We start from the raw sequence: 144,179 nt of genomic DNA on the forward strand, positions 1-144,179 counted from the left end.
GGTTGAAGGTGCATGGGCTGGAGGCTGTTGTGAGGTGGATGGCTGTTGGGTGGGTGTGTGCCTGCGTTTGTGTACTTTGGGAGGAGGGCTCACAGACACACTGGGAGAGAACACTGGGGATGTGTGAATGGTAGTGGGGGTGGTGAGTGCATGTGAGCGGTGTGTGGTGATGGGCGTGCTGGTGATGGAGGTAGTGGCTGAGGATGTAGTGCATGCAGGTTTGAGTGGAGATGAGACTGGGAGGGAGGAGGGAGACGTGAAGGAGGGGGACACAGTGGAGGCAGAGAATGTTTGTATGTGTGCATGGGTATGATGCTTATGTGAGTGCCCGTGGGATGTGTGGTGCTTAAGTTTGCCTGAGCCACCCTTGTCTGTTGAGGTGTGTGCATGCTGGTCTGAAGGTGTGCTTGGGATAGGCTGAGGTACTGGGTCTGGGTGGAGGAAGTTGGAGGGGGAGGCTGGGCACAGGGACAATGGCTGCCATGCTGAGGCCAGAGCCTGAAATGTTCTCTGTTGGGCTGCCTGCCCAGAATGAATGCCCTCCAGGTAGCATTTGTTTGTTGCAAATGCCTCTCAACACCCTGGATGGCATTCAGAATGGTAGACTGCCCAACAGTGAGGGATCGCAGGAGGTCAATAGCCTCCTCACTGAGGACAGCAGGGCTGACTGGGGCAGGGCCTGAGGTGCCTGGGGCGAAGGAGATGCCCACCCTCCTGGGTGAGCGGGCACAGGACACACGCTGAGGGGCTGCTGGGAGGGCAATGCTGGTGGGGGCGTGGCGGCTGTACCTGTTGATGCAGGGGCACAGAGGGGCCCACCACCGCAAGGGAGCACCCATCAGAGGAGGTGTCGCTGTCACTGCTGTCTGCTCCTGTCCCCGCCATGGAGCTCCCCTCGCCCTCCGTCCCACTGGTGGCTTCAGGCACCTTTGTTTCACCCTCCAGGGCCATGTGGGATGCAGCTCCCTCCTGCTCCGCTGCCACTGCTCCTCCGCCTGATGATGCTATTGCACACAAGAACAGGGAGACCACAAAAACGGGGGGAGACAGAAGAAAGACATGTGCAGTGCATGCAACACCACTACCGTTGGCAGATACAACAGACACAGCAGCCCTCTGCACTACGCCATGCACTTATAGTTCCTAGGTTTATCACATGCCCATGGGGTACAAGGCCTAAGCCTGATTTGCTGCACACCTGGAAGTCACAGGAGCCTGAATATGTGTAGATGGCACTAACCACTAGTGGGGTTGGGGTGCCACAGAGCCTGCCTCAGAAGGGACCTTGCCTACAAAGCTCGCCCTGGCCTAGGGGACCCCACTGCCCACCTCCCCCGCCCAGACACCTTGTAATGCGCGCAAAGTCAGCAGAATGATAGTGTACTCACCCCCTTGTGGCTGCTGTGATGCCCTCAACCGCCCATCCAACTCCGGAAACGCCACTGCCAGGATCCGGAACATCAGGGGGGTCACGGTGCGACGGGCACCCCTCCCACGTTGGGAGGCCATCCCTAGGTGGGCCTCTGCCATCTTCTTGCTCCAGCAGGGAAGGTCCTCCCATCTTTTCCGGCAGTGGGTGCTCTGTCTGTGGTAGACCCCCAGGGTCCGGACATCCTTTGGGATGGCACACCAAATATCCTTCTTCTGGTGGGCGCTGCCCTAGAGGAATAGTACAGGGGAAAAGGAAAATCTTTACCCGTCCGGACCGTCATCCTCTTTGGCCCACATTCCCACCCTTGCCCTGACGCACATACACTCACCGTCCGCACATGCAGGCCTCAGTCCCCCCCCCATTTTTCTTCCATCCACACCACTCCAAACAGGTATTGCCCATGCAGCATTCTCACAGTGTACTGTTTGTCTGGAGGACCGGACAGTTGTGTGTATTGGGGGAGGACCCCATCCACTAGTTTCTTCCACTCCTCCGAAGTGAAGGCAGGGGCCCTTTCCCCAGACACATGAGCCATTGTCGCTTCCATACTGAGGTCACAGCAGCACTTGCAGTGTAGGCCCTCTCCTGTTAAAGGTCAGGTATCAAGTGAGTGACAGAGAGAAAATGGCGGTCACGTCCACGGCGGTGGGTACCGTCACCGCCGACGTACATCGTCATTGGCTCCTGGGACCCATAGGGTCCAATTTTAACCAATGCAGGATTGCGCCGCGATCTTCGACCGCCTACCGCTACGGTGTAGAACGCCAGCGCAGCTACCTCAAATCCCCTTGTCCCACCTTACAGGTCCGCAGTCGCCATTTCAGGGGCCACATGGCATTAATTTTAACTGCGTATCACCAATGTAGGCCTTGCATACACATAGCAACAGGCACATTGCGGATTAATAAATGTGTGCAAATGACATTTTGTGATACCTCAGTGTTGGCTGACTCTCTGCTCGCTGTTCTTGTCCATAGGGGACGTCCGGTGGGGCAGGTGATGAGATGGCGGCATCCTACGGTGTACAGACCGCTGGTGGACCTGTCGACAATGGAAGAGAGACACGTAATAGTCACCTACAGACTTGATCGTGCAACAATCCATGAACTGTGTGCCCAGTTGGAACCAGACCTGATGTCAGCTATTAGCTATCCCACAGGGATCCCCCCTCTAGTGCAGGTCCTGTCAGTACTCCATTTCCTGGCAAGTGGTTCCTTTCAAACAACAGTGGCCATTGCCATCAGGGATGTCCCAGCCAATGTTCTCTAACATGTTGTCCAGAGTATTGTCTTCCCTGCTGAAACACATGTGCAGCTACATCATGTTCCCTCAGGTGGAGGATTTGCCCACAGTGTAAAGTGACTTCTATGCCCTGGGACATATCCCCTACATCACAGGTGCCATTGATGGGACACATGTGGCCTTGGTACCCCCCGCAGGAGTGAACAGGTGTACAGAAACTGGAAGAGCTACCATTCGATGAATGTGCAGATGGTGTGTTTGGCCGACCAGTACATCTCCTATGTGAATGCCAAATTTCCTTGCTTACTGTATGACGCTTGCATTCTGAGGAATAGCAGCATCCCTTATGTGATGGGGAAACTCCAGAGGCACCGTGTGTGGCTAATCGGTGAGGACAAGGACCCCATACAGTGTGAATAGTTGTCTGGGTCTGGGGTTGTCCCTATGGGTTAGTGTGTGTCTAACAGTTGTCCCTCGCCATTTGCAGGTGACTCTGGTTACCCCAACCTGTCATGGCTACTGACCCCAGTGAGAAATCTTAGGACAAGGACAGAGGAACGCTACAATTAGGCACATGGGCGAACTAGGAGGGTGATGAACGGACCTTTGTCCTCCATATGACAGGTGGTTCTCTCTACTACTCACCAAAGAAGGTGTGCCAGATCATAGTGGCCTGCTGTATGCTGCACAACCTGGCTTTGCAACGGCAGGTGCCTTTTCTGCAGGAGGATGGTCCAGCTGGCAGCTGTGGCAGCTGTGGAGCTTGTGGACAGTGAAGAAGAGGAGGCAGAAGAAGAGGATATCAACAACAGAAACAACATTATCCAGCAATACTTCCAGTGAGACACAGGTAAGAAGATGACACTGCCTCACACATCTCATACTATTGTTGGAGCTAGCATAAGTCTGTCATTTTCACTCAGTGTATGGACCCTGACTTGTCACTTTGCCTTTCCATTTAACAGATGTGGGTCCCATTTTGTGCCCTCTGCTATATTTCCTCCAGCCCTACAGCTGTGTTTCATTGGTATGTGAACAATTAAATTGACATTGCTATATTCCACAGTTATTACAATTACACATTTGTGAAAGCACAGACTGACTCCAGATTGTTTTGTGATTGAAGTGTGTTTATTTCTGTGCAAATAAGTGGAGGGGGTTGTAAAATGGGCAGGTGTGATGATGGAGGAATGTCCATGGCAGAGTCCAGTCTAATTGTTTCAAAGGTGCATTGTCCAAAGGGGCATAGGAAGTGGAGCAAGGGCAGTTGATGGATGGACAGGGTGACAATGTGGGACAGAAGGGTGACATTCAGGGGGGTCTCATTTCCTGGCGGGGATCTTTGGAATGTTCTCTGTCTTGTTCCTGGATCTCAGGTACCGTTTGCAGGGTGGCTCTCCATCTTCAGGGGGTGGGGTGTCGTGTTCCTGTGGCGGTGCCTCCTGTCCACCAGCGCCAGCAGAGGTGGAGGGCTGATCATCATCCAGGCTAGTGTCAGGGGCCCCTTGTTGTGCCACAGTGTCCCTCCTGGTGTTGACAAGGTCTTGCAGCACCCCTGCAATAGTGACCAGGGTGGTGTTAATGGACTTCAGTTCCTCCCTGAACCCCAGATAGTGTTCCTCCTGCAGCCGCTGGGTCTCCTGAAACTTGGCCAGTACAGTTGCCATCGTCTCCTGGGAATGATGGTACACTCCCATGATGTTGGAGAGGGCCTCGTGGAGAGTGGGTTCCCTGGGCCTGTCCTCCCCCTGTCGCACAGCAGTCCTCCTAGTTCCCCTGTTTTCCTGTTCCTCTGTCCCCTGAACCGTGTGCCCACTGCCACTGCCCCCAGGTCCCTGATTGTCTTGGGTTGGTGGGTTATCCTGGGTTCCCTGTAGTGATGGACACACTCATGATTGATGTGTCCTGGGGACAGAGGGATGGGCCTGCTGGGTGGATGCTGTGCTAGTGTTTCCTGAGGAGGGAGGCTTTGTGGTGGCTTGTGCCAGTGTCAGGGGAACCGACTGTCCTGAGGTCCCTGATGGGCCGGGCTGGTCATCTTGATCCAGTTGTGCAGATCTGCTGTCATCACTGTGGGTCTCTTCTGTGGGCGGACTGGATGTGTCTGGTACCTCCTGTCCGGTGACGTTGGGTTTATTGCATCTGTGTGTGCCATCATTTGCAAAGGGTGAGTGACCCTGTACTCCAGTGCTTGCATTCTTTTCTAGGTCCTTGTGTGATACTTGGTTTGGGGTCTGTGTGGGTATCTGTAGTGGACATGCTTGGGTGATGGGTGTCCATGCATTGGTGTTACATGCAGGGCTTAATTTTGGGATGTGTGGGTTGTGTTGGTGGGGTATCTGTGGGTTGTTGGGGTGATGGGTGTGAGGGTAAGGGTGGGAGTATGTGATGGCATGCAGGTGGGGTTGGGGGATAAGGTAGTAAAGATTTGCCCTACCAGAGTCCAGTCCTCCTCCTACTCCTGCGAGGCCCTCAGGATGCAGTTTTGCCATGACTTGCTTCTCCCATGTTGTTAGTTCTGGGGGAGGAGTTGGGGGTCCACCGCCAGTCCTCTGTACAGCAATCTGGTATCTGGAGACCACAGAACGCACTTTCCCCCGTAGGTCTTTCCACCTCTTCCGGATGTCATCACTAGTTCTTGGATGCTGTCCTACTGCGTTGACCCTGTCAACGGTTCTGCGCCATAGCTCCATCTTCCCTGCAATGGAGGTGTGCTGCACCTGTGATCCGAATAGCTGTGGCTCTACCCGGACGATTTCCTCCACCATGACCCTGAGCTCCTCCTCAGAGAATCTGGGGTGTCATTGAGGTGCCATGATGTGGTGTGGGTGATATGTGAGGTGGTGTGTGTTGTGATGTGTGAGGGGATGTGTTGTATGAGGTGCGTGGATGTTGTGTGAGTGATGATGTTGTGTGTCTGTGGATGCTGGTGTTGTTGATAGTGGTGTCTCTCTCAGGCATGGCATCAGTATTCTCGTAGTAAGGGTTTGTGGGTGATGTGGGAGTGTGTTTTATATTGGATTGGGTGTGTGGGTGTGGTGTGTGTATGTGTATCAGGTGTGTGTATTTCGAATTGTCCAATGTGGTTGTGTTGTGTAAATGTGTGTGTATTTTGAGCGCGGCAGTGTATCACCAATGGAATACCGCGGTTGAAAGACCTCCGTGTGGATTAATGGGTCGTGATAGTGTGGGCGTATTCCTGTTGGCGTGACAGTCAATGACCACACCATCTGCCAGGGCGTTAACACCACGCACGCCAGCGGTCGCCATCAACAGCCAGGTGGAAGACAAAGTACCGCCCACCATATCATGACACAGCACACCACCACGATTTCCGAGGCAGAACCAACGCCATCAAAAGCCTGGCGGAAACACTGCACAGAAGATGAAAGACTCACCATCAGAGACAAAGAATAGGACAAAGCCACCATGGAACCAGAACTGCAAGTCTTCCCCATGCTCTTCTACGCCATGCTCCACCTGGAAAACCAATGCCGACGAAGATGATGACAGTGAGTACACCCGCCTAGCACACAATTGAGGATGGAGGAACAGGACAGTGACACACATGCATACAACACACACCAGACACACACACACCATACACACAACCAGCTGCAGATGAAAAACAATGGTACACGACACATGGCATAATAATGCAAGGACAACAAGACGGCCGTAATGAGAAAGTATTGAATGGGAACAGCCACCAATGGAACCAATTGGATAAAAAAAAGAGATATGTACAAATGTCCACAAAGAGCCAATGCCCAGTCCAAAGTACTAAGGGCCCACATGGCCACAGGGTACAGTCCAAGGCCCAACTTGTTTCCTGACATCATCCGCACAGAACTCTGTAGGGGCATCAGTTTGCAAGTGGGCAGGCACCTTAGGGGGGTTAGGGGTTGGGGGGCACCTGAGCCGAGTCAGGAACTTGCCCACTGGTTCTGGAGGGGGCTCCATGCCCATTTCTCTGTGCTGGGCAGCCTCTGCTGGAGGTGAGGGCTGCACTGTCTCACCAGGTGAAGGTGCAGCCTCTTCCGGAGGAGTGGTCTGCACTACCTCAGCTTGAAGTGAGGGCTCTGTGACCACTGGTGGTGGTGGTCGTGTCACGCTGCCAGCCTCTGCTGGAGTCGAGGGCTTCTTCCCCTTCATGGCAGGAGTTGAGGGCTTCTTCCGCTTTATGTCAGGAGTTGAGGGCTTCTTCCCCTTCATGGCAGGAGGTGTGGGATCCTTGCCCTTTCTGGCTGGTGGAGTGGGATCCTTCACTGTCTTGCCTCCACGACTAGGAGGTGCCTCCACTGTCAACATGGACTATATGGCTGAGGTGCTGGGGTGAGTCATTGGAAAGGGCAGGACAGGGGAGGGGAAGGGATTAGGTCAAGTTGGGCAAGAAAAAGCTTCTTAGGGATGGTGGGGTGGGAAAAGAGAGGAGGGATAGGAGTGGAGGTTGAGGCAGTGGTTGTTGGAAGTGTATGTCTGCTGGACTTGAGTGCAGGTGCATGGGCAGTGTGCGTGTGTGAGGTGGATGGCTGTTGGGTGTCTGAGTGCTTGCGTTTGTGTCCTTTAGGAGGGGGTACACAGACAGGGTAGGAGAGGGCACAGAGGACACATGGATGGATGTTGTAGAGGTGTCTGCTAGTGAGGTGTGTGTGCTGCTTGGTGTGGTGATGCTGGTGGTGGATGCTGATGCTGTGCATGCAGGTGTGAGTGTGGACGTGACTGTGAGGGAGGTCGAGGAGGAGGAGGGGAGACAGTGGAGTCAGTGGATGTGGTTGTGTCTGCAACTGTCTGGTGTATGCATGTGTGCTTGACTGTGCCACACTTGTGTGATGTCTTGTGTGCATGCTCGTCTGTATGTGTGCATGGGATGGGTTGGTGTTCAAGAGACTGGGACTGGGAAGTAGTACATGAAGGGGGACGGTTGGTACAGGGACAATGGCTGCCATCAGAGAGGAGGCCGGAGCCTGAATTGATTTCTGTTGGGCCGCCAATCTACCGTGTATGCCCTCCAGGAATTCACTGCATTGCTACATCTGCAATGCCAGCCCCTGGATGGCATTCACAGTGGTTGACTGCCCTACAGAGATGGATCTCAGGAGGTCAGTAGCTTCCTCCTTCAGGGCAGCAGAGCTCATTGGGGTAGGGCCTGAGGTGCCTGGGGCGAAGGAGATGCCCACCCTCCTGGGTGAGGGGGCACGGGCAACTTGCTGAGGGGCTAATGGGAGGGTGGTACTGGTATGGGGGTGGTGGCTGTACCTGCAGCTGGGGTGGTCACAGAGGTGTCTGTCACCACCAGGGAGCTTCTGTTGGAGGAGGTATCTGAGTCAGTGTTGTCACCTCCTTTCTCCGCTGTGGTGCTCCCCTCCCCCTCCCTCCCACTGGCACCCTCGGCATCGGTGGATTCTGGGTCCTGTGGGATGCAGCTCCCCCTGTCGCCGGTGGCCCTGCTCCTCCGCCAGATGATGCTAATGCACACATGGACAGGATAACAGAAGAACAATGGGAGAGAGAGAAAGGGAGCACTAGGTCAATTACTGTACCAACACCACAGAAGGCATACATAGTATTGTCACACACAGGGATCAGAATTGAGCACTATGTATTGCAATATCAAACAATTGGCTATATGCCACATCAAGGTGAGGGCGAACCACCGTCAACTGCACCCCTCCTAGGACCCACTAAGCCCTTTCTGAGGGTTACCTTGTTTTCCCTTTCAACCATTACCCTTGAGCTGGATCACACTACAATGTCTGGCCTGGCATTAAGGGGCACCCACTAACTGACACCCACCACCCAGAACCCATGCCACCTACCAATTATTGTTGTAACAGTCACTGTACTCACCCCCTCATGGCTGCTGTGTTGCCCCAATTACCCATCCAGTTCTGAGTTGGCCACCGTCAGTATGCAGGCCATCAGGGGGGTCAGGTTCTGATGGACACCCCTTCCTCATTGCAAGGCTATCCCCAGCTGGGCCACCGTGGTCTTCCATGCACAGCATCTCAGGTCCTCCCTTCGTTTCTGACAGTGGGTGCTCTGCCTGCCATAGACCCCCAGGGTCTGCACGTCCTTAGCAACGGCACACCATAATCCCTTCTTTTGATGGGCGCTGACCTGCAGAGGTGATAGAGATGGGAGGACATCATTAACCATACAATCCAGCCTGTCACACATATGGCCCGCCAATCCCGTTTCCATCACCAATGGCACACACATCGCCCGGCACACACCACGTACACCACTACAAGACATCCCCCGTCGATGACACGATGCTTGCACACACATCTCCATGCATCCTTCCCACGTGCATTGTGGCCAAGGTGTACTCACCTGTTGGTCTGGAGGCCCACACAGCAGTCCGTACTGGGGTAGGACCCCATCCACCAATCCCTCCAACTCCTCTGCAGTGAAAGCAGGGGCCCTTTCCACTGTCACACAGGCCATGGTAGGTTCCAGACACACAGGTCACAGCAGCACACGCAGTGTAGGTGTTCTCCTGTTGAAAGTCAAGAAACAAGTGAGGGATCACATAGAAAATAGCCATCACTTCCGCGGTGGTGTACACCGTCACCTCCGGTGCTGCTCCCCATTGGCCACTGTACTCCACAAAGCCCCATATTATCCAATGAGGAATTGCAAGGCGGTGCAAGACCGCCTTCTGCCACGACGCCCAACGTCGGCGGAGTTACATCACTTCCACCTGTCATTTCATTCTGATGGACAACAATCAAATTAACCTTAACTGCATCACTGCCTAGATTTGCACTTACCTTGCCATTCTCACTGTCCCATCATATAAATGCACTATTTACACTGAGGTGGGGGGTTCCATTGTTCAAATTGTGACAGCCTACTCACTCTTGTGTCCCTTAGATACCTATGGATAAATGGGAGGAGAAGACAAACCCCGTGTACAGACCCCTTGTAGACTTGGCTACACTGGAGGACAGGCACATTATACTGACTTACAGGCTGGACAGGGCCACAATCACAGAGCTGTGTGCCCAATTGGAGCCTGACCTGATATCAGCTATCCATCATCCAACTGGGATCCCCCCTCTTGTGCAAGTACTATCAGTGCTTCATTTCCTGGCTTCTGGTTCTTTCCAAGTGACAGTGGGCTTGGCAGCAGAAATGTCATAGCCAATGTTTTCAATCGTGCTGGCAAGGGTTTTGTCTGCCCTGGTGAAACACATGTGCAGCTACATTGCTTTCTCCCAGGTGGGAGATTTGGCCACTGTGAAGGCAGGATTCTATGCAATGGGGCATATCCCCAATATTATTGGGGCTAATGACGGGACACATATAGCATTTGCCCCCCCCCCCCGGCTGAATGAACAGGTGCTCAGGAAACATAAGAGTTTCTACTCACTGAATGTGCAAATGGTGTGCCTGGTGGACCACTACATCTCTCACGTCACTGCCAAGTATTCTGGGTCAGTGCATGATGCCTTTGTCCTGAGGAATAGCAGTATCCCAAATGTGATGACCCAACTACAGAGTCACAGGGTGTCGCTAATAGGTGAGCCAGAGTCCCCACCCACTGTGTGTCAGTGTATGACTTCAGGTGTTATCCCCATAGCATTGTGTAAGGCTAAATGTTGTTCCTCAATACTTGCAGGTGACTCTGGCTACCCAAACCTATTGTGGCTCCTGACGCCTGTGGGGATTGCCAGGACAGGGGCTGTGGATCATTATAATGAGCCACATATGCGAACCAGAAAAATAAATGAGAGTACCTTCAGGTTCCTGAAGGCCAGGTTCAGGTGCCTCCATCTGACAGGTGGATCCCTGTGCTATTCTCGTGGAAAGGTCTGCCAGATAGTAGTGGCATGTTGCACAACCTGGCCCTCAGGCGACATGTGCCTTTTCTGCAGGAGGAGGAGACTAGAGTTGCCCCTGTGGCAGCAGTGGACCCTGAGGACAGTGAGGATGAGGAGGCAGAGGATGAGGATGAGGACAATAGCATATCAATTATACGCCAATACTTCCAATGACACTCAGGTGAGACAGTGGAACTGACCATTACTCTGACTATTGATGTTTTCTGTGTGGCTGTAGCATGATGGCATTCACTTAATTTGCATCTCACCTATGGCGTCTCATTTTCCAGATGTCAGTGATATGACAGCAATATCCTGATGTGATCACTACAGACAGTTAGAGGTCATTGTTTTTATGCTATCACAGTGTTCAGATCATTTGCACTAGATGTGACTATTCCCACAAATGCACATTTTCAACACATAAAACAGTTTCTCTCAAATTGTGTTCAAGGGGTTTATTGTAGTGCAAACAAGTGACTGAAAGGTGCAATGGAATAGGGAGATGGTGGAGGACAGTCCAGGGTCTTTTCCCAGTTTGTTTGTAGAACAGGTCCAGTGCCCAAGGAGCCATAGGAAGGGGAGCAAAAGCAGTTCAAAGTGGACAAGGTGACAGGGTGGGACACAAGGGGAACAATCAGGAGAATCCCATTTCCTGGTGGTGGTCTTGGTCCAGGCAAGTGTCTCTGGCTTCTGTTTAGGTTGCAGGGAACAGCTACGGGGTGGTTCACCTTCTGCAGGGGGAGAGGTGCTGGTGGCCTGTGGGTCCTGTGGGTCCTGTGGCGGGGCCTCCTGTCCACTATCTGCAGAGGATGTGGTGGGCTGGTCAATAGACTGGCTAGTGGTAGGGGCCCGCTGCTGTGCTTTCCATTCCCTTATGATGTTGGCCATGTCTGCCAGCACCCCTGCTATGGAGATCATGGTGGTGTTGAGGGCCTGCAAGTCCTCCCTGATATCCTGATGATGTTCCTCCTCCACCCACTTGTTCTCCTGCATGTTGTTCAGGATCTGGCCCATCGTGTCCTGGGAATGTTGGTAACCCCCAGGACATTAGTGATTGCCTTGTGGAGAGAGGTTTCCCTGGGCCTGTCCTCCTCCTTGCGCACAGCGGTCCTCCCAGTGTCCCTGTTGCCCTGTGCCCCGTCCCCTGAATGGTGTACCAACTGCCACTGACCCCAGATCCCTGATTGTCTTGGGGGCGAGGTGTGGATTGGGGTCCCTGTATAGGTGGGCACACTGCTGATTGACGTGTCCTGGGGACAGAGGTGTGGGTACGCTGGGTGGGTACTGTGGTGTTGTATACTGATGGGGAAGGCTCTGTGGTGGACTGTGAGTGGGCTGGGGTGACAGACTGACCACTGGTCCCTGATGGGCCAGGTAGTTCATCCAGATCCAGAAGTCCAGAGTTACTGTCACCACTGGGTGCACTCTCTGTTGGGTGACTGGATGGTCGTGGCACCGCCTCTCCGCTGAGATTGGCTGGGTCACCTGTGGGGATGTAAGTGATGTATTATGCTTCATGCCTGTGACATATTGTACATCCCTATCTTCCCCTCTGTCGTTGCTGTTGCTCTGCCACCTTTTAATGTGTATGGTGATGTATTGTGGGATTGTTAGTACCCCTATGCTGTGCATGCTTTGGAGATGGGTGTCCATGCAGGGCTGTGAGGGCTGTCCATGCATTGGTATGGCATGCAGGGCTTGGCACTGGGGTTAGTCATCTGCGTTGGTGCAGTGTGTGGGATGGAGTGTAGTGATGTGAGTGAGGGTGGGGGTGTGAGATGGCATGCAGGTATGGGGGTGATAAGTGGTAAATGTTGACTTACCAGTGTCTAGTCCTTGGGCTACTCCAGTGAGTCCCTCTGGATGCAGACTTGCTCCTCCCATGCTGTGGGGGAGGAGGTGGGTGTCCAACGCCAGTCCTCTGCATGGCGAGCTGGTGCCTTGTTGCAACGGAACGTACCTTCCCCAGTAGGTCGTTCTACCTCTTCCTGATGTCGTCCCTTGTTCTTGGATGCTGCCCCACGGCGTTCACCCTGTCTACAATTATCCGCCATAGCTCCATCTTCCTTCCAATGGATATCTGCTGGACCTTTGCTCCAAAGAGCTGTCACTCTACTCTGACTATTTCCTCCACCATGACCCTCAACTCCTCATCTGTGAAACGGGTGCCTTTTTAGGGCCTTGGGTGTTGTGTGGTGTGTGTAAGTGTGTGGGTGTTGGGTAGTGTGATTGGGTGTGCATAGTGGAGTGCGTGAGGGATGTATGGGTGTGTGTGTGTAGTTGTCGCAGTGGTCTTGATGTCTGTCTGGGGGCAATGATTTGAATTTGTAAGGGGTTGTGTGTGTGGATGGGTGTTTTGTATGTATGGGTGTCAGGTGTGTGTTTTTTTAATTGGCCAATGTTGTGTAGTTTAGTATTTGGGAGTCCATTCTGAGCGCAGCTGTGTGTACTGCCAATGGTTCACCACCGTTGAATGTCCGCCGTGGTGATTCATGAGTCATGATGTAGTGGGTGTTGTTTTGTTGGCGTAACAGTATGGGTGTTGGTACCGACAGTTTACCACTGACCTTTGGGCTGGCGGATTGGTGTGTGTGGCTGTACTTTGTCAGTTTGGTGTGTGTGTCATAATATGACAAATGGATATCCGCCACCAAGGCGGTAAGGGGGATTTAACGCCAATGTCATAATAAGGGCCATAATGTCTTTTATATATATACCACCCTAGAAAACTTGAACAAAGAGCTGTGGGTATCAGTAATGTGTCTTTGGGTGAGAATGGGAGGCATTGTATAATGTGATGGGATATTTGATGTGAAGCGAGTTGTCTCCATGTTGGACAGTGTCAAAAGGTGATTCCCTTAGTTTTAAAATTACTGCATTATAAACTGAGGCAAATATTGAGAATGACCAGTGGTGCAAATGGTTCCAACCATTTAGTACGCCCATCTTTTAGCTTTTTGATCATCATATTTTGGACTTTTTACTATGGTTGGGTGTTAGAAATTGGGCTTCTGGTTGGCAGATTATGCACCCTGTCCAAATAGGAACCACAACCCTAGTCAGGGGTCCAAATAGGAACCACAATCCTAGTCCATCTAAATCAGATACACATCATAAATTAACCTGTGCCCACCCTCGGGTAGCTTGACACAGAGCAGATAGGCTTAACTTAAGAGGAAATGTGTAAAGTATTTGAACAACACTACAGTAAAACTGTGAAAACACCACACAAAAAGATACCACACCAGTTTAGTAAAATAGATCTTAATTTGTTAAACAAAACAAGACCAAACTGACAAAAATCCAATACGTAGAAATCAATACATGATTTTTTAAAGAATAAACTTAGTTCTAGTGCTTAAAAGCATCAAACCGAGGCAATTTCATCATGCTAGATCGGGTTAAAACTTGAAAAGTCAGGCAAACTACGATGGAGCATAGTTCGAGTAAAGGGACCAGTCTTGGCCTGCGGAAAACAGTGCCTTGGATCAGAGTTGCATAGAGGTCGACAGCAAGATGTGAGGAGCAAGGGGGTGATGCGTTGATGCCAATCCTGCAGATGTAGGTGATGCATCAGCTCTGAGGCACACAGCGGTGGAGATGCATCAGGAATGGAAGTGATGCACTGATGCATCCCACAGTCAGCGATGTGGTGCTCCCAATCCTCAGAGCAGTGCAGTGCATCAGAATCAACGGCAATGCGGTGTTCTCAGTCCTCAAAGCAGTGTGATGTGTTGGCACCAATGCATGCTGGTTCCGATCAGCACCACAGCATTGATGCACAGGTTCTGGCAGTTTCAGCACAATATATCCACTTCCAAGAGCCAAAGACTGGATCGGCACCACTTGGCATGGCAAGAGTTGCAGTAAGTAAAGTCCAGGTGCTGTTTCAGGACTAAGAGAAATCTGTAAAGTCCCTGAGACTTCAGAAGGACAGGAGGCAAAGCAGCAAGCCCTTAGAGTCACTTTGGTTTTGGATTGGAGAGATTCAGGTCCAGTCCATCTCACTACCAGGCAAGGAGGGCAGCAGGCAGCAGATCAGCACAGCAGATCAGGAATCCAGCAGAATCCAGCAGAGTGACAGTTCTTTCAGTAGCACAGCAGCCCTTCTTCCTGGCAGAGTACCCACAGGTCCACAAGTGTACTGAGTTGGTGTCTGAGGCCCAGTCGTTATACTCAGTAGTGCCTTTGAAATGAGGGAGACCACAAAGTGAGGCCTTTGAAGTGCATGGAGGCCCTGCCCTTTCTGGCCTGACTCCAGACTCACTACAGGGAGTTATGCAGCCCTTTGTGTGGGATCAGGACACAGTCCATTCAGGTGTGTCAGCTCCTCCCCTCCGCCCTCCCATCCTACCCAGGATGGCTTATCAGGCTCTGGATGGGCCATCAGTCACACCAAAGGACCCATTGTGTGTGGCTGTCTGGAGGGAATGACCAAAAGCCCAGCTGGCACCCACCCAGACATATATTCAGAGACAGGCAGAAGGCACCGGGTGGTTAAAGTAATAAAGTGCCAACTTTCTAAAAGTGGCCTTTTCAGAATTGCAATTTAAAATCCGTATTCACTATAAGCTGTGCTTTTAAATTGTGATTCCAGAGACACCAAAGTTGGATCCCCTCTCTTCCCAATTAGAAATTACACTTATAAAATGTGATAATGTAATCCAATTGTTATTCTATTAGAGAGATATGCCTTGCGGTATTGAAAAACGAATTTGAGAGTTTTTCACTGCTAGGACTTGTAAAACTTAAAAGTATATGCCCTACTTTTTAAATGCGCTGTACCCTGCCTTTGGGCTGTCTAAGTCCTACCTTATGGTGACGTATATGTATTAAAAAGAAAAGTTTGGGGTTGGCAAGAGGGTTAACCTGCAAGGTCAACATGGCAGTTTACAACTGTACACACAGGTTCTGCAATGGCAGGCCTGAGAAATGTCTGAAGGGTTACTGAAGCGGGTGGCCGAGTCAATGCTGCAGGCCCGCTAATTGCATTTAATTTACAGGCCTTGGGCATAAGTGGTGCACTTTACTAGGGACTTATAAGCAAATGAAATATGCCAATTGTGGACAAGCCAATCTTACAATGTTTTCTGCAGAGAGCACATGAACCTTAGTGCTAGTAAGCCACTGTAGAATTCCCAGAGCTCTAGAGCGAGCAAAAATAAGTTCAGCAAACAGGAGGTCTGAAGTCGAATATATTCAGGGAACTCACACCAGGAATGCTAGGTATAACAGTGAGTCTCACTACGTGTGTCTCACCCATGGTATTACCATGGCAAATGAACTGCACAGGTTTAACATCAGTATCTATCTTTGAAGATAAGATTGCTGTTAACGCAAGTAGGTTAAGAACACTTAATTGGTTGCACATGAACATGTATGCACACTTGTGTGCACACATATGCGGGCTGCTCGTGTAAGACTACTGTCCTGCACAGCCCAGTAATTGCACACAGGTATCCTGGTGCAGGGGAGACTGTGCAAGGTTAGGTGTCAGCCAGGGATAGGCCTTATAATATTAGTGGGCACTCATAGATAAGGTTAGTAGGGATTAATGGTTTACCTGCAGTGTCACTGAATTAAACACATAGGTTTTAATGTTCCTTAAAGGGGAGTTTTGCTTCCCTTAGGCCTACAAAGTCCAGTAAGGTACAAAACTGGGGTGAAATATGTGCACCAAGTTTGAATACGCAGATCCGAAGACCCTGCATGTATACCTTATGGGTCATCCAGATTTGTCATAATTCTGTGGTTCAGCTCAGGATCAGATTACAGGCCTTTTGTCACCCTGCTGAGCCATGTTACTTGCTCTGCTCCCCAGTAGACGGAAGAAGGGCCTCACCAAACAAAAGGAGTATTTTTAACATTACTTCATTCAGCTCCTGAGGAAGAAGGGGTAGGGGAGAAAATCTGCATCTTTAAAATAGCAGTCAGATGTCACCAGGGTTGGGACACCCCAAACCCACTGAATAAAGGAGGGAGCCCAGACACCTTGGAGCAAACGAAGGAGGGGGCTCCCTTTTGAAGTTTTGGTGGGATATTCCCTGGCAGTGATGTTAGCCAGGGGTGGAGCTTAAGCCCCCAGAGACAACGTGCTCACAGGTCTCTCGATGGCACCTTCCACCTCAATTTAAACTCTTTCACAAGGGGGAACATTGGTAGACCTGTGGACACCTCACAAAGGCTGTCTTGTTCCTCAGAGGTCTCACTGCTGCTTCAAGTCTGCTTTGTTCCCCACATGACTTCCCTGCTGCTTGAAGCCTGTTCTGCTTTGTGAGAAGGAAGCATGGACCTGCCCCCTTTATCCCAGGCTAACCTGAGCCACTTCAAGGTTCAGTTGGCTGACCTCCTATTGTGAGGTAGATGGACACAACAAGCTCCAGAAGCCTCTCTGTAGCTACCCAGATGCCCTGCTGCAAGTGGACCTGTATCTACCTGCAACTGGACCTGATTGGGCCCTACTTTCATCTGCTGGAGTGAGTTCCTGATCCCTAAGAGGAGCTCCCTAGGCCCTGGGCCCGTGGCTGGCATCAGTTGAGCTCCTCCCAAGATGAAAGGTGAAATCCTGAAATTGTGAGCTCTTTCCAAATGGGCCCATTAACTATGAGACTCTACCACCCACGATGACCACCAGTGTAAACCTACAGTGGACCTGACTCATCGCGCTACTGTGACTGTCAGCAATAACCGACAATGCAACATCTGCACTTTGTGTTACAGCAGTGACAACCTGTGGTGACTGCTAACACGAAGCTCCAGCAATGACCATCCGCAACGCCGGTTCAGCTCTCTGCGCTATAGTGACGACAGCTTGCACAGCCAGGTCTGCCCTTCCAGCTAAAGCGAAGGACATCAGCGACGATCTCCCTGCAGCCTTTTCCACCGCAAACAGAACTCTTCACTCCAGACTTTGAAAAGGTATCATTTTCAGCTGTAATAACCTGGACCCTGTATTAGGCTCACGCTCCATCGCAGTCTTCCTGAACTTGTGACTTTCCCCAGATCTAGCATGACCAGATGACCACGAGTGGCATTTTGTGCTTTTAGATGCTATACATACCTAAAATTTGAAATTGAATATCTCCAGTTTTACTGGTTGGATTTTAGTTGTTCTGAATTGATTTTCTTTATTAAAACTTATTCTGCTTTTCAAGATTGGTTTGGGATTTTTCACACGTTGTATTTTCACTTTATTACTGTTCATGTGCTGCATAAATATTTTACACTTTTCCTCAAAGTAAAGCCTAACTGCTTTTGTGTCAAGCTACCAAATGGTTAAGAATAGGTTAATTTAGTGACTTTTGTGATTCACCCTGACAAGACTTGGGGTTGTTGCCCCAGGGAGGCGTCCATCCTCCTCAACCAATAACCCAATTTCTTACAATCAAAATGTTGAGGGAAGCTTGTACCATGTTGCTAGTATTACGTTTTCTGTGATTTCTTAGCTGGTTTGTTCTTGGATGCTGCTTGGTTGGGTTTGATGGTTTGATTCAGTGTGTTCCTCACTCCTGGGTACATCCGTGAGCTCTTACTTGTAGTGTTGTAGGATTCTGTCCACAACCACCATAGCACTGGCTCTGCAGGCCAATTGCGGGTTGTGATGTCTGAGCAATTTGTAAGTATGATCAAGCCTTTTGCTACTAATATTAGTTGGAGCAGAGTATTCAGTCAGCGTGCTTTCTAGCAACAGAAGCTGGCACCAGATAGCTCTTTTGTGAAGGTGTCCTGGTTGAGGCTTCAAAAGCTGCTGGAATATAATTTTCTTTCGAGCAGGGTGGGGCCATAGTTCAGGGTGACTTTAAGATACTTTGTTAATTTGTTAGACTCACTTTGCAGGACTAGTGGGCAAGGGTGTTGTGAACGCCCCTGCTTTAGCAGATACAGAGTGGATGGAGTTCTTGATGGACCTCTCGTGTCTCCAGCTCAGCAATGGTGGGTGGGTGGTCAACATGAAAGGAAGGATAGGTGGGTGGATGTGTGAGTGACAGGGTGGATGAATGTGTGAGTGAAAGGGTGTGTGGAGTGATGGCTGTATGAATGAATGAAAGAATGGGTGGATGGGTGGATGGATGGATGGATGAAAGGGTGGATGGGAGCCTTAGTGAAAGGATTAATAAAAGAGTGGATGGAAGGGTTAAAGTGTGGATGAATGAGTGAAAAGATGGATGACTGAGTAAAGGGTTTAATGGATAGCTGAATGAAAGTGTAAATGGATGGATGAGTGGATGGATGGATAGATGGGTGGGTGGATGGATAGTTGATTGTCGGGTTAAAGGGTGGATGGATGGGCAGATGGTTGAGTGAAAGCTTGGATGGATGGACTGAAAGGTTGGATGGATGGATGGAAAAGTGAAAGGATTGATGGGTGAATGAATGGATGGTTGAAAGGATGGATAGAGAGAATAAGAAGTGGATGGATGGAAGGAAGTGTGGATGGAGGGGTGGATGGAAGGATGGTTGATCTGAAAGGGGGACTGGACAGATGGATGGACAGGTTTGATGGATACGTTTAGAGGTTGATGTGTACGTTTGGATATGGATGGGCGGTCTTTCACCATTCTATTGAATGACGCTATTGCTTGGATGGAAAAATAGGAAAACTCTTCTACGGAGGGTAACAAGTACTTGCGTCGCTGGCTTGGTGCCATGAGAGTTGTGGATCACAGTTGGGGGTATTTACATTTTCTGGCTACTTGCTTGCTGGTGGGGTCCATTTGGTTTCAGTGTGGTGGTTAGGATATTCTCTATTTTGGATGTTTTTTGGGGTTTTGGAATTTAATCAAAGTCAAAGATTGCTTACTCGCAATTGTTCTCTTGTCAAGGTATTCTATCTGAATAGGGGATGTCTATGTTTCTTTATCGGTAGTCAGATATTTTCTTTCGGGGATGGAAGAAAAGCTACACGTTGGAAGTCAAACGTCCAAAAACTAGACAATATTGCCATCTGCTGGAATAAAGGAATAACTCGAAAGGAAAATGCGAGAAAAACAAGTGGCTCGCAAACAACCAAGAAAGTTCTCAAACCAGCCACGGAAAACACGACCGCAGACTTTATAGACGTTCAAACTATAACTTTGTCATAAACCGCCACTTTTCTCTTCAAAGCGTCAGAACACTGTTGTAAACTAAGTGGCAAATTAATGGAAAGTGGCGCCGCACCAAGAGCCAGTTTTCCTGCACCCTTAGCGCCCCCCTACCGCCACCATGTGTGTGCCGTATTTAGGCCCGTATTTAAACTTTTTGACGCTAAACTGCGCTAACGCAGTTTAGCGTCAAAAAGTTTAGCGCCGGCTAACGCCATTCTGAAGCGCCATGCGGGCGCCGTATTTATTGAATGGCGTTAGCTGGCTCTAGCAGACCGGCGCTGCCTGGTGTGCGTGGAAAAAAACCACGTACACCAGGCAGCGCCGACGTTGGGGAAAATGGCGTTAGGGCGTCTTAAAATGGGGCAAGTCAGGTTGAGGCAAAAAAATCGCCTCAACCCGATTTGCGCCATTTTTAACGACGCCCAGACGCCATTTACATGACTCCTGTCTTAGTAAAGACAGGAGTCATGCCCCCTTGCCCAATGGCCATGCCCAGGGGACTTATGTCCCCTGGGCATGGTCATTGGGCATTGTGGCATGTAGGGGGGCACAAATCAGGCCCCCCTATGCCAAAAAAATATATAAAAAAAATATATATATATACTTACCTGAACTTACCTGAATGTCCCTGGGATGGGTCCCTCCATCCTTGGGTGTCCTCCTGGGGTGGGCAAGGGTGGCAGGGGGGGTCCCTGGGGGCATGGGAGGGCAGCTGTGGGCTCATTTTGAGCCCACAGGTCCCTTAACGCCTGCCCTGACCCAGGCGTTAAAAAGAGGCACAAATGCGGGGTTTTTTGCCCCACCCACTCCCGGGCGTGATTTTTGCCCGGGAGTATAAATACGACGCATTTGCGTCGCAGTCATTTTTCTAGACGGGAACGCCTACCTTGCATCTCATTAACGCAAGGAAGGCGTTCACGCAAAAAAATGACGCTCATTCCTCATACTTTGGCGCTAGACGCATCTAACGCCAAAGTATAAATATGGCGTTAGTTTTGCGCCAAATTTGCGTTAAAAAAAACGACGCAAATTTGGCGCAAACGGAGTATAAATATGCCCCTTAAAATATGGCGCACAATGGCGCAGGGCAGGGGGCAATAGCGTAATTCAATGTGACAATATTGATGTACTCTGCAGAAGTAGTGCTAAAATGTGGCACTAATCCTGCAGAGTACATAGAGGCCCATAAAAAACATAAAAAATAATGGAAGCCCCCTTTTAACACCTGCTGTGAGCAAAAAGTGGCTTAAAAAATGGCGCAGAGAAATCTTATAGATTTCCTTGCGCCATTTTTCAGCACTCCCCCCAAAGGGGGGACGCCCCCTTTGCATCCATTATGCCTGGCGCAGGCATAATGTAGCGCAAAGGCTTACAGAGTGGGGCAATGCATGCATTGCGCCACTGTGTAAATACAGCGCAGGGATTTTGGCCTCATTGGGCCACATTAGCGTAAAAAATAATGACTCTAATGTTGCGCAAGGTTGTGCTAAGGGAATATAAATATGCCCCTAAAGCCCATATTTTCAAGCAGCCTGCTGCCACCAGTGTGTCACTTTTAGCCCAGGCTACTGATCCATATCAACAAGGACATGCAAGGCCACTCTCTGGCTTTTCATGGCCTTGTAGAGTAAGGCAACGCCGTGCAAGCCGCTTTGTTGCCTTACTTTGTCTCAGGAAGGCATTTCCAAGAGTGTTGCGTGGGTATTCCCATGCAACATCCATGGATCTTGACGCATTCCCAGATTTACAAGGTTTTGTAAATCTGGGAATGTGTCAAATGCCTATGCCACCCCAGGGGTGGCGTAAGAGTGACGCAACTGGGCGAAATATCATTAATTCTCCCTGTTTTTAACTATTTCTCTATGTGCTGCATTCTGGAGCACAAATAGAGGGAGGAAATGCCTCCATTTATTGTTTTTGAGCAGTAAGGTGTCCCTTCCTGCACAAAAACAATCATCCCCACAACGCAGGCATCGGTGAACCATGGTGTAAGGTTCCTTGCACTGGCTCATGGCAGCAATTTCTGCACTAACGCAGGGGAAGAACACAGAAATGCACTGTATCTTGTAAATAGAGTGCATTTCTGCCCTTTCTCAGTGGCGCAGGATGGTGCAGCAAGGCACTTGGTGAGCCGCCCTGTGCCATGGGGCCTTGTAAATATGGCCCTGAAAGTGTCACTTACAACAAATGTAGCTTCATCAGAGATAAACAATGTTGAGCAAAAAGTAGGGTTCCAGATATGTATTTTGTCTTGTTTGAGACTCTCCAGTGGGGTAAAGAAGGTGAACAATAATAATACAAGTTGAAATGACTTAATCCAGTTTTCAACAGTTGTATTTGCAAGAGTTCTGATTTTTTAGTATTATGAAAAAATTGCAGAAAGTGTACCATTATCACAGAAGTTACAGTGGTAAGTCATATTATATTTGAAACAAATATGTTTTCAAATGTAAAAATTGCACTTAATTTATTTGTATTTATTTATTCATACCTAGTGGGCCTGGAAGAGGGGAATATTACAGCAGACAAGATAAAAAGACATATCAGAGTAAGAATGAGTTAAAAAGCATATATTGGAGCTCTTTGAAGGCTGCTCATTTGCTTTGCTAGTAGAATGGGTGATATAGCTGCAGTGAGAACTAGGTGATAGAGTGTTGAGTAAGTCATGGAAACTAAGGCCCAGATTTACAAGAGTCTGGTGCATCAGTACTGATACGCCAGATTTCATGCGCCCGCCACCTAACAACACCATGGGTGCTCCATATTTACAATACGGTTCACCATGGCACACATTAGGCCAAAGCGTCAACATTTTTGACGCTATTGCGATGTTTTTTTACACTAGCATCAAATATTTAGACCCTAGTGCAGCAAAGTGCAAGGAGGCTCATTGATTTCAATGGGTGTGTCCTTTTAACCACTGCTTTGAGCAGGCAGGTGTTAAAAATGATGCCAAAAATGGCGCAATTAAATCTTACGTCATTTATGCGGGCCTCCCAACGTCAGAACACCCCCTTTGCATACATTATGCCTGAAGCAGGCATAATATGGCGCAAGGGGTCGCAAGGGCACAAGTTGCACTATGTGTTACTTTGCGCTAGTTTGCATCAAAACGGGTACATTTGGTTCTTGACCCAAATTCTCATCTACTAACATACATAGGTGGGAATTTGTACCTAAACTTTACATGTTAGACCTGACATCCTTAGGGTGGTCATCCCCCAACTTTTTGCCTTCCTCCCTTTACTTTTCTGACACTGTTTTGCTGGTTTTAGGACTTTTGTGCATTTTATCACTGCTGACCAGTGTTAAATTGCATCTGTTCTCTCCCTTCAAACATGGTAACATTAGTTCATACCCAATTGGCATATTTGATTTACTTGTAAATCTCTAGTAAAGTGTGCTACATGTGCCCAGGACCTGTAAATTGAATGCTACTAGTGGGCCTGCAGCACTGGTTGTGCCACATAAGTAGCCCCTTAACCATGTCTCAGGCCTGCCGTTGCCAGGCCTGTGTGTGCAGTTTCACTGCCACTTCGACTTGCAATTTGAAAAGTAGTTGCCAAGTCCGAAACTCCCCTTTTTCTACATATAAGTCACCCCTAAGGTAGGGCCTTGGTAACCCATAGTGCAGGGTGCTATGTAGTTAAGAGGCAGGACATGTACATGCATGGTTTATATGTCCTGGTAGTGGAAAACTCCTAAATTGAGTTTCCACTACTGTGCTGCCTGCTCCTTTCATAGGCTAGCATTAGGGCTACCCTCATATACTGTTTGAGTGGTACATTCTGATCAGAAAGGAGTAACCATGTCATATTTACTATGGACAGAATGGTGACACAAAATCCTGTTTATTGGTGAGGTTGGATTTTTAATTACTATTGTAGAAATGCCACTTTTAGAAAGTGAGCATTTCTCTGCACTTAAAATCCATCAGTGCCTTACAGCCTGTCTCCAATCCGCGTCTGGGCTGGTTGACAGCTTCCTTGGGCATTCCACCCAGACAACCACAAACACAGGACACTCAGACACATCTGTATTCATCTGCAAACTGAATGGGTCTACCTGGGCTGGAAGGGTGGAGGGCCTGACACTTACATTTCAAAGGCTAGTGGCCTTCCCTCACACAATGGATTGCCAAACTCCCTACTGGGACCATGGCAGACAGACCTGTACTGAAAGGGGACCTTGTGCACTTCAAAACCACTCTTTGAAGTCTCCCCCACTTAAAAGACATTTTTGGTTAAATAAACTGGGTCTCTGACCCCACCAACTCAGACACTTCTGGACCTGAACCTGCAACTTGTCAAGTGGAACTAACTGGCTGCCCAAAAGACTCAACTGAACTGCTTTGCTGTGAAGGACTGCTGCCCTGCTGTTGCCCTGCTGCCCTCTGACTTTGCTGAAATGTGATCTCCAAGGGATGGATTGAGCTTGCCTCCTGTTTTCTGAAGTCTCAGGGCCAAAAAGACTTTCGGCCATATGTATCAAACTTTTTAACATTCGCAAACGGTGCGAATCGCAGAAATCGGACATTTGCGAATACAAAAACTTGTTTTCCGATGTATGAAAGGCATTCGCAGGCCAAAAAGAAAGGAATCGCAAAAATTGCAAATTTTAGCGAAGCGACATGGTTTTGCGTGTCGCAATCTGCGTATCGCAATTTGCGACATGAAAAACCGAATCGCTATTTGCATTTCGCAAATTGCTAGCTCGAATAGCGACTCACAAATAGAGATTCAGTATTTCTTGTCGCAAATTGCGATACGCAGATTGCGACACACAAAACCATGTCGCTATGCGATGCATCAAAAAAACGCAAATTGCGAATATTGGCAGAATGCCCTTTTGCACATGCAATTTACCACAGATTGAAAACAGGTGGTAACCAGGTGCAACCTATATAAAGAGGCCCAGAATGCCTCATCCTCTTTTCCACAATGGCTGCACTCTACTTTATGGCAAGGAGAATGAGGATCTTGGCAAGTATGAGGAGAGGGAGGAGGATACAGGAGCGCATTTTCAGAGTGCGCATTACCCTTTTTGACCAGACTGAGGAGGACATTTTTGATAAGTACAGCTCAGTAACAGCTCAGCCATGATACTTGACCTGATAGCTGAGCTACAACCCATACTGCAGCACACAACACACAGGACCAATAGCATACCCACCTATGTACAGGTATTATGCACCCTGCACCTAGTTGCCTCAGGGAGCTATCAAGTGGTCATAGCAGCAGCTGGAGGGGTATCATCTAGATTTGTAATGCATTTCTAAATGCCATGCTGAGCAGGATATACCAGTACATCAGATTCCCCCACATCCCACAGGAAATACAGCAGACAAAAATCGATTTCTACCAGATAGCCCAGTTCCCCCATGTCCTAGCTGCCATAGATGGGACACATGTTGCAATCTGTCCACCATCGACCACAGAGTATGTGTACTGCAACCGTAAAAACCAACATTCAATGAACACACAGATGATATGCAATGTCTCCTACATCATAACTGATCTCGTGGCCAGGTACCCAGGGAGCACACATGATTCGTACATCTTTCGCCACAGCGGGATTCACACAAGACTGCTAGCTGGGTAATTTGGTGAAGGATATCTACTAGGTAATTTCCAACTTTACAATGTTGCATTGATGGCAGTGTGACATCAGATGGCACAGCTACTCATTATACCCTCTGTTCCTTCCAGGAGACAGTGCCTATGCAGTGCGCACCTACATGATGACGCCGCACCTAAATCCTGCAACACCAGCAGAGCGGAGATACAATTCAGCAACCAGGCCAAGCCGCAATGTGGTGGAGCGCACCTTTGGCCTGCTGAAGAGTCGCTTCCGGTGTATCCACAAAAGTGGAGGGGCACTACAGTACAGCCCGGACACAACCTGTAGAATAGTGGCCACATGGGCGATCTTGCACAATATAGCTACCACCAGGGGCATACCTGTGGAAATATCAGAGCCAGACTCAGATGAGAATGATGATCCCATACCACCCCTACAGCCAGCAGACAGGACCAGTGCAGCAGAGGGCAGGCAAAGGCGTGCTGACATCACGCACAACCATTTCAGGTGTAAGTAATGACAACACCACCTCACTGACATGTATTCCGGTAGTTAGCAACTTTATTACCTTGACTTCAGGTAACATATGTGTCACTAGGACAAAGCAATGCACAATAGGCAAACATGAGCCATTAACAGTGTCACACTATTATCATCATAGTTTTACTGTATTGCAACATGTGAAGTTTGTCCCCTGTAGCCCTTAATATCACTTCTTACGACCACGCATTCCACTTGAGTGTGCAGTGGCCTCGTCGGCACCTCTTGTATCAGGCTCACAGGCAGTACTGTGCCTGGCACTGCGACGCCTAGGATCCCTCACGGGGACTGTAAGACTGCTGAGGCTAGATGACTCCTCAGTATCCCCAACACCCAGTTCGCTGGGTGTAGCACTGCGTGCTGTCTGCATAGCATCCAGAACGTTGGTTATTTGCACCAATCCCTGTGCAACGTCCCAGCTGCTATGTGCTGCCTCCACTTGTGCAGCCACAGCACGCCGTGAAATCAGGGCAGTTGATGTAGCGAGCCGATTTACGTATCTGCAAAAGCAATTGAACATTCCTATGAATTGCCGTTGGTGCCTGTGGTGGCTCACACGCCTGATCTCAGCACAGAGTTCCTTAATGGCATTTGTCAGTTCCTTCATGTTATCTGCAGCAGTTTGCTGTCCCTCATGCAGCTTGCAGATGTTTGCATTCAGAGACTCCAACTGCTAGTGCAGTCGTCCCATATTGGCATTGTGTGACTGCAACTGCCTGTGCATTGCCCTGTTTTTGCATTGCAGGCGCTGCATTTTGAGCATGGACGCTTCAAGGCCACCAAAGATTGATGGGCCCTCGCCTTCATCTGTGTGCTGTGGGCCTGCATTGTGAGGCCTCCTGCGGGGAGTTGAGTGACGCTGGGGCAGGGACTGCTGCCTTCCTGTGGATCTAGCTTTTGGGGGTGGTGTGTGGCCTTCATCCGGCATTTCATCGGAGTCCAGGTTCAACTCGTGGAGAGGTAACACCCTTGCCCTGCATCTGATTGGTGCTATACACAATGACTCACTGGTGTTTGAGTCAGACAGTGGCTGTGTTTCTGCATCCCCCACATTGGCACATTCTGCTGCTGCTGGGCCTGAGCCATCTGCAACAACAATGTGCAGCATGTCATTTATGAATGTATCACCAAATGTTGCACAATGGTAATAAATGTACACTTACATCGTATCACTGTGAATTGTGTGTGATGTTCTTCTGTGTGTCTGTATACTTCATTGCTATGTGCTATTTTCAGCTCAGGGTTGTGGACTACCACTCCCATAAGGCATTGTTGTGCTGCATGTAAGATGTGGAATGGATTACTTATCACAATGCTTTGCACTAATTGCTATTTCCTAAGGGGCATTTGTACATCCACATATGGGGATACACATCATTATTGGACTCACCTTTGCTGGTTCTGGGTGTGCCGGAAGTGTCAATGTCAGTGACCCCACTGACAGCTTCTGTAAGCAGTGTGGACTCCACCAGGTATTCCATGGGGGTGGAGGGTGTCTGGGTGGATGGTCCACCTCCTGTGCTCCTTGCCTCCTTTAGCCTGCTGGCCACCCTCTCCTTGGCATGGGAACGCAGGTCATACCACCTCTTGCGTATCTCTTCCACTGAGTGCTGTGCAACCCCCACTGCACAGATTTTGGTCTGGATGTCAGCCCAAAGTTTCCGCTTCTCACTCTCTGGTACCTGGAGTGAGCTCTTCCCAAAGAGCCGGTAATGGCTCCTGACCACCTCCACAGTGAGCACCTCCAATTCTTGCTCACTGAATTTCAGCTTCCACTTCCTCTCTCCCTTCTCTTTCCCATTGCCAGAATTGGCCATGTTGATGTTAGGTCCTGGCTTCCTCCCACAGTAGCCTCCCTGGGGCTGGTCTGTGACTCTCTGACTGCTCCTGTGGGCATGGTTCCTGGAAACAGCATGGGCTGACCCACTTCCTGCTTGTGATGTCATCAGGCTGTGCCGGGTAACCGTTTTTGCAATTTGCGATTTTCAAATACCGAATCGCAATTTTGTTTGCGATTCGGTATTTGGACCTCGCAAATTGCATTAGCGATTTTTAAGAAATCGCTATTTACGACTCACAATTTTGATACATCACATTTTGCATTTCGGAAATAGCGATTTCTTAAAATTTTCTATTTGAGACTCGCAAAGCAAAATCTTGATACATCTGGCCCTTCATCTCTTCAAGGCATTGTCTGTGCCGTGCCAGAAATTCCAACGCACACCCTATTTTTTCACGCATCTCCCCCTCTGCGGTCTCCGACGTGTTATTTTTGACACAAAACAGGTACTTTGTGCAAACAAGAGACAACTGTTGATTTTTAAGATTGAAGTCTCTTTAATCTTTAAAGTGATATCTCAACTTGTGCTTATTGAATCTTTATTGTTTTTTACCATAATTTAACTAGCTGGAAATACTCCATATTGTCCACGTCTTTCAAAATTCCTTATATATAAATGTTCTGGAAGTCACCATCTTAAGCCAAAGGAGCAATTTGAGGTGAGTATAAAAAATTGCACAGGTCTAGGAGATATGCAGGGAAAGGAATGGCAGTAAATGGTCAGCTGTAACTGATCATGTGGTGAAAGAGGAAGATGAGCATGTAGTCTGAACTCTCAATGCAAACTAGATTTTACACAGTTGCCTCGATACATGTTGCTAACAATTAATTAAAACATGGATTCATTGGGCTTTAGTATTGTTTTTATCCCAGCTCATGTTAGAGAGTGCTTCTTTTGCACTGAATTGGGGACTATTTTATATTTCAAAGGTATACTGAATTGACACAATACATTATTTATTTAATGGTTGCATTGCATGTATAAAGCAAGTCAGGATTTATTGGATTTACACTACAGCAAGCCTTTTTTAATATTTTAGTAAAGTGGTGTCTCAAAATGCAAGCCAGACTCATTGGCTTTGTCAATGTTTGTTGCAAGTAACATTGATTAAATATTATTAATTGGTCTAGAGCTCCACTCGTAATGAGGGTATTGTAACCATCCTGAAGGCTCAGTGCCACTGAACTTGTAAACCTGATCCTATAAGCTGGGTTTCAGGCGCATGGTCAGCCATGATGCTCTAAAAAGTGCGGGCCTAGAATGAGCAAAATGCAATCCAATGAAGAACTATTAAAGTTAAATGGTGCATGTGACTTTGAAATATTTACTGTAATTCACTGTTTGAAATTGTGACACTTCCTTATTATTATGAACATTTCATTAAAGAGACTTCCATTTCAGCCATGTATTTTGTCCACTGTCATACAAGCTCTAGATTACTGTTTTCACTCCTTTCCGACCCTGTTGTCTGTGGGTGAAATGTACAGAGCAATAGTTGCTGAAGAAGGGATATTTTCTGGATTTGGTGTGGTTTTATATTCTTCAGATGCGACTGATAGAGTTTTTCTATAATCAAGATCCAGCAACAAAGAACTCCTGTCCCTCCATTTTTCCTGCCACTATTTTGTGTGTTCTGCCTTGTGCAAAAATGAACTGAAGAAGTATAGGGGGATGTAAGGCTAGGTCTTTTCGTGAAAGGATCAACAAATTTTTATGAACAATAACTCAAGTCTGCATATGATCTATGACGTAATTAAAAACTAGTGTCAGTGCTGTGGATTGGCGGTGCATGGTGGCACTATGGACTTTCTGTTATTGTAAAGTTGTCAAGTTTTTTTACTGAGTACTTCAAAAAGACATTGTTCACCACCTAGTGTCTTTCTTGTTCATTCCAAGAAGCTTTTCAATTTTTAGAATTTATTTTGATAATGGTAGCTGCCATTGGTATCTCACTTTATTAGTATTTTCACATTTGGTTTAAGTTAAATACCATTCCAATGGATTTGGGCTTAGTTTGGAGGGCTATGGGAATTCTGTCTCAACTTCAAACTACTCCACCACACATACATGGCCCCACACAACATTGCACTGGCCTACCTGAACCATTGCATCTCCTTCCATAACCCCGCAAGACCCATCCGCTCCACCCAGCAGGCGCTAGCTACCGTCCCACTCATTTGGAAAACCACTGCCAGAGGAAGATCTTTTTCATACCTTGCAGCTAAGAGCTGGAACAACCTGCCCACGCTCCTCAGGCAAAGCCCATCTCTCACTATCTTCAGGGAGAACCTCAAAACGTGCCTCTTCAAATGAGCCCAGACCCACCACCAGTGCCTAGAGACCCCCACGGGTGAGTAGTTGCGCTTCACAAAAACTGACTGATTGATTGATTAATTGACTCTCAAGCGGTGTGAACAAGTATACTGAAATTAACTTTGCAAGGATGGTTTTTAAAAATGTAGCAGCTCATGCTTCTCAGTAGTGAGGCTGAGCCAATTTTTCCAGTGTTTACTATCGGTGTAATGACAGGTGGGGGTGTCCCGGCTAGGGCCGAATTAAACCCTGTGGAGGCCCCTAGGCAGTCGAAATTTTGGAACCCCTCAAACGTTATCTCCTAATACATTTTTAATTGTGCGTAGTTTGCACTAATTATTATTTCAAACTGACAGCTGACAGAAGACGAGCTTTTAAGAGACAAACTATTACTTGAATCTGATGTCTATTGTTTATGTACTTTAATTTGTTAATGGGTACATTACATTAACACAGTATTTTTTCTATAGAATCTTTAATATAAAGTTTTCGTTTTCGAGTTGATTCATTTTTCTATCTCTTTTGGAAATAATTTAAGAAAGCTTGACTGTAATATTCTGTCAAGATAAAATCATTATTATTTTGATCTGTTGTCGTGGGGCCCCTAAAAGGAGTGGGGCCCATAGGCTGGTTCCTTCTTTGCCTATTTGGTAATCCGGCACTGGTCCCAGCAAGCAGACGAGTTAAAAGAGATAACTGGAGTGACATCAGCATTTGTGTGGAAACGTGACACTTTCAGTGGTGACTGCCACTGAACCGGGGTGGCGGGGCAGGGGGTGGAGTGGGATAAAAAAAAATAAAAGCCAAAAAAAAACAACACTTGCCTGTTTCCTACTGAGACGGGTATGTCTCTTCCATCCTCCTCCGAGAAGTGCACAGGCTCCCAGACTACCCTCAACCAATCACAATGCTGCTTTCACCAGCAGGACAGCAGCGCCGTATTTGGTGTGAGGCCTGATTCAGCGCTCACAGAGGAAGTGGCACCCTGTGCACTTTCTTCTCCGGGCTGTGCAATACGGCCATTAGTAGAAATGCAAAATGTTTATTTCTGTTTGGCTGGCTCAGAGCAGCCAGCCAAACAGACATGCACACTTATGGTGCACAAACCACTCCTCCCTCCAGCCCCCTGCATCCCCACACCTCTTTAACCTGCCTCAGATGAAAAATAAAATGATTATAACGCTTTACTATTATCATTTTATTTTTCATTCCCCTGCTGCTGAAAGCAGAGGGGCGATGCTCTTCCGTCTTAGAGGAGTAGTCGTTCCTGATCACTTTGTTGCCTGGCAGATTATGACGCAGCTTTCAGTAAATGTAAAAAAGAGCTGGTGGGAGCGCTGCACCCTGAGTGAGACCCCATTGAGTTAGTGCATTCTTTGAGTTCAGTCTACTCATGGTGAGTTTCATGCGCTCATTGGTCATTTCATTTGAACAGAAGGATGAATTTTCTAGGTTTGTGTTTCATGTATAGATACTGCCAAACTCCGTTTGGGCCCCACTAGGGAAAATCACAGAGCTGCGACAAAAAGCATTGTTGCCTACATCCATAAAAGGTATTGGCAAAGCCAATGGGTCTGGATTTGGTCACTAGACTTTTGGCTTTGACAATTCTTGTTTTGTTCAGTCACGGTTTTTGCAAAACTTTATTGGTGGCTCCTCATCAATGTAAAAAAACATTGTCTAAATGCAAAAGTATGTTTTGGTCCTACAAAAGCACACATTACCATAGTAGTCATTGGCAAAGAAGGCAACTACCTTGTGTGTGCATGTAGTCCTTGTGAAAGGACAGACTTCCTTAACTCACAGTGAAGTCTGCCAGTGGCTGAAGTGGGCTGACCAACTGCTTCATGATGCATGATGGAGTGGGTAGAATAAAAATGCTAATGGTACAACATACTAATGGGTGAGATCTGGCTGAAAATCCTTATAAATGTTATTCTAGTCACATAATTGTAGTAAAATCAAAAGGTCTGGACTAACACTAGCCCTGAAAATAAACAATAGTTTTGGCACTGGCTGCCAGCCTTTTGCCTTGGCTAATTATTTGTTGCCATGTTTTTGTACATCTTTATTACAATAGAGAGGATAACACAACTAGTTGGACAGTGATGTAGATGAAAACATGTCTCCCAGGCTGCCACTGCAGACCGGCAAAGCAGATTTAGACTGCTAACTCAATTTTGTCATTTAAACTAATGGCTAAGCCCAAACCTTTCCCTTTAATAAATATAAGTCACCCGTACAGCAGGCCTACCCAGTCCTAAGGCATAATTCAATATATTAAACAGTAGCACATGTATCTTTTATATGTCCCATCGGTCGAAACCTCAAATTGTTGTGTTTACTGTGGAAATGTTAGTAGTTAGTAGTCTCCTAGAGCGAGTACAGGGTTACAAGCAGACACCCCAGGTATGCTTACTTCTGAATGGGACTTCTAAAGTTGATACTTCAAGGTATCAAAATGAATGCTGCATTAAACCTGACTTGATGCCCAAGTCAAATGTAATGTAACTTTTTAAGACATTCAACTTTTAGAAAGTTGCCACTTTTCTGCCCAAGTCTTCCTGTGGCCACTCACAAATATTGGCCACAAGGCAGACTTCTCCCCTCCTTAGGAGTAAATCACATAGGGTTTGAGCCCAAAAAGGCTGAGTAAGGGGCATCTGAATGGCAAATGGTGAATGAACACGACCGGGGCTGCTCTGTTGTTGAGGTAGACAGGTTGGCGTTGGGGACAGAGAGGGCAGACCAGTTGCCAAACCAGCTTTTCCATAGGCGTGTAGCCTTCAGATAGCCACACCTCTAGGGTGGGCTACCAAGCCCCATACACTGGGAAAGGGGTGTCCTGCCATCTTGGGAGAAGGTAGAATAGTACATTCTGGGATAGCTAGATGCCACACTTCACAGGAGGTTGTCACCAGGTGCAGAGGGTCCTAGTAACCCTTTGACTAGTAGCAACTACCTACCCTGAGAACATTTTCTGGGCAAAATATGGCAACCCTAGCAACTAGACCTCAGATCACATCTGGACTGGAGAGAGGACCGCAGAAGGACTGTCCTGCTGATCGCTGGACCTGTCAAAGAGAGGCTACCAAAGACTGGACTGCGCCTCCTGATACTTGGGCTAGGAAAGAGAGCCTGTGAAGCCTGACTCATGGAAATGTCACTCCTGAGCCCCCAACAGAAGAGGTGAACTCCAAGAATCTGTTGGCTGACTTCCAATACAGCAACAGGGCCACAAAAGCTGGAGAATCCCTTTCTGGCCAGCCAACAGCCACAATGACATGATTGCCACTGACAACCGACTTGCAGCCTCATCAAGCTAGTACTGACACTCATAAGTTGCACCAGTGTCTGCCAGACCTGGGAGAGTCATGGGTGTGTAGGTTGATCACCCAAGATAGGCTCTAACATTGACCAAAGGGAACCAGAGATTTCATTGTGACCAGAGATCAGTAATTCAGTGGCAATAACATCTGGGACCAAAGTTGCTCCATCTGCACCACGGACTGTGGAATAGCCTTAGGGAGACCTGTGTCAATCTCACAGCATCCTCAGCATCTTACACCATCTTTAGCATCGTGTATCTCTTGCATCAGGACCACTCCATTGAAGTCCATAAAGGTGTGCTCATAGAGTCTGGAACAGGACTTGTGACTGTTTTGGTATCAGGATGACTGTCCTACTTCTCCTCATTGGCCTCCCTGACCTTCCCTTTGTAGGATTTGATCACCCAAAGTGAGCTGGAATAGCCAAACACAACTCTTTAAAATGTTTACAAAATTTCCAAACTTTGTGATTACCAATGCTTGTTTGTGTGTCTGTGTGAAAAGCTGAGATTTGCATTTTACTTAATCTGTATCTCCGGAACCCTGTGGTGTATTTTGTTTGTTTTTGTGTCTAAAAATTAATCAAAATTAGATATAGTTTTATAAAATGGTGTTGGATTTCTTTTGTGTTTTGTGACGTTCACATTTTGTTGTTTTAGTTCTTCTAAATTCTTTACACCTGTTCCTTTGTTTAAGCCTGACTGCTCTACCCAGAGTAAAGCTAACATTTAAGAAAAGAACCTCACTGGAACCAAGTTGGTTTTCCACGGTGAGGTCACACAACCACAGTACATAATACACCACATTTCCCCACTGAGTTGCAATGATAGATTGTTAGAGTTGCAAAGACAGACAGGTGAAGAGCGAGTCAAGTACATAAAAAGGTTGCCAGACAGACAGATAGACAAACCAATGGATAGAACTATAAAGATAGATAGATAGATAGATAGATAGATAGATAGATAGATAGATAGATAGATAGATAGATAGATAGATAGATAGATAGATTTATAGACCTACCATATGTTAGGCAGGTAGATAGATCAACAGACAGATAGACTGCTAGATGCATAGACTGACGGGGTCTGACAGACAGACAGATCAAAAGATAGGGCTGTAAAGATAGACAGATAGGACACAAATGCAGAACAAAATGGCACAGTTTCATTTGCTAATATAATATGTATATGTCTCTAGAAGCACTGACTTGCAAGAGATCTGAAAGCAAACTGGAAAGCCATACAAGCAAGTCATGGGCATACAGACTAAATTGATTTACCAATATAAATGTAGTCCTCAATTAAAATACATACCAGCATATCCTACAAGAGTGTAGTTTTAAATGCACTTCATTGCGTGCTTACTAAAAAGAGGAATCCGTCATAAAGAAGAGTTTCAAATGAACATAGGCCCTCATTATGACATTGGCGGCAAATGCCGCCTACTGCCATGGCGACGGCCGCCAACATACCATCGCCGTGGCTACCGACTGTCCATCGAATTATGACCGTAGCCGGAATTCTGCCAGAAGGCTGGTGGAATTGCGGCTACGGTCATGACGGCGGTAAGGTGGCGCTGCTGTCAGCAGCAGCGCCACACCAGAAAAACACATCCCATGATACGGCCTGCCGGTGTTTTGCTGGCGGACGCTGATGGGGCTCCCGCCAGGTTCTGTTACCCAGAATCCTTTGCAAATCTCAAAATTTGCCAAAGAAAACACTTTTTTCCTCCCATTTTGGTGATAGAAAGGTCTGTAATCTAAGAGGAGCCACCATTTTCTTTCCACCCAGCGTTCCCCAAGTATTCCGATAAAAATGGTACCTCTCTTGTATGAGTAGGCCTAGTGCCCGCAACAGGAAAGCCTCAAAACACAACGTGGACACATCACATTTTCCTAAAGAAACTAACCTGTTTTTTGCGAAGTACCTAACTGTGGATTTTGGCCACTAGCTCAGCCGGCACCTATGAATACCTACTAAACACGGACATTTCTAAAAACTAGACACCTAGGGGAATTCAGAATGGGGTGACTTGGGAGCTCTCGCCAGGTCCTGTTACCCAGAATTCTTTGCAAACCTCAAAATTTGGCAAAAAAAACACTTTTTCCTCACATTTTGGTGATGGAAAGCTCTGGAATCTAAGAGAAGCCACAAATTTCCTTCCACCCAGCGTTCCCCCAAGTCTCCCGATAAAAATGGTACCTCACTTGTGTGGTTAGACTGAGTGCCCGCAATAGGAAATGCCAAAAACACAACGTAGACACATCACATTTGCCTAAAAAAACTGACATGATTTTTGCAAAGTGCCTAGCTTTGAATGTTGGCCTCTAGCTCAGCCAGCACCTAGGAAAACCTACCAAACCTGGACATTTCTAAAAGCTAGACACCTAGGAGAATTCAGAATGGGGTGACTTGTAGGGCTCTCCTCAGGTTCTTTTACCCAGAATCCTTTGCAAACCTCAAAAGTTGGCAAAAAAAACACTTTTTTCTCACATTTCGGTGATGGAAAGTTTTGGAATCTAACAGGAGCCACAAATTTCCTTCCACTCAGCGTTTCCCTAAGTCTCCCAAAAAAATGGTACCTCACTTTTGTGGGTAGGCCTCGTGCCTGCGACAGGAAATGCCCCAAAACGCAACCTGGACACATCACATTTTCCCTGTAGAAAACTGACCTGTTTTTTGTAAAGTGCCTAGCTGTGGATTTTGGCCTCTAGCTCAGCCGGCACCTAGGAAAACCTACCAAACCTGGACATTTTCAAAAACTAGACTCCTGGATGAATTCAGAATGGGTGACTTGTGGGGCTCTCACCAGGTTCTGTTACCCAGAATCCTTTGCAAACCTCAAAATTGGCAAACAAAAACACTTTCTCCTCACATTTCGGTGATGGAAAGTTCTGGAGTCAAAGGGAGCCACAAATTTCCTTCCACCCAGCGTTTTCCAAGTCTCCCAAAAAGAATGGTACCTCACTTGTGTGGGTAGGCCTAGTGCCCACAACAGGAAATGCCACAAGACGCAATCTGGACACATCACATTTTCCTAAAGAAAACTGACCTTTTTTTTGCAAAGTGCTTAGCTGTGGACTTTGGCCTTTAGCTCTGCCGGCACCTAGGAAAACCTACCAAACCTGAACATTTCTAAAAACTACACACCTAGGGGAATTCAGAATGGGTGACTTGTGGGGCTCTCACCAGAATCCTTTGCAAACCTAAAAATTTGGCAAAAGAAAACACTTTTCCTCCCATTTCCGTGATGGAAAGTTCTGGAAACTAAGAGGGGCCACAAATTTACTTCTACCTAGGGTTCCCCCAAGTCTTCAGATGAAAATGGTACCTCATTTGTGTGGGTAGGCCTAGTGCCCGTGACAGGAAGTGTCCCAAAACACAATGTGGATACATCAAAATGATCTTTTACAAAACTACCTGTTTTTGCAGGGGCACCTGCTATTTTGGTCCTAGGTGCGGAGCTCATCTAGGGAAACCTACCAAACCCAGACATTTTTGAAAACTAGATACGCGGAGGAGTACAGGAAAGTGTGGCTTGCATGTATCTCCAAACATTTTCTTACTCAGACTCCTTTGCAAACCTCAGATATAGCTAAAACAAATAATATTTTCCACACTTTTCTTTGTAGTGTCTCTGCGTCAGTACAAATCTCCTACCACCCAATGTTCGTTTCGGTCTGCCGATAAAAATGATACCTCACTTGTGTGGGTGGCCCAGGTGCTTGCAACAGCAAAAGGACAAAAACTTGTTGAGGTTGAGGGGATAGCACAGCGAGTTGATAAGCACATTTTTCTTTTGCACATCTTTAGGCTGACTCTGCTTTGGGGACCCACATAAATGAGATATCTTTTTACTTGGGAGACTGAGGGGTGCACTGGGTGGCAGGAAATGTGTGTCGGAGCGGTGATCCTAGAAAGAAATTGAGGAAAATATGCTTTTTTAAGCAGATTTTGAGGTTTGCAGAGGAATCTGGATAAGAAACGATTGGGGGATCCAAGCAAGCCACACCTCCCTTGACTCCTCCGGGTGTCTAGTTTTAAAAAATGTCTAGCTTTGGTAGGTTTCCCTAGAAGAAGGCCGCACCCGGGACCAAAAACATAGGTGCCCACCCCAAACACAGTTAGTTTTCTAATAGATCATTTTGATGTGCCCACATACTTTTGTGATGTTCCAAACACTAAAATTGTGAAAAGAAACACACTTAGGTTATGTTAAAAAGACCCCTCACCCACCAACCAAGTTCGTGGTATGCTTCATCATTGGGGTCCCACCCAAGACACCTACCATGTCAAGGATGTGCTGCAATGCCTGATTAGAGTGGAGTAGGTTTTTTCATTTTTACCACGCATACTGGTTGGATTTGGCCCAAGGGTGAGTGATGGTTCAGTAGATCAAATTTTATTAACAAGAGATTTCATGCACTATTAATATCTGAAAGGCAAAAAAACTGAACCAATGACTCACAGCTCGTGCGCTGTAAAGCAGATACAAGGCACCAACCACTTTACAGTCCATACACACACCTTTCGTACATGACATGCACAAAACCATTCATGTCGCCAGCTATGGGCCCAGCACATTACAACACTCGCATCAACAGACAGCGCCATTCAAGGGCCCATCACTTTTATGCATCCACATGCCTGACACAGCAATCACACCAGCTGATGGAAGTGTATGGACTGGCGTTCGGTTAGCAGTGTGTTGCAGTGGTCGAAAGCAAGTCACTGTTTACACCACCAGCCAAGTGCCACTCCACGCACACCGCCAGCCAAGCACCACTCCACACACACCACCAGCCAAGCGGCGCTCCACGCACACTGCCAGCCAATCGCCACTCCACGCACACCGCCAGCCAAGCGCCACTCCACACACACCACCAATCAAGCTCCACTCCACGCACACCACCACCCAAGTGCCACTCCATGCACACCGCAAGCCAAGCACCACTCAATGCACACCTCCAGCCAAGCGCCACTTCATGCACACCGCCATCACGTTTTTTTTAAACAACAAAGAAACCGCTAACTAATTAGAAATAAGTACAAAACTACAAACTCAAGAGCTCTAAATAAAAACATGACAGTAATGCCAACCGTGAAACTGAACATATGAAAATATAGAACCAGCAGTTTACACTCACTGAAGTTCCCAATAACGTTTTTGAGTGTGGTAACTCCTGAAACAGCCACCCACACACAGCCCAGGCTTTGAAGGACAATCAGGGCAGTACATCCTAATCTCCTTCCGGATACTTCTTCGAGCACAGACTCTACATCTCTTAGCAGGAAAGTCTTTTTTGACCGTGGGAGGAATGTTCTCAGCAAAGTGGCAATCTTTCAATCTAGCCACATCCTCCACCACTGCTCCTCTTGGAACTCTTGCCTGTTCCAGCACAACAATGCTCTCTATGACAGACTCCTGAAATCTCACAAATGTCATCCTTGGCTCTGGAGGACTATTCTTGAACACAACAAAAGCATTACAAGTTGCCAAGTGGAACAGGTAAACCGCTAGTTTCTTATACCAAGCATAAGCCTTACAAGCAGCAGTATAAAGTTCCAACCTCTGATCTACTCTATCAACACCACTCATGTGCTTATTGTAGTCTAAAAAGCACACAGGTTTGCGCACTTCAGCAACTTGACCCCAAACAGCCACAGGTGAAGTACTCTCATCATGGATGGTAGTTAGCATGTAGACATCCCTCCTGTCTACAGATTTCAGAACTAGCAGCTCTGACATTCCGCAAGGCACTGCACTGTCCTTCTCAAGTTTTTTACAGACAAGCTCTCTTGGATAGCCTTTCTGGTTAGAGCAGATTGTGCCACAAGCAACAGTGTCCACTCTGAACAATTCCTTGAACAACCGCACTCCAGTGTAGACGTTTTCTACGTACAAATGGTGACCTTTGTTAAACAGTCGTCTACCAAGTTCCCACACAATTGTCTCGCTAACTCCAAAAGTGGGCTGACAACCAGTGGGGTCAATACTGGAATCCCTACTAGTATAGACCCGGAAATTATAAACATATCCTGTACTACTTTCAAACAGCATATACAATTTAATTCCATATCATGCCCTCTTGCTAGGATTGTACTGCCTAAAAACCAAAAGACCCTTGAACAGGACCAAAGACTCATCTACAGATTTCCTTTGCCTGGAACATAGACCTCTGAAAACCGATCTACAAAATGATCAAGGACAGGTCTAACCTTAAAAAGATGGTCAGAATCAGGGTGCTCTAGTGGCAAGGCTAAAGCATTATCAACAAAATGCAGCGTCCGAAGAAAAAGCTCATACCGGTGATTACTCATAGTTGCAGGAAATATAGCATTTGCCATCAAAGGACTAGAGTACCAATATGAAGACAGTGATGGCTTCCTTATCAGCCTCATCAAAACAGTTAAACCCAAGAACTTTTTCAACTCTTCCAGATTTGTGGGAATCCACAGGCTAGCTCTAGATTGTGGCCTAAGTCTGGCAGCATTGTCCCTCAAATACTGCTCTGCATACAAATTAGTCTGCTCAACAATCTCTTCCAAAAATACATTATCCATAAACAACTGAAAGAAATTGACAGGCAAAAAGCTTTCCGTATTCACTCTACACCCTGGGAGACCGGTAAAGGAAGGCAACTGTGGCTGCTCCATGTTTGGGGCAACCCAGAGTTCAGGTCTTCCAACGGGAAGCCTTTCAGCCAATGGCTGCTGCACCATTGGCACATCAGTGTCCTCCTCTAAAACAGGCACTTCATCAGCACTGAGAATGGCTTCATCATCAGACGATTCCTCCCTGATTGAAAATTAATAAACAAAGTGTGGTTTATCACTAAGAGCTATAAACTCAAAAACTATACTGCTCACTTGCCTGAAAACGCTAGACTCACCAGCAACTACTCTGCACAGCCACAGCAATCACCAATGATATCCTACTAAAAAGAAAAGAAAATTACACACAAGACAACACAAATATCATTGTGCACTAATCTAATGACAATGTCACTCACAATCCTGCATTTAGTACACCACTTATAAAATGTCATTCATGCATGGCAACAATAGTCATTTGGAGTAAATTGTTTTTACTTACCTAAAACATGCAACTACGCAAACCACAGGTCAACCACTGCCAAAACCGCAATGAGCCACAGAAAAGAAGCAAAAGCTTTGAACTAGAACAAAAAGGAGAAATACATTGTTATAATCACAAATGCAAACCCTTCGCCATTTGACAAACACCCCGCCACCAAACATTTAGACATTTTCCCTGGTGTCTAGTGGTCTCTGTCCCCCTCGGGGGCAGAGGGCCTAAAAAAACTAGGCCGATAGTACTGTGCTGAATCCCTTGCCCAAGGGGCGGCCCTACACACAAAACACACACACACACAATATCCCTGGCTCTAAGTGGCTTCTGCCCCCTTTGAGGGCAGATGGGCCTAAATATAATAGGCTGATCTTCCACCAAGGGGGCAGAAGTGGTGTAAATAATATTGCTCCCCCCTTGGGGAGCGACCCATGCCCAAGGGCCCCCCCACAAAAAGCACACACACACACACACACACACACAAGATCCGTGGCGCTAAGTGGCTTCTACCCCCCTTGGGGGCAGAGGAGCCTAAAAAAAATAGTCTGATCTGCCCCCAAGGGGGGGGCAGAACTGCCAACAGTGCCTTGTCCTCTTTGGAGGGGTGACCCTTGCCCAAGGGGCCACCCCCTCACAAACAAAAACAACAAAAAAACAATCCCTGGTTTACAGTGGCTGTCAGATCAGCCTAAAAATAACAGGCCGATCTGCCCCCAAGGCGGGCAGAAATGGCGTAAAACATATTGCCCCATTTGTCAGGCAACCCTTGCCAGAGGGGCCGTCCCCCCCACAAAAAATACACACACACACACAATATCCTTGGCTCTAAGTGGCTTGGGGCCTAAAAAAAAAATAGGCTGCCCCAAGGAGGGCAGACCTGCCAAATAGTGCTTTGTCCCGTTTGGGGGGTGACCCTTGCCCAAGGGGCCACCCCACAAAAAAAAAAAAAAAAAAACAATCCCTGGTTTCTAGTGGCTTTTGCCCCCCCCACCCCCCGTCCTTGGGGGCATAATCAGTCTGAAAATATTAGGCCGATCTGCCCCCAAAGGGGGAAGAAATGGCATAAAATATATTGCCTCCTTTAGGGGACAACCCTTGCCCAAGGGGCTCTCACCTTCACAAAAACACACACACAAAAACAAGATCCCTGGTGCCTAGTGTCATTCCTGCTGCCAGATTGCATCGCGATCGAGCAGCAGGAATGCTAAAACAGTGATTGAGGGAAAGGAAAAGCCTTTCCTTTCCACTGATGCCTCTTCCTTCGCAATCCCACCCCCTGAACACAGGAGAAACTCAACTCCTCTTCTGATGACGCGCTGGAAGCAAATGGCTTCCAGCACGTCGGGCACCCTCTGATGTCAGTGTGCAAATGTGTGCTGATGTCATTAGAGTGGGGGAAGTGTCAGGGGTGGGAGGGGAAGCGATTCCCCTTCCAGTCCCGCCCTTGGGTTTCCCGCATTTCCCCTGAGGGCTGGTCCCAAGAAGTAATGGTTACGTCCATGCAGCCTCAGCACTGTGCCACCGGACTTAGCCATTAGGTCCATGGTGACCAATGGGTTAAAAACATTGAATGACCACGTCAGATTTATTTGGCTTTTTTGTGTGGTTTTGTGGAATCCACTTTGTAGTATCGAGCTCCACCTCTTACTTTACATCAGAAGCCATACAATCCTTTTTAATTATCGGTAGTGCAGCCAGACCGATCTAGAGCCCAACTTCATAACCAACAAAGGAACTGATAGTTTCAAGGCAGTTGTTTTTCTCAAAACACCAATAATTTGCTACAACTACTTTTGGAGTGACCCAGGCTTCCTATGGAATTCCAGGAATATAAAAGGATAACATAAATCCTCCCTGCAACAAAACACTTTTAATTAAGTTTAGATTAGGGATCTTCCCGCTTAAGACATTCACTGCACGATGGAGCGTGGAGGACTGTAACTCAATATTTTGTCATCATTGCCAAAAAACAAAAGAGTCACTCGCGCATTTTATGTTCTTTTGCCCTAGATATCTGGTGCCCAGGAAGAAGTGGATTGCCCCGTTATATAGGCTAATGGGGATAAGGGAATGGAACACAGCCTTACGTCTCTTCATAACTGACACAAATGACAAAATAGTTTTTTCTGTCGCAAGATACCTGCAAAGTGCATGGGCAATAAGAAATAGAGAATTGTTATAATTGTGTGTTTTAACATATCGGTTTTAGATTTTACTTATCTATTTATCTTACGAAGTAAGTTGTAAATTGACCAGAGCCAAGATACATTGGTCATCGTACTACATATTTAACACCATAAGACAAAAGATTTTTATAATAATGTCTGTTTTACATTGGTTTTATAAAAAGTGATTTTATTATTTATTCAGGCTCTTAATGCATAATGTGGTAATTGTTGCTGATTTCCATTTGTAACTGGCATACTGCTCAACTATGATATGATGTTTTATTGCTTACTTTTATGGCTCTTAGCCGAAATAAAATATAATTTGTTGTTGTTGTAAAAGGAGTACTACAGGAAGTACTACAGGAATAAGTCACACCTACTCACAGCAAAATCTTTATGAGTTGTGTCCAAAATCTTTACTCGGGAAAGAATGTGTTCTTTGATATGTATACATTGTTCTATTTAGGATTTTGAAGCACAAGACCAACATCAAGAGTCCCATTTTGATTTGAGTCACCCAGAGCAGTGTCTCTGGGGGATGCTGTTCTGGGTAACTATGAATGGTCTTGTCTTTTTAGACCAGAAATTACTGAGTCTGGAAACACAATCTGGTTTTCCTGGGTGTGGATCCTGACCCAGTAAAGCCATGAATAGGTGACTGAGGCTGCAGGCAGAAACTCAGTCCTGCCCCTTCAGCACCATGGGATGTGGGGAACGGAAAATGCTGCCCTAACCTGAGCCACATCTTAAATGGTCACAATAGGCCTGCGTTTGTCTGGCTTGCACTGGCTCCTCTGATGCTTTCTACGATCTGCTTGGAGCTGGTGGTAAATTGGGGCCAGATATAGGAACCATTTTGCATGGCGCAAACTGCGAAATTGGCAGTTTGCGCCATGCAAAATGGGCATCGCGATGCACATTCCCATTTTGCGAGTCAGTACCGACTCGTAAAATTGAAATGCGACTCGCAAATAGGAAGGGGTGTTCCCTTCATATTTGCGATTCGCACCGCGATGCAGAAGTGGGTGCTAACTCATTCGCAAAAGGGAAGGGGTCCCCAATGGACCACTGGCTACTCTGAAAAAATGAAACCAAATGGTTTCATTTTTTTGTTTGTATTGCAACTCGTTGGATATTTGGCAATTTGCGAGTCACAAAACCATATCTACCTATATCTGGCCCCCTGGAGTGTTAAACTTCTGGGAATCGTGCTTTAAAAAAGGACCTGCTAATTAGAGGTCTGGAAGATTGTTCCTCATTCTGGAACTATTAACTCGTGATCCCCATTACCTCATGGGAGATTGAGGTCGGGATTATTAATTTTTCCCCATATTCTCACCAAGGAGTTCAGGGAAGCTCATAATGGGACCCGAGTGTATAATTATGTGCTCCAGCCCAATAGTTCTATGCCAAAACCCATCCAGGGAGACTGAATATCCACACGCACTAGTAAAAAGATGAGAATAAAGAGATAGGACAGCTTAGAAAGGAGCTCTTTTCTAAATAAAATTAAAATAAAGCAATTCGTAGTGGTAATGAAAGGAAGGGATTTAGCCAAAAATATAAAAAACGACGAGCGCATCAAAAGATATTTTAGGAAAATTGTTGGTGACTGGGGACTAATATGTGCTACAAATTACAATAGAAAGTCAAGTGTCACCGTCAAATGGAACAAATAAGAGTAAAAAAACGCAGTCAGATTAGAGCATTCATAACACTACTGGCCACGATGAAAAGGGAAAAATCTCGTGAAATCCATGAACTCAACAGAAAAGGCCGCCGTTGTTCACTTTCTGCAGATAGAGCAGAGCGTGTGCATATATATAAAAGGCCAGAGTTATCCACTCGTAGGATCGGGAACCCGCAGCACAAACCAGCCAAATGGGCAAGGTAAAAGCATTTTTTAATAAGTCTAAAGAGCAGTGGTAGATATATTCGACAGAAATTGCCAACACTGCAGGGGCGATTAAATAATGAACTGCATATAGGCACTCGTGTTTACTACACTTGTGAATGCCATGTAATTCACAAAGCTGCCAATCTTTGGGCAACCGTTACCCCATATATGTACGTGTGTGCATCCTAAGGTTTAAACACACAAATATGGGTCTGCCCATTCTTGATAAATAGTAACGAAATCGCTGTGTATAGGTGTGTTTTGATTACGTTACAGTCAATTTGCACTCCCGTGGATTAACCCCTTGCCGTTCTGTGAGGCTTGTAGTCCTATCACATTTTAAGTGAAAAGCAAGGCCTGCATCACTACAATAGGGGCAAGTTATATAGGGGCATATTTACAAGACCCTTGCGCCGCCCTAGCATATTTTTTTTTTACTGCAAGGTGGCTTTAAGTAGGCCTTTCTCCCGCGCCGTATTTACAAAGTGGCGCAATGCTTGTGGTGCGCCACTTGGTAAACCCTTGCTCCACATTATGCCTGCGCCAAGCACAATGTATGTATACAAGGGGGACGTTCCGACGCAGGGAGGCCCGAATAAATGGCACAGTTAAATTTATTAGATGTTACTTTGCAATTTTTTCATCATTTTTAATGCCTGTTCAGAGCAGACATTAAAATGACACAGCCATTTTAATCAATGGGCCTCCCTGTGCTTTGCTGTACTGGTGTAAAAGTTTTTGACGCTAGTGCAGTAAAGCGCCACAATAGCGTCAAAGATTTTGACGCTATTGTCCTAACTACCGCTATGGTGCTCAGTATTGTAAATATGGTGCAACCATGGTGTCGTTAGGTGGGGCAGGGGCGACGCAACAAAAGTGGTACATTGGAACGGACGCACCACTTTCTTTCAAATATGCCCCATAGTTTCTTACTAACATATTCAATATTATGATAACACAAACTATTTGGCTCCAATGATGCATGTTCCCCATAGCACCTATACCTAACTTCAAACTAATATGAGGATCACAGCTAAATTCAAGGCACGAAGGAAACTTCTTAAGCTTTATCAACCTATACAACCCTTCTCTGTCATAAATCCCACAGGGCCTGATTCACAAATATTTTTCTGTCATGTACTCCCATGTACTCATACTATTCCTAGCTTAATTTTAAACTTCGCAACTTAGGCAGGCATAAGTCAAGGGTAACACCCTTGAAATACGAACGTAAAGCAATACTACTGCAAGAGTAGGTTAGAACTAATTAGAAAGTCTTAGTGAATCAGTCCCCTGCTGTCATTCCACTAACCCTCACTCCATACAACAGCCAGTGCACTGACAACACTTTCTGGAAGCACCCCAGCATTCTTCTTGAGCACAGAATCAACATGTATCTCTTTGTTTGTTCTGCACACCTAACACCCACTGAAGTCTGCCTCACTGTTCTTTAACAATTTTTTTGTGCACTTTATTATTGCTATCCACTGTTAAAGTGCTTGGAACTAAAACATGGTAACATTGGCTTACACCTGATGAGCATATTTGGTTTATTTCTAAGACCATAGTAAAGTTGAATAGAGTACAGACTAGTCTGGCAAATTAAATGCTACTAGTGTGCCTGCAGCTCATATTGTGCCACCTACTAGTTAGCCCCTTAAAACATGTCTCTGGCCTGCCATGGCAGCGTGCATGCAGTTTTAAACTGCCAATTGGACCTGGCAAAATAAAAGTCTAAAACTCTCTTTTTAATATAAATATGTCACCCCTAAGGTAGGCCTTAAACAGCCCATATGGCAGGGTGCATTGTATTAAACAGGCTGGGCATGTACCTTTAAGTTTTTCATGTACTGGTAGTGAAAAACTCACAAATGTGTTTTTCACTACTGTGAGGCCTACCCCTCCCATAGGACAACTTTAGGTTACCCTATTACATTTAAGAAGTGGTAATATTTGTTTGGGAGCAGGGAGAAATCTCATGTTTGGTGTCTAACTGCAATTCAAAATCCTCTTTAATTGTAAAGTCAGATTTGATGTTGCAATTCTGAAAATGCCACTTTTAGAAAGTTGGCATTTTCATATCCTAACCATTTGGGCCTGCAACTTGTTCCTGGATCACATGACCAACTGTAGTTGATAACTGGCTTTTGTGCATTCTTCTCAGACAGCTACACAGTGGGTGTTGGTAGGATGGGCCATCCTAGCAGGATGGGTGGGTGGTGCTGTGCACAGCCCCACTTGCACTTCAAAGCAGCTGACTCACTCACATATAAAGAACTTCACACTAGGTTATTGTGAAAACAGACAGCATGGGGCCAGGTCAGGGAGGCAGGACATTCAAGACACTCTTGAGGGGAGAAAACTCTAAAAGTGTCATCCACTTCATAGCTGGTACCAAGTATAAATCTAGGACTCTCAGTTCCCTTTTGGACCTCCGGAAGGACTCTCAGATGAATGCCCTGCTGCCTCTGGCCTGCTGTGTATTTCAGATGACTGCTCTCCTGCCTGAAACCTGCCATGTGCATTCAGAGGGCTGCCCTGTTGCTTGAGACCTGCTTTCCTGCTTGAACCCAAGACTTTCAGAGTGACTCCTGAACTAGTTAGCCGACCTCCTGATGAAAGCTTCCCAGTCAGAAAAGGATACAACCATGTTGAACTCACACTTGGGCCAAGCCTGAGTGAGTCCTCATCCTCCAAGAGGTGCCCATCCAGTCCTGGATCCTTGGAAGTGGTACTAAGATGCCTAGATAGCCTACATTCAAAACTTGGGGCTACATTCTTTTCCACAGCTGCAAATCCTGTTCATGGGCTCCTTGCAGACGAGGTATCTGGCCTCATGAAGCCCTCATTGGCTATAGTCTGCAGCTTTGTTTTTCTGGAGACTTTTGATTTACATGGAAGAGACTAAGTCGAAATGTAGAAATCTTCACTGCAACTTCCTCCAGCGGCTCCCCAAAAACTATGCTTTCTTCTCGGACACAGCTGCCTTGACCCACTGAACTTTACTTTCTCACACATTGTCCTTCAAATATTCTTGTAAGTAAGATAAGCAGAGACTGGGCACAATCCTCTTCGTACATCTGAACTGCAATCAGCCACAACTTTCAACTATGCCCCAATCTCACGCGACTACATGTCTGCAGTAGGTGCTTTGATGTTTTAGGCTCTATTTTTCACTTTAAACTTTTATGACTCATACCTCAATTTTTACTGATTGGAATTTTCATATTTTGGTGTCAAACATTTTGTTATATGTTACTCTATTTCTATTTTTTCAAATAGGTGTGGAATTATTCTTTTGACATGATTGTACTTTATCACTGTTTAAGTGCTGCATAAATACTTTACACATCACCTCTACGTTAAGCCTGGTTGCTTTTGTGGCAAGCTACCAGAGAGCTAACCACAGGACAATTTACTAACTTTTTTTGGTTCATCCAGATATTTATTGTGATTGGAAAAGGGCTCACACACACCTCAAACAACAGCCTAATTTCTCACACTCTCAATAAGGGTAAAACAGTCCTGTACAGAGGGCATATTTCAACCAACCATAACTTCTCAGAAGCATACCGTTCTCTTAAAAGCCTTACAGTGCATTTAAAAAGTTCAGGTGTTGTATCATTAAATGTATTGTAGCCCTGTTAGGGAGTGTTAGTACTGTCCTATCATGTGAATTGGGACATCTCAGAGAAGCGGATACAGTTCAAATTGAAATATTGCAGCCTATCTGAGGCATGTTTTGCTGTTGAATAAAATGTTTTAGCTCCTGTCATTGTCATGGTAAAAATAAGCATCCCCATGTAATTCAAAATGTTGCCTTTTTGGTTATTTGTACTACTATCCCATTAAAAGCAGCACTGCAGGCTTGTTGAAAATTGGTGAATATGCTGACAGTAGCTGAAACATAAGGCAGGAGGTGGACACTGAACAGTCATATGATACTTCTACTGTCAATAACCTGTGATCACGGAGTGTTATTATCATTTTGTTTTTCAGCTGAGCCACATTAGGGTGGGGTGGGGCTGGAAGGGTTGGAGGGAGGAGTTTATGTACCAAAAGTGTGCATATGTGTGTGGCTGGCCATGTGGGCCGGCCAAACACACATGCGTACTTTGCATTTCTCCTCCCAGCTGTTTTGTACAGCCGGGAGGAAAAAGTGCACAGGCATTCATTCCCTCTGTGAGCTCCGAAGCAGGCCACTCACACTAATCATGGTATCATGCTGGTGATAGCAGCTTCATGATTGGCTGAGAGGAGTCAGGGAGCCTGTACGCTTCTACGACGAAGAGGACGGAGGAGACAACCCATCCCCGGAGGAAACAGGTGTTTTTTTTTATTTTATCTTTTTTATCCCCCCGCAACCCATCTTCAGTTTCAGCCGCCACTGTGTACTAGTGCTTTGCATTTAAGTGTTTTGGCCACCAGTTGAAATGTTCCACACAGTCTCAGTTTTATTCTTGCCCTCATATTTTCTCAGCAATTTCTCTGGAATGACTACCACCACCAGATGTTGCAAGAAACCTAAAAGTATTTCATAGAAACAACATTAAACCTGAAGGCTCCTGTCTCTGTTGCTTTAACCTAAAAGGTCGAAATATCAACAAATCAGACTGCTTTTCTCTTTAATATACCAGACACATATTCAAATACCAGTATTCAAATATGCCAAGCACTTATCTCTGATAAGGAATAACTTCGAAATATTTGTGCATTTTGTTTTTTCCATTGAGTTTCAACTAAAATCTATTGTGCCAATGTATTCTGCAGAGAATATGTTTTATTTATTGGTCCCCCTGCTGTGAGGTCCATTTCTCCTGTTCATTTTCATAGTTGTCATTTGTAACAATTTTTGCCTATTTGTATTCCAGGGAATTTAAGGGAAATTGGCTCCTTTTAAATCTTTTATTGGAAATTTTACAATTAGCTTTTATTGCTAACGTTTTTTAAACTAGATTATGATACTCTGGAGCATTTTTACAAGGAAATGGTGCATTGGTCCCGATGCGCCACTTTTCTTGAGTCACCCATTGCCCCACCTAACAACACCATGGTTGCGCAACATTTACTTTACAGTGCGCTATGGCAGTATTTAGGACAATAGTGTCAACATTTTTGATGCTACTCTGGTGCTTTGCTGCACAAGCATCAACAATGTTGACGCTAGTGCAGCAGAGCACAGGGAGGACCAGTGATTAAAATGGGTGCGTCATTTTAATGCCTGCTCTGAGCAAGCATTAAAAATGATGGAAAAGATGGTGCATTGAAATGTTGTAAATTTCACTGCACCATTTTTTCAGGCCTCCCTGCGTCAAAACGCCCCCTCCCCCGCATAAATTATGCCTGGTGCAGGCATAATGTGGCGCAAGGGTTTACAAAGTGGTGCAATGTGAGCATTGTGCCACTTTGTAAATGGGGTGCGGGAGAAAAGCCTTCTTAACGCCGCCTTAGCATAAAAAAAATAATTACACGAGGGCAGTGCAAGGTGGTGTTAGGGGCTTGTAAATATGGCCCAAAGACTTTTAATATTTTCCTGGATATATTTTTATTACTTTTGGTCTTCCAATAATGTTTGACGCTAAATATGTTTATACTAATATTAATTGGCTACTTTTGATATACCGCTTGTCAATTTAGTTTCATCTTTATTTTATGTTTCTTATCAAATTATTAGCCTGTTACAAAAAGTGATTACAGACTTTATGTTCCTTATTTTTAACTGTATTGTTGTCATGGTGCTTTGTTCATGTCAACTGTTTGCCCATTCTTTGAAGGTTGACATATTGATCAGCCCATAGTCCTAAATAGGAGGCGCTTTGTTCTCTTTAACAACGACATTTGTGAAATCAGATGTGGGTCACTACCCAACCTCTCACCAGTATGGGCCTCATTGTGAGGGCCATTCTAATTCTGATGTGTCCAGCAGTAGCAGTATACCAGTTCCATTTGAATTAGGAGATTTATGGGAACACCATGGACCTATTTACATTCAACTGTAGATGTTAGCTAATCAACGCAGCCAAAACTCTGTGGGGAAATTTTCAGGGAATTAGCAGGGGAGCTGGACCCACATTTCCTGATTCCTCAGTGATTCCTCATTCCTCAGTGCATTGTCAGGGTTGAATTTGATATCCCTGGTAATCCCACATGCCAGAGTTAAGAGGAATCCTGATATCAGTAACTAGGATGATGTGGTATTAACACTACTGCAATCATGGCACTTGTAATTAGACCCTACTCTACTGATATCATGATATGCCTTGCAGCATGGACAAAGAAGTCAGCTATCCCTACGCATCACAAGAATACCCTTTCTAAATAATTAATTATGCGATGTTTAGGTTGTGGGCTCATCAATAATATACACCAGCAGAGATGCAATGGTTCCATCACATACATTTTACATATTGGTATAACGTGTTGCATGTGGTGCTCAATGTGAAAGGGTCATTCCCTGCTTCACCTTCCCAGTCTATATTTCTTGCACTGCTCCCTTTTTACTGTACAGTGTGTGATGTTGTAGGACTAAGTGCACTAACACCCTTGCGGTTCAGGACAGACTTACAAGACAGACTGCATATCCTGCTGGGAGGTGTTAAGGTGTGATTATTAGCAGTTATTTAGTGTGTGATTGTTTGCTGAGGAATAAAGATTTCTAATCAAGAGCTCCGTGTGTGGCAAAGTCTTTGCAGGCTCCGTGGATTGGAAGGATGCTACAACTGGCGACAAGTGAGGGGTATACGTGCCCCAAAGAAATGAGGCTGCTCTCTTTGAATGTTTGCAATGACCCAGCAGATTGCTTTTGTCCAAAATGCCAAATGCGCTTGGCTCGATCAGAAGCAGGTCAGGTTTGGCGTGTGTGGAATTGAAACCCTGCTCCAGCCTTTATACGGCCCTCAAAGAAGTGGAAGGCCCTGTGGAGGAAAGTGTTCAAAAGGCTCAAATGAATCCAGTGCTGCGGCCAAAAGAAGAAACACTGTGGCGCCTCATACCACAGAGCCATTATTGACAGAAGCAAAATACTAAAGGCAGTGACGGCCAGGTATGATGCAAAAAAGCTAAATGTGACAGTGATCAAGTGTGAGGAAAAGAATCAGTACACACCACCAAGAAAGAGGACAATGATTCATGACCTCTACTCAGACAAGGCAGCCCAAGTGCAAACATGCAGCCTATGTGTGCAGACATTGCAGTTGACACCAGTGAGCACCTGCTGTCACCTGAACACCATATACTTCAGGCAGCAGTAGTATGAGGCAGCTGCATTTCTGAAACCACAACCACCATTTGACACTGCCAAGAAACAGAATATTGGCACCAGCTGGACCACGTGGTTTGAGGTGTTCAATGCCTTAATAGATGCCCTTGAAGAAGTAGACAATGAGAAAATCATTAAATATTTAAAGAACCTTACCGGTGGTGGAGTAAAAGAAGCCTTCAAGAAAATCTCACAGACTGATGCAATATTGTACTGTCAGATTAAAGAAGCTTTAAATGACAAATTGAATGTGATACCAAACGTCGACTATGAAAGGTACATTTTCAATCAAGTGAGAAACAATGGATGACCTTGTTGAAAGGTTTGATGTGCTCATCAAACACTGTAAGTTCAGTGAATTTAACGATGAAGAGACTAGGGGGTTATTACAACTTTGGAGGGGGTGTTAATCCATCCCAAAAGTGACAGTAAAGTGACGGATATACCACCAGCCGAATTACGAGTTCCATAGGATATAATGGACTCGTAATACGGCTGGTGGTATATCCGTCACTTTACCATCACTTTTGGTACGGATTAACACCTCCTCCAAAGTTGTAATAACCCCCCATATGCCTTAGAGCCATTGATAACTGTCTGTAAGCCTCTTTCAGAAGATGTATGTTTGAGAGAGATGCTCAGCTTAGAAAAACACTAATAGCTGCAAGAGCCGATGAAAGAGCAGAACAACAAGCTGGCGATATGGAAGCTGGAATAGCAACAAATGAATCAGCACTGTCCATCAGGAGCAAGCACAAGCACTTAGCAGATGCACACAAGTTGACATCAAGTATGTTTCCGATGAGGATTTTCATATCCCATGAGAGCAAATGTCCATCCATGGGATAAATGAGAAAGGGCTGTGGAAAACAAAACCACTTCATAATGGTTTGCAAGGTGAAAAAGAAACCAAATGGGTTGAAGAGAAAATGGGCGCCAGGTAGTTCCATAAACGTACTTGTCATGCCCACAAGGCTAAAAAGCAAAATCAATTATGACAAGTAGAAACCTGATGGAGTTGATCATCATCAAGCTCATCCTATAAAAGCTCTTCAAAGTCATTATCAACGAGGAACATGGATATGCGATGATGATGTCAACCAAAGGACTGCAGGCACATGTTGGGTTGGCTGCATGCAAGGAAGAACAAATGATAGAGATAAATTGGCAAATGAAAAAAACAAGTTCATTTGGACCCTGCCTTAATATCACCATAAAACAGTTGTCCCATAACCTTCATCATAGACAGTGGTGCATTGATTAAGATCATGGTAATTGAGAAGTTTAATAACCTGTACTCTGTTCTATGACATAACTTGTCAAACATGAAGGTATACATGTGGGCTGGTTTAAACCGTTGCAAAGTCAAGGCTCATTCACAGCAACAATGAAATACAAAGCAGTGTCTGTACAAGCATCAATTCATGCACTTCGTCCAGTGCATGCCTGCTCAGCTTTGCCACTGCTGCTGACATGGGCCTGATATCTTTCAATTGCAACTTATACACTCAGTCTGAAATTGTAAGTCAGTTACTTGGTGGCCTTGGAAGACTCAAAATAATGAAAGTGCAACTTCAAATTAACAAGGAAATCCGCCGTGGTGCTCAGTGGCACAATAGAATTACCTTTCATTTGCAAAAAGCTGTTAAGAAAAAAATGAAAATGCCGTTGAAGAATTACATCATCAAGTGCTCCACTGGTCCTATGACATAGGTTTTGCCCATAGTGATGGTGCCCAAAATGATAGTGGAGGTGTATTGCACATCTCTGTTGATGCTCCCCAACCCAACAAGCAATTGAGAGAGAAATACATCCTGGTCCACACATACCGCCCATGATCATGCAGTTGAATGGTGCCAAAGTGTTCTCTCATCTTGACCTGAACAAGAGATACCACCAACCCAAGCTGGAATTGAACTGTAGGTACATTACCACTTTTTCAACTCATGTTGGTTTGTTCAGATATTCAGATATAAAAGATTGAGCTTTGAAGTGTCTTCAGCTGCAGAAATATTTCTGGATGTCATACATCCCATAATTCAACCAGTCACGCATGATTTCAACTACAATGATGACATAATGGTGTTTGGAGCAATAAAGGAGGAACATGACAAAGCTCCTACACAATTATGCAAATTAGTTACTGTTGCCGGTCTCACTCCGAATGCAGCAAAGTATGACTTTCATAAGAACAAACAGATTCTTTGGATACATGTTCTCTGATGGGGTATTACTCCTGACCCAGATAAAATGCAAGCGCTGTCAGCTACTTGCCCCCCACAAGATGAGACCATGCTGTGATCCTTCTTAGGCATGGTGTTTTGCTTTTCTGCAGACTAAGAAGAAATACACAAATACTGAAAGGAATTTCTGGTATGCAACCCTCTCAGTCCGTGAAATAAATTTATCATGGCACTTTGCAAGGTCTCAATAAGAAGGCTCAATTATGTACAACACGAGTCCACATTTGAAGAAAGTCACCGCAGTGAAATAAAAATGTTCTGCTGTTACTTTAAACTGAGAGGAAACACTAATAAAAGGAATTCCCCCAATGCAGAGCTCTTAGTCTAAGTAATAAATCTATTAAAGCATTGTGTCAGGTTTGAATAGAGGAATCATGTAGGTCAAATGCAGCAACATGAATACACTTCCAAAAATAATCACAGTAGTAGAATAATAATGCTCATGAAAACAAACTATGAAAATACACTACTTTAATCATGGATTATATATCTGCATATACAATGATTATTTAGTCATGCACAATGCAAAGCTAGAAATAATAATCAAAAAGAATGTATCATCATGGGGCTCGCTTGCTTCATCTCCTTGCCAGCAAAAGGACATGAACCCAGTCGACCGTGAAGAGAGAACTACCCTCAAGGGAGTGGTGAGGCAACAGCGTCCCTTTCCCTCCTGAGTTCAATTGCTCCACAGTTGTGTAGTTTCCTCCGCTTATGTACTTTAAACAAGCCAGAGAGGAGAATTCTAAAAATCTACCCTCCCCATGCAGTGTGTTGTAATTCAAACGCTGGCTAAGACAGATTGGTTTTGAGAAGGGCACATTGAAGACTGGCCACATCCCAAGGTACTCTTACTTCCAAGACCAAACCGTTCCTTGTCGTACAATAAACATCATCCTTGGACATCCTTATCTAACTCACACCCCTCCATGTTATGCTCTATCCCTTCAGGGGAAAGATCATGAAGAGTGAAAATATGAGCGAAATACACATTGCATAACTTGTGGTCAAGATGGAGCATTGGTTAAATAAAGATATCATTACACATGGGCAGTTATTTCGCACAGTACATTTGTTATATGTGATTTCACTACAATGAGTGCCCCATTGAGAGTTTATGAAATGAGATGTTCCTTTTCAGTGGTGTGAAATGTGAATAAAGCATGCAATTGAGAATGCAACTGAGATGGCGTATTTCAACCCCAAGCTACATACTAAGATCACCATAGATACGAGCCTGGTGGGGCTGGGGGCAATCCTTGCTCAACATCATGGTCACCTGAATGCTCAGAGGCACATTGTGGCCTATGCCAGCAGAAGCCTGTCTGACACAGAACAATTCTCAGCCGGAGAAGGAGAGTCTGGCTGTTGTATCGGTCTACGTACATTCATATGTATTTCTATATGGAAAACGTTTTACCATCATTACAGACCCCCAAAGGCTACTCAGTATCTTTTGGAACCTGCAACTCAAGATGCCCCCTCGCATTGAGAGGTGGGGTTTTAGACTGCAAGAGTATGATAATGCGATTGTGCACAAGACGGGTAAATATCAGAATCCTGCTGATTACTTTTTTTAACGATTACCTCTAAACAGACACAGTTCGACATCTAAAGCAGCTGAGGAGTACATCATTTTCAATGTAAAGTCCAGCATGCCTGCAGCCTTATCCATTGAACAGATCATTGCTGATACTAATGCCGACAAGAAAATGCTCATTCTTGGAGACATCATTTCAACTCAGTGGAGGAAAAGGATTATTCGACCTCTGAAGAATGACACTGAATTTCAAAAGTTTAAAAACTTACAGAATGAACTGTCTGCCGACAACAGCAAGTCATTGATTTGGCCCATTAAGGAGATTGTGGCATTGTAACCACAAAGGCAGCCATAAGAGACCGAGTATGGTTCTCGCACTTAGATGAGCGAGTTGAGAGGGAAGTGAAGAAGTGTCATCTTTGTAACTGCCTTTCCTCAAAAGTGACTCAACACCCATTGACAATGTCTGACCTTCCTACACAGGCTTGGGAAAGAGTTGCTGTTGATTTCTTTGAGACCTTAGGAAAGGAATATCAACTCATGGTAGTCATTGATGAATATTCACACTTTCCATTAGTGGAAAAAATGCCATCGACCACCCATTAGAAGGTCATCAAGCAGCTGGACGACATCTCCACAGTGTGGGGTATATCTGCCATTCTCAAATCTGACAATGGCTCACCTTTCAACAGTCAAGAGTTCAAGGAGTTTCTAGTCAAACTGAATGTCAAGCATCAAAAGAGCACACCTTTGTGGCCTCAAGCCAATGGAGTTATTGAACAATTCATGGGCATCCTCAAGAAAGTAATTCAGTGGGTGGCAATGGAGAGAATTGAACTGAAACAAGCCCTGTGCCAGGCACTCCATGCTTATCATTCAACTCCTCACTCCACAACTGGTGAGAATTTTGCCACCTTACTGTTTGGGAGAGCTATGTAAACCAAATTGCCACAGTGGACAGTGGATCAATCCTTGGATACTGATAAAGCTAGGAGACTGGACACTTCTAAAAAATGAAGACATATGCAGATCAGTGTTGACAAACACAGGAGACAGTCTTCAATGAAAATAACTGGGTCCTGGTCAAGGAGAAACAAAAGCAGATAACAGAGGCTTAGTTTGATGTTGAACCTCTGAAGTTGGTGATGCGCAAGGCACATGGTGATGGCCCAGCATCCTGCAAAAACCATCATAAGGGGCTCGTCCATATCGAGCATCAGCATCTACACCATTGGTGCTCGATAAGAGTGTATCTCCACCACCTCATACCACTTGATCTGGCTGACTAGTGCAAGCGCCTCGGCGACTCATTGAGGAGAACTGATATAACTCTTATTTTATAAGGGGGAGATGTAGTGTTGTGAGACTAGGTGTGCTAGGACCCTCATGTAAGAGGTGCCCCTTTTTAACATGGTCACCCCCACTTTTTGGAAGGTACATGGCACCTAAAAGCAGGCCTTACAGCCATAAGGCAGGGTGCATTATATTAAATGTAAGGACATATCTGCAAGAGCAGATATGCCCCAGCAAAGTTTTTGATGATTCTTAGACATAGTAAGTGAACAGGGAAGTCATTTTCAGTACATGTGCTGGACACCAGTGACTACAATTTCTCCAGCTACATGATAGCTTCACTGAAAATGGGGATATTTGGTATCAAACATCTCATATTAATAAACCTTCACTGATGTCAGTGATGGATTTATTAACACTTGCACCCAGAGGTCACCTTAGAGGTACCCCCTGAAAACCTACCAACTACCAGTGTGTGGACTGACTAGTTTTAGCCACCACCAGACATGATTGTAACCCCCAAAGGTGAGAGCGTTTGTTCTCGGTGGTCAAAAACCAAGCCTGCTCTGGGAGTAGTGTTTACACACCTGAGCCAACAGGACAACATGCAAATCTGCATTCCAAGGCAGGAAGTCCACTGCCCTTGGTATGCAGATCTGGCTTCATTCAAAGGAGAGATGCTGACACTCTCTACCCCAGGGCACAGTTGTTACCTGGACAGGCGGGAAAGCTAGTATTCAGAGAGGTGTGTGCACCCCTCAGGTCTGTCCCACCCCTAAGATGAGCACCCTGATGTGGACACAACATTTAGAAATCTGCCATCTTGCTGTTAGCAGATTTAGGAACTTTGGGACAGGGTTATGCCCACTTCCCACAGAAAGTGGTCATGTAAGGGATGTAGTGACCCCAGGGGTAAATAGCCCATTGGCTACTACCCTACACACCTTGAAACACCCCTAAATTCAGTATTTAAGGGAGCCCCTGGCACCAGGAAATCATACTCTTGCTTGCAAAAGCAAAGCCTGAGGAAGAAGCACCTGACTTGGCCCCAGCACTGCTGGTCTTTCTGCTGATCCCACCTACTTGTGCCGAAGTCAATTCGTCTGCAAGCTGCTCTGCCTCCGACAAAGACCCAGGAACTCCTGTGGAGCAGCAGAGCTGCTTCCCTGCATCTTACAGGCTCCCAAGCAACTTGAAAGGACTTGGGACCACAAAATCCAGAAAGCACCACTGAACCCTTGCCACCTAGCCCAAGTTGAAGTGGGTCAATGGTACCAATGTGGTCCCCCTGCCCATTGTGGACTCACTGGCCCCGTCTGCAGCCTCTGCCCACAGGGCCCCTCAACTGCAAGTCGAGAAAACCTGGCGACTCAGGACGTCTCTGAACCCATTGCCCCTGGCCAATGGAAAAGAGGACCGAAGGTGTCCCACAGTTCCCAAGCATCTCAAGACTTGAATCCACCCATTGCTTCTTCTCGACTGGACTCCCTGTCCAAACCTGCAGCCTCTTTTCAACCAGACCGACCCCTATTGACTAACATTGGGCAACCAATGCTGTATAACACCTATGCATCCGGCTGACCCAGTGCTGCCCAGTGTGGCCTGTTGGTGTGCTCCTGTCCCTTGCCTAATACTCACCTTGAGTCCAGGAGATTGGTCCCGTAGGTCGCTGTACTGTACCTGTTTGCAGTATTTGTTTTTCCTCCATAGGATACCATTGCAGCTCCCAAAAAATTCACTGTTGTGGCTTCAAAACTGCAGAGAATATTTTTGCAAAACATACTTACCGAATTGTATTGATTCAGGTGCCTACATTTCTATAAAGATACTTGCTATGTTTGGAGATTGGTGTGGATCTCCTTATTGAGTTGTGTCTCATTTACTGACTGCGTGTGTATGATTCAACACCTAAAGCAATACAGAATAATCATGAGAACCAGTCATGAATTGACAGACTGACCTGGCTCAACACTTTTCAGAAGTGTGTTTTGTTTTACCTGCAGGGGCTGGGATCAATCCAGGGAAGGAATTTGCATTAACTTGTATCCCTGAAAGGGGTCTCATTTGTCTTTAGACCTTGCAGTGGAAGTATGCAGCAACATTTACGATTCAGCTAGATTGTTACAGAATGTCTCATCTTTTAACAAGTCCTGGTGCTTAGGAAGAGAGCGCCTGAGCCAGGCCTGCACCCAGTGGTGCCAGACAAAAATCAACAGAAAGACTTCTAGTTTTCTTCTAGGGCAAGAGATGTCAGTGACTTAACTAGAAGTGTGGAAAGCACCGCACATAGGAACAGTGAGCCATTAATGTCACCAACTGTATCAGCAGCCAGAGACTTGAAGGACTATTCAGGGAGGCAGGTTAGGTGCAGGTCAATTCGGTGCAAGCATTGGGGAGTGTAGTAAACCTAACTAATAAAATTAAAGTGAGTGAGACTGTGTCTTTGATTAATAGATACTTGCTTTATCTGTTTGCAGCAATGCCCCCAAACGTTTGGGGGAATGGGCACCGAAAGGTCAGTCTTTCGTCGAATGCTAGGGTCATCCACTGACAGGGGAAGGAGCTTTTCCATCATGTGGCAGAGCTGAGAATCCCATCCCTGGGGTTGAGAATGCAATGCAGTGTATCTCATACCATCCAGAGTTCGAGGTAAAGATGGGTTATCAAAGACAGGCTGTCGCGTTGGCTCTCATTGTATCAATGAGGCTGATGGATTTGGGCAGCATCATCACCTGAATTGTGGGCAACTGAGTCCAATCCCACACCATGTGACAACTGTTAGTCTAATCCGTTTTCAGCCAGCTAGCAAAGCCTCATCTCCACCAAAATTAGGGATGATTTGTGGCACCGGGAACATGACATGATGACTTCTCATGGAAATCATGGTGGTTCAGATTTCATCCTTTTCTCTCAGTTACATCCGTCTCACACATGCAAAGGCAAACAGAGGTAGGAAATGGTTCAATAGGGTTTATTGAATCATCATGAAATGCAATAATTAGAATGATGAAACTTACTAGAAGTAAAATAGTGACAAGGAAAATGAAACACATGAAAAGTCCCACCATACTGTCACTTAGGTACATTACATGCAATTCCTACCTAAGCTATGTTAGAGCACAGCAGGATGAGCCCTAATCTTCCCTTCAGGATCCCCCCCGGGAAAATATCATCCCTCATACCTGAATATGACAGTGGTGAAGTGCCTGGTATTTATAGAGACACCATCCTCTTGCAGGCCAGTGAACCACTGGTCTCAACAAGTAGCTGTGGCAAAGTCAGACAGCATACAGTTGTGGTAATCTGGCTGGAATCTCCCTCTAATATGTATGGAACAGGGAACAGGTAAGTGTTTTTATAATAAAACAACTGATGTGATCAGAAAATGTCCACACATAAAAGTATGTGTGTTTCTGTGAATGTTAAAGACGCAGTGTGCCACTTGTGCCAACAATCCTATCTCGCTAGAATAGATAACTAGATAAAGAAAATAAAACACCACAAATGTGGCGAATTCTAAAATAATAAAATGAAGCAGAATAAAATGTTATTATGCTAAAGGGCACAATCATCAGGTCTAGTTGTTAAAATAACGTGCCCATAGACATCAATTGGTTCTACAACAAGGCATGGGCAGGGAATAAAGCAGTTTGTATCCAGTGCTCCTAGCCAGTGGCCACATTGCTGAGTTGGTGCAGTGCATGGTCTCAATCAGGGACCAAATGTATTTTGGAACAGTTTGGAACAGATTTGAATTTATTATCCAATTTAAGCTTCTTTATGTCCCCTTTGGCAAGGTCATGGACACTGCACAACCATACTGGTCCAAATTCTAAATGTGTTCCCATCTAATATTCAGGGATAGTGATGCATGTTTTCAATATTGTAATAGAGCAGCAGCATGCTAATGTTATTGTAAATAATCTATGTGAACCTCTGCCACTTCTCACATGTGAGGTCCTGTTTGGTCCTAAAAGGAACATTTTTCTGGGAGTTGCAAAAAAAATTAAAAATAAAAATTCTCCCACACATCACCTGCATTAAAAATGAATGAAAAGAAAATGGTAGTTAAAACAATCTATGTTTAAGAATGATTCAAGGTCATCAGGGCAGGCCTGTGTAAAGAATATACTGTGATCTAACTGGAGGACCCCACTAAAATTCTGGGTCCCTGGACTAGAGCACATTTTGATAATGCCTTAAAATGTCTCTCGTCTCAAGGCCCCATTAGGTCACAGTAGCAAGATAGCTAGTGCCGTGGTAAAGCAGTGTATCTACAGCAGGTCTCTCTGACTCGGGAGACAGTTTGGGCCTCTTCAGTAAATAACATAAATGGCCTGCACTACAATGTAAAACTGGTCAGGGTCGAGGGCCACAAAGCCTCCCCACCCATAAGCCCTAGTAATTGTCTCTCAACTCACACAAAGGACCTCATCACCCCACACAAGTTGGGTAATTAGTAACCAGAATTGGGCAATGCGGGTCCTGGCCAGGGAATGGGGATATTTGCAAAGAGATATAGTAGCTTAGAGAGGACCATCATTTTCACCAACGCTACTCTGCCCATGACGGACAAAGGAAAAGCTGTGCTTCAAGAGAACCCAATAAGGGTCCATAGTTATCCAGGTGTATTAAATTAGCCATCCTAGCGATGCAGATGTCAAGGTAACAGATGCTAAAGGGAAGCTCAGGGGAAATGGTTGTGAGGCATCCCTAAGAGGAAGTATTTCAGACTTCCCCTGATTTATTTGCAGTAAAGCATAATTTCTAAATTGGATAATATCATACATTATTTGGTCCAGGTTGAGTCCTGGATGAACAACAACATTTCTTCACATACAGAGAGTAAGAGATAATCTTGTGCAGGAAACCTTAAGCCTCTATACAAGCATCACTCTCATAGTAATGAGGCGAGTGGTTCCACAGCCAGGGCAAACAGCAACAGCGAGAGGGCAGTACCCTACCAGGTGCCCCAACTCACATAAAACTTCGATGTAGGTGTAGATCCTGACTTTCTCTGCTGGCACTGTGTACAGAAAATTCATCAAGATGACTAAGTAGTGCCCTAAGCACATCTGACAAAGCACAACAAACAGGAAGGGACACTCCAATAAATCAAAGGCTTTCTCAGCATCCATGAACATCAAAGTCTCCTTGGATTCCAGTTTTAGATGATGCAGCTTTGTGGAGAATGTCTGCAAGTTATTTAGTGTGGCCCTTCCAGGAATAAAACCAGATTGGTCCAGCAGAACAAGTTTAGTCATCAAAATGTTCAGTTAATTAGCAACTATTCATGCCAGTATCTTATTATCCATGTTCTACAGCATAAGAGGCCAATTGGAGTCAGCATCTCTAGATCATTTCCAGCTTTCATAATAACAGAGATCAAAGTGTCCCTTGTAGCAGGGCTAAGGAACTTGGACACAAGGACCACATGATACATTACAGTCAAGCGTTCTAAACTAATTCTAAAATTCTGATATTAGGCCATCTAACTCAGTCACTTTACTGCCAGGGCAGTATCTGATGCTTGTTGTATTAAAAAAATTGTGATAGGCATTGACAGAAATTCTCGGTTGCTGCTCTCCACCAAAGACAATGTGACATCAGCCAGGTATTTGCTAATCTGATAATGTGAGAGGGAACATTTTGAAGTGTAGTGGTCTCTATAATAGGAATTGAAAGTTTGGAAAATCACTTCTGTGCCTATACCAGATTCATTTACCTTGGAGCTCCGCGCAGGCACCACCGTTCTAGGCTGCATACCTCATACACCCAGGTAAGTATCCTAATGGGTCATTCCCCCTCTCTATATACACAGCCTTGTGCATGTTTGAGCAGGCATGCCACCTTAGGATTGGCGGGCTGGCAATCCATTCATAGTAGAAGGGAAGGTCATATCTTTTCGGGGGTCATAATGCAACCATTTGGGCCTAAAGCATTTGCAGATGGGCTCGAAGAGATTCAGAATCCCCAACTCCTTTGAGATCACAAACCCTCAGATGTAAGCCTAGAACCATCAAAAAGGAGAGTACCAACTTATTACTTGTGTTGAAGAATTCATCTATCACCTTGGCAATAGCAGCCCTAAATACTGGGTCCAGCAGCACAGCAGAGGAAACGCACCACATTCTATGAGCTCAAAGAGGGTGTCAGGGAATTCTGCTCAAGGACAACCAGGAAGTGGTCAGAGAGTGTTCTGAGAAAGTATTCCATATATCATATCTATGCACTAATGGCAAAGGTGTGGAGTCAGTAATCAATAAGAGATTTTGCGCCATGCGCCGATGACTATGATGAAAATGCCACTGTGTCACCCCTCAACATCCTCCAGGTTTTTTTATGCCATCAGCATCAAACAAATGCTTTAGGGCATGAACTACATTGGAATATCCAGCTCTATGAGCAGTGGTTGAATCTAAGAGAGGGTCTAACATAAGATTGAAATATTCCTTCAATAGGATAGTAGTGTCGATCCACTGCAATAACATTGATTGATATTATCAGTAAACTTGGGCATGTCCATGTTCAGTGCAGAGGAATTAATAAAAGTGAGGGGGATGCCACAAAGGGAGCCATACAAATAAATGAAATGCTCCAGGAGGTCCAAGTGGAGGAAATCAACCACAAATGGAAGGGACCAGCTAATCAATATAGTCACACCTGTCAATTATGAGCTACATGATGCATAAAAACTAGATGCTCCCATTACTTGTCTCCATTGCAACAAGAATCAACGCACTGAAGAGGTAAAAAATAAATTAAAAAAACAGGGCACCAGCCTCCAACAAACATAAAATGCTAGAGAAGTTGGTTTAGTATGAAACCCCAACCTGCATGATAAAAGGCAATGAGAAGGGATTCAGCCATCAGGCATGTAATCTGTTAGAAATGGGGTTGCTGGGTGACTAGGGTAGGTACCTCAGCCAGGCGGAAACCACCACTCAAGTCAGGAAAAAGGGAGCTACACACCCAGGATAACCCTGTCTCACCCCTTGTTAGCTTGGCACAAGCAGTCAGGCTTATCCCAGAGGCAATGCAAAAAGAATTTGCACAACACGCACAACCCACTGGCACAATAAATACATCACAAAAAAGACTTCACAATGTGCATATAACAATACTGTATTGCATAAATATCATAAACCAAAGTTCCATAAAACAGTAATCCTTTGCCAAGCAGGCAATTGTAAATCATCATTATTGTGAATGCCAACACAAAAAAACATGTCCTGGTTACACATATCAAAACAGAATATCCTCCCAGTGCATGTAATGCAGGACCTGAAATACGTTTGCATCACTAGCAAGGAAAAATTATATAATCCTTCAGGGCGTAACCTACATCATAAGTAATGAGGGCAATCAGCTCCGTAGAGGAAAGGCAGAACCTAAAAGAATAGCCCCCTAACACCTTCGTTATACAAGTCACAGAACGTCTGCGCTTCCCTCACAAGTAACCCAGTGAGAAAAATCCACCAAGTCTGGCATGGACACTCCTATCCCCGTAATTATGTGTAAGGCGGTAAAATACTTGTGCACTAGCAGGATTGGGAACTTCCAATGAGGGTCGTCCCCATGTCCTGCTATCTACGTCATCAGTGTCACATAATCACTGGCGGGTGAAAACACCACTAGGCAGCCCTACGCATACATGCCGGTGGCTGCTCACTTCAGCGGTGACCGCCCCAGCAGTGCACCTCTCCTGAAGTGCCTCTGGAGCCTTCCAGGGCTCCAGGACATATAGAGCAGCACTCCTGTAGGCCCAGCCTCCAGCGGAAGACTCCTGGGATGCATCAGAGCTGCAGTGCTCCTTTTCTTGCTTGGCCAGGTTGCGGCAGTGAGCATGCACAAGATGGTGCCTGCTTGTGCCCCAGGGGCACCAAATGGAGAGCCCCTCATCTGCACTCATTTGGAGCTTCCTGGTGCTGGGACGAGGTCCTTCCTTCTCCCTCAACCTCTAAAGACAAAGGGGTCAGCTCTCCGCTTGCGTCTCCTGGGCTCCTGAAATTCCTTTTTTGCCAGTGGTGCCTGACTCCTGTCAGCGATTACCGGGACCTGCCTCACACCCATTCACTCATCAAGTGCACAGACCACATCATGTGAGACAGACACCAATGCTCCACCAGCGCGGTCCCACAGCCAGAGGGGATTTTGCAGGTGAAAAAAAAGGGCTCAACAGGCACTCCAAAACATGCTCCTGACTTGGACAGACCAGGGACCTTCAGTAAAGGAAGATCTTAGAGCTCGTCTCATTCAAGACAGTAGGAAACAGGGGGTAAGGAGGAAACACCACCTAGCCCCTGGAGTGCAGGTGTAGGCCCACACAAAAGTCCTGGTGAGCAAAGGTGGTAGTCCTTCTGGTGACCTAGCAGGCCACAGGCCAGCACATCAAAAAGGCAGTCCCAAAGGTGGTTCCTGCAGCATCTGGGTAGAAGTCCACACAGTGTCTAAAAACATGGGGAACAACCCCTATACTTATAGCCATGTTGTCTTTGATCTCAGGGGGCACTTCAAATGATCTTTAGAAGTGCACAACACCCCCCTACCCCAGCACAGCTCCAGGCTTCTGTAGGTGGTAAGCAAGTCATTTGTCTGAGGTCAGGACACAGCCTATACAAATGGAGGTGCACCCCACCTATCCCAGCCAAGAAGACCATTGAATATGCAGATGTAATCTTGTTACACTTCCACCCTCCATGTGTAATGGCTGTCCAGAAAGTAAGCACAAAGGCTAGTTGTCACCCTATCCCAGACGTGGATTGGAGTCATAAGCAGAGAGAAATGCCCACTTTCTAAAAGTGACATTTCTACAATGGTAATAAAGAAACCACTTATACCAATAAGCAGCATTTCTCACTACAATTCCAAATATACCAAACATAGCCATGTTGCACCTCATATATCAGAAGATGCCACTTAGATATATGCAAAGTCTTTTCCAAAGCAAAACTATGAGAATGGCAGCAGTCATATCAGTGAGAAACCAAATAGGATGTTTGTCATTACCAAGACTTGCCACTCAATAAGGCACATTTCCTACCTTCTACTTACACAGCACCCTGCCTATTGGGGTACCTGATGCCTTCCTTAGGGATGGCCTATATGTAGTAAAAGGGGAGTTCCAGGCCTGGCAAGTAAATTTAGATGCTAGGACACTGTGGCAGTAAACTTTGCAAACAGGACCTGTGGGGGCAGGCCTGAGAAAGGTTTGAAAGGCTACTTCTGTGGGTGGTGCAAGCTGCACTGCAGTCCCACTAGTAGCATTTGATTTACAGGCCCTGTTTATAAGAGATACCACTATACAAGGGACTTATAGGTAAATTAAATGTGCCAATCAGGTTTAAGCCACTCATACCAAGTTTACAAGGGAGCACATGCACTTTAGCTATGGTCAGCAGTGATAAAGTGCCCAGAGTCCTATATTCAACAAAAAGAGGTCAGAAAATAGGAGAAGGAAGTCTAAAAGTTTGGAGATGACCCTGCAAAAAAGGCCAGGTCCAACACAATCAATTAGGAGTAGAGTACAAAAACAGACTAGTCGAGGTATGGGGTGGTGGCCATGATCAATAATCAAAAGCCACTCCAACTAGACCTACAAGGAAGGGTGAGAAAGTTAAGCTAGTCAAAGTCTTCAAATAGGTTTCTGGAGGAGAATCAGCCAGATGGTCTAATGTGTTACGTTACTTTCTCTTCTGCAAACCAAAATGGACTTTATTGGCTCTTGTGGTATCCTTGGGAGAGGTAGAGGGTGCCCATACAAGCTGAAGAGCAACTTTGCAGGGAATAACATTACATAAGTAATATTGTAGGCTTTTGAGCAGTTGTTTGACATTCATGAATAATTGACTGGCCTCCTGCGTTGACTCCGAACAGTTATGGTAAATTTTAATGTTCATCCCTTGGTAGGAAAGTTCTCCTTTCTCCATGGCTAATCAAACTACATCATCTCTGTAATGGTAAATGAGCAGATGGGCAAGAACTGTCCAGGCAGGAGCCCCCAGTGGGATAAGAGGTCCCAGCAATCTATGGGCACATTCCACTATGAAGAAGTGGCAAAGAAGTGGTCTTTGCCTAGAAGTTCAGACAGCAAGTGTTCAATGAATGTCTCCATTTTGCCTGTATTGGAGGATTTAGCCAGGCCCAGAACGCGCAAGGTATTGCACATGGAGCACAACACCAAGTCCTCGTTCTGAAGAGAGATTGCAAAACCTCCCTGACTATCTTTGAGACTATGGGCCTCATTATGACCCTGGCGGTAGAGAACCGCCAGGGCCAACGGGGGCAGGAGCACCGCCGACAGGCCGGCGGTGCTCCCTTGGGCATTCTGACCGCAGCGCTTTGGCCGCGGTCAGAACGGGAAAACCGGCGGTCTCCCGCCGGTTTTCCACTGCCCCTAAGAATCCTCCAAGGCGGCGCAGCGAGCTGCGCCGCCGAGGGGATTCTGACAATCCTTACCGCCATCCTGTTCCTGGCGGCTCGCCCGCCAGGAACAGGATGGCGGTAAGGATTGTCGTGGGGCCCCTGGGGGCCCCTGCAGTGCCCATGCCAATGGCATGGGCCCTGCAGGGGCCCCCGTAAGAGGGCCCCGCTAGTATTTCACTGTCTGCATAGCAGACAGTGAAATACGCGACCGGTGCAGTAGCACCCGTCGCACCTTCCCACTCCTCCGCCTCGATTACGAGCCGGCATCCTCGTGGGAAGGGAGTTTTTCCCTGGGCTGGCGGGCGGTCTTTTGGAGACCGCCCGCCAGCCCAGGGAAAAACTCATAATACCCTCCGCGGTCTTCTGACCGCGGAGCGGTATTATGGAGGGCGGCATCCTGGCGGGCGGCCTCCGCCGCCCGCCAGGGTCATAATGAGGCCCTATGTTTGTGAGCTCAGTGGTGTTGTCCTGTACTGTGGAGATTCTGCCCCCAGCTTCTTTGATACAATCACATTGCTTATAGATTTGAGCTGACGTGGTCAAGGCATGTGGTAAGGGTGTCAAGTTCCCCACCTTTCTGTTGCAGGTTCATGCACACCTAAAACACGTTACTTCACAGTGTAAGTAATGCACATTGATGAGTGATGTATATCTGTATGATAAGGACAAAAAGGAGAATGCTAGTCTAAAAGAGTGTGAGCTAAAAGGGACCAAAGAAAAAGTGAGACAAGAGAGGAAGTTAACTACTCTAATTTGATGATTGGTGATTCATAGATGTATACATGTTTACAAAAAAAGACAAAAACCGTGAGTTACACAAGGATTTACAGAGGAAACAAATAAGAATATTTTGGGAATATTGAGTGGAGTCGAGACGTAGAGGGAGCACTGGAGGTGGGAGAGCTCAAGAAAGGCAGGGAGAAGATATGTGGCAGTGCAATATCAGGAATATGTGATGTCCTAGCAAAATGGTATCTTGTTTCAGCTGCATTTTCATACTCATCACTTTATCTATCATGTAGTACAGTTCATCCATGAGGAGAACACTACCTGTGGGTACCACTACCAGAGTTCAGGTTTCATGCCTATTGTCTTCGTCCTACCCCTACCCCTCGCCCTCAGCTCCAGTGCCTAGATATCGCAGCTTACTATGAATATTTCTCATTTTGTGTGAGGGAAGCTTGCACAGTTCCTTCCCATTCTGTACCTGTTCGGTATTGAAAGCATGCACTTCTGCAATCCGGTTGTACCTAATTTCTGTGATAGGGTCCTTCACGGCTAATTCCTGTGCTGTACTTGTTGTATGAGATGGTGGTATTCAGTCGGTTAGTGTCTTTCTGGAATGAGAAAAGAAAGATTACACTGTTTGGTTCCACGCTGTGCTTGTTCTATGTATAAAGGAAACTTGCACAGCTGTTGCCAGGTTTGTTGAATAAAGAGTAAAATTATGAAAAACGTCAATTTATTTTATGCTTCTAGCAGATATGTACCAGCAAATTAATGGCTATTAGTTTGTTGTTTTGAGCTGAGAATCAGCTTTTGTTTTGTTATCGGTTGATGGGAGGGTTTTGAGCACCAGGAATGGCGGGGGATCGTGTATTGGTATGCATCACCTATTGAGTCACTGTTGCTGTTTCTTTGCTGTTAGCAGTGCTGGTGGTCTTCGGCAAATTTGCGCTTTCTCCCTATGATGTGATGTAATTTGCACTGATCCTGCACATGCTGAACCTACCTGATGTCTCTATGGAAATCATACACTCAGGCAGTCCATTTTGTAGCTGCTTTGTGCCTGAGTGAAGCTTGTGCTGGTTCTGCCAACTCGGCATCTGTTTTGCCACCATCGTTTTGAATTGTAATTGCATTTATATAGCGTCTACTACCCCTACCGCTGTTGGGCTTGCCCTGGGACCTCCTATGTTGTACATATCTTGTGAGAATGAACCTTGTGCTGTTGCCACCTCTGTTCCTCCGATTTCCTCAGCAACAAACTAGATCTGTTTTCAGCTTTGCTATTATATAATTTTCAAGTGTTGAAAGAGGTTTGATACGTCCATTCCATCTTTATAGTGGTCAAGAAGCTGGCTATGTTGGGCTGAGGAGCAGAAATTAAAATTTTAGAAAATATTAAGTAGAGAAAAAAGGGAACAATGAAAATGAAAGAGAAGATAATGTGGACGAAGCAATCGAAGACAGGGAGATACACTGATAAATATTACCGGGGTGACTGCAAGAGGAAAAGAATCAAAGTCTGGATAGTAAAACTCTTGCTGCCTTATTACAATACCCGGTTGGTAATTATACACGGTGGTGTACACTGCAAACTGAAGATTCTCCACAAAGTTCCAGTTTTCGTTAACAATTTAAAAAATACATAAAAAGATACACAGACTTGACCAGCATCAACTAATTTGGTGAAAGGAAAGCTGGGACAGATACCTAAGGTTTCCTGGTCTACTTTTCTTCAAGGCCATATCTCGTTCACATCAAACCATTATTTCTCTAGCAGTAGCAGACGATCTCCTGCACATGAAGGGGCACATTTATCAAAAAGTCACGCAGCGCAGTGCAGCACAGTGCGGCACATTAAGGCGCATATTTGTACTTTTCTTGCAACGCATTTGGGTCACTTTTGACGCAAAAGCGGCGCAAGTTCACAAAAAGCAATTATATTTTGGAAGTTCGCGCCGCTTTTGCGCCAAAAAGTGATGCAAATGTGGCACAAAAAAAGTATTAATATGGGCTTAAGTCTCCTTTCATGGCAGGGAAAGGGGAGGATGGCGTCGTATCTAACATTATACTGCGCATTCCTCCCTTTTCCCAGCACTGGTGCACAATGTGCTGCCTAGCGCCAGAGCAGGTACCTTTGTACCATGGCGCTAGGGTGCACCTGTTATAAGTAGGATTCTTTGTGCAGGAAAGGGGACCTTCCTGTAAAAAATATCCTCTGAGGCATTTTCCTCTTTTTATGTGTGCTGCAGAGTGAAGCACACATAGAAATAGGAAAAAACAAGGAGAAATAAATATATTTCTTTTCGTTATGCCTCACCCAGGGAGGTGTAGCAGTTTTGGTGCATTCTCTAGGTCCACCACTTATGGTAAATCTAGGAGTTCATCAAAATCCATGGGTGTTGTGTACCCACACATCACCCATAGAATGCCTCCTTGGGGCAGAGTAATGCAAGGCAGCGATTACGATGTGTTGCATCACTCTGGATTTATCAAGCCACTCAGGTTCATGCAAGTTGGGCTTGCAAGGTTTCAAACGAGAAGGAAGGAAAATCAGGGATGATTCAGTAAAAATGTTTAAACCTATTCCTGCTGATTAATGCCTATGTTCGGAGTAGATGTATTATTTATCCAATGGTCTTTGCACTGCACACTTGCATATTGTTAGAAATGGGGTCTTTGGCTCGCAGTCAGGTTGCCCCCAAGCAAGGACCCTCACCCTAGTCAGGGTAAAGGAGAATCACAGTCAATTAACCCCGCTCACCCCCTAAGTAGCTTGGCGCGAGCAGGTAGGCTTAACTTCAGAGACCATGTGTAAAGTATTTGAACCAACATACACAGTAATACAGTGAAAACACTACAAAATGACTCAACACCAGGTTAGAAAATAGCCAATATTTATCTGAACAAAACAAGACCGTAACGACAAAAATCCAATATACACAAGTCAAGTTATGAATTTTTAAAGATTAAACTCAAAAATATCACTTAGAAACACAAAGGCTTCAATGAGATGATAACACAACATTGTGACGGAGTCATTCCCAAAAATGACAATGGCACCGATTAAGGAGTCACGCGGACCCCCAGGTACAGTACCTTAGTAAAAAGTTGGAAACACACAGAGGCACATAGTCAGGGATTAAGGCGTCACTGGATCTGAGGCAGCATCGATTCTGGTGCTGCAGGGCAAAGGAGTAGAGGTGTCAGGATGAGGCATTGGGTCCTTGATGCGGAGCAGTGAAGGTGAGGCGGTGGCGGTGCGAATCATTGGATCCTTGCACTTCGGGCGGAGTCAATATCCGGCATTCACGATGTGGTGTGGCGACCTTCAGAGTCGCAGACTTTAGCGGGGCTGTGGTGGTATCGGGCCTGCGAGGGTCGTCGCACTCCAGCGAGGACAACAGCTTCGGTTGCAGTCAGCATCACGGGATTCAGCAGCGGCGTTGGTCTGGAGTCATTCAAAGTCGGTTTTCTTAGATTTTCACCAGCTTCTCCTTTCAAGGCCCAGGGACTGGATTAGGCACCACATGGCAGGCAGGAGTCTCAGCAGAGAGTCCAGATGCTGGCAGAGGAAGACTTTGATGGCCCTGAGACTTCGGAACAGGGGGCAAGCTCAGTCTAACCCCTTGGAGATTCTTCTCAAGCAGGACTATATCACAAAGTCCAGTCTTTGTCCCCTTTCACAGGCAGGAGCAGCAACTGCAGGATAGCCCCATAAAGCACAGTCAAAGGCAAGAGCAGCACTTGTCCCGAGCTATTCAGCTTTTCTCGTTGGCAGAGGTTCCTCCTCAATACAGAAGTGATCTGATTTGCAGGGGTTTTGGGTCCAATACTTATACCCCTTTCTGACTTTGAAGTTGGGAAACTTCAAAGCAAAATCTCAAATGTTTGTAAGATCCTTTCTTGTCCAGGCCAGACCGCAGCCACACACCAGGGGGTTGGAGACTGCATTGTGGGAGGGCAGACACAACTCTTTCTGGTGTGATTGACCACTCCTCCCCTCCCTCCCAGCACAGATGGCTCATCAGGATATGTGGGCTACACCCCAGCCCCCTTTGTGTCACTGTCTAGAGAGAGGTGCAAACTGCCCAACTGTCAAACTGACCCAGACAGGTAATCCACAAACAGGTAGAGTCACAGAATGGTTTAAGCAAGAAATTGCCTACTTTCTAAAAAGTGGCATTTTCAAACACACAATCTAAAAATCAACTTCACTAAAAGATGTATTTTTAAGTTGTGCACTCAGAGACCCTAAACTCCATATCTATATCTGTTTCCAAAGGGAATATGCACTTTAATAACATTCAAAGGTAGCTCCCATGTTAACCTATGAGAGAGATAGGCCTTGCAACAGTGAAAAACGAATTTGGCAGTATTTCACTGCTGGGACACATAAAACACATAAGTACATGTCCCACCTTTAACATACACTGCACCCTGCCCATGGAGCTACTTAGGCCCTACCTTTAGGGGTGACTTACATGTATAAAAAGGGACGGTTTAGGCCTGGCAAGTGGGTACACTTGCCAAGTTGAATTGGCAGTTTAAAACTGTACACACAGACACTGCAGTGGGTAGTCTGAGCCATGTTAACAGGGCGACTAATGTGGGTGACACAACCAGTTTTGAAGGCCCACTAGTAGCATTTGGTTTACAGGCCCGGGGCACTTCTAGTGCACTGTACTAGGGACTTACTAGTAAATCTAAAATGCCAATCATGGAAGGCCAATTACACATACATTTTGTATAGAAGCACTTGCTCTTTAGCACTGGGTAGCAGGGGTAAAGTGCCCAGAGTATCAAAAACAGCAAAAACAGAGTCCAGCACACATCAACAACCTGGAAAACAGAGGCAGAAAGCTTGGGGAGACCACACCAAGGATGCCAGGTCTAACATGTGTCCCCTCCAGCTGAAAGTGGGGAGCAACTGCCCAACCTCATGGGAGTTTTCATCACTAAGGTGGAAGAATCTGGACAGACCATCAGCACTGGTGTGTTCTGTGGCAAGGCGGTGTTCCACTGAGAAGTCCATCTCCTGTAGGGAAATGGACCACCTCAACAGTTTTGGATTCTCCCCCCCTCATCTGCATTAACCATCTGAGGGACTGTGGTCGGTGTGAACCCGGAGATGAGTCCCAAACAAATAGGGTCTTAGCTTCTTCAGCACCCAGACCACAGCAAAAGCTTCAACCTCTATTGCACTCCACCTACATTCCCTGGGAAGTAACCTCCTTATAATGAAGGCTACAGGTTGAATTAGGCCCTCTTCATTAAGCTTTGAGAGTACTGTTCCTATACCATGCTCTGAGGCATCTGTTTGCACAACACGTTCCTTGGAGTAGTTGGGTGCCTTCAGCACAGGTGCTGCACCCATGGTAGCCTTCAGGGCATCAAAAGCGGTCTGGCAAGCCTCTGTCCAGATCATCTTTCTTGGTTGCTTCTTGGAAGTCAACTCATTCAAGGGGGCAACAATGGTGCCATATCCCTTGACAAACTTTCTGTAACAGCCAGTGAAGCCTAAAAAGGCCCTCACCTTAGTCTGGGTCTTGGGAGGCTCCCAGGCCAGAATGGTGTCAATCTTTGGCTCTAGGGGTGCCACCTGGCCACTCTCTACCTGGTGTCCCAAATACACCACCGAACCCTGCCCTATTTGGCACTTACTGGCCTTAATAGTGAGGCCTGCCTTTTGCAGGGCCTCCAAAATTCTGTAGAGGAGCTGCAAGTGTTCCTCCCAAGTGGAACTCAATCGTCAAGGTAGGCTGCCCTGAAGTCATCCAGCCCAGTCAACACCTGGTGGACCACCCTCTGAAATGTGGCAGCAGCACTTTTCATCCCAAATGACATCACTTTAAACTGGAAGTGTCCATCTGGGGTGGAAAATGCTGACCTCTCCTTGGCCCCCTCAGTTAGGGCAATCTGCCAATACCCAGACGTCAAGTCAAATGTGCTGAGTTATTTGGCTGCTCCCAACCAATCAATGAGCTCATCAGCTTGGGTGATGGGGTGTGCATCAGTTTTAGTGACCGCATTGACACCCCGGTAGTCCACACAGAACCAGAGTACTGGGGTGGCACCAGGAGCAGCAGCCTTTGGGACCAAGACCACAGGGCTGGCACAAGGACTGCTAGAAAATTAATCACTCCTAGGGTTAACATCTTAGACACCTCATCTTTGATGCTAACTCCGGCCTTATTGTATTGTATTGTATTGTTATGGTATTTATATAGCGCATACTACCCCTGATGAGGTGTCAAAGCGCTTTTAGGTGAGTAGCACGCTACTCCGGAACCCAAGAGGAATTAGTGGTAGATTAGTATAGGGAAATAGGAGTACAGTTTTAGTATTATTATGAGTTAATTTGAGCAAAGGATATGTGAGTTTGTTATTTGGATTGAAGAGAGTAATGGAGGGATAGAGGAGGGAAGAAATCAGAAGTGTTAATTGGGAGTTTATAGTAACAGGATGAGGCTTGGGATGAGTAAAGGAGAGATGGAGGAGGGAACAGTCTGTTGAAAGGGTTAGGGAGATCATAGCAGCTGGAGGGCTTTTTGATGAGTCAAAGGTGACTTAAATGAGGGAGAATTTAGTGGGGTTGTTTGGGAGATCATGGTAGTAAACTGAAGTTTGGGTGAGCTGGATGTGGAAGAGGAGGGAAGAGCTAAGGCAGGGTATTTTTGGAGATGGAAGTAGTAGAATGGGTTTGGGATGAGTCAGAGTGGGGATGGAAGACAGATTGATAGACACATGACACATGGTGATGGGCAGACAAGGTAAAGCTTACAAGAGAGTAAATATATATATCTATATATATATATATATATATATATATATATATGAGAAAACAAACTGGTCCTGCTTCTGGCGCGCTCTTTCATGTTGGTGCAGGTGTGAGGAATGGACCATTTCCTCTCATGAATCCAAAAACAAACAGTTGCAAGCAACTTCACCACCGCACTCCAGGAGGAAATTATTTCTTTTTATTGCAGTCAGGATTAAATCACCATCCTTCATCACTAGTGGTGAAGGATGGTGATTTAATCCTGACTGCTATAAAAAGAAATAATTTCCTCCTGGAGTGTGGTGGTGAAGTTGCTTGCAACTGTTTGTTTTTGGAGATATATATATTTTATATATATATATATATGTTTATTTTATATTTTTATATTTTATATATTGTTTTATTATTTATAATTTTATTGATATATATGTACATTTTTTCCAATCATTATTTTTATTTTTATTTCATTTATTTATTCATTATTATTAATAGTAGTATTTATTGACTTTAATTTACTTATGTATAATTTGAATTTCATTTATAGATTTTATTTTATTTATTTGTATTTAATTTTTCTCTAGTATAGTAGGACTAGAGAAATAAATTAATATATATGTAAATACATAGTAAGGGAATACATATTCAAGGAATATAATAATGAGTATAATATGAGAAGAATAAGTATTATTGTATAAACACAGACTTTCAAGATTTGTAATATTTGAAGTTAATTAATAAGTGTACCTTTTTAACATTTATTTATCTTTCCTCAATTTGTGAATGGTGAAATACTTATGCTAATAAAACATTTGATCAGTGTGATATAAAACGAGGGCAGGGATTCATAAGTATCTAATATAACAACATATCTAGCAGCTATGCAATGACCTATGAACATGTTAGCATAGAATAACATACACATATATATGTATATATACACACACATATGCACACACACATGCATACACACATATATATATATATATATTCTGGATAATTATAGTTCTTTAGGAAATATGTATCGTCACTATGTCATAACAATAAATTACACACATACTCTTTAAACCTGTTTACCAAATGTATATTTACTCACAGTTAAATATAAATATATCCTTATAGCAAGGATCCCAGTGCTCATAGTTTTTGACCTAATGTGTATGCCTGTGTAGTACTAACTGTGTCACTGAGGCCCTGCTAATCAGAACCTCAGTTCTTATGCTCTCTCTGCTTTTAAATTTGTCACTGTAGGCCAGTGACTTCATGTATCAATTTCAATTGGCACATTGGACCCCCCTTATAAGTCCCTAGTGTATGGTACCTAGGAACCCAGGGCATTGGGGTTCCAGGAGATCCATATGGGCTGCAGCATTTCTTTTGTCACCCATAGGGCGCTCAGACAAACCCTTACACAGGACTGCCATTGCACATACTATTTCACAGCCATTTTCACTGTACTTAAGTAACTTATAAGTCCCCTATATGTCTAACCTTCCACACATGGTGCCCTCCTTGCATAAACCAGTCTACACCGGTTCAGGGACCCCTTCTCCCCTGCTCTGTCAGGAAACTGGACAAAGGAAAGGGGAGTGACCACTCCCCTGTCCATCACTACCCCAGGGGTAGTGCCCAGAGCTCCTCCAATGTGTCCCAGACTTCAGCCATCTTGCTTTGCAAGGTGTGGGGGCACTCTGGAGGGCTCTGAGTGGCCAGAGCCAGCAGGTGACATCAGAGACCCCTGCTGATCCATACCTCATATGGTAGCCAATCCCCCTCTCAGGGCCATTTAGGGTCTCTCCTGTGGGTTATCTTCAGATTCTGCTTACAAGTTTCCTTCAGGAATTCTCTGCAACAACTTCAGACTCTTCTGACCTCGGATCAACCGCAGCCTGCTCCAAGAAACACTATAACTGCAACGAAGTGTCTATAAGAGCCACTTTTCTTCAGCAACCTCAGCTCCAAGTCAGCAACTGCAACAGTTTCTATGGTGTGCATGCCCTGGGGACTCCCTGTCTTCATCTTGAACCAGAAGGACCAGAGAAAACTACAGTGGAGTGATGGAGTCACTCCCCTGCTCCAAGGAGACACCTTCCAAGGCAACAACTGGTACCCTGGGACTCCTCTCACAGCAACGAACGTGCTTCTAAGGACACAGAGGGTGGGCATCATCAACATAGACTGCCCTGAAGTCCTGTTGACACAATTTGGAGGAGGTAAGACCTTGCTTTCCCAGAGAACGATGCTACCCCTGCATATTGTGTTTTCTTCACCTCCTGAGGCCTCTGTGCACTCTTTGCAAAATTCCTTTGTGCACAGGCTGGCCCAGGTCGCCAGCACTCCACCCTATGATGCTCAGCTTGCTGAGTTGTTCTCCGATGGCGTGGGACCTTCTTTTGTTGTGCTGCATCAACTGCATTTTGCACCTCCTTTGAACCCAGATCCTGCAGCTTATGGGGTAGGGGGTGCTGGCTGGCATCCTGAGGGCTCTCTAAAGTGCTGAGAGCGATTCTTCCTCCTCTCACGGATTTGAGGCCCCCAGGTCCCTCCTGGGTCCATCCAGTGCCATTTTGATGAAAAATGCACTTTTGCCGTAGCCAAGGCTTGTTGGGGCCTTCCAACACAAAATCTCATCTGCAACAATGTTCACGCCATGGAACATCATGCAGGAACCCGCTGGCATCTTCCTAGGGTGCATTTCTGTAGTCTTCAGCCAACCGGGGACTCTTTTTTTTGCACCCTCTTCTGGGTTGGCAGGGGCTCCTGTCCTTCCTGGAACTTCTTTCGACTTCTGGACTTGGTCCCCTTCCTTTCCAGGTATTCAGGTCTAATAATCCAGCAGTTGTTCTTTGCAGACTTGGTTGGCTGCTGCAAAATCCCCAAAACGAGGTGTAGTGTGCCCTAAGGAAACTTGCAGTACTTTACTCCTGCTTTTCTGGGCTCTGGGGTGGGGTAATTTACTTACCTTTACTGTATTCTTACTCTCCTAGTGATTCTGCACAGACTACACTTGTCTAGGAGGGAATTCGTGAATGGTTTGTGTTGCCCCAGACCTATTTTCTCCCATTGCATTCTATAGGATTTCCTCCTGTTTGCATTGTTCTATGACTATTTAATTCTAAAATTTTGGTGTCTAGTGTATATATTGTGTATGATACTTACCTCCAGAAGGAGTATTGTCTCTAAGATATTTTTGACACTGTGTCACCCAAATAAATACCTTTATTTTTGGTAACACTGGTATTGTCTTTACTTGTGTATAAGTGCTGTGTAACTATAAGTGGTATTGCAGGAGCTTTGCATGTCTCCTAGTTCAGCCTAAGCTGCCCTTCTATAGCTACCTCTATAGCCTAGGCTGCTAGACCACTACTACTTCACTAATAAGAGATAACTGGACCTGGTATAGGGTGTAAGTACCCAAGCTACCCACTTCAAACCAGGCCAGCCTCCTACAGAATGAAGAAGGATGTACCACCTATAGTCTTTTTCTTGTGTGGTGGTGTTCTAATGCAGGGTTCCAATCTTGAGCTGAGGTTTCTTTGTTGAATGTATTTGGTTATTTTGTTTCTGATAAAAAGCGGTCTTGTTCCATGTATAGCTTTGTGGGTGACACAAAGCAGCTTGATAGTGGGTCCTCTGGCAACGGGTAACCAGTGTAGTGCTCTCAAGGCGGGGAGATGTTGGCTTGTGGCTTTACATGTAACAGTAGCCTGGCAGCAGAGTTCTGAATACATTGTAGTTTTTTCATAATAGATAGAGATGATCCATGGTAGAGGCCATTGGCATAATCCAGATTGGATAGTACAAGAGAGATAGTAGCCTGCACTTTGTGTGGAAATCTCAGGTGGGGGAAGTGCGTCACAGAGTCTTCAAGGTGATGGAGCTTGTTCGTGCTAATTTGTCAACTTGGACATTCATTGTTAACTTGGAGTCCATGGTAATTCTAAGGTTTTTAACTTCCTCAGATAATTGAGGCAATGGTCCAAGATTGTCAGGCCAGTCACCCTGTAAATCTTTTGTTTAATGGAGTGACTGTGAGGTCAGAAAGAAGCTCACTCTCTTCCTCCACCCCATCATCTGTCACTAAGAGAATGGACAATTCAGTTAGCTCAAAGTGTGGCTTGAGACGGTTCACATGCAGGACCCTTAAGGGGTTCCTGGGAGTCAGCAAGTCCACCAGGTATGTGACTTCATTCTTGCACTCCACCACATCAAATGGCCCAGTCCACTTGTCCTAGAGCGCCCTGGGCTCCACCGGCGCCATTAACTTTTTGCCCAGGCTGAAACTCAACAGGAGTGGCATTCTGGTCATTCCAGCGTTTCAAGTCTTCCTGGCTTGCTTCTAGGTTCTCTTGTGCGAGAGCCCTGAAGCGGGCAGTCTGGTTTCCGAAGGCCAGCTTGTAACTAAATACATCCTATGGAGGTTTACTGGGGGCTTTCTTTAAGCCCTCCTTCACCAGACTCAAAGGTCCCCTAACAGGGTGGCCATACAGTAACTCAACAGCCCTTCTTGGGTAAATCCAAGCCCTTTTTGAGGCACCTCCCGGTAGGCGAACAGAAGGCATGGCAAGAGGAAGTCCAACTTCCACCTCAAGGGCTCTGACAGGCCCATGATCATACCTTTCAAGGTGCAGTTGAACCTTTCAACCAGACCATTGCTTTGGGGGTGGTAAGGAGTGATGAACTTATATGTTACCACACACTCCTGCCACAGAGACTTCATATAAGTAGATATGAAGTTGGTACCCATATCAGATACCACCTTCTTGGGTAACCCCATGCGGGTAAAAACCCCCATCAACGCACGGCCCACCACAGGGGAGGTGATTGACCTCAGAGGAATGGCTTCTGGGTACCGGGTGGCATGGTCAACCAAGACCACGATGAACCTGTTGCCCATGGCTGTCTTAGGATCCAGAGGCCCCACAATGTCAATACCAATCCTTTCAAAGAGGGTACTAACCACTGGAAAAGGTTGGAGGGGAGCCTCACACTTCCCCCTATTCTTGCCACTTGGCTGACACGTTTGGCAAGTCCTACAATGAGCATCCGAGTGCCTGTGCATTAGGGGCCAGTAAAAATGGGTGACAAGCCATTCAAAGGTCTTGTCCTGCCCCAAATGTCCAGCTAAAGGCAGATCATGAGCCAGACCCGGTAGTAAGGCTCTGAAGCACTGGGGTAGCCCAAGCACACGGGCTGACCCAAGCTCAGAAGCCTTAGGCTCAATATGAAGGAGGCCGTCCTCCCAGTAAATCAGGTGAGTGCCTGGCTGTTTGCCAGTCGCCTGGTCTGCAGCCTGCTGCTGCAAACCCTCAAGAGTAGGGAATATCTTCTGTGCCTCACAGAGTACCTCCCTGGTGGGCCCCGCTTCCTGCGGCCACTGTGATAGCTCATGGACCTCCCCCAGCTCAGCCACCTATTCCCCCATAGGCTCCTGGGTGTCATCCACAGGCTCCACCTCCTACCAGACAGTGGGAACTTCGGGGGCCAGTTTCCCATGCCCCTTGCCCTTCCTCTTTTTGGTGTCCCCTGGACCACTGTTTCAGGCTCGGGGGCTTCTGACCACCCTGACGGACTGCCATTGACCAGGTAGATACGCATACTGACCCAGGCAGACCCAACATCTCCAAGTGTGACCTGTGTCCCACCTCTTTCCAAGGGAAATCCTCCAGGTCATTGCCAAGCAAACAATCCACAGGCATGGCTTGACTCACAGCTACCTTCAAGGAACCTGAGACCGTCACCCCCCCATTCAAAGGGAACCTGTGCCACTCTGCACAGGCACTCTGAGTTGTATATCTGCTCTTCAGACACCAGGTGACTCCTCACTGTAGTCACACTGGCTGCTGTGTCTCTCAGAGCCTCCACCCTCTGTCCAATAATGGTCACCCACTGCCTGTACTTTTTAATGTTCTCAGGCATGAGAATTCTTTGGACCATCTCACTGTCTCCTAGCAAGACAAGGGTCATTTCAGCTGGCTCCCACACACCTGGAACCAGCTCCTCCCCAAGCGCTACATTAGCCAAACCCTGTGAATGACCACCAGTGGGTGCCGGTGTACCCTCGAGGCATTTGGGTTCCCCCTCACATGACCCACCTGGTCACATGCATAACACTTGCGGTGAGCCCCCTCCACAGGCTTCCCTTTGAAGAACCATGGTTTCTTATCAGTGGGGGGTTGGGAATCCTGACCCTGGGAACTAAGTTGGGGCCCGATAGAGAACCACCCCGGTTTATCCTTACCCCCCTTTCTTCTGACAGGGACCCTGCCCATCCTTGGCAAGGTCTCCCCATACCTCTTCTGGACCCTGGTGCTCGCCCAATGGTCCGCTGCTTGTACAAGCTTCCTGGGGTCAGTCAGCTTGCTGTCAATCAGGTGCTGGCGCAGCTCTGAAAAACAAAGACTATGCAAATGCTCCCAAGCAATCAAATTGTACAGCTCCTCAAAAGGTGTTACCTTACTGCCCTTCACCCAACTATCCAATGACCTGCAAAAAGAAACAACACATTCCAACCATGTTTGGGATTCCTTCTTCTTATAGGACTTAAACTTGTCTTTGTACTGCTCAGGGGTGAGACCATACCTTGTGAGTAGGGCATCCTTCATTATAGAGTAAGTGAGCCCCTTAGGATCTCCTAAGGATGTCACAGTCCTTCTGCTTAGTCGCCTGTGCAGTGCACATGTGGTCAGGCAAAGTACAGTCACTGAGGTACTGGGTTTTTCAGAACCGGTACTGATCCGGTAACCCAGCGGTGCCAGGGTACACCCAAAGACCTCGGGTACTTTCCTGATTCAGACCACAGAAACTCAGAGTCTTCTAGGTGAAGTCAAAGATTGAATTTATTGGCTGCAGCCAAGTAACAAGCGTCCTAGAAGTACAACAGCACGGTTTTTATGTTCTCAGGAGACTGTTCTCCAATGCAAAGTCAGGTTTCCTTATATACAGTTTTTTAAGCTTCAGGCAAACATTCTTGACATTTTGGTTGGTCATTCACATGTTTTCATTACAAAGGAAAAAACAGTGTCATGATGAAACCTCATATTTCATGTCATCCAACCCATAATAAATTACCCGGCAAGGCCTAGTATTTTACATCAGATAAGTGTGGACCCCCAATAAAAACGGGCACCTCCCCCTCGTAAAGTAAGAAGAAGAAAAGAGCAGGTGCAGGTGTGAGCAAGATTAGGCAGGGTGTGTGAGCGATAATAAGGGTTTTATGGCATGGTGTGCCTTGATGCTATCTGATTCGGCCACTGGGAGAGGGACTGACCAAACAGGTTTGGCCTGAGGCAATGGTTCCAGCTTGCCCAGGTCAGAGAAAAGTCAATCAAGGTGTACGTGTCCTTGGAATCAAATCTGACTGTATTATAAGCCTATGTGAGGGCAACTTTTAAAAATGGCTGCCGTGTATAAAATGGGAGCCACGAGTGCAGGACGAAAATGGCGATTTCGAGGTGAAAACGCTGCTGGAATTGAGCGAAAATGCTCATGCTTAGTGTACTAGTCATTATCGGTCTTTTGATACTAAAATCGTACTGCTGTGGCAAAGTAAATTACATGGGTCCAGAATTTTTAGAACCACATCACCCACAGTGCAGGCCATGGCTAAAGGGATGAACCTTTTACCGATGCTCTTTATGTGGTTGGTGGAAGCATGATTTAATCACAGATGAATCAACCAATAGATTGAAGGGGGCTGACTCAAAACCTTTATGTATATGTATTCATAAGTGTCTATATGTTTTATTTATGATTTGTTTTATTACATGAGGCGAATGCGATAGATAACGCTCTCTCACAGCCAAACCTAGCAATCACATGTGGTGAGTACGCTCGTGCTTGTGTAGTTGAACAAACTCAATGCTAATTAAGTGACAATACAAAACGTTAAATAAAACTGATATATATCATTGTTAAATTACATTTTTTGGGGGGTCAAATCGGGTCTATGTCACATTGTTTTCAAAACAACACTTAAAAGCACATGAGGATTTTTTTTAAAAAAAACTAAATATTTTGCCGCAACTAAGGCCTGATTCTTTTTTTATTCCCCCTTAAACTGGCAGTGTCTGGTGGTGAAACTGAGTACCAAACTGAAATGAGAGGCTTTTTGGATACAAGGAAGTAATTAGCAACACCCCTACAGTGTGAAAACAGTATACACCTAACGCTGTGCTGTAAGTGTAGGATTAAAAACAACAATGGAATTGGCAGAATGAAAGAGGGACACCGGTTATTGCAAGATGTGTAATTTCCCCAACATTTTCATAGCAGTCTTTTTCAATTTGTGTGGTCACGGAACCCTGTTGGCATCTGATGTATGCACAGAAAAGCACATGTTTTGAAGATTACAACATTTTATGGTATTTACAGGCAAGAGCGGAGGCCCTTTTCCCTCATCCAGACTCAAACTGATACCCAAAACCTCCCCCAACATGCCCTGCTCTGTAAATAAGCATTCTTTGGTGCTCATATCATAATGTATTGGTGTTTCCTTCTGCACTATAGGGCACACATTGGCAGTGTCAAATCACTGATATCAAAGACAGAGTGGAGGCTAATGCCCATATTTATGAGGTCCTTGTGCTGCTGTTGCGTCACTTTTTGCGACACAATGGTGACACAAACCACTAATTCATATTTATGAGGCAACGCAAAGCCACTTTGCATCGCTTTGAATGACCTCATAAATATGGAGTAAGATAAGGCAGTGCAAAATGCTGCTTTGCCTTACTCTGCACTAGGGAGGAGTTCCATGGGCATCGCAGTGGATGTTTCCATGCAACACTCATGGATTTTGATGAATTCCCAGATTTACAAGACCCTGTAAACCTGTGGATGAGCCAAAACCTTACTCCTCCAAGGGGAGGTGTAACAATGAGAAAAATCACTATTTCTTCAAATTGTTTCCTTTTTCGATGTGTGCTGCATCCTACAGCACATATAGAAGGAAGGAAAAGCCTCCCAAAAGACCGCTGGCGGCATTCCGACCTTCCCGCTGGGCCGGCGGGCGCTAACAATGTAAGCGCCCGCCGGCTCAGCGGGAAGGGGGCCTGCAACATTGAAGCCGGCTCCGAATGGAGCCGGCGGTGTTGCAGGTGTGCGACGGGTGCAGTTGCACCCGTCGCGCTTTTCACTGTCTGCTAGGCAGACAGTGAAAAGCAGGCTGGGGCCCTGTTAGGGGGCCCCAGCACTGCCCATGCCAGTGGCATGGACAGTGCAGGGGCCCCCAGGGGCCCCAGGACACTCGTTCCCGCCAGCCTCTTCCTGGCGGTGCAAACCATCAGAAACAGGCTGGCGGGAAAGGGGTCAGAATCCTCTGGGCAGCGCTGCGGTCAGAATGGGCAGGGAAGCACCGCCAGCCTGTTGGCGGTGCTTCCGTCATTCGCGACGGCCAGGGTCGGAATGACCCCCTCAGTGTGGTCCATAATACTATACCCAGATTTTCTTTTCTCTTTGGGAGTCACCTGCTAGCGAGCCTGAACTTTAACATTTGTACACAGGTATCTAGTGCACAGTGCATGTTGGCTGACCCCTAAAACAGGCCTAAATTTTCTTTAAACCTTATTCATAGATTTAACTTTCCTATAAGCTATAGCTTATGAACCACAAGTGCACTCATCACATGGACAGGTAAATGTCACTTGTAGACTACAGCACTTACTGTGTCATCCATTACAGTGGTACTGAAAACATTGCTTCAGGCCTACCCAGTGTAGCTCAACAGCGGCAGTTTGAACCCTGCTACATAGACCTGTCCAAACACCCTTTCCACAGCTAGGAAAACCTGATTTCAAATATTAAGTGGTATATTTACTTACAATTTACGCAACGGAGTGCAGCAAGACAAGTTGCTGCTCTGCTTTGCAGGAAGGGGAGAGAGCTGAATGTGACAGATCTAATAAGATATGATGTTCTTCAGCTCTCTACCTGTGTTGGCACACTTGTGACTGCCTAGCACCAACGCACACACCTTTGTACAAAAGCGCAAGGATGCCTGCTTTACAGGCAGGATTGTGTTTGTGGCAGAAGTAGCACCTTCCCGCACAAAAAACTATTCTTAAAGGAATGTTCCTCTTTCGATGTGTGTTGCAGAATGCACCATGCATTAAAAAAGGAAGCAGCAAGGAGAAATAAAGATATTTCTCCTCATTACACTTGCTTCAGGGAGGCATAGCATTTTGACACATTTTCAGATTTACACAAATCTTTGTAAATCTGGGAATGTGCCAGAATCCATAGGTGGATGCATTGTGATGCCCATGATCCACCCATGTAACACCTCCCCAATTTAAAGTAACGCAAGATATGTCTTCAACTGCCTTAAGTTACTTTGTATTTATTAAACGATGCAAAGACACACAAGGTCGCTTTGCCTGGCTTAGTAAAACTCTAAAAAGTGACTCAATCCTGACACAAAACCTTGGTAAATGTCCCCCTGAATGAGTCATACTTAAACACACTTTGCAGGCTATAAGGTAGGGTGCATAATATTTAAGACTGGCACATGAATGACATTAGAAATGCCATGTTCCCCCAGTAACAAAGCCCAAAACAAAATTGCCATCCATCAGACCACAGCTGGTGCATAGGAAAAGTCAAAGAATTGTTTATACTTTTCAATTTCCTATTTAAATTATTTATATTTTAAATATGGGAATTGTAACTTTTACAAAGGTACCTTTACCATACTTGAAGCTACTGGAGCATTTGCTCTACAGCAAAGGCTGAGTCAGTTCTTGGTCAGATTTAGGTGTGAAAGAGGTGTGAAAACATCTCAGAGGGCCAGCGAAATGAGGTGGGGGTAAGGGGTCTTTTCATTCTTGGCAGGAAGACCAGTTGGAGTGGTACCAGGAACTTAATTAACTTCAAAAGGGGCCTCCCAGGTCACCAGTAAATGTTCTGGGACACCTGCTAAGTCCCTAGCTTTTGATCTTGCAAGCGCACCACGAGATCCAAACTATTATCAATACTGAATAATGGATCCTGAGCTAGAGGACGATGGATTGAAGCAACATAGGTTTGAGGGGATGTCATCTATGGGAATTGTGAGGACCAACAAATCAATAACAAATCAAATAACATTCAATATCGTAAAGCTTCAGTCAATAACCACACTAGTTTAGTAACAAGAATTCATAGATTTATTTCCCTATATTAACAATGCTAGGGTCACAAAGATAACTCTCAAACACAAATGATAAGCATATAAGATCAATAGCGGCTCTTTAAAATGGCATATGTATCTCAATTTGATTAATGCAGTTAAACAAATTATCTCCAAAAGAATCACACTTATTAATACAAAAACTGTTAATAATGGTACAGAATGCATTAGTTCAGCATCAAATGATTTCAAACCAGATCATAACTGATAGATGGTTATTTCCCTGACTAACCACAGATTAGCATTACATGTTGGGCTTCATGTGAAAAAAATGTAGAATTACAAATGTAGAAAAACTCTTAACTTGATTATGTCACATATAAAAAACGAATAAAGTGCAGCAATATAATCTTTGGTTGCAGTTGGTACCTGAAAAGCAAGAGAGACACAATTCACATTTAATATCATACATTACCACAAAGGTAGTAACAGCAAATGACCAGCTTCCACTTGAGGGCAACATCAGCTATCCCAACACTCGTCTGCTCTCGAAGAGCAACAAACCCACGATCTCCTACTCGCCAATGAACTCTCTCCCCTAATTAGTCTACACAGATTATTATACTAAAATCTAATCAACTCCTGATTGGTCAGCCTATGGGGTGTTTTCATTTCAGCCAATCGACAACTACTTTGATGGCCTATTTGACAAACCTACCTTAACTATAACATTTTCTTTCGGTAGATACACTCTCCTTCTGTCTCGTCTGTAACTCCATTGTCTCATCAGCCTCTCGCATATCTTGTTCTCAGGAAGAAACTTTCTCCGTAACTTTTACTTCCATCCTCGAGGAAAGGCCAGATATTAGTAACATTCTCAAACAATAGTACATTTCAACTTATGCAATGCTCGGTTAATATATGGCCTTGCAAAACATGTCACAACCCACCCGGGGTAGCTGTGGATACGTCTACACAAGTTTGAAAACATTTATTATAGAAGCTTGAATCATGGAAAATAACTACAGCATCTAAAATATAATTTTGCTCATCCAAGAACAGAAAAACAGCCATTTTAAAAGTTTTCTCGTTTTACACGTTAGTTCATCACTCATTATTAATACGAAAACCATTAATAAACATACTAGAAATTTACGCTCTCACAATCTCCTTGTCAGGATGGCACCAAACCCAGTGAAAGGAAAGTTACCCCAGGAACGGTTTTGAGTGACAACCACGAAGGGGACTGCTCTTTACCATAGCCACACCTTCTGGAGAAGGGGAGAAGGGTTTCCCCACCTTGGATTTTGAGACATAAGAGACACTGTGGCATTGTTCACAGTAAGGAAAAAAAATGAAGTGCAAAAAATGTTAGTAGGTTTGCCTTGGGGAACTTTAATCCCATTGGTTACATAGTGCCCAGGAGTCACCCCACCCACTAACTCGTGCCAGGCATAAAGGTGGCACCCCCAGGAACCCTCTGGTGAACACATTCTTTACCTGAAGAAGAATAGAAGAGCACTGGACCTGCTGATATGACCTGTCAGGAGCTCTGAAGCACTGGACTAGTCCCACCTTGTGCCCAGGACAAACAATTGTGCTTGAAAGATCATCTGGCTTACCTCCTGTGTGGCTACAGGGAAACAAGAAGCTGCAAGAGGTGTTTTATCAACAATTCCTAGCTGACCAGTGGCAATTGAAACTTAGACTAGACGTTGCTCGTGACCTCTTCCTGGAATCAGGAGAGTCTCTAGGCGCTCTCCTAAGGTGATGGGAGGCGTAGAAGTATAGTCCTGTGGTTGCTTGGGCACCAGGTAAAAGAAGTTTTACTTCAGAGTTTCAGAACCAAGGGGACCCACCCCGTAAAGTGCCCAACAAGAGGTTCCACAGAGGTGGATTACATTTCAAATTTGTCCCCCTGAAAGGCTCTAGAATCTCAAAAAAATGGGAAGTCCCTTTCTGTTTTGAGACTTAGAAACATTTTCAAGCTTATTGGATAAATGTTTTCTAATTTATTTTGCAATTGTTTTTGTACCTTTTCCTCTGTATGGATTGCTTAAGTATGGCTTTTGATCTTAACCTGACTACTTTGCATTATGTTAACAGGGATTCAGGGTAGGTTTATTTTATTAAATTGGTGTGACATCTGGTAGGTGGCTGTCTTATCTGTTGAGGTGGACATTCATTCTCCAAAACAAAAATCGACTTTCCAACAAGTGGACAATAGTATATGTTGTAATCTGTTCCCTGGTCTTCCACCCTTTCTCTCTGTACTATCCTCCCATCTGTCAATCCCCAGGTTTAAAGAATAGGTACATTCCAACTGTTTAAAATGTTAAGGACAGTTTGTTGGACTGATAAGAAACTTGAAGTATTTGTAATAAAGATGTTCTCTTGCCTGAAGGAGAGTCATACTTTCATTAAAACACTGGATACAATTGATCTAGCTGGATGGCTACCACTACTCCTCACCCTCCGCATGCTGCTACTTTCAGCTCCGGCCATCTTCAAACCACCATCAGTCGCTTCCAGGGTGAAATTGATGTCTCACTGTCTTTGGACTAGAGCAGGTTGGAGATTTCATTTCTCTCAAAATTCGAATTGCTCCTCTCTAACAAAATCTCACTAGCTCCTAGGCCCTTACTCTGCCAGTGTTCATCAAATCCTTGTAAGTCCGTGGAGTATTGCTGTATTCTTCATAAGTACCACCACCAATGGAAACAACCTCTTTTCCATTAAGCTAACCCCTTCCTGGGTAGCGTGTGAGGTGTCATCGAGTTACAGGCAATTCTGTGACCTGCCTCTTCCTAATCATTCCTGGGCAGGGTGTGAAGTGTCCTCTGTGTGATATAGACATCCCTGCATCACATAATGTATGTCCCTTTCCAGGGTTTCTTGTTTCTTCCGCCTCTAAATGGCAGTTGGTCAAAAACATGCCTGCATATGCAGAGGTTCTGTCTCTTTTGTGATAGAAAGTATGTTTCCCCACCTATTCCTCGATTCCCTAGCTCGCTGAATCTTCAATTTCCGAGGAGATTTCAGTTCATTGGCTCCCCGTTCCACTCAGCGCTCCAATCCTGGTCAAAGTAAGGCTAATCTGGTGGCATGTGTATGATGATTCAGACATCTTTCAACAATGATAGGACTTTCCTCAGGTGCACCCTCATTTCTTAATTGATGTGCATGCCTAAAATAAATTGTACAGTGGCACGTACACCATCTCATTTAGGTGCCACATAATCTATTCTTGGTGTTAAGCAATCTTTCTACTAAGAATAATAACAGTATTGACCTACCTTTATCAGCATCTAGTACTGTAACTATATTATCTTTATATATTGGATATACTTCTGCTTAGTGGTTTTAGTCTAGTTATTTCCACATTAGTACATCCTTTTGAAGTACTTTATTTGTTATCGCCTTTCGCATAACATCAACATCTAGTTAATCTAGTTCTTCTTTTCCAAAATGGCTGTTGTTGGCATGACACAACCACCTCCATCCCGAATGAAATGAGAGAGCCAAATCCACCGTGGAATAAATGGGTTATAATATTTGAATCTTATAATTTGCTATGGGAGGGGAGATATTCAGTGCATGTAGGAAAAAGCACTTTTTGTTACAAATCGTGGGGATTCGCAGAGGTATGATTTATGAAACACTTCCTGAACCTGTTTTACTGACAGCCAATGTAGAAATAGGTGTTGTAGTGGTATTCAAATTGACCTTCATGAAACTCGAAAGACACAAGTTTTTCAGTAGATTGCAAGGGAAAGAAGAAAATGTAACCAAAAAAATGCTGTCTTGAGGGGTTTGTGCATATTGTGTGGTTTTGGCGCTTTACTTGTTTGCTTTACTTGTTTTCTTGAATAGTTATCGGTTAATGAGGTGCGCAAATAACCTATGTAGTCAGGAAAAAACTGATTAGCTAAAAACTCCAATTTACAAGAAGCAATAGAAGACAGAAATAAAGATGCCTGCATTAACCCAAGAAGGGTGGACAGAATGTATGGGAAAAAGACAAAACACAACCAAATTAAGATAGAAATAGTAAATGGTTGGCCTAAGTTTCATATTTTTTTAATTGATTACCATTCCCATTGGATACTGACTACGTTTGTGAGTCAAATTACCCCTACTATTCCCATTCAGTTTTTGAGAGATATATTTATTGAAGGCATTCCTTCGATTTTCATTACGGAAAATGGCATACAATTTATGTCAGATTTTGTGAAAGACTTCTACTCCAATCTGTCAATAGCACACATAAACACAGTTCTCTTTTTTTCCAGGGCAATTGAATTAGCAGAAAGATCTAATCATATGAAAAAAGAATATGTACAACTTGCTAGTGTTAATAGATGCCATATCGAAAGATCAATGCAAGAAATGTTATGTTTATACCACACTGCTCTTCATTTAATCAACACTATTTTCCTCTTTAAACCTCTGAAATTTAGGAAACCCACCACTACGGGGCATATTTATGAGCCACTCCTGTTTTGTGACACAATTACGGTGCAAATTTTGAACAACTATCTCTGAGGCCACGCAAAGCCACTTTATGTGGCTTTGAATGTCCTCATATATATGAAGTAAGGCAAGGCAGTGCAAATTGCTGTGTTGCCTTACTCTGCGCAAGGGAGGCCCTCAATGGGTGTTGTGTGTGGTGTTCCCATGCAACACCCATGGATTTTGATGCATCCCAAGATTTGCAAGAGTTAGCAAAGTTGGGGATGCGCCTTAAAACATTATGCCTCTCCAGGGGATGCGTAACAAAGAGAAGTATCTTTATTTCTCCTTGCAATTTCCACTTCCCATGTGTGCTGCATTATGCTTCACTCATAGAAAGAAGCAAAGCCTCCTAGGATTGTGTTTGTGCAGGAAGGTGCCCCTTACTGCACCAAAACTATCCTGCTTACAATGCAAACACCTTTGCACTATGGTACTAGGGTGCCTTCATTGGCGCTAGGCTGCCAAAACAGCACCAGAATAGTGTGAAAGGACAGGAATGCACTGTATGCCATTGATCTGGTGCATTCCTGCCCTTTCCTTTTGATGCAGGGCAGTGCACAAAGGTTCCTTGCTGCACTGCCCTACACCAAAAGCCCACAAACATGGCCCTAAGTGTTTTCCTAGATGGATAGGCGGAGAGGAGCAAATCATAATTGACAAGAATTCCCCAGAAATCTAGTATGTTATCCAACTGGAAAAGATTCAGGGAAATATATGACTATAAACAAAGTGTAAATTCCCATAATTGAAAAATGGGAGATTAGGTATTGGTCAGATAACACCATGTGTCAGGTGTACAAAAACAGAAATGTTACAATCCATTGCAAATTGTAGAAGTCAACCACAATTTGGTCAGGGCGGGTAATCGCCGAACATGGAGCATGGACAAACTAACTAACTGGATGAAGGACTGCTTTACAACCAGAAATTTGTTTCAGTGGTCTGTAAATTGTTGAATTGCATTGTTGTAGTAGGGAAATGTATTATAATCTGTTCCCCCACATCTCCTACTCTCCTCTTCCCTCCATATTGTCATTGTGCCTTCCATTCCGTTAAACTCTTTACATTGTTTTGAAAACTGTTCTTTTGCATTGCTGTGGTAGGAAGATGTGTTATAATCTGTTTCCTGGTCTTCCACCCATTTCCCTCCTTACTATCCTCTCACCTGCCAATCCTCTGCCTTAACAGTTGGTACATTCCAACAGTTTAGAATGTTAATGAGCGTTTCTATGACTTAGAAGGAGGATGGACTACGTGGAATAAAAATGTTCTCTTACCTGAAAAAGAGTCATACTATTATTCTGACAGTATGGCTCTGAGATGCTATGATTATTCTGCAAGTTATAAAAACTATTTCACATGCCCCCTCAAATATTGATCGTTATGTAGTGCAATGTGAGCAATAAAAGGAGCAAAACATTTTATATATGTACCTTCACTCATATGGGTATACACTCTTCATGATTTCCTGTCATAGGTTGCTCAACAATTTTTGGGGGGTCCTTTTGTGTTCTCCTGAAAACTTTTTCTAGAGATGCCACTGAACAGTGCCAGAGGTAGGTTAGATGTTTTGGGACAACATATTCTGAAACATCATGGGGCTCTATGCAGCATGAAATGAATAGCATAATGGAGTTTGGAAGCAGGCATAAATTAATCATCAATGCCTGTGTTGAGAGAATAGTGAATTGAGTGCTGTTATGGAGATTCAGAATCTAAATCTCACTGGATACAAATGTAGTTATGTTTAAATGTGTGTCAATCTATACATTAAGACACTTAGGTTTGGCTCATATAAACAAATAGCTGCCAGTTATACTTTTTCGAGCATTGAGGTTCAGATTTGAACAAGTGACCACAATGGGAAAGGTAGGATAATTGATGGTGTGGCTGAGCTATCTCTCTTTTCATAGACCTGTCTCTTTATGAGCATAGATGTTTGGATATTTGTGATACATCTGAAAGGCCTCGTCTTAGGCATACGTATGTGCAGGGGATTTGACCTTGGGTGTTTTCAAAAACATTTGTTCACTTATGGCAAAAAAGAATGCTTGCATGTGTTCATGAACCCAGTTAAATGCAGATGAAGACACCCGGAGTGCCCTACCAACAAATACATGTCCCGTTTTTCATATATATATACATATATATTTTATTATAGATCACTTTCTACGAGCTTAAGAATTTCCAGGGTAAGTTCTATGAATGTACCTGTGACAACCTAGACCTTCAGTCCCACTTAAATTCCTGCAACTCCATCCGAGTTGAAAATGGCCTTTGGATGGTCTATGAGCGCCCGCATTACATGGGTAACCAGTACTTCTTGAAGGAGGGAGAATATCCTGACTACCACGTCTGGACAGGCATCAGTGACTCCATCAAGTCTTGTCTGCTGCTCTCACTGGTAAGTTTGTTTTCAGTAAAGTTTCTTCATTATAGACCTAATCTGTGCTAATGACTAATAACTAATAAAATGGTAAAAAATGGATTTACGTCATAGTACTGTCTGTGTCTAAATACCCCTTACCCAGGTGTGTATGTATCCTAGTATCACTGAGCTTTCGTGTTGCCCATGTTAGTTGTGGGTAACTGAACTGGGCTTGTATGCTTCTTGGAATATTAGCACTTGTAGTTTAGATTCTCCGAACAGCAAGTATCAGAATTACCAATTAAGGATCATTGTTACTGCTATTTCTAAGTATGTAGATTATTAACATATTCCCAGGAGCTGTGTGTCTCTCATCAAAAAAGCATTTCCATTCTAGATCTGTTGACAACTAAAGGAGAGGGCATCAAGATGGTTGATCAATCTAATGTGTCCTAAGAGCTATGTGCCTAAAGTTGAAATCACTGTCCTTGGTCCCAGACGTGGCTATCTGAGGCAGATCGTTGGATGGCAGGGTTGTCTAGGAGGCCTTCACAGAATCTTTTTAGTGTCCAAGGAGTCTGTATTTCATAAATATCGGCATATAAGACACAGGTTAGAGGCCAAAGGTTGCAACTAATGTTTCTAATGTAATTTGTGTTTGTTATGAGTTGTAACCATAAGGAACCAAATTGGAATCCTCCAAAAGCCTTATTGTTTCTGTTCATGTGTATCATGTAGCCAGAGTTGCATCATTAAATGTTCCCCAAATATAATGCTAAACTTCAGTGACTCAAATTATTTGGGCATAATTCTGTTGCCTAACAAATCTTTGCTACCCTACAATGTCATTGCTGATTAGATTTTAATACTTGGTTTTAGTGTCTCCACATTAAATTATTAAAGCCCGCCTGTTGCCTAGCTTCAGCATAAAAAACATTTGATTGTATATAAAAGTGGAACATCATGTTCCCGAAATGCATTTTGTTCTGCTACACCTACTTTTCCAATGCAAAGTTCCTTCCTACCCCAATGGGGTGTGTGAGGTACTTATGAAGCACAAATCTGGCTGTGAAGCACTAGATCATTGGACATTGGCAGGTGTTTAGTGGAGATGTTCAGAATATAAACCCCAAATGAAAGGAGAGTGGACTACTGGAATGGTGTACTGGTGCTTTATTTTTATTTGAATGGGATGCATGGGAAAGAGAGTGAAAGAATAATGAAGCCTGCTAGATCTGGGGACCACGTTCCTGTGTCCCCATTGCGGCACCTTTTGGTTCTCAGCCTGGTGATTTAATCTTAATCACTATGGATGGTGGGTCATTTGAGTTTATTGACACAAAGACAATGTAGCACATTTTGAAGACGGTACAGGGAGTTAGAGGGTGCCGGTGAAGTGCTATGAATAGGAGATGATGAAAATACAAATCTTATTTCTTATGAGTAGTTGAACTAGGGCATGAAAACATCCTCGTTATCGGGGTCCAGTGGGAACTCTGGCCAAAGTCCAGGGGGGTCTTCTCCTATACTGCGACTTGAGATGGGTTGAATTTCTGAACTTTCTTTATGAGAAGAAAGCTATTGTGAGCAAGGAGGGATAACGCCAGTTAGCTTTTGTCTTCTTTGCAATGTGGGTTCACATGTTGAGGCTGGTATGAATGTAGGATTTTGGATTTAGCATAGTTGACAAGTTATGGAGTGAAGCCATTGTGGTTCAGCGCTGAGAACCAAAACTGCACATGTTCCTGCTTGCTGACACTAGTGATGAACATGATAGCTTCCTTTATACATAGAACAAGCACAGCGTGGACAGAAACAGAATAATCTTTCTTTTCTCATCCCAAAAAGACACTAACCAACTGAATACCACCCTCTCATAAAACACGTACAGCACAGGAATTAGCCATGAAGGACCCTATCAGAGAAATTAGGTACATCCGGAATGCAGAAGTGCATGCTTTCAATACCGAACAAGTACAGAATGGGAAGGAGCTGTGCAAGCTTCCCTCACACAAAATATGAAATATTCAAAGGAAGCTGTGATATCTAGGCACTGAAGCTGAGGGCAAGGGGTAGTGATATTGCACTGCCACATATCTTCTTCCTGCCTTTCTTGAGCTCTCCCACCTTCAGTGCTCCCCTTTGGTCTCCACTCTACTCAATATTCCCAAAATATTCTTATTTGTTTCCTCTGTAAATCCTAATGTAACACATGGCTTGTTTTGTTGTTGTAAATTAGTCTTTCAAACTACAGATGCCTCCATCAGGTGAGACCTTTGGGTTGAGATGTATAACACTCTTAAACTGATGAATGATTTACATTCTCGTCAGTAATCATATTTCAAGAGGTTCATGCTGAGGCTGAGGATCACTGGTGAATGGATGACTCCTTGAGGGAGAGGCTGTAGGTGATGCGCTCAGAATGGAGGAGCACATCTGGATTAGCCAAGATCTGTTGTTGAGAAAGGATGAGAACCACTAATGGCCAACACTGTTGGAGATAGAACAGATAAGGGCAAGAGGACCAATGGTGTCAAAGGCTACTTAGAGGCTGACACAGAGCAGGAGACCTGAGCTGTCAGTGTGTGTGATCTAGACTACACCAGCTACCACTTCAGTTGTCACAAACTATGTGATGCATTGTTGCCTGAAATAAGATTCGTAATTCTGAAGAGGATTTTGCTATTAATTTTCTTGCTTTGTGTACTAGGCCTTCATTGTCGTTGAAAGAACACGCACAGACAGTGTTTGCTGAGAGCACACGCATGGAACTGCGTCACCCGCAGTTCGCTCTTTATTTATACCCTCGTGCTCCGTGCCCCTCCCGGACACGCAGAGCACGTCAGGCGCACATGGAGAGCCCGCATGGCTCTTTATTAACTCTTTACATCCCCCCCATGTTTTACTCCACATGGAGGTTGGACTTAACAAATCCAACACCAAACTTAACACACAACGGTATAAAATAACTTAGGAATAGTTCGTACTACAAAACACACGTAAACAGTCCACCTCAATGAAAACACGGTCCTTACGAACCAACAGACCTTCCGTCTTCATCCTGTTATAGCCACCTGGCAACGGAACTCCAACTATGAGCAGCCTACATGACAGACAAAGTCCTTCAACTGACTACTCGGTGCAGGATTGGGACGTAGATCATATCTTCGACTTCTTGTGCGCAAACTTGCATTCCCAGGGGCATAAACCGGTAATGTTTGTTCAGTCAGCACCGGCCTCCTGACACTCTCCACCTCATTGGTCACCACGGGTGACCCACCGGTAATGTCCTCCAACTCTCCTTCATCATCAATTGGTTCCCTCCGTCCAGCTTTCTTAAAATGTGACACATTCCGTGTCACTCTTTGTCTTCCTCTGGCCGCAGTGATCATGGACCCCTTCACGCCAATAACCTCCCATACCTCAGGTTCAAACGGAGTTATAAACTTTCCTCCCCCTCTCCGACATTTCACCACCACTTGGTCTCCTTCTTGAAACCCTCGGTACCTTGCTAGTCGTTGGGTACTCGCCCTCTGATTAGTAGCTCGCCGTCGTTTTTGAGTGGCCTTAACATCCAACACCGGAGGTCTCCACTTAGGACCTGATGGAATACAGTCACGTGGAGATACCTTGAACATCAAAGAGGAGGGAGCACAACCAGTAGTACTATGAGGCGTTTGACGATAGGCACTCAGGAATTGGTGTAGACACTGTTCGCTGTCTTCCCTTTTCTCTACTCCAATTCGAAGAGCCCGGTTCAAAGTTCGCATGAACCTTTCCACGTCCCCATTTGCCTGAGGCCAGTAAGGCGTTATCTTCCGATGATGAATTGCCAAACCCTCAAGGTATGACCGAAACTCTTGGCCTTGGAATGGGGGGCCATTATCCGTTCGTATCTCATCAGGCAAACCAAACAATGCAAATGTCTTTTGTAGAACTGGTCGCACGTTCTCAAACGCCGTCGACGGTACCACCTCAACCACCGGGAATTTAGTATAAGAGTCAATCATAACAGCAGTTAATCTCCCATCTGGAAAACTTCCGAAGTCCATGCTTACCTTAGCCCATGGTTTCAGAGTAGCCGGCTCCGTTATCACTGGACAACTCGGAGGTTCCACGGACGTGATGATACAGGAGTGACACCGTCCTACCATCTCGTCAACCTGGCTGTCCATACCTGGGAACCATACCTTGGCACGTAATCTAGCCTTGGTTTTAGCAGCCCCTTGATGTCCTTGATGTGCCAGCTCAATCACTCTAGACCAGAGACTTTGTGGAAGTACAATCCTTCTTCCCCGTAGAACCAATCCTTCATTATCAGTAGACAGTTCATCTCGCACTTTCCAGATACTTTGCATGGCCACTCTCTGTTCCGGGCGAGACTCATGTGTTTTTTCTAGAAAATATTTCCACTTTTTATGGCTCAACGCATCTTTGACGTGGCTCAATATGATGTCTTCCTGCGTGGCACTTACAATCTCTGGTACGAGAAGGGCGTTAGGACACGCCGACTGCACGACCATGCTTACAAAGACTTCCGTACTCTCCTCATCTTGTTCTTGTTGCGCATCCGACACCTGCGAACAAGGGTGGCGAGACAGATAATCTGCCGGATTGTTTGCCCCTGGCCGGTAAACGACAGTGAACCTATAAGGTTGAAGGAGAACGGTCCATCGCTCAATCCGCGGAGGTGCAAGACGCGGGCAACCAGCGAACAACGGAACTAAAGGTTTGTGGTCAGTCACCACTTGAAATTCGTGCCCGTACAAATACAAGTGAAAATGGCGGCACGCCCACCGGATGGCTAGAGCCTCACGCTCAATCTGCGCATACCTGGTTTCAACGGCCGACAACGCCCGGCTGGCATATGCGACCGGGACCCATTCCTGATGCCTCTGTTCTTGCAAGAGGACAGCTCCAAGCCCGACGGGGCTCGCATCTACCACTACTTCGGTCTTTCTGCTGGGGTTGAAATAGGCCATAGTTGCCTTGTCTAGCAACGCCTCCTTAATATCCATGAAGGCCTGTTGTGCTTCTGGAGTCCAGTCCCAACGATGTTGCCCTTTAGTTAGCTGCCGGAGAGGTTCAGACATGGTGGCTAGATGTGGTATAAACCTCCCGCAGTACGTGGCCATCCCTAGGAAGCTACGAACCTCCGTGGCACTTTGCGGAACCGCGGCCTGACGGATAGCCTCAGCCTTCCGTGGGTCCACTTGCAGGCCTTCTTTCGAAAATACATATCCAAAGAATTCTACCGAGTTTTGGTAAAAGGCACACTTTTTTTTATGAAGCGTTAGTCCCGCTTCAGATAGCCGTTTCAACGTCGCACGTAGATGACAATGATGATCCTCTCTCGTCTTGGAGTATATTAGAATGTCATCACTCAGGTTGATTACTCCTGGCAACCCCGACAGGGTTTCCCTAATCGCATTTTGAAACACCTCCGCCGCGGAGGACACTCCAAAGCTCAGCCTCTTGTATCTTCTCAGCCCCACATGCGTCGAGAATGTGGTAATGTTCCTGCTTTCCGGGTCTAGCTCTAGCTGATGATACCCCGCATTGAGATCCAACTTGGAGAACCACTGTGCCCCATTCAGATCTGCAATGATGTCGTCCATGGTGGGCGTTATGTGTCTTTCCCTTCGAATAGCCTTGTTTGGCAGTCGCATATCAACACAGAGGCGAATCGCTCCTGGCTGCTTGGGTTTTGGCGCAATCACCAGCGGCGACACCCACGGCGTAGGCCCATCCACCTTCTCTATGACCCCTTGGTCCTCCAGCAACTGCAGCTCTTTCTCAACGACAGGTCTCAGATGAAAGGGTACACGACGATGCCTTAGCGCCACCGGAGCCACGTTGGGATCTATGTGCAATTTGATGCGTTTTCCTCTTAACCGACCCAACCCCTCAAATAGTTGTGGAAACTCGTTGAGAAGGCGTTCCACTTGAGTCTCATACACCTGTCGTGCAAAAAACACCAGTCCCAACTCTTCTGCTGTGCGACATCCTAGCAGAGTGCCACGATCCCCAGCCACCACATAGAACTTGGTTTTTGTTGATTTATCTCCACTACTTACAGCCACCTCCACTGTTCCCTTGAGGGGAAGAGGGTCTCGCCCTCCATAATTGTATATCTTAGTAGTTGTCTGGGTCAGTGGCGGGGCAGGTATTAGTTGGTGGAAAAGCGTTTCATCCATGACATTGACCGACGCCCCTGTGTCAATGAGTACGGAAACAAGCATGCCGTTGACATGAACGTCACTCATGGGCGGCGGTCTCCTTTTCCGTGCCTTGCCCCCCGTGAACGATATTACAAATATGTCCTCTTCTTCATCTTCCTCGAAGACCGGGCCACTCGCCATCGCCTGGTCTCTCACCTCCTCTGTGTCCTTGGATACAGCTTTAACACTTGTATCTCTTCCCTTCTGCTCTCCTGGCTTATTCCTCCTGGACCTACACACTTTGGCAAAATGATTTGGCTTGCCACAACAGTTGCAGGACTGTCCTTTAGCCGGGCATCCCATGTTCGGCCGGTGGTCATACCCGCAGCTTCCACAGGCCCTGTCGCCGGGCCTGGCAGCGCTTGTTTTCCGCTGCGCTGCTGGGCGTGTTCGGATCGCATCCACTTGTTCCTCCTTCACCTGGACTACACGAGACGATGACGCAGCCGCTAATGACTGACCTCTTACTGCCGCCATCGCATCCGCTCGTACTGCCGACAGTTCATGTGATCTTGCAAGAATTAGAATGTCATCGAGGGACATGCCCTGCTGTCTCAAAATCAACTTCCTCAAGGCATTCGACCGGCACCCTTGAATGATTTGCGCACGGATCTCCTCTTGCTGGTTGAGACCTGTGCACGAGCTCGCTAGCTTCCTCAACCTGGCATAAAACATATCCATCGACTCGATTTCGGTCTGCTGGGCCTGTCGTAGTTTAAAACGTTCGTAATCCGAGTTGAGTTGCGGGTCGAAGTGCCTGTTCAGAGCAGTTACTGCTGTATCAAAATCAGCCTTATCCCCTGTGTCAGGAAGCGAGTCAAAGAGCTCCTGTAGTTCATCTCCACCCATCAACAGCATTACTGACCTCCGCACTTCCCCGTCCGTTTCCCTGGTTGCACGAAAGTAGTTTTCTAGCCTGTTTATCCACAAACGCCATCTGGGCGCAGCAGTAGTCGGGTCAATTAGTTGGCTAAACGGTGGTAGCGAAACGATCGAGGAGTGAACCCTGTTGGTCAACTGTGCTGGGAGCTGGGGGTTCCCTGGTGGCGGTGGAGGATTGGCATCATCCTGTGGTGGGGCACTCATCTTTACCCCTTCTCACCCTTGCGCTGTACACACGGTGAAGCTGTCCTTTCGTTGTTTTTATTTATTTATTTTTTTTGACTCCGCCTTCCTTACTTCTTCTTGTTTTCTACTTCTGCCTCCCTTTTCTTGCCTTTTATTTTTCAGTGACCATCTCCTTTTGCTTACCGCTGCTTTTTTTTCTTTTCTCTTCTTTTCCCTTTTTTTTTCTTTTTTTTTTTTTTTTTAGCCCCTCCCAGGGGCGGCACACATCTGACGTGCACCACGCGTCTTTTCTTTTTTTTTTTTTTTTTGCTTCCTCCTCTCCGGCCTCGCAGGAGACGCACGGCGCGCCCGGCCAAGGAAGCACGCGTCTCCTTCGGCTGCTCCGGGCAGCGAGGGACGCCCTGGGCGGGGCCTTGTAGCCTCGCGTGGTGCTGCTCTCGGGCAGCAAGGGACGCCCTGGGCGGGGTGTCCGAGCCCCGCGTGGTGTGCTCCTTGCGGGGGAGGGCGCGGGGCGCGGCTCACCGTCTTTGGGTTTCCCCGATCGGGAAACCGGTCAGTTTCCTCGTCGTCCGCTCCGCCAGTCGCGCGCCTGAGGTTCCCTCCGTGAACCCGGCTTTTTTTTCCGGCGACCGGCCCGGCACCACGATCGCGGCAGCCGACACTGCTCCGCTCTCCTCCCGGTACGTTTTCTCAGCCTGGCCTCAGTATTTAACTGCACTTTCTTCTACTGTCTCGCAGTTCGATCCCGCTCGTCGCCAATGTACTAGGCCTTCATTGTCGTTGAAAGAACACGCACAGACAGTGTTTGCTGAGAGCACACGCATGGAACTGCGTCACCCGCAGTTCGCTCTTTATTTATACCCTCGTGCTCCGTGCCCCTCCCGGACACGCAGAGCACGTCAGGCGCACATGGAGAGCCCGCATAGCTCTTTATTAACTCTTTACATCTTGCATCTTGTTTCTTGGGTGGCAATGGCAACTTAAATGATATTTTGACCCAAAAATAAAAGCTGAGTAATCGGAAAGTAATTTTTGAAGTTGGTAATTTTGTACATTTTCCTATGCTAACTCATAGAAGGAGACACGCATTGTACTGTATTAATTTGATAAAAGAATACCTCCCTTTATTGTTTTAAATGCCTTTATAAAATGTTTACTTAACTCCTGCATAACTTCTTGTCTCTCTTACAGTTTTATTTCTTCTCTGTTGCAGCAGAAAGGTTTGGATGTCTATAGATTGAGGGTCTATGAAAAAGATGACTGCACAGGCAAAATGACAAAGTTCATGAATGATTGCACAAATGTCCACGATCACTTTTGTTACCCCATTCGTTCTTGCCAGGTGCTGGGAGGGCTCTGGCTTTTCTTTGAAAAAACAGACTACAGAGGGAAGCAATATCTCCTGAAACCCGGAAAATATGAACGCTTTACGGACTGGGGTTCTGCTCATGGCACTATTGGCTCTTTGAAACGAGTTATGGAGACTTTGTAATGTATGAAAGTTATATAGGCTGCAAACATAATTGCATTCTTCATTCTAGTTACAGCATCGTTTGGCAAATAAAACACTCAAATAAAATAAAGAGATGCATCGTATGTGTAGCTCCCAGGAGTAATGAGGATGATCATTTCCGTTAGGGACCATTATGGTAGGATCCTTGCCCTCCACCTTTCTTTAAAGGTCTCAAGTGCAGAACTGAAAATGTAGGCTTCTTTAAAACAAACCTCCCATGTGGACATTCTCATCTTTTGTCTTCACTTATGTGAAGATTTATAGATAACAACAGAGTAGCCTCAACTTCCTGCTGAAAACGTCCATTCATTCAAAAGTGTAAGGATTTATTGGGGAGTATTGAAACCATCCCATAGCTCCCAACAGCAACTTGGAGTTTCCTCCACCATGTGTGCCATGAAAATAGCTATTCTCCAGGGCTCACTCTTGCACAAGGATGCGCCAAAGAAAATTAAATTTGACTATTAGAGATTGGCACAAGTCTATTGCATAATTTTTTTCAGATTGTTGACTTTTGGTGAAACATCTCTCATATGCTAACAACTGATTGTGTGTGGCTGGGATAATAGTCAAGCTCTGGGAGTTAATGACACCGTGTGTAGATATTTCTGTTTTTCTCTAGAAGATAAATTCGTTTTTATCTGTGTCACTGACTACTAATTTTTCTTCCCATCACCCAAGGACTATGTGTGCCACTAGAAATATGTTAGCTACTGTCAAAACCCATAGGTCAGTAACAATTCACAATTCCGTACTCATAAGAATATTACACATTTTCTGTGATGGCTGCTTTCATCCACACAATAAGTCAGCAGTAAGAGGTGTATTTACTAGATTCTCAAACAATGAAGGACAGCAGCCAAAACATCCTGTGCTGCATTGTGTGAGAAGAAAAGAACAGAACAGCACCACATATAGAGAGATATGTCACTCTCCTCCGCTCTCCCTAGTGCTGGCGCACAATCAGGCTGCTGAGTAGCACTCACATGCCTTTGCGCGATTATGTATCCTTTGATATGACATTCCACACATTCCACTCTTACCTTATATTTCTAGATACAGTCATAGACACTTAAGGTTTTCAGCACACTCTGACTTCTGTAATCTGAGGGAAGCCACAAACTTCTTTCCACCCAGCATTCCCTCCAAACTCCCAATAAAAATGGTACCTCATTTGTGTGGGTAGGTCTAGTGCCCACGACAGGAAATGCCCCAAAACACAACGTGGGTACATCACATTTTTCCACTGAAAACTGACCCTTTTTTTGCAAGGTGCCTAGCTGTGGATTTTGGGCCCTAGATCAACCAGCACCTAGTGAAACCTAGCAAACCTGTACAGTTGTGAAAAGTAGACACCCAGGGAAATACAGGACGGGATGCCTTGAATGGCTCTCTCCATTCTATTAACCAGAATCCTTTGCAAACCTCAAAACTTGTCCAAAAAACACATTTCTCTCACATTTTCTGTGATGGAAAGTTCTGGAATCTGCGGCAAGCCACTAACTTCCACCCCTTTGTCATTTCTTCAAGTCTCCCGAAAAAAATGGTACCTCACTTGTGTGGGTAGGCCTTGTGCCCATGACAGGAAACAACACAAAACATATTGTGGAGACATGAAGAATATTTATCATGAAAAAACCTGGTTTTGCAAGGGGGTAACCTGCATTGTTGGTCCAGGGCTCTGAGACCATCTAAGGAAACCTACAAAACGCAGATATTTCTGAAAAGTAGATACCGGAGGGGTCCAGGTGGATGTGGCTTGCAGAGATCCCCCAAGGTTTTCTTACCCAGAATCTCCTGCAAACCTCAAATTTACCTAAAAAATCACATTTTCCTCACCCTACCACTCAGTGCTCCCCTCAGTCTCTTGATAAAAATGATACTGAGCTATTGATTAAAATGGGGTGGGAGCATTGGCATGCCCATCATAGGCATCCTCCAACCCTACACTATTTACATAAAATAATCCCTGGTGCCCTTGTGCACGCTTTTCCCTCCCGGAAGGGTAGATTAGGGGCTTTTGCCCACATCTGTCTCCCAAGAGGGGGGCAGAAAGACTGAATATTGTTAAAAATGCCTGGGAGGAGCGAAAGCCCTTGCCCAAGGGGCTGCTCCTCCCTCCCTGGTGTCTAGTGGTGGGTTCCTGCTTGGGGATCACCCTCCTGTGGTGATCCCCAAGCAGGAATCCACTAGGGAGATTCTCATCTTTCCAATGACACGTCTCTCATATTCCTCAGTGTATGAGCGGCTGAGATAGCCCCACAAGCACTGAGGCACAGAAAGTGAAATGAGCCCTTCATTTTCTTTGAGATTACATCAGAGCACTAAGTGTGCTGATCATCATTTCAGTGAAAACAAAGAAACAGTGTAGGGAGCTGGGGAAGGTGTCCCCTGCTCCCGAGGCTGTTTCTTTGAGCACGGAATCCCTCTGGTACACCAGAGGGATTTCCTGCCTCGTGTGTCAGTTCAGCAAGGAGCCGTCTTCCGCACACGAGCACCTCGTTGGAGAAAGGCTCACAGCCATCATGCGCACAGAAGTGGTTAGGCCAGTCAAACTCCAAGACCAGAAGCTTTGAAACTGGATTAAGAAAACAATCTAAAGATTGAATTTTATTGTGTTTCCTTGACTGAATTCAAAATGTCCTAATGTACTATTGAACTATTTCATTATAACTGAAGAGACTGTAGGAGCTCATCCCCTTTCACTTTAAATGCATTACAATTTGGCCTTATATTATTGTTGTTCTTTTGTTTCAAATACATAATTGTAAGACTCCCATCAATAAACTGAAAACTGTTACCAGAGACCTCTTTGCTATGTACCAAGGAAGCTTCAACAGTCCCAGGCTATGTGCATAAAATGTATCCACTGGACTGCTGAACTTACAGTGAGAATGTCTGCCAATTCAATGTAGTGCTACCCTGAGAGAATATCCAAATATATTCCGTAGTAAAATGTTTCTCATTGCTTGTTCCCTATTGGTGCATGTCCCTCGAAACGTGTACCCATGTCTTTGACTAAAGTCCTATAAAAGGACGACAATTTCTATGCGGAAGGGTCTCCCCGTTCACCACTCTTCGAAGGCTAATCTATGCTGGATTTCACCTAGAACTGTACTGCGTTCTTTATGCTTATTCCCTGATGTTGTATATTTTGTAACCTATCTAGAATTCTTTATATAAACTTGGAACATAAAACCCTTGTCTGACAATCATAGAGGAATGTTTATCATCTGTTACTGAACTTAAGTGACTGTTAAGTTAAACTGAATTGGGACTACACCGCTCCCAGTCCTAGTCATTGGTGCGCCCCATTAAGGGTACTTAAGGTACAATGAAGTGCCCCAACAGATCTGGTAGCAGAGGATGGTTCTAATTTCAGCCGACCCAAATTGACGAATTCATTGACCATAGAAATGGGCACTGCACCTTCATGGGTCAGACGGTTTGCCCGACGATCTAAATTGACCCAGTCCCAACCCAATCTTGGTTCCAGAGAGACAAGGTGACTGGCAGAGAGCTCTGACATAAGAAACACTAAGGATTTCATGGCAAACGTGAAAGAAAATAGTTAACGAAACTCGAGAGCAAATTATTATGTGGCTGTGATTGTTGGACTTGTCGGAGCAGTAGTTATCGTGTTTCTGATGATATTTCTGGACTTTTGAAAGAGGTACCTCAAGTTAGAACATTGAACTGTTAAACTTGTCTGCTAGGTGAGGCACTATCAGATACACCTAATTAAAGACGTAATCTTTTCTTGCATGCGTGTACTAACTGAGCTTGTTGGTGGTTTGTTTCTTAGTGCACATGGAGTAGAAACTCCAAGTATAATCACTTTTACAGGTTTAAGGTGCCCTATTGAATGAAAGTAGGTCATATTCTTGTTGTTGTAGAAACTTGTCTGTAGTTGAAGCATGCAAAGGATGACAACATAAAAAGGGTTTCAGAAGCAGTCTGGCAGCTTGGGAGGGTTGTGTCACTAAGGCGCTGTGTAGTGATTGGCTAGCAGATGGGCTAGCCACACTGTGACAAGGCAACCTTTGATAGGCACACACTGACATTGGTGGATGGAAGGTGAGCTTGTTGGTGCAGAAAAGGAAGGAGACTTAACCAAAGACTGAGGGAGAAATTGTTAGAATGGCAAATGCCTTGTCAAAGAAGGAGAAGAACATAAATAGAGAGGAAATGTTTCCTCCAGAGGGCACGCCAGCCAGGTAATTGGCAGTGAAAAAAGGGTTACATACATTCATGTGGCTTAACCGATAGCACGAATATGCATCCAAAGACGAGGAACTCCGATTCCCATTGAGTGGTACTTTCCACTTCCCTCACGGGGAGTAGCTTGGTCAGTAAGATTGAGGGGGGTGAGCTTCGGATTTTCCAACAATCACACTAGCATGTAGCGTTATAATACATTATATGACAAGCAGGGCGCACAAGAGGGTCTTAAGGGGCAGTAGAAAGGGAGAGGAATACGGATTGGTTGGGGTGTTATGTGAGAGAAAACACATTATTTCATGAAATAACCCTTAAGTCCTTACACACACACAGAGGAAGAGAGTGTGTGTCCATTTTTGTCTGTATGTGTAAACCTTCCTTTTGAAATCAGACCGACACCTCACAATACCCGACTGAAAGCACCGGTACCCAACTAATTATCACAAAAAACATTTATTAGGGGGGTGTAACACCCCAGACATCCCTTAAAGCTATGCCCCTGATCTCTAGAATGGAGAACTTGAGGAGAGGAATGTACAATTTAAAACCACAGCTTAGGCCCAGATAAGCTGAATCCTTGAATCTTTGACAACAGATGGCAAGTAAAAACAAAAGAAAAAAAATGGAACTCAAAATTGACAGTATGGCTCATTCCTGGACAAGTTTGCAGAACGAGGAAAGGCAGAGAAAGAGGAAAGAAAGTTATCAAGACTTTTGAAGCCTATTCCTGCTAGAAAGCAAAGAGAAGGATAAAATAAACCAAAGAAGATGGAACCAGAAAGCAAGGAGGAAAACACTTTCATAGGTGAGCTTCTAAGCATAAGATAGCTCCCATATAATGCAGCAACTGAATACACCAAGTGCTACTGCACCTGAAACGGGTGCAGAACCCAGATGCCCATGCACTTCCAAGTTATTAAAAAACAAGTGCATGCTGTTCAGACTATCACAATAAGCACCTTGCCTTCGTCAAGTGCTCTGACCATTCCCCCAGCTGAGGCATCTGTACCATTCTAGGTTGACCCATCTCAAGTACACCCTAGTACTTAGCACCAAAGCCTGACAGGATGTCATTTTAGTTCTTCTTCATGGGGAGAACCTAGTCTGTGGTGGGATGGAAAGCCAAAACTACTTGCACAGACCTATCAGGCAACAGGGCAGACCTCACAGGAAATAAATCTTGCACAGTAAAAAATGGAGTTTAAAGAAACGGTGACAGGAAATGAGGGAATGGATTATCTAGGATAAATATAGAGAAAATGAGCTGGCATACCTTAGTAAGGAAGCGGCAAGAGAGGTGCATGCATGGATGGAGAATGTGCAGGAGCAATGCTGAGTTCAAATAACTCAGCAAAAGAAGTTGTGGAAGAATGCTAGGATGGCAATGAATGAAAAGGAGCTACAATTCTCAAAGTTGAGAGGGTTGAGGACCCATGTGAGGGAACCTTATTGGAACATCAGGGAATGGAGTGATATTGAAAAATTGATGGAGTTGTGATCGAAGAAACAGAAAGTCATAGGAAAGCAAACGGGAGAAGGGTCTAAAGAGGAAGAAGAAGGAAAGGCAGAGGGAACAGTCAAGGACTTTCCTGTGCATGAAGTACAGGGTGGAGTCCATGTTCACGCCCCATTCATTTTGATTGGACATTTTCCATTTCACTAACAGTGTTCCAAAGCTTGGAGAGGATCTCAATAAATGGTACACTTAGATGGAACAGATTGTGACTATTTTCAAGGTCTTGTGAGAAGACTTGGATGTGTTGTCTGAGGTTAATCTGTAGGTAGATTGTAAAAGGGCAATTATTTGGGCTACACAAGAACCAGGGACAAATTCCCCTTCACTCATTAACCCCTTCGCTGCCAGGCCTTTTCCTCCTCCTGTGCTGGCCTTTTTTTGCCTATTTGGAATAGTTCTCGCTTAGGCCCTCTTAATATTTTGTCCACATAAGCTACCCACGCCAAATTTGCGTCCTTTTTTTCCAGCATCCTAGGGATTCTAGAGGTACCCAGACTTTGTGGGTTCCCCTGAAGGAGACCAAGAAATTAGCCAAAATACAGTGAACATTTTGTGTTTTAAAAATAAATTGGAAAAAAGGGCTGCAGATGAAGGCTTGTGTTTTTTTCCCTGAAATTGGCACCAACAAAGGGTTTGCAGTGCTAAAATCATCAGCTTCCCAGCTTTCAGAAACAGGCAGACTTGAATCAGAAAACCCAATTTTTCAAAACAATTTTGGCATTTTACTGGGACATACCCCATTTTAATGTTTTTTTGTGCTTTCAGCCTCCTTCTAGTCAGTGACAGAAATGGGTATGAAACCAATGCTGGATCCCAGAAACCTAAACATTTCTGAAATGTAAAAACAATTCTGAATTCAGCAATGGGTAATTTGTGTAGATCCTACAAGGGTTTCCTACAGAAAATAACAACTGAAATAAAAAGATATTGAGATTGAGGTGAGAAAAACAGCAATTTTTCTCTACGTTTTACTCTGTAACTTTTTCCTGTGAAGTCCGATTTTTGAAAGCAATACACTGTTACGTCTGCTGGACTCTTCTGGTTGCAGAGGTATATAGGGCTTGTAGGTCCATCAAGAATCCTAGGTACCCAGAGCCAATAAATGAGCTGCACCTTGCAGTGGGTTTTCATTCCATACCAGGCATACAGCAATTCAGTTACTGAAATATAAAGATTCAAAAATAGGTATCAAGAAAACCTTTGTATTTCCAAAATGGGCACAAGATAAGGTGTTGAGGAGCAGTGGTTATTTGCACATCTCTGAATTCTAGGGTGCCCATACTAGCATGTGAATTACAGGGCATTTCTCAAATAGATGTATTTTTTACACACTGTCTTATATTTGGAAGGAAAAAATGTAGAGAAAGACAAGGGGTAATAACACTAGTTTTGCTATTCTATGTTCCCCCAAGTCTCCCGATAAAAATGGTACCTCACTTGTGTGGGTAGGCCTAGTGCCCGCAACAGGGAATGCCCCAAAACACAAAGTGGACACATCAAATTTTCTCAAAGAAAACAGAGGTGTTTTTTGCAAAGTGCCTACCTGTGGATTTTGGCCTCTATCTCAGCCGCCACAGAGGGAAACCTACCAAACCTGTGCATTTTTTAAAACTAGAGACCTAGGGGAATCCAAGATGGGATGACTTGTAGGGCTCTCACCAGGTTCTGTTACCCAGAATCCTTTGCAAACCCCAGAATGTGGCTAAAAAACACTTTTTCCTCATATTTCGGAGAAAGAAAGTGCTGGGATCTGGGAGGAGCTACAAATTTCCTTCCACCCAGTATTCCCCCAAGTCTCGCGATAAAAATGGTACCTTACTTGTGTGGGTAGGCCTAGTGCCCGCAACAGGAAATGCCCCAAAACACTATCTGAACACATCAAAATTATCAAATAGAAAACTTCCTGTTTTTGCAGGGGGCACCTGCGTTTTTGGTCCTGGACTCAGCAGCCATCTAGGGAAACCTACCAAACCCAGGCATTTCTGAAAACTAGACACCCGAGGGAGTCAAGGGAGGTCTGACTTACGTGGATCCCCCAATCTTTTCTTACCCAGAATCTGAAGCAAACAACAAATTTAGCTAAAAAATCAAATTTTTCCCACATTTCTGTGTGGGCTCACTGCACCGGGACAAATTTCCTATCACCCAACGTTCCCCTCAGTCTCCCGGTAAAAATGATACCTCACTTGTGTAGGTGGGCCAAGTGTTTGTGACAGGGAAGAGCCAAAAACACGTCGAAATTGAGGGGGAACCAAAGTGGGTCCAAAAGGGCAGTTTGAAAAAATAAATTTTTTAGGCTGACAAGTGCAGCAGAAATTTTATCGGTATAGATGAGACAATGCTGGGTGGTAGGAATTTTTTGGGTTACTGCAGATTCCGGAATGTTCCATCACAAAAATGTGGGAAAAATATGTGCTTTCCAGCAAAGTTGCAGGTTTGCAGGGCATTGTGGGTAAAGAAATGGTGCGGGGTGCATGTGAAGCACACCACCCTGGGATCAACTAGACGTTTAGTTTTCAGATGTGTCTCGGTCTTGTGGATTTTTCTACATGGCAACGTCCCAAAGTAAAAAAAAGTGCAGCCCTCACCATTCCAATTGGTACGATTTTGAGAGTTACCAAGCTCTCATGGCCCAAATGTAAAACAGAAAACAAAAATAATCAAATGACCTCTTGCTTGCCATGGGATAAGGGCCCGTATTTATACTTTTTTTAGCGCCGCATTTGCGCCGCTTTTTGACGCAACACGGTGCAAACCTACAAAATACAATGGCATTTTGCAAGTTTGCACCGTTTTTGCGTCAAAAAACGACGCTAATGCGGCGCAAAAAAAGTATAAATACGGGCCAAGATGTTTTAGTGTGTGGGGGAGAGCTGAAATACTGTTAGCCCCTTCAGTTCGGGCAGGGGCATAACCAGGCCCATACTGTTTGGTAGCCACCACCCCACTATTTTCGTTTATTTTTTTTATTCCTTGGCATCAAGTAGGCTTTCTGTCCCCCCGGGGTGTGGATCGGGGGTAATTAATCGGCCCACTGGTGGGCAGAACAACTTTGGCCCCATTTATTTGGGGTGGGGGTATGGCCATTCCCCAACCTCTTAGTTTGAAAAAAAAATCTTCCCTGGTCTCTGGTGGGCTTTCTGCCTTCCAAAATAGGCCAGCCTGCCCCCCAGGGGGGCAGTTATGGCCAACAGTAATGTGCCCCCATGGGGAGAGACCCTTGCCCAAGGGGCTGCCCCCTCCAAACAAAGCACACACATACACACACACCAATCCATGGTGTCTTGAGGTTTCTGCCCGCCTAACAAAAATAGGCTGATCTGCCAAGGGGGACAGAAATGGCCTAAATACAATTTGCCCCCCATGGGAGCGACCCTTGTCTAAGGGGTCGCTCCTCATACATAAAAACATAAAGTAAATAAAAAAATATATCTATCCCTGGTGTCTAGAGGTTTCTGCTCCCCGGGGGCAGATCCACCTATTTATATTAGGCCGATCTGCCTCTGGGGGGGGCAGAAAAGGCCTAACAATAGTTCCCCCACCCGGGGAGTGGCCCTTGCCAAAGGGGCCGCTCCCCTTATGCGTTAGTACATGTAAAATAAAAATTCCCTGTTGTCTTGTGGTTTCTGCCCCCGGGCCTGATAATAATTCCCCCCCCCGGTAGTGACCCTTGCCTAAGGGGTCGCTCCCCAAACATAAAAAAATAAAAGTAAACACAATAAATTATCCCCTTACTTGAAATAGCCCACAAAAAAAAATATTCCCTGTTGTCTAGTGGGGCAGATCACAAGGTCTATCTGCCCCCAGGGGGTGCAGAAATGGCCTAATAATGATTTCCCTCCTCCCCCCGGAGCGACCCTTGCCCAAGGGGTCGCTCCCCAAACATAATTTTTTTTTTAAAACAATATTTTTTTTTATCCCTGGCGTCTAGTTGATTTCTGTTCCCCCCGGGGGCAGATCGGCCTAATAATATTAGGCTGATCTGCACCCGGGGGGGCAGAAATGCCAAGAAATAAATTGCCCCCCGAGGAGCGGCCCTTGCCCAAGGGGCTGCTCCCCTTATTTGAAATAACAAACAAAAAAATCCCTGGTGTCTAGTGGCATTTCTGCTGCCCGATCGCATCGCCTTGCCTCTCCTTTCAGGCTTCTCTGCCCTCTCCCCGTGTCAGGGTTCCAGCGCCGAGGGGAAGGCCTCTGATGAGGTCAGCGCGCGAAAGCAGATGCCATCGGGGAGATCAAAGGGGGGGCGGGGTGGAAGGGGAAGCGATTCCCCTTCCATCCCTGCCCAAGGGAGGGGTGTGCCTGGCCATCGGGGGGAGCACTAGCACTTCCCCTGGGGGCCCATAGCCAGGATGAGATCACCTCGTCCACAGCACACAAGGGGTTAATAAACCTTAGTAAGATGATGCTATAAAGCACCTAAGAATATAGGTTCCCCCAAAAGGAGGTATATTGGCCTAAGGTTTTCTGAACCTTCCAACAGCCAAAGAAGTCGCGAGCACAGTGAGATGAATGACCTGCTGGGACAAAAGATTTGAGGGTTTCTAGCATCCTTTGTGTATGGTTTAAGGCCAGAGATTAGCAACACAATCACTCAGGGCATCATTTGTTGGCAGAGCAAGCCAGCTGACATGATCTCACAGGATGCAAAATACTGCAGTAACACATTAGAAACAAAACACAAAGGGCTTAAAGAAACATTTACAACAGCCCAAACACAGTTAGCTTAGAATGGAGGGATTATGGTTTTTAAGATTCTGTTCTAAGGACCCAATTTGGACCTCAGTTTGGGAGCAGTGATGCAGGGAGTTTCTTTGAATTATAATGGAAATGTCCCAGGAATGGGGCGAGGTCGAGGAACTATGACAGGAACAAGTGTAAGCGCCCTCAAGGTTACACAGTGTCACATCTGAAATAAGGTGGAGCATTGGAAGCAGGAATGCCATGACAATCCAGATCGTACTGTGGCAGATTCCTGGGAATGAGTTCAGCAGGACGAAGAGAGCTTCTTGTAGTATCTGTTAGGTTATTGTGAGAGAACAGGGCTGATTGCAGAGCCCCCCTAACTTTTTGCCCCCATTTTCCACTTTTTGCTGGTGTTTTCCTGACTCTGATGGTGCCCTGGGTACTGCTAAACAGTCCCAGGGCCTGTGCTCTGTGTAAAATCAGTATGCAAATTAGGCTAATTATAATTGGCTAAGCCAACCTACCTATAAGTCCCTAATATGTGGTAGGGCATGTAGGGTTAGGGAACCTAGCATAGGTAGTGCACCCATAGGTGCACTGCTGAGGTGCTTTTAAATGAAAGTTACATGCAAATTCGACTTTGGAATTAAAAGTAGGTCCAAAGTCTTAAACTACCTTATTTATTTATACATATAAGTCACCCCTAAGGTGTGCCCTATGTGCCCCTATTACTGGTTGCCATGTAACTATAAGCAGGGACCTTCTAAAAATAGTTTTATAAGCCCTGGTGAGGTAAAACAGCCAAATCCATTTTCCCCTCATTGTAGTGAATGGCCTCTAGGCTAGAATGGTTAGACTTTATTTTAATTTTTAAAATCCCCTTAAGTATAGATATCAGATGTTTGGTATCAAATTAATTGTTATAATAAATCCCACAACTTCCAGTTGTGGGATTTAATATAACTTGTTCAGGTAAAACGTTTTAAATTTTACCTGAAAAGTTGCCAACTTCAGCCCTGCAGTGTTTCTGCTGCTGTGCTCTGATTAGCCACCCTTTGGCGGCCTGGCCAGCCTGCCTTGATGAGGTTTGAAGTGGCCTGGCTCCACACAAAGAGATGTGCCTGGGGGAGGAGTTCTCCCCTCAGCAGATGGGGAAGCAGGAATGGGGAGGGCTGCCAAATTGGCCTTCAAAGGCAGAGAAGGACATTTGGAGCAGCCCAGCAACACCCTCACATCCTGCAAACCCGGACAATTAGGTGCCCCCTTAATTAGATTAGGAGAGGGGTGTGTTTAGGATTTTTAGCCACACCAGTGGGTGGGCTCAGCCAGATGTAACCTCCAAAAATCACTTTCAGTCATGATGGATTTTTGAGGAATATTGCTTCCTGGGAGTGATTTTTGCCACACTTCCCAGGAAGTGGTCATCACAGGGGAAAGGACCCTGCCCCTGATTAGAGAACCAGGACCCCCCCTGTTTTTCACCCAGGAGCAAGGATAAAACTGGCAGACCTGCACCGACACCTCAGTTCCCTACCAGATCCCTATCAGATTCCAACAAGGAAGAACTACAGGAGAAGAAGGACTGCCCTGCTGGACCCCTGAGCTGCACTTGGACACTGCACTCTGGAGGACTTCACCAGCTTCACACTTGGGCTTCACCACTAAAAGGATTTCTTTACCTGTCTTCTACTGCTTCAAGAAGAAACTCCCTCTTTGCTACAGGTACAAAGGAGCTGCCCAGAGACCCCTGCATCAAGTCCTGCAAGCAGAGCCCAGCTGACCAGCGTCCAGTGGCCATTTGAGGATTCTGACCAGGTGCTTTATGGGAATTGTAGTCCTAACTCCCAACGAGCAACTCAGAGCTTCTGGAACCTTGGATCGAGTTGTGGACACTTCAAGGACACAAAAAGGATCTCTGGAAGAAGATCCAGAAGTTTGGAGATGTTTGGAGCAATTCCACAAGTTGAAGAGGTGCATTGTGATAGCTGTAGTCCCAGACCCCAAGAGGCACAACAGAGCCTCTGAACCCTTGGCTGGTGCTGTGGACCACTTTCCTGAATCAAACACTTCTGAAACTAAGTGTGACAGTGTTACCTTGTGGGTGGCCTGAACTCTGGACTTTGTTCCTTTCCAGTGTGACCTTTTTTAACCCTTTGAGCGTTAGTTGCTTCTATGCACTAGAAAGCATTAATTCTTTAAAAATTCGTTTCTCCGGTTCCCCTTATCCAATTTTATTAGTTTTGGTGTCATTTTAAAGGTAAAAATATAATCTATTTTTATAAATGTATTTTGCATTATTTTTAAACTGTTTCCTGTGTTTTATCTAATTACTGTTTTGTGATATTTGAATGCTTTATGCTTTGTCTCCTTAGTTAAGCCTTGTTGCTCGATGCCAAGCTACCAAGGGTTGAGCTAGGTTTAATTTACTGAGACCTAACTGGGCCTAAGTGGAGGCTATTGGCCTATTGCTAAGTGTAGGTACTCACCTGCCCTTACCAATAACCCATTTTCCAACAGTTATAGTAAGTCATTACGGCAGAGGATTTTCCAGTTGATCTGAGAGAGGTGGTTAAGGTGGGATTCTTGCATTTTACTGAAAGAGGGATTGGGCTAAAGACGGCAAGTCCCTCAAGATCACTCTCTGACCTAACACTGTTAGTCCTATAGACTCCCCTTAACAAAACTACCCTAGAGCCTATTGCAGGGATCACCCCCATCATTAAAAGTATGACAGTACAGGACTTCATAAAGAAACTTATTGGGAGTCCATATGACTCTCCATTCATGGCCTTACAGATATCCATCAAGAAGTGGAGGATCATACAAGACTTCAGAAAGATCAGTAAAATTGTTACAAATTCCTCCAAAGGCTGAGTGCTTCACAGGTATTGACCTTTGCCAAGCCTTCTTCCCAGTCCTTTTGCACAAAAAGAGCCAGTTTCTTTTTGCATTCCAGTTAAAAAAGAAGACCCTTGAGTGATGTTGCACTCCAAAAGGTACACTTAAAGTCCATCCTATTTCAATCAGATATGTAAAATAAATTAGGGAACCTACAGCTACCATGTACTTCAACAATAATTTGATGCATTGACGATCTCCTGATCATCTTGATGAGTAAGAACGCTTGCTAAAAAGACACTATCACCTTACTGAACCATTTGAAGGGGAACGGGCACAAGGTACCCGAGAAATGACAATACTGTCAGAGAGAAGTCATGTACTTGGGCCATCAGATAGAGAAGGGAGCAAGGAGAGTGTCCCATGAGCACATAGAGACAGTCCTTAAGACAAAGATTCCAACTACCCACAGATAGGTGAGGATATTTCTGGGCATAGTTGGCTATTGCCTACAATGGATTCCAAACATTTCCTTTCTGGCAAAGTATTTGCTAAGGATAGCAAATACAAGTAAATTACCCTGTAAGAAACTGGGTTGTTGGTTTATTGAGGTGTGAGCCCTGGTCAAACAGCAACCACAATCCTTGTCAAGCTAAGACACAAGCATACCCCAAATTAACAGGTGATCAAACCCTTGGTAGCTTGGCACAGAGTAGCCAGGATTAGTGTGTGAAGTATTTGTGCAATACTTCAAACAGTAATACAGTGAAAAACACACCACAAAAGAAGTCCACAGCAAGGTTTGAAAAATAGAGTAGCTTTTAATAAATAAAACAGACTAGAATGATAAAAATCCAATTAGTAGATAAGAAGATATTGAATTGGGGAATAGTGATCTCGCCGGACCAGTACACATTAACAAGTTGAGGCCTACCACAATGAAGAGCAGGCGGGCTACAGGAAACTCAGTTAGGCCTGCTGAGCAAAGTACCTTAATTCCTGCCTGCAGTGCATTGCGTGGGTCCACTTTGAAGGTACTTTACACACCCCAGGTGATGGGTAAATACCGAGATGCTGCGAGGCTGCACGATGGACTGTGTGTGAGCCCAAGTGATCGCTAGTGGCTGAGATTAATTCAAGCATTCCATCCATCACCTTTTTGTTTGTGCATTTGACACCTTAAGACCGCCGGGTATGCCCAGGCGTGAGTCCTGGGCTCACTGTGCCACCGGAAACAAGCTATACCTAGCTGAAGAGGCCTAACTAGTGCAAAACCATCCTGGATTGCTTGTGTTCTGGTTTGGAAAGGGCCTGACTCTGCAGTTTGGGACAGTCCTGCTGGATAGCACCTTAGGCACAGTTGAGCTTTGAAGTGGGGAGAAGTGCACAGATGCCCTGCCTTCCCTTCCCTGGCTCCAAACTAACCACAGGGAATATGCATCCCTTTGTCTGGAGACATGGCACGGCCTATTCTGGTGCAAATAGGCTCGGTCCAACTCCTCCCTCCCATCCTGCCAATAACAACCCATTAAGGCATACCTTAGCTCTCATTGTGTGTGTGTAGGAGAAATACACAGAGTACAACTGCCAACTACACACAGTCATGTGACGAGAGACTGGCTGCAGACATGGGCCCCAGGGTCACTGTACCACTGGAAACAAGCTATACCTAGCTGAAGAGCCCTACCTAGGGCAAATCCAGTCCTTGATTGCTTGTGTTCCGGTTCTGTGAGGACCTGATTTGGCCTTGATTTGGTCATTCGGGCTGGACTGTTCACATGATGAGCAGTGTCAAAACTGATTTGCATGTGGGTGAGTCCAAACTGCGGTGGCATGGTGGGAAAAAATGGATTGGGATCAGGCCCTGAGTGATTGCTGGTGGCTCAGATTAATGTGAGCACTCCATCTATCACCTTCTGGTTTTTGCAGAGACAGACTGCAAGCATCAAATGGCTAAGGCAAGAGAATGCCAATGTTCTAAAAGCAGCATTTCCAAAAATTGCAATTTAATACTGACTTCACCATAAGTTAGGATTTTAAATTGTGATTCCAGAGACACAGTGAGCCCAGAAGGAACTTGAAGGAATCATCTCTTGCCATTTGGAAATTACACTTACAAAATGTAATAAAATAACTTCAATGTTATCCTATGGGAGAGATAGGCCTTGCAGAAGTGAGAAACACAGTTTAAAGTTTGCCACTCCCAGAACATGTAAAACTTAAAGCTGCATGTTCTTCTTTTTAAATACATAGCACCCTGACCTCTGGGTGATCCAGGGCCTACCCTAAGGGTAACTTATATTTCTTGAAAAAGGAGGGTTTGGACCTGGGAAAAGGGTTATTTTGCCACGTCGAAATAGCAGTTAGGCTCTGAAATGTCACGTCTGAGAAATGTTTAAACGGTTGCTTAAGTGGATGGCACAATCAGTGCTGAGGACCCACTAACAGCATTTTAATTTACAGGCCCTGGGCACCTGTAGTACACCTTACTAGGAACTTATAAGTAAATTAAAAATGCCAACTGGGGATACGCCAACACTATCATGTTTAGAGGACAGAAAACATGCACTTCAGTACTGGTTAGCATTGGTAAAGTGCTCAGAGTCCTAGGCCATCAAAAATAGTAAGAAGGTAAAAAAATGTTGGGGATGACCCAGCAGAAAGGACTGTGTTCAATAGACCCGGTAACAAAGGATGATGAAACCATGGAAGCCTTCCAAGAGCTCAAAAACCTGCTTTGTCATGCACCTGCTCTTGGAATGCCAGACTATATGAAAGAATTTGTGCTATTTTGTCACAAAGGAGATGGACGTGCTGTGTCTGTACTAAACACAACCAATGAGGAGACAAAGTGCCCCATCGGTTATCTCTCAGCGCCTCTTAATCCAGTGGCCACAGCATTGCCTGGATGTCTCAAAGCAGTTGCAGCGATGAACCTTAGCATGCATCAGACTAAAGGAATTGTGATGGGCTACCCTTTAATTGTGAGGATGCCCCATTCCATCGAGATCCTTATGACCGAACATTTGACAAATAATCACCTAACCCTCTATGAGAGAATCATTTTAGCAGCAGAAAATGTTTACATCTGGAGATGTAACCCACTAAACCCTGTTTCCCTGTTTCCAACGCCAGAGAGAGATGATGAGGGTAAGTTCGACCATGATTGCATCAGTGTCACCAAATTGTGCACAAAATCAAGACCAGACATATTGGATCTTCCCCTTACTGAAATTGACCATACTCTTTCTTTAGATGGATCTTGTCTAAGGGACTGAGACAGTGTCTTAAGGGGTGCTTATGCTGTGTGTTCATTGAGTGGGGTTGTGCAAGCATCTTACTTGTGCCATGTAATGCCTGCACAGGAGGTTGTGCCCTTACCTGAGCTTGCTGCACCTCAGAGAGCTTGCCAATGACTATTTCAACTGACAGCCATTGTGGATTTGGAGTTGCGCATGATTTGGGTCATTTATGGTTGTAGCAAGGATTTTTCACTTCTGCTGGCACTCCTATTAAGAATGGACTGTACGTTTCAAATTTATTAGATGTCCTAAAGTGCAAGGGAGGTCTCTGTGGAGAAGTGTGCTGCACATAAGGACAGAAATGTTTTGGTCACCAAAGGCAACCGTCATGCAGATGAGCTTGCCCGATACTGCACTCCTGAGTCCTGCACTTTCTATTTGGATGAACCATGTAATGCAGAAGGAGAAACTGTATCGAACCTGTTGCTTAATACTATATATACCTTTAATGAGCAGAGGGAACTACAAAGTACTGTCCAACAGTTTGAAGAAGCTAAATGGAAAGGATGGGATGTGTAAGAGATGCCAGTGATGTTCAGTTATCTGGAGAAGGAAAATCCTTTCTCCCCGATTCCTTCCTGCCTGCAGTGGTACAACACATGCATGGTCTACCTCATGTGGGTGGAGATGGGATGTTGTTCGACTTTTGCACTAATTGGTACAATCCCCATTTCCAATCAATTGTAGAGAGTTTTTGCCAGAGATGCCTCATGTCAGAAGCAGAATGTGGCCAATAGAGATGCAGTGGCTATGGGTCACATTGAGAAGACCAATGGTCCATTGAACTGTCTCCAAATCAACTTTGTAGAGATGCCCAATAAAACCAATTAAGGTATATCCTCATCATCGTGTGTCTGTTTTCATAATGGGTTGAGGCATATTCCACTAGGATATGCAAAATCTAACAGTCACCAAGCTATTGTTACGGGAGCTGATACCGTGATTCAAGATGCCAGTTCATACTGAATCAGATACAACAAACCCATCTCAAGAGCTAGATAATAAAGTTATTATCTACAGCTTTAGGGATTGACCAAAGATTCCAGTGTAGCTACAGACCTTAGTCATCGGGTGTTGGCAAAACTGGCCAAAGATTGTTCCTCCACACAAATTAAGTGGCCTGATGCTCCTCCTTTAGTGCTCATTAGTATTCGGTGTACTCCCTGTAAGAGAACTGGCTTGTTACCCCATTATATGTTGATGGGAAGAGCCATGCAAATACCTTCTGTCCCAACAGCCATCCTTGTGGCTTGGTGATCAAGTACTGCAAGGGATTATTTGGTGTCTCTCATCAGTTCAATGCTGCTACCCCAGCTGTCAGGGCATGAACCCAAAGTTATTGATTGACATCAAGAAGCAAGTCCATACATTCTGCTTGGAGGAACACTGGATAGGACCCTACCAGGTGATCTTGGTCACCAACATTACTGCTAAGTGTGCTGGTCTGCTGAATTGAATTCACGTCTCCTGTACCAAGAGGGCAAGGCACAAAGAGGAAGAAGCAGAGCCAACATCCACTAATCCCTCGAGTAACCCCAGGTGGGAGATGCCCGAAGCCTCTGAAGAAGAGCGAGATCAGACCGAGGTTGTCGCAACAGGATGCTAACTATTGACCACTGTTAAGAGGATGAATAGAGAGTTAGGGCAACAGTCAGAGGGCAATAGTTTCTTTAAGGGCCTCCAGATGTCGCAGATTTAAAATCCCATTTGTTTTCACAATAGGGTAGAGATGATAGGGTAAGACCTTGAGAACTAACTACTCCACTTGATATTTCCCTCATCTGATTTCCATAAACATGGCTCAGCCACACTGCAAAATCTTGCCTATAATTGGGCTAATTGCTATCTCTGTCTCAATGCTTAGATGGCTGTTAGATCTCTATGTGTTGAGAGGGGATATCTCTCAAATATCAGTCAATTCTACATTTGAAACTATAGTAAGACCTTCCTCTCCAAGTAGAGTGACTTACCTTACCCAACAAAAGGGTGTTTATAGTCATGATGTATATTAGCTAATGTTAGCTGAATATGTGATGGTTATGGAGGTGGAGGATTGCTATGTTTACTCCTACCTTCCAACTTTTGCAGCTGAAGGATTAGTATACTTCCACTTTCCGCTGCATATTCCTTCTCTTGCTCTGTATTCATGAACCTTTTCCATCACTAATGTTACTTCAAACTGTTTTATTCTGACTTTGATGATCCATTGGAAGAGGTACCAATTGTTAATGGTTATACCTTGAATTTGTGGGCTACTATACCAATTTATGGAAGCTTAAAGTCAAGGGATCAGAGTGAGTTTATGGTCAAATTATTTACCCTCTTAACTAATGTGAGTGCTACTATCCAGAGCATGCATGATATAACCTAGAACATTAACCAAGATGAGAAGGTGTTCATAGATGAATTGAATGAGAAGATAAGAATAGATGAAGAGGCGCGGACTAGTGCAGAACCTGATATTGGGACAGGAGAAGGGACACTAAAGGAACCACCTTTAGTGTCCTTGAATACTGAGATTACTAAGAAGTGAGCCTTATGAATCATACAGTATCCACAGGGGAATGAGACTGTAAAAAGAATAGGATAAATTGAATGTGAACATAACTACGTGTTAAAGGAGAAAAACTGCTCAAACTTAAATACAAGTATAAAAGGAAATATGTATGTGGAAAGGCAGCTTATTTCCAGCTGCACATAACTGGATGGGTACCTGTACGCAGTCTACACAGTTTTAGTTTTCCCTGGAGTATATCACACTAACAAGTTAGTCTTTCCTCTTGAATTACATGTAGGAAGTGGTAAGGGTAGCTTTACATAGATTCTTAGCAACATCTTAGGAGCACTCATTCCATTTATAGGAGTAGTGTTAAATGATAGTAAGATCAGAAAACTGTTCACCTTAGTTGACCAGCTTTCTCCAAACACAGCAGGTGCATTAGCTGTGATAATAAAGAGATGCTTGCAACTGTGCTGGATTAAACCCTTTGGAGACCCCTAGGCAGTCAAAATTTTGGGCGACCCCTCGCAAATTATCTCCTAATACATTTTTAATATGACCAACCAACAATTTTAATAAACCAATTTTACTACACAAAACTAAACATTACATATTTAGCACCAAATGTTTTTACAAACTGACAGCTGACAGAAGATGAGTTTTTAATAGACAAACTGTTATGTGACTCTGACATCTATGGTTTATGTACTTTAAGTTATTAATGGGTACATTACATTAATACAGTATTTACTCTAAATAGCTTTTAACGTAAAGTTTTAGTTTCTTTGGGTTGATTCATTTTTTCTATCTTTTGGAAACAAACTTTAAGAAAGCTTTAAGAACAAATCAACATTATTTTGATCCATTGTCGCAGGGCCCTTAAGAGGAGTGGGACCCATTGCCGGTGCCTACTTTGCGTATTTAGTAATCCAGCACTGGTTTGCAATGAGAGGTATGATTATGCAAAATTGCATTGCGTTGCCTTGCGTTGGACTTGCTCCTTGCAAAAGGAAGCAGAGTTTGCAAAGTCATTCATGCCTATAAATTCCGTGAGTAGAAAGGTAACTTGACAGTTACATTACTACCATTACAAACCCAAAACATGAACTAACTGAGCTGGAAGAATCAAGGGGCATATTTTCAAGGAAGTGGTGCAGTGCAGTGCTACACCAAAATTGACAGCACCACGCTGCGTCACTTCAGAAATGTAGGGATGCGCCATAATTACAAAAATGTGACACACCCCTGTGTTTCCCCTAGTGCTGGCGCTAAATTTAACTGCCTAGCGACAACGCAGGTGCCCTTGCACCATAGTGCAAGGGTGCTTGCGTTGCAGGGAATGATTGTCTATGTGCAGGAAGATGTCAGTTTCTGCACATAGACAATCATTAATGGACTTTTGCACTTTCTGTGTGTGCTGCCAAATGCAGCACACATAAAAAAGCGAAAACGCAGAAAAATACAAGTATTTATCCTTGTTGCGCCATGCTAATGCCACCCTTTGGGTGGCATTATTTTTTGGCGCTGCCTCATATTTTCGTTTCCTTGTAAATCTGGGGCAGTGTCAAAAGTAATGGGTGTTGCGTGGGTATGCCCACAGCAACACCCATTGCATGCCCCTCTGCCACAGAAAACTGTGTCGGGCCCATATTTACAAGGCAGCATTAAGACACAAAAAGTGTCCTAACTCCTCCTTCTAAATATGGCGCAGGGCACAGTGCCACAGAAGGGCCACAAAAAGTTACACTCTGGTGGTGCTAGGGGCTTGTAAATAGGGAAGATAAAGATTGATGTTTGGATCTACTGGAAATTGATTTGCCAAGATAGGGGAATGGCTTGGTAGTGTGTGTGGGGGGGATTCTGAAACTGTTAACTTCTCTTTTGCTTATGTTGCTTGGCTTTGCTTGTGTTCTTGTTTCCTGTAAAATTTGCAAAGGAATTTCATCAAGAAGTGGCTTGGATTGTGGGTATCTGGAGCTGTCAGCAATAAGAGAAAGAAAGAGAAAGAGACTTGATGTAAAAGTTGAAGAAATTCAAAGCGACCTTTATGACATCTTGAAGAACGTGGGTGAATCCAACAAGAAGAACTCAAAATTAATGAATAACATGAAATCATTGGGAGTTGTGGGAGTTAATTCCCTTTTACTATCAACTAAACACAATTATAGGCTTATGTTAGCTCGAGTCATGGTTACAATGTCCTCCATCTAGTTTTGGCGTCACCTAAATCACGTTATTGTTGTTCTTATCTCATCCCAAATAAAGAATTGCAATACTCACTCTAATAAACTGAAAACTGTTCCCAGAGACCTTACTGCTGTGTACCAAGGATGCTCCAACTGTCCCAGGCTATATGCATACAATGTATCCACTGGACTGCTGAACTAACTGAGAATGTTTGCATATTCTATTTAGTGTTATCATGAGAGAATCTCTGAATGTGTTCTGTAGAAAATGTTTCTTATTGCTTGTTTCTTATTGTTGCAATATCCTGAGAAACCTGTACCCAAGTAGATTGTATGACTGTCTTTGTCTAAAGTCCCATAAAAAAGGATGTCGATTTCTATGGGGAAGAGACTCTTTTTTCCCCACTTTTAGAAGGTGAATTTATAACAGTAATGATTTCTTTATGACATATGCTATGTTGCCAAATTCCCGATGGCATACATTTTGTAAGCTGCCTAGAATTCTTTATATAAACATTGAACCTACAACCCTTGTTTCTCATTCTTATAAGAATGTTCATTATCTGCTACTGAACTCAAATGAGTGACTGCTCCAGTCGGGAGCACCAAAGTCCATATTGGGAATACACCACTCCCGGTTCTGGTCATTGGCATGCCCTAAGAACAGTATTTAAGGTAAAGTGAAGCGCACCAACACCACTGTCATTGTTACTAACCCTTTGGTGCTTGTATCCTACTCATATATACACCCACATCTGGCAGTTCTGTATTTTTCTCCTAGGTTGCTTCTCTGGAACCTGGGGCCAGATGTAGGAAACGATTTGCGACTCGCAAATGGCAAAAAATGCCGTTTGCGAGTCGCAAATCGCAGTTTCCTATGCAGAAATGCATTTTTCGAGTCGGGACCGACTCGCAAAATGCATTTCCGAATCGCAAATAGGAAGGGGTGTTCCCTTCCTATTTGCGATTCGCAGTGGTATGCAATACCATTTGCGACCGCATATGCGGTCGCAAATGGTGTCGCAGTTACCATCCACTTGAAGTGGATGGTAACCCACTCGCAAATTGGAAGGGGTCCCTATGGGACCCCTTCCCCTTTGTGAATGGACCACAAATAATTTTTTCAGGGCAGGTAGTGGTCCAAGGGACCACTATCTGCCCTGAAAAAATACCGAAACTAAAGGTTTCGGTTTTTTTTTAAGTGCAGCTCGTTTTCCTTTAAGGAAAACGGGCTACACTTAAAAAAAAAAAAAAACTGCTTTATTTAAAAGCAGTCACGAACATGGAGGTCTGCTGACTACAGCAGGCCTCCATGTTTGCGAGTGCCCATAGTCGCAAAATGCGACCCACCTCATTAATATTAATGAGGTGGGTCTTTGCGAACCCATAGCGACTCGCAGACGGTGTCTGAGACACCGTTCTGCATTGCAAATTGCGACTTGCAATTTGCGAGTCGGAAAGACTCGCAAATTGCAAGTCGCTATTTGCAATTTTGCTACATCTGGCCCCTGGTTCCAAATTTGAAGTGGGGGCTTGCTGCTATGACAGGATCATACAGTGAACGTATGTGAATAATCTCTGCTGTCCAGTATTGCTGTCCAACTTGCTCTGGTTGACTTATGCGATCTAAGAAATTGTCTGTTTATGACTTCCACTAAGCTGTTATGAATGGACCTTTTGTAACTTCTTCACTGGTAAGTGAGAAGTATCTTGACAATTTGGTGTTAGCAACAGTTCTTTGCATAATTTGACTTGGCTTTCCTAGGAATTGCATTCTGAACTTATCACAATATGTATGATGTGTACCTCCCAGATCTGCCTTATTCTCATTCATTCAGAAACCTGATTCACACTGCCACCAGGTTATATGTCTCATGTCAGGTGTTCCTTTTTTCCCATCTTTCACATTTTCTAGGTTTTGTGTAAGACTTTAGAGTTACTCAATTTTCTGTTAATTTTCTGAATATAATCAAGCACTTCTTGTGTTTAGGCATTGCTATTGAGAAACCATGTATCTGTTCCTTATTTCCATTACTGCAGGATTGCTTAAATGCGTCCTCTCACAACAGGCTTGTTGTATTTCCCTTTTTCGTCTGAATAGTGTGATAGAAGCCACTGTGTCAGTCTTTCCGGAGCGGGATTATTAAAATATAGTTTTTTGCTAATAAGTTCAGAACTTTTGGATACATTTATAATCCTGTGGTTGGCTTTTTGGGCACTAGAAGAAAGTGCGGACAATTTAAAAAAACGTTTCCTAGAGACCAGTGGAACTTAGAAAATGTTTTGATGTTTTGACTTCTATACTTTCATTACCATTGGCACTTTACTTTTCTTGATGCTCATATCATGTCAATCTTTAAAAATTAATACATCCAGTTCCTTTTGTTGTATTTTTGTGGTTTTGGTGTTATTCTGCTTATTAGATTTGGAAGTGGAAATTTTATTGAGTTGTGTTTTAAGTTTTAACTGCTTTAGTGCTTCTAAATGCTTTATACATTTTTGTGAAGTTAAGCCTGCCTGCTTTGTGTCATAGTTACCAGGAGTTGAGCTCAGGTTTAAATTGCTGAAACCTTTGACTGGACCTAACAAGGCAGATAGTTGATTGCTGGTGGTGAACACAAACAGATTACCTAAAATGACAGGTTTTATGTAGGTTGGATGCTAATATTCAAGATTTTACAGCAATGCTCAATATTTAATACACATCAATGATGCGTCGTATGGAGCCAATTTTGGCATTCATAGCCCCCCCATTAGTGTATTGCCTATATTCCCCAGGACTGAGCAGGTACTGTTTGCCTCAATAGTTTGGCTGATAAAAAAGCGTCTAAGATGTTGCAGGATTGTACCTCATGGTATTGAAACATAGAGAGAGGCACAGTCATCCACCAGATCCAGCATGTCACCTTTGAAATCTTCTCCCTTGCACACCCTTCCCTTGTGGGAACTCCAGTACTAAAACAGTGAGAGAACAAAAAACACAAAAGAGTTATCCCTTCTTCAGTCCTTCATTTAAACACTGTTTTTTAATTGATACAATGGGCTGATTCCTGATTGACATATTTAAATTACATGTAAGCCCCTATTATATGGTACTTAGTGTACTCAGAGCTTGTCAATTAAATGCCATTAGTAGACTGCAGTACTTATTGTGACACCACTGACATGACAGTGTAAAACAGGACTCAAGGCCTGCTACAGCAGCTTAACTGGGCAGTTTTAAAACTTCCCTTTCAAACTGTTAAAATCACCCTTCTAACAGGCATAAAGCTTCCTTTTAAATAGCAGTAAGTCACCACTTTAGTAAGTTGCTCCCGCCCTAAGGCAAGGTGCATCATATTTAAAAGTAGAGAATATGTGTTTATTGTTTTCACATTTCCTACAGTGAAAAAGGGCCCAACCCTGTTGTTTAATGTAGCTAGAGTGGCTGTGCCATGGAAAACACTGGGTTACTTTATTACCTTTAATAAAGCTGACTTCAGATTAGCACTAGCCAGAAAAATACTTCAAACACTCATTGTTATAGTTAAATAAAATCAAATTAATGCTAAGATTGAATTTTGAGTATTTCATAAATAGTGACTTTAGAAAGTCACTATTTCCCTGCCTCATGCCTCTTGTAGCCTTTTCAGAGTTAATCTCTGGTAAACCTGTCATCCCTAGGGTGGTTTTCCCTCAAACAATTTGCCTGATTGCCTTCAATTTTGTGGAATTAGTTTTTGTTGGCTTCAGGACTCTGAGCCTTATACCACTGCTAACCAGCGTTAAAGTGCTTGTGCTCATTTCTCTAATTGGCCTATTTAATTTACTTATAAATCGCTAGTAAAGTGCACAACATGTGCCCAGGCCCTGTAAATTAAATGCTACTAGAGGGCCTGCAGCACTGATTGTGCCACCCACTTAAGTAGTCCCTTATGTATGTCCCGGGCAAGCCACTGCAGCCTGAATGAAAGGTCATACTGTCATGTTGAGTTGGAATTAAAACTCCCTTGCAAAGCCTTAAACTCCCATTTTTATATATGTCACCCCTAAGGTAGGCGCTAGGTAGCCCATATCGCAGGGTGCTGTGTAATTAAAAGGTAGGGCATGTACCTTTAAGTTTTACATGTCCTGGTAGTGTAAAACTCCCACATTTGTTTTCACTACTGTGAGGCCTACCCATCTCATCGGATAACTTTGGGGACTCCTCGGTAATAAGCTGTAATTCCCACTTGAGAGAAGGTAGATTGGTCATGTTTAGTACCTTTGGAATTGTAATGAGAAATCTTCTTTAATGGTAAAGTCAGATTTATTGTTACGATTTTGAAAATGCCACTTTTAGAAAGTTAGCATTTCGCTGCTCTTAGCCATGTGTGCCTGCCGCCTTTCTCTGATCCCTTGTCTGGGGTAGATGATAACTGGTCTTTGTGTATTCCCTCTAGAACGGCACATACAATGGGAGCTTAGGTGTGACTTGATGGCCCTTGATTGGCCATCAGGACAGGATGGGAGAGTGGAGCTGGCAACAGCTGCACACTTACATCTAAATAGGCTGCGTCCTGTCCCCATATGAAGGCTACATACACCCCCAAAGTGAGTCTGGAGCCAGGGCAGAAAGGGTTGTCTTCTGTGTGCTTCAGAGACTCCTTTAAAGTCTACCCCACTTCAAAGGCACCACTGGGCATAAGAGCTGGACCTCAGACTCTACCATGTCAGTACACTTCTAGACCTGTAAATACCCTGCCAGGAAGAAGGACTGCTGTGCTGATTTAAGAACTGCCAATCTGCTGGACTGCTACTCTGGAAGAACTGCTGCCTAGGTGTGCTGACCTGCTGCCTGCTACTCTCCTTGCCTAGGAAAGAAGAATTGGATCTGCACCTCCATCTACCTCCCAGGACCCAGAGTGACTCAAACGGCTCATCTGCTGGCCTCCTGACCTGAGCTTTGGGGAAATAACAGGCTCCCCACAGCTCTTTGAACCATCTTCAATGAGCTCCTGACCTCCAGTTTTACTGTTTGAAATATTGCACAAATACTTTACACATTGCCTTTCAAGTTAAGCCTGACTGCTCTGTGCCAAGTTACCAGTGGGCAAGAACAGGTTACTGTAGGGTGTGTGTGACTTACCTTGACTCGAATTGTGGTTCCTACTTGGAAAGGGGGCATATCTCTGCCAACCAGAAACCCAATTTCTAACAATCCCCATTTGTCTCCTGGCCCCCTGCAATTAGTTGTGAATGGCCCAAAGGAAAGGTAAAAAAAAGGTTCTTGGGTGGGTGAAATTGGGACCTCCTCCTGACAGGATGGCCTGGGGAATATGCACACCAACGGCATTTTGGATCCAGTCTACAGCCCTGTCTGCCAACAACCCACTGACAAGGCATTTTCTCCAGAAAATCCTCTAAGTCAGAAGGTAAGCTTTCCACCATTCCAAACTTGATTACTGTATCAATAGTTCATAGTTGGCCTTAACGTTTTACTTGGACCTAGTCTGGCACAACCAGATAACCATAGGTTGGCGTTTTACACTTTTAGATGCTATTTTTACACAAAACTAAAAATCATATCTCTGGTTTCCTACATTGGATTTTTGCCATTTTGGTGTTTATTTGATCATTAAATGTTACTCTATTTTGAGTATATTGGAGTAGAGTTTTTATTTTGTTGTGCTTTCTACTTTTTCAACTGTTTTCTTACTGATGGATGACTGAAACATTTCTCCTAAGTTAAGCCTATCTGCTCCTTGCTACAGCAACCAGGGGTTAAGCACAGGTAAAAAGTATTGAGACCTACTTAGAACTGTTATGAAATTGTGATAATATTAGTTGATGAGGACTCACACTCCATCCAACTTATAATCCACATTCTCACATCTTTCTAATAAAATGCAGGATGCTCTTCAATATTATTAATTACACAAAGAAGTGCCTGTTGTGATAAACAATTACTACTAAATAGAGGAAACCAGACAAGAGTCTAAAAACGTTATGTAAGAAGGTTTTCTTGTGTGCCCTATTCTATAAGTGTGGCCCCAGATTTTAGAGGTACTATCATGCTTTGTGCCATCATGAAGGAAAAAGGGACGTTTTTAGCCATCAGTATAAACCTTAAATAATTTTGAGGGCCTGCAAAGTAATATAGAGCTTCTTCAAAAGAACAAAAGTCTAAACATAATCTAAAGCGTAGTTTATTATCCTTTCATTGTAAATGGATTTGCTGCGCTTGCTGCTGGCGGGGGTGGGGTGATGCTCCTCCGCCATCTCAGAGGAGCTGCCACTGATGATATTGTCAGTGCATCTCAAAAGCTCCATATCATCAAAATATGGTATTCCTCCCACAAACAATGGCACTGTCAATCCAGGCCTAACGTAATGCCAGAAGAAAGATCATTTCCCACAAAATGTTCTGAAAAATAAAAAGCCTTTTTGGTTACTAGTTAAGACATCAGAGTAAGCACTAGGATGTCAGTTCTCCTTATGAAGTGGATAAACCTATTTTACAGCTGTTCAATCATCAACCCAGATGCCCTGTATCAAATTTACCTTTTCCATGTTCATGTTGCTGAATACCAATGCCTAACTCTATCAAACTGTGTTCCAGATTTACATATGCCACCTATTCTGCATAACTAAAGCAAAAAGAGGTATTTTCTTGTTTCACCTTAGTTTGCCGGCTAATCAGCTTATATGTTCTATTGTAGCTGCTGATTGCTAATCTGCACAGTGCATGTTGGTTGGCAACTTTATTGCTGATCTGAATAAAACGCCTGAATGTGCCAGCACTGCCATTTCTGATAAGAGATAGAACATGCTAGTTGGTATACTGTCATGAGCCAGTCCTGGAACAAATGATACTTGATTTCTAGAATGTGTAGATTTTCATATTTTGTTTTGTTTCAAACCAGCTGTTGTTGCTTTAGTACAGTGTTTTTTAAAACTTTTGACTTCTGTTGAACCCCACTTAATCATTACTGGAACCTGGGGACATTCACTGTATCATTATTGGTATCTGGGGACCTCACTGAGTCATTTCTGGGAGCTGAGAACCCCAACCTAAACATTTTTGATATTTTGAATCACAAAATAATACATGATAAAAACAGAAACAATCATTCATCAAACAATATAATATAACTTATTTGATTGACAAACACATTTAAAAAAATCAAACATTTAATGGGAAGGTTGACACTTTTTAAAATTAAATTGAGGCTACTCATTGTCCATACTATATTCTGTTTCATACACTTGCTCTGCTCCCTCAAAGTCAGTCTAAAGATTCTTACCCACTAATTTACATTCCTTCACATTTACAAAACATTTGAACATTTTCAAGTTTAAATTTGTTTATTTTTAATCGGTTAATACTTAATTTTCTAAGCAGTTACAGACTCCTTGAGTAGGCTTTGCAGACCCCCAGAGGTTCCTGGGTTACAGCTCAAGAACTATTGCTTTAGTATAAAAAATTGATTCACAGTGACAACGATGTTATGTAATAATATATTTACCTATATCATGACTATATCTGAAAAAAACATGGTTAATGGATTTGAGAATGTGGATTATTATTTGGGGTGGATGGTGGTTCACCACAAGTAAAAGCATAAAGGTTTCAGCAGTGCTTAATTTGAACCAGTGGTTTCCGGTGCTCAGAACCAGCACTTAATTATCAACACCAGCAATCTGCTACATAGTATCGCTGTCTATCTAATTTAGAGATGAGTTCAGCAACAGTTGTTTATTATTTCAATATGCACTAAAAATGACTAATACCCACCACCCAAGCCATTATTATAACTTACAGTGGTGTGTTGGTTAGTAGTAGTGTTGGTGCTGTCATTGGCAGCACTGATGGGGCAATGGTTGGTGCAAGTTGCAGTGGTCTCCAGACGTGGGCCCTAGCAAATATTTGTTTACCAATTAAGTACTGAGTTTCAGTATTTTAAACCTGAGCTTAACCCCTATGTAGCCGTTGACTTGCCTCAGCCTTACTGTAGCCGTGACACAGAGCAGTCAGGCATCCATCATTTAGGAGTTTTAAGCCAGTGCAATGTCCAAAAATCCAACACAATAAAAATATCACTCTACTTCAAAATATAGAGAATGTTTTAATGAATAAAAGGACAAAAATCCACTAAGAGGAATCAAAGTTATTATTTTCTAAAGTTTAAGGTAGAAATAGCGTCAAAAATCACAAAGCCCCAACCAGGGCTGATTAAACGAGACCAGGACAAAAGTAAGGTTTAAGGCTGATACAATGGAGCAAGGGCCCAATACGAAGAGCTACCATCTGACTTAGGAATTCTTCAGGAAGAAGGGTGGTCATTGGTGCCTCATTGGTAGGGCAATCTGTAAGTTGGATTCGAGTCGAGTTTCAGAGATGGCAGGTTCCCTAAGAGCGAGGTCCCAGTTTAGAGGTCAATGAAGGCAAGAAAGCTCCAAGCGAGCAAAGTTTGGCATCCTTTGCCCAGGAAATTCTCAATGTTGATGAGCTTCTGCTTGTTGTCACTCTATTTGAAACCTTCTACTTTCGGACTTAGAAACTTTTCTGGAACCCAGATCTCCTTCAGAGTGGCAAAGCAGAAAGTAAAATCTGATAGGTGATTTAATGTTGACAGCCTTGGCTCAAAGTGGGTCTCAGTATCCCACCAGTTTTTCAGAGAAACAGTTGTCAAAAAGTTTATAAGTCCTAGCTTTTCTAGTTTAGATATGAGGAGTACACTCTGACAGTTATCAAAGGGCCCCAGGACCGTAGGGACACCATCTAGGGGTCAGAAACCACTCCAGTAGGAGCCACCAGCAGAGTCCAGGGCAGGTCCTATTGGAACTGGTCAGCTATGCTCTTCAGGAAAGTATGCTTCTTGCAGCTTTTGTGTCTATGTAGCTTAAGTGGAGGTCAACCGACTGACTCTTGGAGTCCACTTCAGGATTGGGGAGGCACGAAACCTCAAGAACCTCAAAGGGAATTCTCTAGAAACTTCTCCTACTTCAAAGTGGGCACCAGATATAATTACCCTATGAACCCTCAGACCCAACTATTCAGTACATTCTTGGACCTGTGGATGCTACAGAAGAAAGACTGCTGTAATGCTTTACTGCCTGAAGCACTCTGCTGTCTTGCTACTCCGCTGCTGTGCTGCCTGCTGCCATGCTTGCTGAGAAGGAAAATTGGACCTGCACCCTTCATCCCAGACTGAAGTGAGTTCAAGTGTCAGTCAGCTGACCTCCTGTTCTCAGCTACAGGAACATTACAAGCTCCAGAGGCTGCCTTGCAACTGCCCCGGTGACCTTTGGCCTGGATCTTCAACTGGACTTGCCTCAGCCTTACTGGCCTCTGGTGGAGTGTGGCCTCTATTGAACTTATCTGATGTTTTTTGACTCTTCGCGAAAACGAATAAGCCCATTCACATCAACACTTTGCTGTCCTCACCACTCAAAGTTCTACTGCACCCAATTATTCATGCTACAGTGACTACCAACCATGCCCGGCAGTATAAGATCAACACTTCATGCTACAGTATTGACAGCTCACTGTGATTGCCAACACCAAGCTCCAGTAACAACTGCCCGTGACTCCAGACAGGATCTCCACACTACAGCAACAACAGTCCGCAACACCCTGCCTGCTCTTCATGATACTGTGGCAGCTATCTGCAACAGTCTTCCTGCTTCACACAGGCCCTTTCACTTCAAATTGAACTCTTTGAGCTGGACTGTGAAGGCAACTCTTTCTGTGGGACTAACCTCCTCCCTAAATCCAGCCCAGGCTCCATCTCGGTTGGCTTGAACTTTCACACAGTCTCGCACAAACAGATAGCTGCGGGTGGTGCATTATGCTTTTTGGTGCTATTTTCACCTAAATCTTTAAAAGTGCATATCTCCAGTTCTACTGGTTGGATATTTGTCATTTGGGTGTCAACTTATTCATTTCATTGTGCTTTAGTTTTGTAAAATGCTGTGTGTTTTGTGTGATGTTTTCACTTTATTACTGTTTGAAGAGCTCCATAAATACTTTACACATTGCCTCTGAGTTAAGCCTGACCCATTTTGGGCCAAGCTATCAGAGGGTAAAGCTCGGGTTAATTTGGTGTTTGCTTTGTGGTTGTTGTTGGAGTCAGGTTTCACCCACCTCAACCAGTAAGCCAATTTCTTACAAGCAGTTTTTAAAACTGCCTGCCCATGCTGCAGTGGCAGGTCAGGAGACATGTTTTGCATTGTCACTTTAGTGCTGGCAGAATTTGAGCTGCAGTATACTAGTGACATTTAACTTACAGCACTTGGGTACACCTTTGTACCATATTCTTGGGACTTACAGGTAAGTTAAGTATGCCGATCAAGATTATAGCCAATTTTGACATGTTTTAGAGGTCAGATCACATGCACTAGGGCCTGGTTTGTAGTGTCCCAATGTCTAAACAACAGCAGAATCAATCCATTACAAAATAGGGATGATCATACAAACAGAGGTATTTTCTTACAATTGGGAAGTTATGGTTCACATAAAATGATAATGCCCCGGAAAAAAATACTGTAGGATTTCCAATTAAAATCTTCTGTTGAGGAAACATTATTGTTAAGATCTAATTGGTAAATTGCAAACTTAAAATCCTTCAGGCACTGCTGATGAGCTTCCACACATCCCAGATGACATAGAAAATGGCATCTCAATGATGATGTTGCTGCTGTCTTATCTGGTGACCTAAGATAAAGTCCGTCTCAAAGACAGTAAGAACCTCATGTCTGCTGCCCTCCCCAGCTCCTCTGGCTGCTGCCTCTGCTTTTTGCCTGGGACGAACTGAGAGTCTCCTGATTCTCGGTTCAAGGCCCTCCTCCACCTACAGGCTCATCCCTGCGCCTCATCCCTGGTGGTCTAGTGGCCATCAGAAGTAAGTATTTCTCTCTGTCGCTCTTTCACTCTTGCTTTTTCTGCCTTTTCCTCTTGTTTTTGCTTTTATTTTCCTTTCTCCCCTCCTTTCCTCTGCCTCGTCCCCTTGTGAAGCCCCTCTCCCACCTCCCGTCTGACGACTCCCACTACCCTCCTCCCCTTCTTAATGGCGGGCATGCGCTCCGGGCCCACCAAATGCAAGCCTGTCAGCATCCGTCCGTGTCTGGGTATACCAACAACCTCCACAACCCTAACAACTGCCTGCTCCTGAAGATCCGCACCCTCCACAAACACGCCACCAAACTCTGGGATTTGATCGACCCGCCTGACTGTATATCGCCTTCCTTCCCGAGACCTGGACCAACCCCACCTCGGGAACCAGGCATTGCAATCGCCATTCCAAATGGAGACAGCATCCTAAGGAGGGATCGCCCTGGCGGAGGACTCGCCATCATACACAAATCCTCACGACATGTCAAGGCCGTCCCAGAAGAACAATGCACCACCATGGAACACCTTCACTGCCTGGTCCACTCCAACCACAACTCCTCCATCCATGGCACCCTGGTGTACAGGCCACCCCGCCCCCACCCAGCTTTCATAGACAGCGTTGTAGACATTGCTACCCCCCCAGCCCTGGCGTCAGTGGACTACCTCCTCCTCGGCGACCGGAATTTCCACCTTGAGGACCCCGCCGAGTCAAACACCACTGCTCTACTCAACAACCTCACCACCCTCGGCCTCAGACAGCTGGTCTCCGCACCCACACACATCGCAGAACACACACTGGACCCCATCATCACCTCAAGCAGCTGGATCACCATCAAGAGCATCTCCACCCCACCACTGCATACACTTCACAATCACTGCACCCAGCAGCCGCAGCTGCATCCCCAGAACCACCCACAGGAAATGGAACGAAATCACCAATGAGCAACTCACCTCGTCGTACCCCAAATCCCTCTCTCCTCCCCCTGATGATGCCAACACAGTAGCGCGCAATCTCAACGCATGGATCATCGAATGCACCAACACTCTAGTCCCCCTCCAGGTGACATGGGCCAAACGCACACCAAAGAAAGCCAGCTGTTTAGCCACCAAACTCCAAGAATCAAAGCATACCCGCAGATGTTTAGAGAAAAAATGGAGGAACATCCAAACCAGCAAAGACCTTGCCTCATTCAGAGCATCATAAACAGCACCCACTCCGGAGCCTCCATGGATCCCTGCCCACACCACATATACATCAGAGCCAGAGCATCCATCACCCCTGAGGTCCGGAACACAATCAACTGCTCCATCAACACTGGCACCTTCCCCAAGGACTGGAAAAACACAAAAATAGCCCTCTCCCGAAAAAACCTTGATCAGAACTATCAGAACTAAAGAATTTCTGGCCCATCTTGCTGCTATCCTGCCAAAGCACTGGAGAAAGCAATCAATGCACAACTACGGAATTACATTAAGGCCAACAACTTCCTGGATAGCTCCCAGTCTGGCTTCCGCAGCAACCACAGCACAGAGACAGCCCCACTGGCAGCCACCGATGACATCCGATTACTCCTAGCAGTGCTCACACTCCTTGACCTCTCAGCAGCATTCGACACGGTCTCCCACAGCACTCTACGCACCAGACTCCATGACATAGGAATGCGTGGAAGAGCCTTGGAATGGATTCACTTCTTCCATTCCAGGAGGACGCAGAGGGTCAGACTATCACCCTACACTTCCAGACCCACAGGAGTCAACTGCAGAGTGCCTCCAGGATCCTCACTGAGTCCCACACTGTTCAATGTATACAAGACCCCTCTCACTGCCATCGTCAGAAGCCACGGTATGAACATCATGTCATATGCTGATGACACACAACTCATCATTTCCCTCACAGAAGAGCTGGACACGGCCTAAAGGAACTTTCACTCAGAATGGAAGCCGTTGCCATCTGGATGAGAGAAAGCTGCCTCAAGCTCAACTCCGACAAGACTTGAGCTCATCATCTTCGGAATCGCCACCTCAGCTTGGGACGACTCCTGGTGGCCCACATCCCTCAGCGCCCCCCTGCACCGACTAAGCATGCCCACAACTTAAGAATCATCTTCGACTCCTCCATATCCATGACCCGCCAGGTAAACTCAGTCGCCTCCTCATGCTGGCACACACTCCACAAACACCAGAAGATCTTCAGATGGATCCAGCAGACTGTCACAGGACAGTCACCCACGCCTTAGTCACTAGCAAGCTCAACTATGGCAATGCCTCTACGCCGGCACCTCAACTAGAAACATAGAAAAACTACAACTCATCCAGAATGCTGCCGCCAGACTCGTTCTGGAGCTCCCTTGCCAAAAACACATCTCCCAACACCTGAGGACCTCTAAGCCGGCACCTCAACTAGAAACATAAAAAAACTACAACTCATCCAGAATGCCGCCGCCAGACTCATTCTGGACCTCCCTCGCCAAGAACACATATCCCAGCACCTGAGGACCCCCACTGGCTACCGGTCGAGAAGCGAATCACATTCAATCTACTCACCCACACGTACAAGGCCATACACAACGCAGGACCAGCCTACCTGAACCACTGCATCTCCTTCCACACTGCTGCCAGATCCCTCTGCTTTGCCCAGATCACCCCGGTCACCATCCTATGCATCTGCAAAACCACCGCCGGAGGACGATCCTTCACCTACATTGTAGCAAAGAGCTGGAACAACCTCCCCCTGAACCTCAGTCAAAGCCCGTTGCTCACCATCTTCAGGAAGAACCTCAAGACATAGCTCTTCAGATGAGGCTGTGCCCCCCTGTGCCTTGAGACCCTCACGAGTGAGTAGCCGCACTTCACAAAAATTGATTGATTGATTGATTAAGACAATGTGTTTCCGCATCTAGCAGATTAACAGCAAATAAATCATCACAGCCAATTAAATAGATCTTAAAGCAAAAGAGACAAGGCTTTCTTTTAGTTCAAAACTATTAAGGCTTATTAAATAATTAAAGTGCTATACAGAAGGTTAAACTCAGTAGTTAGTCAGAATGCATGGCAAATTAGTATAGGTCAGAGGTCTTCAAATGTTTTTTCTCTAAGCCCCATTAAGCATAATGTTTTGAAGTTAGGCCACCCTCCAAAATGTATGGCAAGATTAGGCGGGGCAAGAGAGGCAAGGTGAAGCCCGGGAAACAGAGCTTAGGAGATCATTTCAGGGATATTTTTCTGTAGGTCATAATCCACACTAAATGTGAGATTCCTAAAACTACAAATATATCGAACAAAAAACAAATAATACTTGTGATCGTCAGTCACAATGTCTCTGCACTTGCTGCACTAATGGTAGCTGTGGCCCTGAGAAGCAGGCTGGCTTCTCTGCCTCTTTCACCCCTTCTCCAATGTCTGGCCATCACTCCTGTCAAAACCCCCTCTTGTGCCCTCTGTACAGTGGCTCTGGTGCACATGGCTCATGTTGTATTTCCCCTGTGACATTTCATGGTATCTTTGACACTAGGATAAACACCCCTCAGGACCTATGGTCTCACTACACTTAACCCCTTGGTAGGCCTCTTTCCAGGCCCTGAGAACATTCTGGTACCGTTGTTCAATTTGTTTTTCAGTTTGCACACTTGCAAGGAATAGACGTGATTCATGTTTATTGGTTTCAACTGCTGAGACCTTTTGACTGCACCTGCTAATGTTAATTGATTCTACCTGCTTCTGTTTATTGGTTCCAACTGCCATGACCTATTGATTCCACCTGCTAATGGTAATTGATTCTACCTGCTTCTGTTTATTGGATCCAACTACCATGACCTGTTGACTCCACCTGCTAATGTTGGTTCCAACTGCCATGACCTGTTGACTCCACCTGCTAATGTTAATTGATTGCACCTGCTTCATTAAAGGTCAAAATCAATAGACTGACAGGTGTTCTCTCCCAGGGCTGTTTGAACCTTCTTTTCTCCCATGTGAGCTACATGAGTTAGCCACTTATAGAGTATATAAACCTCACTCAAAACTGGAGTCATTGCTTGGTCTCGTTCATCTCCTGAGTCCACTAGATTCCTCCAGTGCTCTAGTCTTCTTCAACCCAAGCCTCTCAGCAGATACTGTGATCCTGACATCATCAACACTTCTGTCGTCCTCGCTTCCAGTGTGGTAATTCCTTTTCCTCTTTGCCTCCCTGCATTACAGCTACAAAGACTTCCACGTCTGAGAATATGCTTCCCACTGAGGGTGACAAAAGCAAAAAGAACATATGATGCATGGAATGCTGAACAATCAGTTTTGACCCCGTGCTCACTGCACCACTGGATTCAAGCTAGCTTGGCTGATGAAGGATGAGACCCTGAAACTGGTCCCAGGATGCTTGTTTCCAGTCCAAGGACGACCTGGCTTGGCAGTTCGGGCTGGACTGTTTCCCCGGGGAACAGGGTCAAGACTAATTTGCATATGTCTAGGTCCAAACTGGGGTGGCGTGGTGGGCAAAAAATACAATGGATTAAACCCAGATCTTTGTGACTAAGGGCTGATGTTTGCATTGTTCAGCATTCCACCCATCATTTGTTCTTTTGCCTTTGTCACCCTAATTCGAAGGGTATGCCCAGACGTGGGTCCCGTGCTCACTGCACCACTGGATTCATGCACAGATAAGGGTACTGACAACAATGTGAATATCAAAAGCAAAGATGTTGATAAGGAAAACAAATGATCTCAAGATGACATTAAGAGTGTTATGTTGAGATGTTTTAGGTGTGAAACTTTGTTTCCGCCCACCAGCCCAGCGGGGATGTTGAAATGCGGCCGGTGGGTTTGCGGCTGCATAGGCAGCCACCTGGCGGTTCAACCTTGACGGGCGGCCTCCTCTGCCCACCTAGGTTGTAATGAGGGCCTAAGGGTCTGATTGAGGAGATATAGGCCCACATTACAACCCTCGTGGTTGGTGATAAAGTGGAGGTAATACTGCCAACAGGCTGGCGGTAACTACTGTCAAATTATGACCATGGCAGAAAGATCTCCTTAAGACAGCCAATGTATCACACCGACCGCCAGGGCAGAAACAACAGCCACCACGGCGGGAGCCGCCTACAGCCAGGCAGAAGTCAATGACCCGCCCACCATATTAAGACCCTGAAAACCACCACCTTTTTTGGGGCGGTACCAATGACATCAAAAGCCTGGCGGAAACTGAGCTCAGAAGGGAAAGGACTCATCATTGGAGACACAGGGACGAATCCCCCCGACATGAAGCATGCACTGCATGTTTTCCCCATGATCTTCTACGTTCTGCTGCACCACGAACACCAATGCCGGCGAAGATGACGATAGTGAGTACAGCTGCCTAGCACACAATGGAGGGAGGGAGGAAAATGACAGTGACACACACACGCACCACACACACCCCAACACCATACACACAATCAGCTGCATTACAGAAACAATTTTACCCCGTAACTCGGATGAATGATGCAAGGACAAAATGATTTCGAAAAAGTGAATGTAATGAGATCAACACAGCATGAAAAATAAGTTTGGCAAGATAATAGATATATACATATGTACAGCCCAGTCCACAGTGTTTGTAGGCCACATGGCCACAGGCCAAAGTCCAAGACCACACATGTCACCTGCTTCAACAAGGAGAGAACACTGCAGGGGTATCAGTTGCTAAATAGTCAGGCACCTTGGGGGAGCACACCTCGGGGGAGCACCTCAGCTGGGAGGTGTTACAAGACCACTGGTTCTGGAGGGGGCAACATGCCCTGTGCTTGGTCCTGGGGAGTGCAAGGTCACAGTATCTCAGGTGGGTGTCTCACCCACAGGTTCTGGAGGGGGCATAGTGCCCTGTGCTCTTCATCCTGGGGAGTGTTGGGCATGTGGGGTCTTACCCACTGGTTCTGGAGGGGGCATTGTGCCTTGTGCTCTTGATCCTGGGGAGAGCAAGGTCACAATCTCTCAGGTGGGTGTCATACACACTGGGTTTGCAGAAGGCAGGCCACACAGCAGCCCATGGGGGCAGGATTACATACCATTCGCCGGCAGTGATGGCTGCTCAGTGGTGGTGCTGCTGCTGGCGGGGGGAGGCTCCTACCCATCCCCTGCAACTTCGTATGGCTGCTCAGTGGAGGTGGTGGTGCTGCTGGGGGGTAGGCTCCTTCCCATCCCCTGCAACCTCAGATGGCTGAACAACCATGGTTGTTGGTGGGGGCTCCGTCACAGTTCCTGCCCCAGGCCCCTTGGTCTTCCTGCCTGCTGGTGCAGGCTCATTGCTCTTCCTGGAAGCTGGGGCAGGCTCCCTTCCCTTCTTGCCTGCTGATGCAGGCTCCTTTGTCTTCCTGGCAGCTGGGGCAGGCTCCTTTTCCTTCTTGCCTGCTGGGGCAGGCTCCTTGCTCTTTCTGCCAGCTGGGGCAGGCTCCTTGGTTTTCTGGCAGCTGGGGAAGCTCCCTTCCCTGAGGCTGCCTGGTGCAGGCTCCTTCACCTTCAGGACATGTGGGCTGGATTCTTTTCCACCACAAGTGGGAGTGGTGATGACTGGGACTGTGGACTGTGAGGCTGAGGTGCTTGGCTGGGTTCTTCCAAACCTGCCTGTACGTGCAGGACAGAGGGTGGTAGTGAAGAGGTCAATGGTGGATAAGAACAGTTTTTTAGGGACACTGGGGCGGGAAGAGGGAGAAGGAATGGGAGTGGAGGAAGAGGGAGTGGTTGTTGGAGGTGTCTGTCTGCTGCTTTTGGGTGCAGGTGCATGGCCTGTATGCTGTTGTAAGGTGGATAGCTATTGTGGTGTCTGAGTGCTTGTGTTTCTGTACCTTAGGAGGAGGGGTACAGACACAGTGAGAGAGGACACAGGGGACATGTGCATGGCTGTTGTGGAGGTGTCTGCCGGTGAGGTGTGTGTTCTGCATGGTGTGGTGATGCTGGTAGTGGATGATGATGTAGTGCAACAGGTGTGAATGTAGACGAAACTGGGAGAGAGGTGGAGGAGGACGAGGGGAGACAGTGGAAATAGTGGATGTCGGTGTGTCTGCATCTGGGTTGTGTTTATGTGAGTGCCTGTGGAATAAAGTGTGGTGCTTGTGTTTGTCTGTAACACTCTTGGGTGTTGTCTTGTGTGCATGCCCGTCTGGCTGTGTGCTTGGGATGGGTTGGGTTTGAGGAAAATTGGACTGGGAAGAGGAAGTAGGAGGGGGGAGGGTAGAAACAGGGACAATGGCTGCCATCAGAGAGGAGGCCAGAGCCTGGACCGATCTCTGTCAGGCCACCAATCCAGTGTAAATGCCCTCCAGGAATGCATTAGTCTGTTGCATCAGGGTTGCCAGCCCCTAGATGGCATTCACAATGGTTGACTGCCCTACAGAGATGGATCTCAGGAGGTCAATAGCCTCCTCACTCAGGGCAGCAGGGCTCAGTGGGGCAGGGCCTGAGATGCCTGGGGCGAAGGAGATGCCCACCCTCCTGGGTTAGTGGACACGGGCAACTCGATGAGGGGCTGCTGGGAGGGCGGTGCTGGAAGGGGGGTGGTGGATACTTGTAGCTGGGGTGGTCACAGAAGTGTCCGCCACCACCAAGGAGCTCCCATCGGAGGAGGTGTCTGTGTCAGAACTGTCCCCTCCAGTCTCCGCCATGGTGCTCCCCTCGCCCTCCGTCCCACTGGTGCCCTCAGCGTCAGTGGACTCTGCGTCCTGCGGGATGCAGCTCCTTCCATCACCGGTGGCTCTGCTCCTCCACCAGTTGATGCTAATGCACATAAGGACAGGATGCCAAAACAAAAAGGGGAGAAGAGACAAAGGATACACTGGGTCAGTGGCTGCACCAACACCACCGTTGGCCTACACAGCACCCTCACACTCGGGAAACAGGCCTACTCAACATGCCATAGAACTAGCAGAGAAATAGCTTGCCACTGAGGCATAGGGAGGGGCACACACTGCCAAATGCAGCACACATGGGACCCACACAGCCCTGACCAGCAGTGGATGCCTAGGAGCTAGGTTGCAGGATTATCCCTTCAAAATCCTAGCCCCAGGGGACCTACGCTGCAATCACAGGCCTGGCATAGGGGCACCCACTGACAAACATCCCCCACCCGGATACCACCCTACCATGCGTAAGTTGTAATGATGGGCACTGTACTCACCCCCTTGTGGCTGCTGTGATGTCCTCAAGCTCCTGTCCTGTAGAGGCAATACACATAGGAAAATAGAATTTGACGAACAGTCCTGTTTGTTACACTTATGGCGCACCATACCCCATCAAATCACCATTTACACACACATGGCCCAACACACAACATATATGCTGCCTAGAGGACATCCACCCACCCCCTTACATCAGGCCTTCACACACACCACTCCATGCATTCATTCCACATGCATTGTGCCCACAGTGTACTCACCTGTTGCTCTGGATGCCCATACAGCTGTCCGTACTGGGGTTGAACCCCATCCACCAGTCTCTCCAGCTCCTCTGAAGTGAAGGCTGGGGACCTTTATCCAGTCACACAGGCCATGGTAGGTTCAAGACACAGGTCACAGCAGCACATGCAGTGTAGGTCCTCTCCTGTGGAAGGTCAGGTAGCAAGTGAGGAATATGATAGAAAATGGCTGTCACATCCACGGTGGTGCATACTGTCACCCCCCGGCATAGACCACCTTTGGCCACTGTAACCCATAGGGCCCAATGTTAACCAATGAGGAGTTGCACAGCGGTTCCCGACCGCCTCCCGCAACGGTGCACAACGTCAGCGGAATTACCTCACTTCCACCTAGCCCTTCACACAGGACAGGCGGACCCCATTTCAGGGGGGTGCAGGCCCTGGAAAACTGCTGTGTCACTGGTGAAATTAGGACATACTGGACAAATCACACTGACCCATTACAAGTTAACAGCAGGCAAAGTTCTGTTGTAGCACCTGTTCAGTTTGTGACCGGCTCCTCACTCTTTTGCCCATAGATTACTACTGCTGCAGATGAATAGGAGATGGAGACATACTTCTGTGTACAGACCCCTGGTGGACTTGGCAACACTGGAGGACAGGCACATATTACTCAGCTATAGACTCGCAGGTCCACAATCACAGAGCTGTGTGCCCAATTGGAGCCTGACCTAACATCTGCTATCCGTAATGCCACTGGGATTACCCCTATTGTGCAGGTTCTATCAGTGCTCCATTTCCTGGCAACTGTTTTTTTCCAAGTGACAGTGGGCTTGGCAGCAGGAATGTCACAGCCAATGTTCCCAATAGTGCTGACAAGAGTGTTGTCTGCCCTGACTAAACACATGTGCAGCTACATTGTTTTTCCCCAGGTTGAAGATTTGGCCACAGAAAAGGCTGAGTTCCATGCAATGGGGCATACCTGCAACATAACTGGGGTGATTGATGGAACACATATTGCATTTGTCCCCCCTGTCGGAACGAACAGTTGTTCAGAAATTAGAAGAGTTTCCACTCTATGAATGTACAGGTGGACCAGTACATCTCCCACGTCAATGCTAGGTATCCTGGGTCGGTGCACGATGCCTTTATCCTGAGGAATAGCAGCATCCCAAATGTGATGGGCCAACTACAGAGGCACTAGGGTGTGGCTAATAGGTAATCCTTGGTTCCCACCCTGTCTATGCTGGTGTATGGGTATGGTGTGGTCCATATAGGATAGTGTGTGACTAAATGTTGTCACTCAATATTTGCAGGTGACTCTGGTTACCCCAACTTATCATGGCTGCTGACCCCTGTGAGGAATGCCAGGACAAGAGCAGAAGAATGTTATAATGAGGCCCATGAGTGAACCAGAAGGATAATTGGAAGGACCTTTGGCCTCCTGAAGGCCAGGTTCCAGTGCCTCCATCTGACAGGTGGATCCCTGGGCTACTTACCAAAGAAGGTCTGCCAGATAGTGGTGGCATGCTGCATGTTGCTTAACCTGGCCCTCAGACACCATGTCCCATTCCTGAAGGAGGAGGAGGAGGAGGCTGGAGATGCCCCTGTGGACAGTGAGGATGAGGAGACAGATGATGAGGATAAGGGCAACACAACATCAGTGATCAGACAATACTTCCAATGACACACAGGTAGGACAGTGTTACTTCATATTTAAATGAAATTTGTTTGAATTTCTGTGGCACTGGCATGCTGATATTTCCCACTTCTATGCCCACTAACTTTTCCCTCTGGCAATTAATTTTGAAGATTTTGGTGACCTCACATATACTCCTGGTGTGATCACTGCAGCCAACTACAGGTCATTAATCTATGCTCCTTTTCTGTATAGTTGAATTGCAATGTTTGTAACTGTTTCAATGAAAACATAATTGAAAAACATGGCATACTCCAAATATATTTTTTTTCCAGGGGTGTTTATTGAAGTGCTACGATTTTGAGGGTCAAGTGCAAGGGGATGGGGTAATGATGGTGGAAAGTCCAGGGTATTGTTCCAGTTTGTTTGTAGCACAGGAGAATTGTCCAAGGGGACATAGGAAGGGGAGCAATGGCAGTTCAAGGTGGACAAGGTGACAGAGTGGCAAGGCTGACAATCAGAAGTCTTGTTTCCTGTTGGGGGTCTTGGCAAGTGTATCTGGCTTCTGCCTGGATCGCAGGGGAACATTTGCGGTGTGGTTCTCCTTCTGCAGGGGGAGGGGTGCTGGTGGCCTGTGAGTCATGTGGCAGGGCCTCCTGGC

General features: G+C 45.3%; 1 protein-coding gene across 2 annotated transcripts; it reads left to right on the plus strand.

Annotated features, from left to right (window-relative positions):
* The first annotated feature begins 44,313 nt into the window (after positions 1-44,313).
* Positions 44,314-102,359, plus strand: LOC138283467 (gamma-crystallin M1-1-like). 2 transcript variants are annotated; one of them, XM_069221424.1, is made up of 3 exons: positions 44,314-44,342; positions 92,396-92,638; positions 101,108-102,359. In XM_069221424.1, exons 1-3 carry the CDS (start codon positions 44,334-44,336, stop codon positions 101,381-101,383), a joined length of 528 nt encoding a protein of 175 aa, XP_069077525.1. In that variant the 5' UTR covers positions 44,314-44,333; the 3' UTR covers positions 101,384-102,359. The 2 variants fall into 2 exon arrangements, with proteins under 2 accessions (XP_069077525.1, XP_069077523.1); XM_069221422.1 differs by having other exon boundaries at positions 101,105-102,357.
* Positions 102,360-144,179: the final 41,820 nt, after the last annotated feature.

This window comes from Pleurodeles waltl, chromosome 3_1 (assembly GCF_031143425.1).
Source record: "Pleurodeles waltl isolate 20211129_DDA chromosome 3_1, aPleWal1.hap1.20221129, whole genome shotgun sequence".
Taxonomy (NCBI): Eukaryota; Metazoa; Chordata; class Amphibia; order Caudata; family Salamandridae; genus Pleurodeles; species Pleurodeles waltl.

What these genes read in the sequence shown, in the direction of transcription:
- LOC138283467 (XM_069221422.1), top strand. An exon ending in CTTGTCTGCTGCTCTCACTG is followed by an intron (nt 92,639 to 101,104) that starts GTAAGTTTGTTT and finishes TCTCTGTTGCAG; the next exon opens with CAGAAAGGTTTGGATGTCTA.